Consider the following 127740-nt stretch of genomic DNA (forward strand, 5'->3'; position numbering starts at 1 on the left):
CTGCTTGACACATCTGGAAGAGCCATCAGAAAATGGGATTCCCCTAAATGTACTATGCCTGGACATACTGGTGAAATGAAAAAATGTTGATGGATGTGGATCAAACACTGAAATACACACACTGCAGCACTTCCTGTAATGTGAGCATGAGAAACGCTGCATAATCCATTTGTTGAAGAGGGAAAAAAAAAATTGTCCCACAGCAAGATCAAACACACAACCGTTGAAGTGCAAGTCCTGCGCTTTACTAACTAAACACCATGTGAATAAAGGCTAATATTACCTCTTATATTCGAATAAATTGCTCCAATGCAAAACTTATTTGCCGGAGGGGGTGCTGCGGTTTTGTAGATGTAAATGGCTCATTCTAAGGTAATAAAAACAAAACGGTTCATTATGTAAGGTCTTTATACACCACTGAAAACACAGTTATGGATCTTATATTGCATTTCTGTGGATAGATCCTCAAGTATTCTAATGAATTGGGGGCCCACACCATGCTATTTAATAAATGCCACACTGCATAAAACTGTAAAAAACTGTAAAACTGTGGAAAATAACACTGAAAATGTTGTATTATTATATTTGTAAAGCTTATGTGGTGGTCAGGAGGACTACTTAATTCTCTTAGTCAGGATGGCTGTGGGCAAATGTCTTAACTGACACTACTAGGCTATCCTTTATTTAATGCAGTTATGCTCAGAATGCATTCAATTAAATTTCACTCAAATAATTCTTCTATTGTCAAATACTCCCTAATATATATATATATATATATATTAATGAAGTGGTTTTGCATTAAAATGACAAATGTTTTTATGCGTAACTTTTAAAGCCTTTTAATTTCATGATCTTTATTTTTTAATTAAACCAATATTGCTTTCAATTTTGCATTACGCTTGGTCCATCCACATAATAGCAATGGATGCCTGTGTTACTCTACAGCGCAAACACAAAATAACTTTTCTACAGATTCAAGAGCAGCTCCTTCGGCTTTGTGTCATATTGTCTATGAATATCTGCAGAACACCTTGCAGTCCATTTTAAACGTCTCTTCATGCTGACACGAATTTCAAAAACAGCCTTCACGTCTTCCTCTGCGCTTTTCCAACCGGGTCAGCGATGACAACAATTCCCCATGCAGCCAAACCTGAAAGATAAACCCAGGTGTGCATTTATTATTTTAAAAGACGAAAACAAGTGATGTAACGCCTAAAAAGCCAGAGTATTGCATGACTTACTAGCGGCAAATGTAATCTGTGCAACAGTCCCCATAGAAGTAGGTCCACCTTGTCGCATCACTCTCCGGGCTGCACTGAACACATAAGCTCCAGACAGGATCAAACCCCCACCAGAGATGAGCCGACAGCTCCAGCAGTTCTTAAACATCTGGCTGGGTTTTGACACTGGGGCATCTGCTCCTCCTGTAGGTGCTTCTGGTGCTGTTGACATTGCAATACAGGGTACACGTGCTAATGCTAATGCTAATACACGTCCTGGTTAAAAACGTATTCAGACGTCAGACAACCAAGAGTCCCTTTTTAGAGGTTATCCTTTTATGGTTACAACTATTCGTCCGCAAGAAGTACAAAGTTATCTCTAAGTTTTATCACAGGTCTAGCTCATGCTGGACTTAAAATTAAAAAACAAAAAGGTCACATTTATAAAATGGTTCCGGGTTATGTGCCTTATGTTTCCTGTCACATATTTTCAAATTAAAAGTTTTGTTTACGTCTAGTTGCCAGGTTGCTTCTACCTCCTGTAAAATAAAAAGCCTCTTTGTGGTATCTTATACAGAGCCCTTTAAAGGGCTTACTGCATTTACTTGAGAGAAAAAAACCCTGCTTTGTTTTTCTGAAATAACGACTTCATTATCTCAGAATTAGCAGACTGGATAAGTCTAGATAACTAAGTATTTTGTTTCCCCCACCCCCCTGCCCCCAAAAAGCACCCTGGTGTACACCTTTTTATATATACAGTCTATGGTGTACAGACAGGTGTACAGTCCTGTGGGACGGACACACAACGACTCCACGCAAATGCAAACCTGCCGCACAGCAACATAGCCTAAACAGTATGAATGAATGGATGACGACATCTGATCATACAATCACTTGCATTAACAACTGATCAATAATCAATCATCATCAATGGCACAACAGCCAAATGTTATCAAGGATGCAGATTACAGGCATTTTCCAACATTTAAATATAATTCAATTTGACTGTCAATCTGACTCCTTTCAATGTTTAACGTCTCTAAATATATTTATGACCGACATCTTTTTTTTCTTTAATGACTTTTCCTAATTTAATGGGGACAATCTGGTAAACATAAAAGTAACATGATAATATGTTTTCAACGTCCTGTACACATTTTGTATGCATCTGAGTTCTTTGGGGTCAACTTGACCCGTTTACGAATATAACATTTAACACACATTTGTTTTTGTTGTTTTTGATGATATTGAGGTCACTATAACATGCAATTTTATCTTTAAAAAACTTCACTCTTTAAGGCCCTATACCTATACCTGTAAGAGTGTGAGAACCACCAAAAAAAAAAAACCCAACCCCAAATTCATCCTCAGGACTGTTACACTGAATATATTATAATATTATTTCTGTTTACCATTTTATAATTGCTTTTGTATTACTGCTACGTAGCAGAAGGGAGTTAAAAAATCAATTTCACGTTTAAAGCTGTTGTAATGTGACAAATAAACCTACCTTCTAGTTTACATTAGAAATTAGACATTTCCTGTGCCATTGGGGAGGGGAAATATGGTTTCCGAGAGGACAGTGATAGCTCACACAACACAGGGGAGGAGCAAACATTTGCAGCAGCCTTCTTAACCATTTCTTTTGGTGCTCTGTGTGCTCTCTCTCAACTAAAGATCACCTCTAAGCAAAGGTATTCTGTCAGTGAGGTTATGTCTCAGTTCTTTGAGGACCCGGATTATGAAGCATCCTCCTCTGGGAAGAATGAGACCCTTACTGCTGACCATCCTGTTGTTTCTCAACCACCAGCAGACATGTTGCCTTCCAAAAATGGAAATTTATTATGGTGGGTTGTAGGAAAATGAATATGCCGTTCATATTTTGTCAACTCATTTTGATGATTGTTCCTTTTACTATCTGACATATTTGCATACATGGCACTGACAGTGGAACAAACCCTGACACAATGCTCATAATATAACACGTGTTACTATCCTATCCTTTCCAAATGTTATTAATCTGTAGGTTATAAAAATAATGACCATTAAAACAACAAAAAGATCTTCCTCTGCCTTTTCCATACTTGTGTAATAGGTACTCTGGATGTATAGGCCTAAGGGAGGATGGGAAGGGGATTATATATATTATTTAAATCTCTATTTAGGTCATCAACAAAAAAAACAGAAAGTACAAGATTAATAAACTTTGGTAACAATTTTAATTATAATCATCTTCTGGATGTTTAAAATTGCTGGGGTTTAATTGACCCCAGGATAAAGGATATTAGTAAATTTTAAGATAACAAGAGGGATAAATCTCACATCATAACACGCGTCTGTACTTAACTATTAAATCAATTTTATGGGCCTTTTACTCAGTAAAGCCATGTTTACTGCTGCTGCTATACTGTGGCCTATGACTGACTGTACTCTATTTGAAAAGACAAATAAAGACAAGGAGCTGCTGCACTAACACCCTGTTGATCCACATGCATACACCACTGTTTCGCCAGGGTTTTGCAAGGGAGCTCAACAAAAAGAAAAGTGTCATCTCTGTTTACCTCTGCCTCAAGTGCTATCATGTGGTCCTTCTTAATTACACCATTAATGTACCCCTCGGGGAAGAAACAGTGTTTTTCTTTGTTTTACCTTAACGTCAGCCGTTTGTTTGAACAAAACAGTAGGGTTAGGGTTATATAAAAGGGATAATTTCGGTTTGATCAGTGGAATAACTAAAAAAAAGTACAATCTGGATAATATTAAATAAAAAGGTAATTCCATAAACCTGTGTTTAAGAAATTACTGCAAAGCAGTCACTGTTCCCAAGTAAAGTCAGTCATCAGGAGTGGTTGTAGTATTTCTCTGTATGCACATGTAAGGAAGTACATTTAATGTCACGTTCATGACTACAGAAGCTCGTCTCCTGTCCCATCTCTATACTCTGCCTTCACCTTCTCTCAGGGTGTCCAGATCCTGGTCTTTCCAGAAGTTGGTCTTCAAGGTTAAGACTTCAGCTGTTCATCCATCTCTGGCTACCTAGAAACCATTCCTGACGCCCAGCGGGGGAGCTGGAACCTCTGCACGGAGCCGGGCACACACAACAACACGGAGGTGCACAATCATACTTTTACATTTGATGTTGGTAAAGCCTACTGACCTGGTTGTGTTCTGCAGCGGTTGAGCTGAATGGCCTGTTGCAATAACATCTACCCAACATGGCTGACCTGCATCCCTGCCCCCTGAAGACCAACCCCTTCCCATCCTCTCCCTCTGATGGACGCTGACAATTCAACACCAATGTCCAGGTGAAGTGTAGGCCTTTAAAATAGAAGTAGTCCAGCAAGTGCACCCAAACACAATTCCCTAGTTTGTGTGAACTGTTCACTGTACTTTCTTTCATACAGGTCAGACATCCTGCTGGTGGCACGCTACCACAAACAAAACCTCTTCTTTGAGGAGTCCTTTGACAGTCCGCCCCAACCAGAGATCATAACATTTGACATGCCTTTTGCTGGGAGGTTTGGCAAAACAGTCATTTAAATTCTGTACCTGACTCTACATTAATGTGTTTGGTCGTCTCTTTTCCATGTTTAGTTCTGCTCAAGCCAAAATAGCCACGGGTTATAACTGCTATAACTTGTTAGTCACCATTATTAGCTTAAGGCCCCGACGGTTTACAGCTCAGCCTAGCTAATTAGTCCTAACAAATAAAGACATGAAGCTGCTGTGCTACGACCACTGTTTAGAAGGGAAGCTTTTTATCACCTCTAAACAAACGAAAGTCAGCTCTGTTTACCGTTGCCTCTAGTAGCATTTCTGACTTCTCAGGTGCTGTCGTGTAACTGTTCCTTATATTTCAGGTGACTGGGGTGTGACTTTTTGTAATTATCTTGCTCCTGGAGCAACAAATACTTCTCCTTGAGCCTCCCTAAGGGACTGGGGGACAATGCATGACCCACCCTATGCCTTAAATAACCATATTTTTTTATATTCACACTTACTAATGATTAAGTTTAATGACTTTATAAATATAAGGCCTATTATTTAGAATAGGCCTTATATGCTTCCCCTTTTGTATGTGCACTCTGGCCAATGAAAGACAAATGTATCCTCTGACTATGCAGATCGCTTTCACTTCATCAGTTGGAGGTGATCAATATCCTGTGCATAGTCTCTGATGTTATTTTAAGACACTACATATTTACATTTACAGCTGGAATTAAAATGCAATCTATATCCTGACATATTAAGGAAAACCGCATGTAAATGGAAGGTGTAAATCCGTCATGATTTACATGCCTGACCACATCTGAAAGTAGTCTGTAGCAGCAAGTGAGGATCATCACGTTTGTTTGATTCAAAAACTGGCAACTAATGACACACGTACACAATGCATCACAACATTGTGTGTCCATGTGAACAACAAGACAAACAAATTACATATAGTTAGATTAGCAAATTCAACAAATACATACTAAGCTAAAGCTGTATAAGTAAATAAGGTCTTTATCCCTGGATTTACATTAATTTACACTTAAATTTACAATTTTCCACTAAATCATAGTACACTGTCTTGTCTTCATGTACTGTATATTTATCTTGGTTTAGCTACTTTGCATGTTATGCATGTTTCATGACTAAATTATAATTCATTCACACAGCAGCTGGAGATGACTCTACTCCAACTCCTGGTTAAAGTACAGAGGATACCACAACAGATAATGTTGCTTGTAAGTTAATTATCTGTTGCCACTGGTAAATTAATGATCAAGCTCACGCTTGAAACCAATAGACTTCAAAATTTGCACGCAGTGTTGCCAATTACATTTATTGTGTACAGTAGTGATTCGTGTTGTATTGAGGTTGTTTTGCACTTTACATGGGTATTCATGGTTTGTCATACTTTGCCGAATTGTTATCTTGTATAGATCATAAATTTAAACTAGAATCATTTCTAGAATCTTTAATCTTTCTGCTACATTAAGAGTAGGCCTGTATGTTTTAATACAGCAGGTTTGGAGCTGCCTCTTTGTACATGGTTCATGGGGCAAACACAGTTAATGCCATTTTAAAATTCAACACTAAACATTCAGGCAAAAACAAAGTCGAAGTAAAAATGGCAAGTGCAGTCAATCAGTTTTACTTTGAGTGTTTTGCTGAGTGCATTTAATTTGACTAATTTAACTGCAGCCCAAAAATCATTCAGTTTAGAGACCCCAGATGTAGCTGATAGATAGATAGATAGATACGGTAGATAGATCTACGCATCTACTCTGTGCTATGGAGCCAAAATATACAGAACAGAACTACATGAAAAAGGAAAGCAATATTGAGCTTGAGCTGTCTTGACACCCATGCCCAAATATAAATTATGATATAAACTTTCGCAGCGCATCAACATAACGCGGTGCTCAATTAGACTGGAGCGTGTGGCTCCTATCCCTGGCCCTGTACGCCGTTCGTGATTGGACCCTCTGGCTCACGGAGAAAAGAAAGGTCAGGTCGAAACAGTGTAGAGAAACTGCTGCAGCTGTTGTGTGAAGCTGCTTCCACCAATTATAAAAACAAGTTAATTAAGATAAAATGATAATAGCGTCGGGGGCTGTTTCACAACGACACTCGTTTTGTTTTATAAATCCAGCGCACCTCTTTCCGTTAGGCTACAGCTGAGCCGCTCGTCCCTGTCTAAAAGGTGTGTTCAGTGTTGTTTTACCTGATCGGTGCTTGTAAATATCCACTGTGTCTGCGTCTTCTAACGTCATAGAGACTTATAGTTTTCTCACCACTGGTTTCTGTCACTGCATCTCCCGAAAAAACACCATGGTTTGATTTCAGCGTTCTGTAACGTGACTTCGTCAACTCGAGTAGTTCACCTGTCACCTGCTCTGCTCCCCTCCGTGTACACACACACACACACACACACACACACACACACACACACACACACACAGAGCCCCCTCAGTGACCCATCCGTCACCCAAAGCTGTCAACTTGGGTGAAACTGTGCTGCTGTCGTCCTCTTGCACACTAGATGCTGCTTAAGTTAATAATGTTGGATTATTGTTTCTTATTTCATGGGCTGCATTAGATTTTGGAGTAATGCATATAGGCTATAGGCTAATAGTTTTTAAAAAGAAAATAGGTTATTACATTTTAGAAGTTCAATAGTTTAATGTTTCCTAAGGCAATGAGTAATCCTGTTAAATAATTGTGAATTCAATATTGACCAAAATAATTAGCAGCCCTACATGAACATTTAATTTAATTCATGAAATTATAGAACATTTGTTGTGTGAAACTGCACCTCTTCTGTCTTTCTGTACAGGCTAATGCTTCATTCAATAGGCTACATTTTTATTTTATTTTATATATTATTATATATATTTATTATATTTAACTTGGAAATGGTTTTTAAATTTGGTGAAGAGCGCATTATGACTTGTTTAGGACTCGAAACTCAAAGTTTAAGACTTGGACTTTTTGGTCATTGACTTGCGACTTGAGTCGGACTTGCCAGTCACGATCGGTCTGGACTTGGGACTTGAGTGCTAAGACTTGACTCGGCAACCCACCTCTGGCAACACACCGGAACAAACAGACACAATATTGTTTACAAAGAAACCAATAACTTATTATTTTACCTTTGCAGAGTTTACAAGAGGGGACACAAACATAACTAAGGATTTAGATAACAGAAATGTAGGCCTATTATTTGGGTTAATTTTTAAAATGTTTGACAAGAACCAGATCACAACATAGAATCACAAAAACTGTCCCAATATAGCTGAAATCATCCTACCAGGTGTAAATGGGGTATTCTGAGAATTCTGTGATGGAGAGGATCGTCCAGCAGCACTGTGGGGTTAGTGGGGCGTAAGGTCCAATGAGGTTTATGTAGAGGTGGGAGATAGGAAGTTTAAAATAATTATTTTTAAAAAGGAAAAACGTAGGCTATTTATAATGTAATAAGGTCACTCCCCTATTGCATAAAACATAAGTCCCTCCCCAGAGCTTTAAAGGTTTGACGTGCCTCCCACGGTTTTCTCTCGTAAATAGCCTAACTAACACTCCCCTACAACACACTCTCAGGTAAGAAACAATGCTTTTGTTCGTTGTCGTCAGTTTTTCTATAACACTGGCCGTTGTTCACACACGGCCGGTTGTGGACTCCACGTATGTTGCTGCTGTGTACGAGCACAATCTAATCCCGGGGCCTCTTGGGCCCTTGTCCCGCCTCGCTGCCCTGCAACACATGCAGAAAAGCCTGGATATCTACGAGGAGCAGGCTGCCCGGGCCGCTCAGCAGGTATGGTCCGGCCAGGAGAGAGTTGTAAATGTTTGGTTCTGTCAGGTGCAGCGGATAATCAGGGGTGGGTAGTAACAAGTAACGCAAAAGGTTTTTTAGGAACAATAGCCTTTCACGTTCCTTTTTTAAATTGTAGCTACATTTAGGCCTACTTGAGTATTTTTGGGGCAAGTAATCTACTTTGAACTTCGCATTATTTGCCATCTATAGCCTACCTTCTTCACAACTACTCTGTTTACTGCATTTTACTACAGTAACAGAAATGGTCATCCAAGCTGTGCGCGCTCGGTTACGCAGAAGAGCGTTAACCGGCACGCTTGTGCCAGATATAAATGAGCTGGGCAGATGCAAAAACTTAGAATCTCAAGCAAACACCTTTTTAAATTTAAGGTTTTGGTTGTTCTACTAATGTAACTCAAATCCAGTACGTACATATGGAGGCCTACCAAGCATCGCAATGCCCTTTCACAAGCAGACAGAAATACTTAAGTCTCCATTAATGGCGTACTGACAGTGTTAATGCAGAACAAATGTGGGCTACACACTTTATAAACATCTAAGTCCGGTGATCAGGGGATTTATTCTGACATATTACCAGAATCATGTCGTTGGAAATCAGCTTATTCATTTAGTTTATTTTCTCTAATTGGCATTGGTTGCTGGTTGATGGTGAAATAAATGTCTCCGCTGATCTTGGTTTAATAAGCAACCAGTTGTATTTGTTATTTATTCAGGAAACAATAATTTTTGAGAAAATAGGTGAGAGTAAATGGAAAAAATAGTTTTGTTGGGTTACCATATAAGGTAGGCTATGTAGACTGGCCCCAGGGGCTGCACCCCTGTTACTGCCACAATCATTCTCTATGTTGTAAAGTAATGTTTATATGCTTTAGGAATAATGCCTATTGTAGAAGGCAATTCATATGCAGCACCCTTCATTTCAAAGCAAGTTTGGTTGGCTTCATGTCCACAACAGAGTTTGAGTCACTATACTCAGCTTTCATCTACTCTTGGTCAGGGTGCCCAGATCCTGGTGTTTCCAGAAGATGGTATTCAGGGTTTCGACTTCAGCCGTTCATCCATCTCTGGCTACCTAGAAACCATTCCTGACCCCCAGCAGGAGAGCTGGAACCCCTGCACGGAGCCGGGCAGACACAACAACACTGAGGTGCACAATCATATTTACAGATTCAATGTTGTTATTGAACGGGCATACTGACATGGTTGTGTTTCACAGGTCCTCCAGCAGTTGAGCTGTATTGCCCGGCGTAACAACCTCTACCTGGTGGCCAACATGGCTGATCTGCAGCCCTGTCCCCTGCAGACCGACCCCTCCTCCTCCTGTCCCTCTGACGGACGCTGGCAGTTCAACACCAACGTGGTTTTCAGGTGAAGTGTAGACCTTAAAATATAAGTAGTTGAGCTGAAGTCCAGCAAGTGCACCAAAACATAATTACCTACTTGTCTATGTGAACTCTACACATTACCTTCTTTCATACAGGTCAGATGGCCTGCTGGTGGTGCGCTACCACAAACAAAACCTCTTCTTTGAGGAGGCCTTTGACACTCCGCCGCAACCCGAGATCATAACGTTTGAGACACCTTTTGCTGGGAGGTTTGGCATCATGATCTGCTTTGACATCCTGTTCCACGATCCTACAATTACTCTGGTGGAGAAGGTAGGAAAACAGACATTTAAATTCTGTACCCAACTCTTTGGTTTTCTGTCTTCCAAACATCTGCCTCTCTTTGGACTACATTTAGGGTGTGCGACAGCTCGTCTATCCCACTGCCTGGTTTAACCACCTCCCCCTACTGGGCTCGATCCAATTCCAGCGGGCGTTCAGCTTGGGTGCCAATGTCACCCTGCTAGCAGCCAACATTCGTAAAGACAAACTGACACATGGCTCCACAGGAAGTGGTATCTACACTCCTTTTTCTGCCACCTACTACCACGCCCAGAGAGGAGACCCAGAGGAGGGCAGGCTGCTGGTGGCCAGGGTGCCAGTTTTAGACCCACTGTGGATGGGGCAAAGTGTGGCCACGGAGGAGGGGGTTGTTAGGGCTGAGTCAACATCATCTGCAGCTACAGGCTCTGGATTCTGTCAGCAGGAAAGCAGTTTTGATTCTCATCATCCAGAAACTGCTTCATCAGACCCTCCCTTCTCCCCCACCTTCTTCTCAACCATGGTTTACGACCATTTTACATTTGTCCTCCTAAACAAGACAGAGGGTGAGGTAAACGTGTGCAATGGCACCTTTTGCTGTCACCTGCAGTACCGGTGGTCACCACAAGGCAGTGGTAAAGAGCTCTACGCATTGGGAGCATTTGCTGGAACACACACTACGCTTGGACGCTTTGCCCTGCAGGTATAAACAAGAATTTTGGATATTCTAAACTGCTTAATGAAACTGTTGTCACATTTATCATGTCTCTGTTGCAGGTGTGTGCAATAGTCCGCTGTGCGGGGTTGGACGTCAGTTCCTGTGGACAGGAAGTGGAAGAGGCTGAGTCTAAAATGGACTTCCTGTTGGAGGGGAACTTTGGGACCAGATATGTGTACCCATCAGTTTTGGCTAGCAAGTTTGTGCTGGAGCAGCCAGAGCATCTGGAAAGAGCTGCAGATGGCAGAGTGACCATGAAACACTCTAACATGTCTGGTGGGCTGGTCACTGCCTGTCTGTACGGACGAATGTATCACCTGGATAATGAATGAATTGTTTTAGAATAGATGTGTCAGAACAATATCAGATATATTTAAAAAAACTGATGAAACAAAACAATTGTTCTGACCTAGACTGATGCTGTGTTTTCTGTCACATACACACTGCAATATATTACAAACAAATATCTTTATTCATTCATTACTAATTCTTTACAAACATTGCACCAAGTAGCATGCATCATCTGTCTGATAGTAGCTTGTTCCTTAAAAGTAAATACATAAACATTTTCCTCTCCCACTCATGCACACATTTACCCGCTTTAACAGCTCACTTGATCGCAGTGCTTGGTGTCATATTGTTACAAGGACGTCTGCACAACATCTAGCAGTCCATGTTTGAGCCATTTCAAATAGCGCCTCTTTCCTATTGTAGTAAGATACGAGCTACAAGTTATTTTTCACCAAAATGAGTCATCCTCCGAGCTGGAAAAATAAAATTGGTATCTGTGTACAGACGGCTGTATACAAGGAAAGGATAAAATGTGTGACACCGAAAAGACATACTACAGAAATAGTCAATAACTTCACTCTTATACAGTGTAGCATCACCAAAAATCACTGTTGGTTCTACTACAACACTTATTTTGGAGAAATGTGCTTCTGCATAACTTTAGGGAATTAAAATTTTCAATAACTTCACAATTATTTAGTGTAGTTCCATCATATTTAAGTTCAACCACCAAGGGTTTCCTTTTGGCTATACTACACGACATATGTTATGCCTTTGCCTCTTTTGAATGGTCTTAATGTTTTTCAAGATATACCATTTTTAGGAAAATTAGTTAGGAACCCACTGGTCAGTAGTCAAAAAGTGATGTTTATGCTGAATAGTTTATTGGTTCGTTACAGTCCCAAAAAGTAAAAATAATTTTTTAGGAAATGATTTGAACCTCCATTTGTTTCTCTGTATATATTTTTAGTTATCAGTCACTCACTTTTGACATGAATTTTCCAGTTCTCTAAGTGGTGAGAATCCACCATACACTGGTATAAAGTATATTTTGGTGAAACTGGTACATGTGTCTTGAATTAAACTGCAGTATCACATACATCAAGAGAACCACCATCAAAACTCACTCATTTAATCTTCAAGAAACCACACACAAACACACATGTTTCTACAATGCAGTTAAGTGACTAAAATCAGAGTCTTATGACATGAATTGGGACTCTGAAACAACTTTTTGATGAGTTGTGACACAGTAAATTAAACAAAACTCAAACTCAGTTGCCACCAGCTCACATCACACAACATACAATTAAAAGCCTTCTGAATCATTATTAGAGTTGACAGGTTGCCACAAATATGGGCAGTTGAAGACCTTAAAATATAGTCAGAAATGTTCATTTAAAAAATCTAATTGCTGTTGGAAAATGTCTGCTAATATAGAGGCTAAAGTTAACACATTTTAAATAATTTTCTGTCAACATGTTTGAGAATGGATCATTTATGCAAGCCTCAAGACTTATCTAAAGTCACACTAGACCTTTTTCGACTGACAAGAATATCACTTTATGCAGCTTAACTCTTGACTGTTCACCTTCTATCTTGTTTAAGGATTATGCATCAACAGTTGGATTAATTTGAGAATCACTCTCGTAAAATAACCATTTTAATAAGAAACTTGCCTTGCCTATGAGAAATTCATCTGGCCTCAAACTCTGATGTTTGCGGTGCCTGTTCAGCATGTCTTACAACAGCCACAACATCTTCAGATGGTTTGCATGTGCAAAGAGCGTCGACCTGCAAGGATGTAAACAGTAAAACTGTTTTAAAATCTTATAGCATTTGTAAACCCTCCATTTTATGTCCCTGGATACAAATTCTACTTTCTTGGTAGAGTAAGCTGCCATTGAACTAAACCATCTCATTCTGTATTTACAATTATTTCTCAGATTTTTTAATTGTTTTGGCAAGTATTATTATGTAAGATGGACCGAATTGTCCCTAGAAATACTATTGATCAAACATTTAAATGTAACTCTTGACATTCACAATGTATTTGGTACACAAATATACCAACTACAACAAGATTTTGGGCCACTATTAGGGGGAGAAAAAGAATAGAATAGGTTACTGAAAGCTACACTTTGTCAAAGGTGTTAACATTTGTGGTGAGATTTGTGCCTGATAAGAAGTGTTTTCACTTGGTTTCAGTCTCATCCAGTACAGGCCCAAACGGGTTCTTGTGTGTCACCTACAGCATTAACTATACTGAATCAACACGACAATGGAGGAGATACTGCTAGATATTCTGCGCTTCCTTAGAACTTCATTACATTCTTAAAACTTTGTTTCACCACATCAGTTATCTAACATATATCAAAACTGTGTAATGATGAGAGCTGAATGGTGTCCTGCTTTTGAGGCCAAATCCCTGCTTCACCTGCTTCCTGTTTGACTAAACATGACAAGAGGAGGAAAGACTAAGTCATGCCTACATGTGTGTTGACTTAGGGGGAAGACCTTAAATTGGAAAAGTTGATCAACAGGAGAATACATATTTGAAAGCTAAGTATTCCCAAGAGCCTTACTGCACAATATTTGACTGTATTTTCATATTTTGAATTGCCGCCTAAATGTTGTTCCCCTTTACATAAAGACATCCCCACCCTAAATGGATGCAGAAAAGGCAGAAATTGGATCAGAATAATTTACAAGAATGCAGAAGATGAAATGTTTAACCCTGAAAATGTTATGGGGATGGATCCCAGACCCAACCCGATGTGTCCCCCCTCCAATATTGAAATAAAACCTACACCCTTTATTTGTGAACTTGGCTGTCTGAGAAGAGGGAACTGAAGAGATTCTCTCCATCTTTTAGGCCTCTAGGACATGCGTTTAAATAAAACTATCATTGATTTCATGCTGCGTAGGTGGTTTATAAGTAAACCGTAGGGCGTGTCCAAGCAAGCAGTTTTGTCTTAAAGAAATATCCAGTACCCTGACAGCAGGGGGATTAATCCCCGTACATATGTAATATGTAATATGGCAAAGAGATAGTCTCTTTGAGAACTAAGGTTATAATGTAGCCAGGCATCTTATGTGATCTGTCAAGAGCAGTCCAATACAATTATTTTAATAAGACAAATCAAGACATGGAGCTGCTACATTAGGACTCTGTTGACACACCAATATTTCGCAAGGGGAGCTTCTTATCACCTCTAAACATACAAAAGTAGGACTTCTGACCTCACAGGTGCTGTTATGTAACTGGTCCGTCTGGGTTAAACTATTCATGTCTCTCCACAAAGAAACAATGTTTTCGTTCATTGTTGTCAGTTTTTCTATAATGTTGCCCGTTGTTCGAACAGGGCCCAGCGTGGACTCCACGTATGTTGCTGCTGTCTACGAGCATAACTTAATCCTGAACCCGGAGCCTCGTGTCCCCCTGTCCCGACCTGCTGCCCTGCAACATATGCAGAAAAACCTGGATATCTATGAGGAGCAGGCTGCCCGAGCTGCCCAGCAGGTATGGTCAGAACAGGGGAGAGTTTTAAATGTATGTTTGTTTAATCAAAGAAACCGTGTTGCTCATTGATCACTTCATAAATAGCAGTTCTGTTGATCTAGTGTCCATATCCTTCAAACTTATAAACTTAAAATAAGGTAGCTCATTCTGTCAAGTGAAGTGAATAACTAAAAAGCAGGATAATATTGAATAAAAACTTGTGATGGCAGGATATTTATGAATGCAGGAAGCGTTTCTGCAAAGGAGTCAGTATGCCTAAGTTATTTCAGTTAACAGGAGTGGTTGTATTTCTCTGTACTGCCACATAAGGAAGTACAAGTGCATCTCAAAATATATATTTAAGTCAAAAAGTGAAACTTTCATACATTCTAGATTCATTACATATAAAGTGAAATATTTCAAGCCTTTTGTTGTTTTAATCTTGATGATTATGGCTTACAGCTCACAGAAATCAAAAATCGATATTTCAAATTGTAAAATTGTAGAATAAAGAATGTATAATACAGAAATCTAGACCTTCTGAAAGCTAGAAGACTCTGGGACCTGGATTTCCAAATGAAATGCAGAATTTACTTTCATCTGAAAAGAGGACTTTGGACCACTGAGCAACGGTCCAGTTCTTTTTCTCCGTAGCCCAGGTGAGACACTTCTGACGTTGTCTCTGGTTCAGGAGTGGCTTGACACTAGCAATGCGACACTTGGAGCTTATTTCCTGGACCCGTCTGTGTCTGGTGGCTCTTGATGCACTGACTCTGGCCTCAGTCCACTCCTTGTGTGTTTGCTTGCAATCCTCTCAATGCTGTGGAAATGACTGTTGCTTGTGCACCTTTTCCTACCACACTTTAACCTTCCTGTCAACTTTCTATGAATATGCTTTGATCCAGCACTCTGTGAACAGCCAGCCCTTTCAACAATGACCTTCTGTGCTTACCCTGCTTGTGGAGGGTGTCAGTGAGTGTCTTTTGGACAACTGTCAAGTCAGAAATCCTCTCCATGATTGTGGTTGTGTGTACTGAACCAGACTAAGAGATTAATGGCTTTTCTCACGTGGACATTTAATTTTTGATTCTAATATTCTAATGGGAGGTATGGATTTTTGATTTCCTGGAGCTGTAAGCCATAATCATCAAGATTAAACAAATGGCCTGAAATATTTCACTTTGTATGTAATGAATCTAGAATGTATGAAAGTTTCACTTTTTGACTCAAATTACAGAAGAAACAAAAACCTTTTCACGGTATTCAGATTTTCTGAGATGCACCTGTACATTTAATGTCACAGAGTTCATGACTACAGCAGGGTAATGAAGTTTGTCTCTGGTTTTCACCTTCTCTTGGTCAGGGTGCCCAGATCCTGGTGTTTCCAGAAGTTGGTCTTCAGGGTTACAACTTCACCCGTTCATCCATCTTTGGCTACCTGGAAACCATTCCTGACCCCCAGCAGGAGAGCTGGAACCCCTGCACGGAGCCGGACAAACACAACAATACTGAGGTGCACAATCATACTTATAGTTTGGATGTAATTGAATGGGCATTCTGATGTGGTGACACTACTAGGAGGCCAAGAGTCTTCATTCATGCAACACCAGTGTGTGAAAATAAATCACATTTGCATTTGGTTGTGTTTCACAGGTTCTCCAGCAGTTGAGCTGTATGGCCCGTCGTAACAACCTCTACCTGGTGGCCAATGTTGCTGACCTGCAGCCCTGCCCCCTGCAGACCGACCCCTCCTCCTCCTGTCCCTCTGATGGACGCTGGCAGTTCAACACCAACGTGGTTTTCAGGTGAAGTGTAGGACTTTGTTAGTTAAGCTGAAGTCCAGCAAGTGCACCAAAACACAATTTCCTATTTGTCTATATGAACTGTGTTCATACAGGTCAGATGGCCTGCTGGTGGCACGCTACCACAAACAAAACCTCTTCTTTGAGGAGGCCTTTGACACTCCGCCGCAACCCGAGATCATAACGTTTGATACACCTTTTGCTGGGAGGTTTGGCCTCATGATCTGCTTTGACATCCTGTTCCACGAGCCCACAATTGCTCTGGTGGAGAGGGTATAAACAGCCATTAAAATTCTGTACCCAACTCAACATTCCTGTGTTTGGTTCCCTTTTTTCCTAAAATCTGCCTCTCTTTGGACTACTTTTAGGGTGTGCGACAGCTGATCTTTCCCACTGCCTGGATGAACTTGCTCCCTCTACTGGACTCGGTACAATTCCAGCGGGCGTTCAGCTTGGGGGCCAATGTCACCCTGCTAGCAGCCAACCTTCGTAAAGACCAACACAACATGAGAGGAAGTGGTATCTACACTCCTTTTTCTGCCACCTACTACCATGCCCAGAGAGGAGACCCAGAGGAGGGCAGGCTGCTGGTAGCCAGGGTGCCAGTTTTAGACCCACTGTGGGTTGGACAGAGTGTGGCCACAGAGGAGGGGGTTGTTAGGACTGAGTCAACATCATCTGTACCTACAGGTTCTGGATTCTCTCAGCATGAAAGCTGTTTTGCATATCCTCGTCCTGAAACTGCTTCATCAGTCCCTCCCTCTACCGCCACCTTCATCTCATCCATGATGTACGACCCTTTTACATTTGTCCTCCTAAACAAGACAGCAGATGAAGTCAATGTATGCAATGGCACCTTTTGCTGTCACCTGCAGTACCAGCGGTCACTACAAGGCAGTGGTAAAGAGCTCTACGCATTGGGAGCATTTGCTGGAACACACATTGTGGACGGACGCTATGCCCTGCAGGTATCAACAAGAATCATTTTGCATGTTCAGAACAGCTTAATGAAACTGTTGTCACATTTATCATGTCTCTGTTGCAGGTGTGTGCAATAGTCCGCTGTGCGGGGTTGGACGTCAGTTCCTGTGGACAGGAAGTGGAAGAGGCCGAGTCTAAAATGGACTTCCTGTTGGAGGGGAACTTTGAGACCAGATATGTGTACCCATCAGTTTTGGCTAGCAAGTTTGTGCTGGAGCAGCCAGAGCATCTGGAAATGGCTTTAGATGGCAGAGTGACCATGAAACACTCTAACATGTCTGGTGGGCTGGTCACTGCCTGTCTGTACGGACGAATGTATCACCTGGATAATGAATGAGCTACTTCAGAATAGGTTGTTGCATATGTGTCTTTTACAGTGTATGTTTTCTAAAATAACATCACAAATAAATGGTTTCCTGTTGATTATGCTACAACACTCAGTTTGGGGAAATGTATGTTTTTAATGTTCCTAGTGTTTTCCAAGATAAACACTATTTTTAAGACAGGAAAATTAGTTAGGATATCTTCCCAGTGGTCAGCAGTAGGGTTTATGCTGAAAAGTTTGTTGGTTCATTACAGTCCCACAAAGTATAAAGAATTATTTAGGAAATCCTTTGTGAACCTGCATTTGTTTCTATGACTAACAACTGGAAATATATACAATCACTATTGACACTTTTGACTAAGTCAGTTTACTAAGTTTACTGTTAAAAGTCATACATCACGGCAAGACTGAGCACCGCAACAAGACTCAAAGTAGTTATAGTGCATCAGCTAGGTCTCTCACAGGCAGACATTTCTGGGTTTCCAGATGTGCTGTCCAAGCTCTTTTGAAGAACCATAAAGAAACAGGCAATGACCGTAGATGAAGTGGTTGGCCAAAGAAACTTACTGTAGCAGATGAAAGACACATCATGCTTACTTTCTTTGCAATCAGAAGATTATTAAAAACTATCTTCAGTTTAAAGAAGAACAAGGAGTCCTGGAAGTGACCCGACAGAGCCATGATCTCAACATTATCGAGTCTGTCTTGAATTGCATGAACAGAGAGAAGAACTCAGGATTCGTGGGTGAGCGCAGAGGAGGTGTGTGAGCCCAAACACAAGACACCAGAGCAGAGATGCAATTCAGGGATTTTAATCCAAACAACAGCAATATACAAGGTTTATAGGTAGTAGATTAATCCATAATCCAAGACAGCAGAGAAACAGACAGGATGCTTCACACATGACACAACAGAGTGAATTCACACAACATAACCAGACACAGACTGAGGAAACAAACAAGTATATATACACACTTGGGTTAACGAGCTGGGAGGGAGCAACACAGGTGACCGGGATCAGGTTAACGAGGCAGGCAGAGAGACAGCAGGAAAACTGGCAGAGAGACAGTTAATCCAAAACACATAAGTACACAGACCAGAAGTAAACACTAAGACATGAACTGAGACACAGAACTAGGACACAGGGCTGAGATGCAGAGCTAAACCTGAGAGACAAGACAGATACTAAGTAACCTTAAAGATGCGGATGAATAACATAATAAACAAGGCTACACAGAGAACACAAGAGCAGAAACCAAACCTCAAAACAAGAAACAACTGACTTACAGAATGAAGTAGGGAACAGAGACGGAACTAACTGGGAAACAGGAAAACACTATACACAGATACAAACTAGGTTACTGGACACAGGACAGCAGACAGGACTGAACCCCAAAGCACAACAGACTAAATAACAGATACTGAACTGATCAAATATAACGAAAGCTCACAGAGGACTAAACATAAACATGGCCGACAGGCAGAATGTGTCAAACTGACGCTGCCTGTCCTTCCACAGAAGAACTGCAAGTAGTTATCCAACATGTTTGGGCCAACTCAAGTGAACCTAAAAGAATTTATGCTGTATTAAAGGGTGATCGCACCAACTGTTGATTTGATTTAGATTTTTCTTCGGTCCATTAACTTTGTAGTTTGTTAATTGATAAATATAATCTATTCTAATCTATTAACGAGCCTATATTTAAAAGTATTCTTGCTTTACAGCATTTTTTCACATTACTGTACACACACAATAAATGTTTTTACAGTGAGGTTAAGTCACCTTTAAACAGTGTCCTTAAGACATAAATTGTGATTCTGAATCTCTCCTTGTATAGCACACATCTTAATGTACATTATTAATTAATGCATCCACCATAGTAATTTTGACATTAAAAAGAAAAGTATGGACATGTTTATTTCAGTTGCACAAATTTAGCATTTAACCTTTATGTGTCTATTTTTCCCGCTGTTGTATTTTGATTTCATAAATAGGAATATAGCATTCTTCAGAACAGAATTACATTGATGGCAATGTTTCCGTGGTAGACCTTCATCAGGCATTTTGAAGTGTTTGAAACTTTGGGGGCCTGGGGAATAGATTCATTATCAAAATAAATACTTGTGTTTGCAATGGTTGCCCTTTTAGAGGTGACTTTATTTATAATGAAGCTTGCAAATTCTTCACATTTCAGAGCAGATGCCTGAATAAGGTGTTTGACACAGAAGCGTATCAGTGGTTGAGGACAGGAACCTAGGGTTTCACTGTTTTTAGCAATTTGCTTTGAGAAGTAAATCCTTCTCTTACTTTGAACAACTGTTTTATATGTAGTTATTTTATCTAGATTGTCACAATGAACCTGTAACTTAGTTTTCCTCCACATTCTCTAAGCTTTCCTACATGACCCTCTTAGGTCACGGACATTTTAGTTATCCAAGGTGACAATTTGCTATAGGACCTTTTTTTTAGACCTTAAAGGACCTACTTTGCTAAGCATGTCACCTAGTTCACTATTGAAGGCCTCAACAGTTCAGTTAATAGAATCATTGAAAATATTTAAATCAATGGAATCTGCTAGTGCTCTGTCCTAATGTCCTGGTGAGGTGATTTAAATTGCGGTTTCGAGTGAATTGTTAAGGTATTAGAATAGAAATACACAATGATGATCAGACACATTAATATAATTTACCCATAAATGATGTCTTTCACTCTGGAGATGGCTAGAGTGTTGCCAAGGTTATGGTTGGACTCCGTTACAAGCTGTTTTAACTCAAGGCTGTCCAAAAGTATTGAGGAATGCAATGGCTTTAGCTTCAATCTTCTTATTCACATGGATATTGAAATCGAAGGGGCTGAAGTTAACATTTGTGTGGTTTTGTGGTAAAATTTATGCCCGATCGGAAGTGTTCTAAGTTGGCCCGGTTTTTCACCTCCAATGAAGAGCAGCACATTTGTCTCATGCAGCACAGCCCCAAACATGTTTTTGTGTGTCAGATGGTCTGAAGGGGATACTATCATATCAGCAGAGCAATAACATAGGCTAATGCACAGCAGAGTACAGGGCAGGTATTAAACAATTTTGTTAATTGTTAAACAATTATGACTTTATTCTCATAATATTAAGTTTTTCTCAATATTATATTTGATTTATTATATTTTATTCAGGCAAGGTTAAATGCTTCCTTCTGTGTTTGTATTTACAAAATTTCCTGTCTTTGTGTCTTCCCAGGGCCTTTCTCATTTCCCAAATTTGTGCCTCCTCGCCTCCTCGATCCTCGCTCCTCAATGTTCATTTTAGGAATTCCTTCAAGATGGTGCGCTGAGATCAATTTCCGGGTCTCAGGCTCCAGGAGGCACAAATTTGGGAAGTGAGAAAGGCCCCCACTGTGCGTCTATGTTTTTCTGTGTTTCCTGTTTTACTGAGTTATTTTCTTTCCCTCTCATTTCTGTTTAGTCAACTTCATGTCTGGGTTCTTCTGCTTGTTTGATTATTTGCTCCTCCCTGATTAGCGTCACCTGTGTCTGGTTATCACCTCCCTCGTTGTATATGAGTAAGTGTCTTTCCATTAATCTTCATGAGTTTGTCAAGTGTCCCAGTGTTCCTCTGCAATTACCTGTTGCCTGACTTTCTGGATTTTTTTTAACACTGGATTTGTTTGCCTTCTGCATGGATTTTCCTCCAGTGTTTTGACTATGGCTGCCTAATTCCTGCGTAAGCCAGTTCTCCTTTCTGTTTAATCATTAATAAACACCAAAATGTATATGCATGGTGTCCTGCTTTTACTCTGCCTCTTCACTAAACCTGACAAGACACAAAAGAGCAGGGAAGACTAAAACCCCATCCACACGATTGCGCAAATGGCGAAAACGAAGACCTAAAACAGAGAAGTCTGATAACGCTGCGGAGCCCCTTTTCATTTTAAAACTCCGGGGTAGCCTTTTAGTGGGGACAGGCAAAAACGGAGTGCTTCAGAAACGATGACGTAGATGCTCAAGTTTGGCTCTCTGACTGGGTCTCATAAGTCATGCAAAGCAGAAACACAATGCTACTGACAAGAATTTGGATTTAGTATTTTTATTAAAATATCTTGTGCAAAGAACATTTACAGCCTACACTTGTAAGTTAGTGTGCAGGTCGCCATTTACTTTGCGACGACTCCCAGTCTGTTTTCTGCCGCCCGTGTTACATTCAGTAACAGTCCCAGCTTGTTCTTGGTCCATGCAAAAAAAAAAATCTGGTCTGATTCCTCCTCTGCTTCACTTTATTCTTTCGCCAAATCTTCTGTAACTACGGAATAGACCATCTGCTTCATGTTTACACCGGCACGCACATGCCCAGTGTACGTGAACGTCCACCAGATGTGCTTTTTCAGTTGTTTTAATGTAGACAGAGGTCAACTCTGAAACGCTGGTGTAGATGGAGATTGTATTCATTTTTAAACTCTGTTGTGGATGGGGCCTAAATCATGCCTACATGTGTGTTGACTCTGCTGGATGACAATAAATGGGAATGGTAGATCTAGAGTAGAATATAGATTTGAAAGCAATACAGACTGCCTGATAGACTTACTGCATTATATTCCATTGTATTTTCATATTTTGAATTGTCACCTGCCACCCTAAATAGATGCATAAAACGCAGGAATTGGTACAGAAAAATGTACAAGAATGCAGGAAATGACACTAAAAATATTAACCCCCATACCTCCAGTCTAATTTGTGTCCCCCTCCAATGTTAAAATGAAAACTACAGCGTTTCATTGTAACATTGATTTTCTGAGTAAAGAGAGACTCCAGCTTTTAAGCCTCTAGGACGTGTTCCAACCAAACTGTCTATGATTTAACGCTGCAAAGGTGTTTTATAAGTATACCATAGGGTGTGGCTGAGCAACCCATTTTGTCTTAAAGAAGAATCCATGTACCCTGACAGCAGGGGGATCATTCCCAGTACATAATGGAGTATGGACTATTGTAGAGAGAATATATTTTTGAGAATCAAGGTTGTATTGTAACAGTCCAGTACAAGTTTTTGAACAAGACAAATTAAAACATGGAGTTGCTGTACTACGACCCTGTTGATCCACAGTTCACCACAAAAAAACACCACTATTTCGCAACAGGAGCTTCTTATCACCTCTAAAAGATAGAAAGCTCTGTTTACCTTTACCTCACGTAGGACTTCTGACCTAGCAGGTGCTATCATATAACTAATCCATCTGGGTTTCACTATTCATGTCTCTCCACAAAGAAACAATGTTTTTGTTTGTTGTCTTCAGTTTTTCTATAATGTTGGCCGTTGTTCAAACAAAGCCCATTGTGGACTCCTCGTATGTTGCTGCTGTCTACGAGCACAACTTAATCCTGAACCCGGAGCCTAATGTCACCCGTTCCCGACTTGCTGCCCTGCAGCACATGCAGAAAAACCTGGATATCTATGAGGAGCAGGCTGCCCGAGCTGCCCAGCAGGTATGGTCAGAACAGGGGAGAGTTTTAAATGTATGTTTGTTTAATCAAAGAAACCGTGTTGCTCATTGATCACTTCATAAATAGCAGTTCTGTTGATCTAGTGTCCATATCCTTCAAACTTATAAACTTAAAATAAGGTAGCTCATTCTGTCAAGTGAAGTGAATAACTAAAAAGCAGGATAATATTGAATAAAATCTTGTGATGGCAGGATATTTATGAATGCAGGAAGCGTTTCTGCAAAGGAGTCAGTATGCCTAAGTTATTTAGTTTTTTTTAATCAAAGAAACCATGCTGCAGATTGCTCACTTCATAAATAACCGTTCTGTTTATATAGTGTTTCAATCCTTTCAAATTCAAAACTTAAAAACTTTAAATAAGGTAGCTCATTCTGACAGGTGCAGTTTAATAACTAAAAAGCAGTCAGGATAATTAAATAAAAAGGTCATTCCTTAAACTTGTGATGGCAGGATTGTCGTGATGGCAGGCAGATATTACTGCAAAGAAGTCAAGTAAACTCAGTCATCAGAAGTGGTTGTATTTCTCTGGATTCTCACATACGAAAGTACATTTAATGTCAGAATTTTAGTCTCTATACTCTGTCTTCATCTCCTCTTGGTCAGGGTGCCCAGATCCTGGTGTTTCCAGAAGACGGTCTTCAAGGTTACAACTTCAACCGTTCATCCATCTCTGGCTACCTAGAAACCATTCCTGACCCCCAGCAGGAGAGCTGGAACCCCTGCACGGAGCCGGACAAACACAACAACACTGAGGTGCACAATCATACTTTTAGATTCAATGTTGTTATTGAACGGGCATACTGACATCGTTGTGTTTCACAGATTCTCCGGCGCTTGAGCTGTATGGCACGTCATAACAACCTCTACCTGGTGGCCAATGTTGCTGACCTGCAGCCCTGCCCCCTCAAGACCGACTCTTCCTCCTCCTCCTGTCCATCTGATGGACGCTGGCAGTTCAACACCAACGTGGTTTTCAGGTGAAGTGTACATCATGAAACAGAAGTAGTAAAGCTGAAGTCCAGCAAGTGCATCAAAACATAAATTCCTAGTATGAAAGGCTGTTTAGGCAATATGAAATATCACTTTGTTTCCTTCTTGTACACAGAGAATCTCATTATCTGACTTGCTGACAAAATACATGTCATAACAAATGACAAAATACTAAAAATGCACTACAAAAAACGTTACACCACCTCCTAAACTCTAATGAGGGTATTATGTGTTATTCATTTCTATACAGTATTTTTACATTCACTAAAATTAAGTAGGCTACCCTACTTGCAACACATCGCCTCCACAGAAATTATGTATCATAAGAATCACAGGCCCTGAGTCTTTGTTCAGCGCAACACCATATTTCTTGAAATTATTTGAAACTCATCTAGCAAATTTATCAACATACAACTATCAATTTATTCATACTCTACATAGTTATAGTATGTGCCAAAAACGTAAAGCAAAAATATCACAGCATGATATTATATTTATAGTTATATTTATATTATTTTCTCCAAAGATGATTTTACGAGAGTTAACAAACCCTGCTTGGCAATGCACCTGCACTTTTATTCTGTGCTTACACTTTTTGAGATGCCCTGTAAAATAAAAAAAATAACTAAAAATTTAAAAAGAGACATTTTCAAAGAAAGTTTTCTTCATTCATTTTACTGTATTCTCGTGTGCAGGTCTTTCTGTGCCCATGAACTGTCGTTGACATAACTGTCGTAAGACCTAAAGTACATACCTAGACTAGCAGATTTCAGACATTCATTATGGTACAGCTTTTGCACTGCATTCTTGCGTCCTCAAAGAACCATTAAAGAATTTCACCCAAAATCAGAAATACTCAAACAAAATGTTTTATTATACTGCATCAAATGCTGAATGCTGTAAATAAAAACAGAATACAGTAAACATAAAAGCAACCAAAAGTAACTGTTTGAAATATTCCAAAAACAAAATAGAGTTGAAATAGAACCTATGCAGGGACGAATTGTATCATCATGCGGGGCTGTGCAGCAAACTGTTAATTCACAAGGCAGGAGAGGTGGAAGGCAACATTGTTCCAAATTGTCACATGCACAGTCATGCCAGGCCTCAACACCCCTCTCTCGTCGGGTGGAACCAGTCGTATGTGGCAAAGAACGCCATCATCTAACCTCTCTAAAGGACAAGCCATAATTGATGACATGGTCAATAATTGTTGCCCGAATCCTCTTGCTGCAACTCCTCCACCATGATTGCAAACTCCTCTTCCTCTAAATCCAAACAAGGGTTAATCTGATCTGCTGTCAAATCGTACCTTGAGCGACCATTAGCGCCTCTTCAAGAGTTGTTGTTCTGTAGTCGTGTGCTTTCTTCTCCCTCTCCTCTCATCAATTTCTGCATGTGTTATTGGCTGCGAGTCACCTGCTGCCCTTCAGTTCCTGAACAACATCTGCTGCCACAATTATTACTAGTTCTATTATTAAGTTCTCTTGTAATTATCAGAACCATTTTTTCATTTTCTGTACCAATGCTACTTTTGCTGTTTTATTTTCTGTGTGGATATTGTGATGCTAATATGATGATGATGTTAATATTAGCAGTGACAAATGCAGGTCACAACTAAAAGGCCAACTACAATTAATAGAAATAACTGCGTCTTCATGTTTGACAGGGCAACCCCGTGGAGCTATGCAGGTTCAGGTTGCAGCTCTGAACGACTTCCTGTTACAGTGAAACAACTTCTGGGTGCACTGAAATACTTTTACATGCACATGCTCAACTACAAACAAACATGTTGCCTGTATCCCACAGCTTTTGAAGGTGGTGGAACTTCTCAGTGTGTATGTGCACGTTTTCAGTTTAGTGAGCTTATTGTCAGTGTGCATGTATCCTATTTCAATGTGCACGTCCCCTTTCTCCTTGTGCATGTGTGCATGTATTTCAGTTTTTTCAGTGTGTGCATGCACATCGTCAGTGTGTGTGACTGCCTGTCTTTAAATGTTTACCCTAAACGGCCTCTCATACCTTTGTCCATGTGAACCTTTCATAGTACTTTCTTTCATACAGGTCAGATGGCCTCCTGGTGGCACGCTACCATAAACACAACCTCTACTTTGAGGATTCTTTTGACACTCCGTCGCAACCTGAGATCATAACGTTTGAGACTCCTTTTGCTGGGAGGTTTGGCCTCATGATCTGCTTTGACATCCTGTTTCATGAGCCCACAATAACCCTGGTGGAGAGGGTAGACAGCCAATTAAATTCTGTACCTAACTCTACATTCCTGCATTTGGTCTTCTCTCTTCCTAACATCCTTCTCTCTCTGGACTACATTTAGGGTGTGCGACAGCTCATCTTATCCACTGCCTGGATGAACAAGCTCCCCCTACTGGACTCGGTACAATTCCAGCGGGCGTTCAGCTTCGGTGCCAATGTCACCCTGTTAGCAGCCAACCTCCGTAACGACCAACACAACATGACAGGAAGTGGTATCTACACCCCTTTTTCTGCCACCTACCACCACGCCCAGAGAGGAGACCCAGAGGAGGGCAGGCTGCTGGTGGCCAGGGTGCCAGTCTTAGACCCACTGTGGGTGGGGCAGAGCGTGGCTGCAGGGGAGGGGGTAGTTAGGACTGAGTCGACACCATCTACAGCTACAGACTCTGAGCAAGAAAGCTGTTTTGATTCTCCTCATGCTGAAACTGCTTCTTCAGTCCCTCCCTCCTCTGCCACTTTTATCACAGATATGATGGGTGACCCTTTTACATTTGTCCTCTTAAAGAAGACAGAGGGTGAAGTGAACGTGTGTCACGGCACTTTTTGCTGTCACCTGCAGTACAAGCAGTTACCACAAGGCAGTCGTAAAGAGCTCTATGCATTAGGAGTATTTGCTGGAACACACTTGGTGAATGGAAGTTACGCTCTGCAGGTATGAATGAGAATCATTTTGTATATTCAAAATGGCGTAAATAAGACTGTTGTTACTTTTATCATACCTCTGTTGCAGGTGTGTGCACTAGTTCGTTGTCCAGGGTTGAACCTCAGTTCCTGTGGACAGGAAGTGGAAGCTTAATGAAACTGTTGTCACATTTATCATGTCTCTGTTGCAGGTGTGTGCAATAGTCCGCTGTGCGGGGTTGGACGTCAGTTCCTGTGGACAGGAAGTGGAAGAGGCTGAGTCTAAAATGGACTTCCTGTTGGAGGGGAACTTTGGGACCAGATACGTGTACCCATCAGTTTTAGCAAGCAAATATGTCTTGGAGCAGCCTAGACATCTGGAAAAAGCTTTAGATGGCAGAGTGACCATGAACCACTCAAACATGGCTGGTGGGCTGGTCACTGCCTGTCTGTATGGACGAATGTATCACCTGGACAATAAATGAACTGCTTTGAAATAGACGTGTGTGTCAGTAGAAAAACATCAAACATCATTTTATTTTTAATTAATGTAACAAATCGACTGTTCTGACCAAGACTGATAATGAAAATTGAGCTGTTGCACATGTGTCATTTACACAGTTCAATAAAACAAAAACAAATATCTTTATTCATTCATTTATTAATCTTTACAAACACTGTACCAAGCTTCTTCCTCTGCCCGAAAGTAGCTTGTTCCTCAAAAGGCAATACATATGAATTTTTGTCTCTCGCTCACACACACATACCCCCAAACAACTTCTCACTTGAATGCAGTGCTTAGTGTGATATTGTTGCAAGGACATCTGTACGATACTTTGTAGTCCGTGTTTGAGCCATTTTAAACGTGGGGGTCAGTGGGGTGAGGAACAACCCCATCTGAGGGTTCTCCCCCTACAAATATCATTATAATGATATATTGTAGCCTTGTAAAATTATACAAACACAGATGGGGCAAAAATATGTGCTGTATGTTTGGAAGTATTAGATGTCCACACCTGTTTTGCCTCACAGTGGTTTTCCTGCTTTACCACTTTACCTCACCTACACACAAGTCCATTGGGACAGGACAAAGTTTGAATGGCTTCAGTATCCAACGAAGGTTAAAATCAAGGGCAACTGGACTTGGTTGAAGATACTGGAAGACGTTTCGTCCCTCATCCAAAGGACTTCTTCAGTTCTGACTGACTGGCAGGGAAACTCAGCTATTTAACCTCAGTGGGGTCGTTGGCCCGGGTCATCGATACCGCTGGTTCGTTAGTGTTCCTTGTTGCTGTGACGACAGTTGTTACAGTCGTTAAGACTACCTGTGGCCAAGACTGAACGACCATCGTTGGTATCTTCACCTGAGGCCAATGGGTTACGTTTGTTGAGTTTCCTGGGAAGTGATGAAAGGACAGCATTGTAAGTGGGGGATAAGTGGTGGCGTAGACCCCCTCCCCTGTTCAATGACGGCTTCTCAACCCTGGTGTAGATGGCTTCCTTGACACCTCTTTCAAACCATCCATCTTCTCTGTCTAAAATGTGCACCTGGTGGTCCTCAAACGAGTGTCCTCTGTCCTTCAGATGTAAGTAGACAGCAGAGTCTTGACCTGAGGAGTTGGCCCTTCTGTGTTGAGCCATGCGTTTGTGTAGTGGTTGTTTAGTCTCCCCAATATACAGGTCTGTGCATTCCTCACTGCATTGGACCACATACACTAGATTGCTTTTCTTGTGTTTGGGTGTGCGGTCTTTGGGGTGTACCAGCATCTGTCTTAGTGTGTTCTTGGGTTTAAAAAACACAGGGATGTTATGTTTGTTGAAAATCCTCCTGAGTTTCTCTGATACTCCAGACATGTATGGAATCACAATGTTGTTGCGTTTGACCTTCTTTTCCTCCTCCCCTGTAGTTTTGTTCTTCTTGGATCTTGTGGCTGTCTTCACAAAGGTCCATTTAGGGTATCCACAGGCTGTAAGTGCCCCCTGGATGACCTGGATGACTGAGAATCTTCATAGACATCTTGCTAATCATTTTGGGATGAACACCCTCAGATTGGTACGGGAGTATGAAAGGACAGCCAGGAAGCTTCCAGTATCTTCAACCAAGTCCAGTTGCCCTTGATTTTAACCTTCGTTGGATAACTATGACCTGGATGACTGAGAATCTTCATAGACAATGGCTTCAGTAGTTGTGGAACTCCAGTAACGTTAAGTAGGCTGGAAGGAGAACACACAGTAGCCCAACACAGAGATATAAAATAATAGCAATAATGCTAATGATACAAATATCAGTGAAAATTATATTATACTTTTGGAGAACCCTGCATTCTAGGAGTGCAGTGTTCTAGTCGGGTAACGAGGTACTACGAGCTCTTTAAGATATGCTGGTGCCTGAACATTAAGGGATTTGTATGTGAGCAGAATGATTTAAATCTATTATTTATTTATATTAGAGAGCTAACACAGGAGAAATATGTCTTTTTCTTTGTCAGTACACATGCCGCAGCATTCTGGATCAAGTGGCGTCTTAAGGTACTTTTTTGGGCAGCCTGAATACTGTCATGGTTTTGGGTTTGTGTGTTTTTATTTCCTGTTTTATTTAGTGTTACCCTTCCCCTTGTGTTAGTTTTTACTTTACTGTGTCTTTGTGTTTTCCAACATAGTATTCTCGGCCCAATCTTGATGCGCTCATGCTGACAGACTCAGACTTAGCTGGAACGCTTCTCAAAGTCTGTGTGTCTGTGAGTGTGGACATCGAGCTTAGGCCTCTCCCACTGTCAAATCGTCAAGTGCGCGAGGGCTCTCTCACAGACATTGTCACAGCAGAAATAGGAAACACCACTATTTTGCAAGGGGAGCTTCTTAACACCTCTAAAAAACAGAAAAGAGTCAGCTCTGTTTATCTCTGTCAGGACGTCTGACCTCAGGTGCTATCATGTAACTGGTCCATCTGGGTTTCACTACTCATGTTTCTCCACGAAGAAACTATTTTTTTGTTTGTCAGTTTTTCTGTAATGATTGTCGTTGTTCAAACAGTGCACAGTGTGGACTCCTCAGATGTTGCTGCTGTGTTTGAGCACAACCTGATCCCAGACCCTCATGTCCCCCAGTTCCACCTTGAAGCTCTGGAACAGATGCAGAAAAACCTAGATATCTATGAGGAGCAGGCTGCCCAGGCCACTCATCAGGTATATAGTCATGTCAGAGTTTTAAATGTTTGGTTTATAAATCAAAGTCTGTCGCTTATTGCTCACTTCATAAATAACAGTTCTATCGTTCAACATCATATACTTAATATAAGGTAGCTAATTCGGTCAGGTGCAGTGAGTAACTAAAAAGCACAGTCAGGATAATATTAAATAAAAAGGTAATTTTTTTTACACTTTGGCAGGATAGTTATGAAGGCAGGCAGGTATAACCGCAAAGGAGTCAGTGTTCCCAAGTAAAGTCAGTCATCAGGAGTGTCGATCGGACTTGTGGCTTCGGAGGAGTAAATTAAAATAGGTTTTTAAGTTTTCGCGATTTAGCAGAAAAAAAAAAAGTTTAGGCGGGAGTTCCAAGCCCAAACGCGTTGACCTTGCTTATAGCACCCCCTAGAGGTAGAAGTGAGTGATTTTTTTCGCATGGCGTCGTCTCACGGGCCTGAACCTACCCTGTGACTTTCGCGTCCCTAGCAGTTACCGTCTAGGCTGCAGTATCGGAATTAGGCGAAAATGTACGGAAGAATAGCCCGAGTGGGCTTGGACCCCTAATAAGCAAGAGCCCGTTTCTAAACAGCGTCTTTATATGTTTAAACAATTAGTCCACATGAAGTACAAAGTTACTCCTTTTAAACAGTCTAAGCTCTTAATCTCAGGGCTTGTGCTGGTTGTACAAAGTTCAGATTTCTAGTGCTTCCGGGTTAAGTACCCTACGTTTCCTGTTTTATATTTTCAAAATAAAGGGGTTGTTTATGTCTAGTTGCCAGGTTGCCGCTATTGCTGTGAAAAGGCCGTTTTCTGTCATCTGTCTAGGGCAGTCCAGTGGATAAGTATTTGAAAATGTAAAACGGAGCTACTGTACAAACTACGACCATGTGGATCCATATTTATACCGTCAACACAACACTTTTTCGCAAGGGGAGTTTTCTTATCCTCTAACGTTACTCAAGTCAGCTCTGTTTATCTCTGCCTCCAGTAACAGTTAGGACTTCGGACCTCACAGGTTCTCTGGTCTAACTAGTCTGTCACGGTTACACCATTCATGTCTCTCAGGGAAGAAACAATGTTTTTGTTCGTTTTCGTTTTTATAATTTCTTTCTTAAGGTCGGCCGTTGTTCAAACAGAGCCCGTCGTGGACCCCACGTATGTTGCTGCTGTGTACGAGCACAACGTAATCCTGAACCCGGAGCCTCGTGTCCCCCTGTCCCGTTCCGTTGCCCTGCAGCATATGCAGAAAAACCTGGATATCTACGAGGAGCAGGCTGCACGGGCCGCTGATCAGGTATGGTCAGGACAGGGGAGGCGTTTGGTTTCTCAGTCAAAGAATCAGTGTTGCTTATTGCTTACTTCGTAATTAACAGTTGTATTGTGCTTTGTCCTGTAAGTCATGACTTTTCTTGTCATGTATTGTTGAAACAGTCAAACAATATCCCAGTATTGTTCATTTTAATCTCAGACTTGTCATTGTGTTGGTCCTTGGACCCCTTAAATAAAGTCGGTCACTGCCATTGCAAAATATTTAACAGTTACCTGATCTTGTATCATAATCAGACAACAGTAAATTTAATAATCAGTTTCTGTTTGATCAGTGGATAACTAAAAAGCAGTCAGGATAATTAAATAAAAAAGGTAATTCCTTGTGATGGCATGATTGTCATGATGGCAGGCAGATATTACTGCAAAGGAGTCAGTGTTGTTCCCAAGTAAACTCAGTCATCAGGAGAAGTTGGCTTTCTCCTTACACCCATATTAGGAAGTACATTTAATGTCACAGAGGTAACGACTACAGTAATTAAGTCTCTCTGCCTTCATGTTCTATTGGTCAGGGTGCCCAGATCCTGGTGTTTCCAGAAGATGGCCTGCAGGGTTTCAACTTCAGCCGTTCATCCATCTCTGGTTATCTAGAAACCATTCCTGACCCCCAGCAGGAGAGCTGGAACCCCTGCACGGAGCCGGGCAGACATAACAACACTGAGGTGGACAATCATATTTACAGATTCAATGTTGTTATTGAACGGGCATACTGACATGGTTGTGTTTCACAGGTCCTCCAGCGGTTGAGCTGTATTGCCCGGCGTAACAACCTCTACCTGGTGGCCAACATGGCTGATCTGCAGCCCTGCCCCCTGCAGACCGACCCCTCCTCCTCCTGTCCCTCTGACGGACGCTGGCAGTTCAACACCAACGTGGTTTTTGGGTGAAGTGTAGACCTTAAAATAGAAGTAGTTGAGATGAAGTCCAAGTGCACCAAAACATAATTCCCTACTTGTCTCTGTGAACTGTGTTCACAGTACTTTCCTTTACACAGGTCAGATGGCCTGCTGGTGGCACGCTACCATAAACACAACCTCTACTTTGAGGAGGCCTTTGACACTCCGCCGCAACCTGAGATCATAACGTTTGACACACCTTTTGCTGGGAGGTTTGGCCTCATCACCTGCTTTGACATCCTGTTCCAGGTTCCCACAGTCACCCTGGTGGAGAAGGTAGAAATACAGCCATTTAAATTCTGTACCCAACTCTACATTCTTGTTTGGTCTTCTATTTTCCAAACATCTGCCTCTCTCTGGACTACATTTAGGGTGTGCGACAGCTCATCTTTCCCACAGCCTGGATGAACCAGCTCCCCCTACTGGACACAATCCAGTTCCAGTGGGCATTCAGCTTGGGTGCCAATGTCACCCTGCTAGCAGCCAACATTCGTAAAGACCGACTGATCATGACAGGAAGTGGCATATACACCCCCTTTTCTGCCACATACCACCACGCCCAGAGAGGAGATCCAGAGGAGGGCAGGCTGCTGGTGGCCAGGGTGCCAGTCTTAGACCCACTGTGGATGGGGCAAAGTGTGGCCACGGAGGAGGGGATTGTTAGGGCTGAGTCAACATCATCTGCAGCTACAGGCTCTGGATTCTGTCACCAGGAAAGCTGTTTTGATTCTCTTCATCCTGAAAGTGCTTCTTCAGTCCCTCCCTCCACCACCACCTTCATCTCAACCATGATGTACGACGCTTTTACATTTGTCCTCTTAAAGAAGACAGAGGATGAAGTGAATGTGTGTAATGGCACCTTTTGCTGTCACCTGCAGTACCAGCGGTCACCACAAGGCAGTGGTAAAGAGCTCTACGCATTGGGAGCATTCGCTGGAACACACACTGTGAATGGACGCTACGCCCTGCAGGTGTAAACCAGCAGAATTTTAGATATTTAAAACTGCTTAATGAAACTGTTGTCACATTTATCATGTCTCTGTTGCAGGTGTGTGCAATAGTCCGCTGTGCGGGGTTGGACGTCAGTTCCTGTGGACAGGAAGTGGAAGAGGCCGAGTCTAAAATGGACTTCCTGTTGGAGGGGAACTTTGAGACCAGATATGTGTACCCATCAGTTTTGGCTAGCAGAATGGTCTTGGAGCAGCCAGAGCATCTGGAAATGGCTTTAGATGGCAGAGTGACCATGAAACACTCAAACATGTCTCGTGGGCTGGTCACTGCCTGTCTGTACGGACGAATGTATCACCTGGACAATGAATGAGCTACTTCAGAATAGACGTACGTGTGTGTGTCTCTCTCTCAGGAGAAAAAAAATCAAATACATTTAAGAACTGATGTAACAAAACAACTCTTCTGTGTAAGACTGAAAATTTAGCTGTTGCGCATGTGTCTTTTGTCATATACACACTACAGTAAATCAAAAACAAATCTCTTTATTCATTCTTTCATTACTTAATCTATACAAACATTGCACCAAGTTGCGTGCATCCTCTGCCCGAAAGTAGCTTGTTCCTAAGAAGGCAATATTATTTCTCTCTCTCCCTCTCACACACACACACACACACACACTCACACAGCCACTTTCCCCTGTCTCCATTACAGTACAGACATTGAGTAGTTACAGCATTGCAAGTTAAAAGTTCCTTGGGCCGCTCATTCTGGTCATCAATCAACTGACTCCTGATACAATCATACAGTTTCTGCGTCTTACATCCATTCACTTGCTGCCAGAATCACTTCCCAAGGATTCAGTCTCCACTTGGAATAAATTCATAGGATTCAATAATGATTTCCTCTCCTAGGAATTGAAAAGTGGTTCAAAAACAACGCAGCATTACCAATGTGCGTTAGTGACAGCCATGATAGCTTGAAGAACTCCAACTAAAAATTCATAAATACCACAAACAGTAATCAATCTCCTGGTCCCGTAAGATTGTCCCTCTGTTGTTTCTTAAGACAATCATGCTAACAAAAAAAGCAGTCCTCTGGCCTTTTGTCCAGTAGGAAAACCTGTGAAAAGGCTTAAAAACACTCCAGAAAGTATCAGAATATGGGCTAAATTTAAAAAGACACTGGCCATGTTACTGACCATACAGTGGTAGTGTCTTGAGACAAATGTAGTGTGTATTCACCTTATTCTATATTTTAGTACATTATTTTCCACCCCAAGGGAACAAACATCTAGTTTCCAACAATGGTTATTTTTGAAGAGGCTTACCTAAAAAAAACCTGAACACTGTCTGTATTTTTTCCACTCTCTTCTCTCTTTTTGTTCCTGGTCAGCGACCTTTTAAGGCTCCTGAGTGGCTGGCTAGCCTGCCAGTATTATGGGGCTCTGTCTAACTGCAGGTATGTTCTCAGTATGTCTCTGAATCTGAGTCATTCAGTTCATCGTCGCCAGTGACAGAGGACAGCAGACGCTCTGCCCTGCAGTATGAGGCATGGTCAGGCCTCAGGGCAGGTGGGGTGTCAAAGGCCACGCCTTTGGAGATGTGGTTGGAGGTGGGATGGTGGTTGATGACAGTCTGAGTAAGAGAAAGGGCAGGCAAAGCTGCTATGGTGACCATAGGGGAGGTGGGCATCATGGAGTTGAGGATGAGCGCCAGGCAGTCGGCCACGTCACGGCTGGGAGTGCAGGCCAGAGCTGGAGTGTAACCTAGGGTTAAGAGAGGTGCGAGAGAGTATAAAAATAAAAAATAAAAAAATTACATTTCACTTTAGAAATACACATGAATAGTGAGGAGCGTGCTACAGCATTAAAATGAAAGCTCACCGTTCTCGTCCACTGCTAACACACTGGCTCCTTTCCCCAGCAACTCCTGGACCACCACAGTCAATCCCCTCCTGGCTGCTATGTGCAAGGGCCTGCAGAAAGGTAGAGGGAGACACACTGTCAAAACATATGTCCAGTCTGAAATTAGTAGATTACCCTGCTGTACAGCAGAGTGTCTGCCTGCACCCTAGAAATACTACGTACGTCTGGAGAGCAGCATTGGTGCAGTTGATGATGTTCCTGTCACTGATTTTCTCCAGAATCAACAAGGCACTCGTCTCATTACCCTGAGAAGAACAGAGAGGAATGAAGAACAGAGAAAAATGACAATAAGTATTGTGATGGAGAAGGCGATGGTTGTGTGAGCCCAAGCTTAAGACCTCCTATTTGATGAAGAATCCCTAGGTGTAGTTGCTTGCCTGAATTTAGATAGTCCGGTAAGAACTGTGCTTTATTAACTACCACACACATATTACCACTATTCCACCTACATGAAGCTACTATAGAACTAAATTTAACTGAATAATATTGAAAAAACAGTAACATTAAGCAAACAGAGCACTTCTTCAAATATGAAAGCAAAGTTACTGCATTAAAGCCTTTTAGCTGTAGCAGAGTACACTGAATGAAATAAATGAGAACTGTACATAGAGCGTAACCTTAACCATAGTCATGGATTTGAACAGGCATAAAATAACAACAGTAATATACTCAAACCTCAGCTTAATGGACACACAGAATCTGTCAGTCCACAAAAGACTCTTAATACAAGAAATCCAGGATGGAATTATTGAAAGGATATAAACTATATCCTGCCAATGAGTCAACCGCTATCAGCAGCACACTGACTGGTATTAGTCCTTCCATGATTGGCCAAGTCCTTAATACTACATGATGGTGCCGAAATTAACCTACTGAAACAGACTATTTTATTTGTCAACATGGAGGTGCTCAAGGATTATTAAAGGCCCTGATGCTGAACTTTTGAACAAGTATAATCATGAATTGCACAATATGATTGTCCAGTTGTCCCATTCTAACCATTGCTAAGCCTTTCAAATTAAAACCTCTTGTGATAAGACAGAAAAGCTTCACTTTGACGTGTTTATATAATTTATTACCTCTTTTGTATATTTTTCAAATGTGAACTCAGACTACCTGCTTATTTCTTCCTACATGTAGGACAAATACACAAATTTTGGAAAGCCTTTATTAAATTCACAATAACAAAACAAACAAAAAAATCACTATTATTTGGATGTGTAATTAACCTTTTCACCAGCTGACAGATAACACTGTATCTGTAACTACTTGTCTTCTCTTTAGTCATCCTTATATGTGCCTGGTGACATGTTACTATCCATATTTCACCATGGCCAGTGAATAAAAAAAGCATTTCCTGTCTGTGAATGGTTGTTACCTTGCTGCAAGCCAGATGTAATGCTGTGTTCCTGTTTGTATCCTGTTGTGTCAAGTCTGCTTTAGCACTGTTCACCAACACCTCTGCAACACATTAACAGAGACTGTTACATGTCAAAGTTTTAGAAATCATAGTGTATCTATGTGGCAGTGGTTGTACTGACCCACAGTGTTGGTCTGTCCGTTGAGAGCTGCCATCATCAGCGGCGTCCTGCGCATGTGCGTGTCGACGACGTTTGCCTGAGCTCCGTGGCTCAGCAGAAGGGAAACACACTCTACGTGGTCGGAAAAAGCTGCAGCGTGAAGGGGGGTCCTGCGTTGACACAAACACAGTTAACGATATACCAGCAGAGCTTGTGCTCACCCAAAACAAACTTTACCAAAAACATGTGTCACCTGCCCTTGGAGTCAGTGGTGTTGACAATAGCTGTGCCCAGCGAGTCTAATAACATCTCAGCCACTCCCTCGTTATCGTTCATACTGTAACACACAACACACACCGTCACATACCCTCAGACCAGTGCCGATCTACAGAAAAACAATTATTGGAACAAACAGACACATTGTCTTACACAGCACAGTGCAGTGGACTGAACGAGTTGCCCTTAATCTTCTTGAACACCTCCTGGTCTAACAACACCTCCACACAAGCATCATATCCTAAACAGAGAGAAGACACAAGTGCAAAGGGAGGAACGGATGTAAATATGAAGTTTATACAGAACAGACATGTTTGTCATGTTGTGTCCTCGTACCGTTGTAGCATGCCCAGTGCAGTGGTGTATAGCCCTGGTTGTCAGTGAGGTGTCTGTGAGTGTGTGAGGTGTTGGTGGCCTGCAGTAGGGCACCCAGGACACCCACACGGCCACATGCAGATGCCAGGTGAAGAGGGGAGCGGCCCCGGATGTCTCTGACACACACACTGGCCCCCCGCTGGAGGAGGGCCTCCACACACTCCTCCTGGCCTGTCACTGCCTGTGTGAAAATTTACCAAGTGGAAATCATTAGTTAAATTATAAATCACAAGTTAATACATTATAATAAAATATAGTATTAAGTTATTGGGTTTGTGTGAATGTCTCACCCCTCTGTGTAGTGCCGTCCTCCCCCAGCGGTCTTGATTCTCTACACTGGCTCCTTGACTGAGCAGAGAAAACACACACTCTGTGTGTCCATTCAGCACTGCCAACATCAGCGGAGTCCTGCAAACAGAGTGGAAATATGACATAACACGTTTGATTTATTTTGCAAGTGAAATTAGTTAAAGTAATCTCCTCAAACAAAATAGTTGCATAATAATTTCAGTGAAAGCCTCCAGCCTAAACCATTTTGTATGCACGCTATACACACACACACTCACTGTCCGTTGGTGTCTTGTGCGTCCACATTAATGTGTTGGTCGTTGTTGGTCATGAGCAGGCGCAGGCACTCTGGGTGGCCATTCATAGCTAGAGAAAATAAATAAACATTATTGATGTGACGTGAAGGTGCCCCCTCCAAACAGATTTCTCTGGTTGTATGCATCTGTGTGTGTAACCGCCTGTGTGTATACCTGCAGCATGTATGGCTGTCTTTTTGTGAGTGTAGTCACGGGTCATGGGCGAGGAGCCATGGTGCAACAGCAGCGAGACACACTCCTGATGACCCCTAGAGCAGGCCAGGCTCAGAGGGGTCCGGCCCTCTGGGCTGCAAACGTCCACTTCCAGAAGGGACGACAAGAGGACCTCTAAAGCTCCACAGTGTCCGTGGTAAGCCTAAGTCAATGGAAGACACACACCAATAGATACAAGTCTTTTATGTCTAATGGTAATAGACACGGCAGTGACTGTTAAATCCTGGGTGTGAGCGAAACAAACCCAAAGCCAAATACAGACACACTGAACATCTTTGAACTCACCGCCAGATGGAGTGGACTGACGGGGGCCTGGCTCTGTGAGTCACTCAACATGTCTGTTCCTGATGTCTCCAATAACTGAAATAGAGAGATGGTTCACATTTTTCTCATTTCAGGCAATAAGCAGCTGCACGGGTGATTAAGAGTGCTTTGCAAAGCTTTGTGCCCACGAGGAGTTTTAGATTTAAGAAGCAATTTTTTTGCGAAATGCATACAACGTTGACCTGCCCATTTTTATCAAACCTATAACAAGACAGAAGAGGTTTTACAGTAGCTTCATCTGCTCACCAGATGAGCTAACCACTGTTTTCCCCCATCTGTCCACCAGAGAGAGCTACGTACAAAGAATCACTGTAAGGGGTCCTTGTGTTACAGTACGATTGAAATTTCTTTCTTACCACATCGAGCGGTGTATCACTTGCCATCTGAAAGAAACAAAGAGAAAGCCTGTTTATGATACCACGACAAGAGAACTTGTAACTGTAGATTTCTCAACAGTTCTAAAAACTTTTAGCACAAGGAAGAGATCAGCTTTCAATTTGCATGATTTTCATATTTTCTGTAGGACACACAATATATTTTACGTACGCACCAGTTCCAGGCAGAGTGTGCGTCCGTACGCGGAGGCATAGTGCACTGCACTATAACCCTGTTTGTCTCTCACTCCTGGATCAGCATCATTCCTTAACAGGTACTCCACACACCTAGCAGACAAAATACTTTTTTTGACACTGATGATTCTTTGATAGTTAGCTATAAACTAAATCAATTAAAACATTAGGACTTACTTTCCATCAGTGTCAGCTGCAGCAGCGTAGTGCAGGGGACTGCAGCCTCTCTCGTCCAGCTCATTGACACTTGCCCCAGAGCCCACCAAGGCAAACACACACTGGTAGTTACAGTTTGCAGATGCATAGTGTAGTGGAGTCCTGAATGGTGAGAGAGTGAGCACATCAGCGAGGACGTCATACCCTCTCTCTACTCTCGTGGTCAAAAGTGTACCTCTGTCTTCAGACCTTATATTATTTCTATTCCAGGCATTCCTAGAAAAAACCTGCCTGCTTGGCTCACCTTCCATGGTTGTCTTTCCTGTTAAAGTCCGCTCCTATGTTTAACAGCAGGTTCAGACACTCCAGGTTCCTGGTCGGAGAGAAAGCTTTAACAGTGAAGTTGCATACCAGTCTATTGTAAACAAGTGCGCAGATAATATTTCAGTGCACATGAGCTTTCTGTTATTTTCTTTTAAAACCACAATGGTCAACTATATCCATTCAAACAAAATTCAAAATGTATACTAAATAGATGGACAAAGGTGAATTCTGTTAAATAAGCAGGAATGATGACTCACCCTCCAGCTGCAGCAGCATGTAGACAGGTCCTTCCAATGTCGTCAGGGGTGTCTATGTCAAACCCTGCACAAATATGCAATCGGCATCATTTAGGGTGTCAACTAGGTGATTTAGTGACAAGAACGGTGTCAGCATGAATTTACCTGAGGACAGCAGCTTCCTGCAGCAATCTGAGAAGCCGCTGAGAGCTGCCAGGTGCAGAGGGAACATCCCATGAATGCCTCTCCTGAGAGGATTGAACGCAGAGAAGACAAGTCATCACAGGACATGGAGGGTAAGGTGTGACAGCATGGGTGCATTTGTAATGACAGAAACAAAACAAAAAGAGGCTGAAAGAATATTTTTTCCTGAGGTTAACCATCTCCAGTTATTGATCTGTCCCTTTTTTATTTGTGCTTCTTATTACTGAAGCATTGATTATAGTGGGAAGATAGACAGGTGGTTGAATGTAAATGTCAATTGTTACTAACTTGGCTGTGTTGGCTCCGTGTTTGATGAGTGCTGTGAGGATGAGCTCATGGCCATAGCGGGCAGCGATGTGAATGGCAGCGCTTCTGCTCTTGTCCTCACAATCAATATCAGCTCCTACACACACATACACACACACACACACGTAAACAAAGGGTATATGTATTTCTACTCAGTGAAAAAAACCCAGATAATTTTGCATATTGTGCCACATTAATTTGAATTCAGGCATGAAGCATACTGGACAGAGTCTCACCATTTTGAATGAGGGCCTGAGAACAGGAGAACCTTCCATGGGTAGCTGCCATGTGGAGGGGAGTCTTACCATCCTTACTCTGGACAGATGGAGGGAGAGACAGTGGAGAGAAGCAAAGAGGGACAAAAACGATGATTGTGATTTTCTGTCAAGTTTTAACTCTATATTTCAGTGATGCAGTGCATGCAGACATACATTAAAGTTCCAGTATGGAAACCTGACTCAACTGTGAGCATAATACTTTATTGTTAGAAAGCTTTAAATGAACAGAAGCAATCTTAGACCCCCTCGTGGACCACACGCACACCCACACACATATTCCGTGAGCAGCTTGCAGCCTCGGGGAGCCAACCACCCCCCTTTCATCAGCCCATATGGCCTTGCATCTTGAGGCTGTGGGAACCCAATATATGTTTCCATCACTGCTACCAAAGTGTTAACAACACTGTCATTTCAGTTTCCTACTAGATACTGAGCAGCATACATTGATGAGAACTGAGGACACAGGCTGTACAGTACTTCAGCAATATCGATAAAAAGCAAAAGCTGTTTCTTAGTTAAAGCAGTGTGTTTCTGTGTATCTGCATATGGACACACCCGTGTGTTGATGTGAGCTCCGTGGGCCAACAGCAGCTCCTGGCACAGCGCCCCCTGGCGTGAGGAGGAGGCAAAGTGGAGAGCAGAAAACCCCCTCTCGTTCACCTGAAGCAAGGTACCAAATAACACAATTACAACACACGCAACTGCCATGCACATACAGTCTTGTGCAGAGAGACACGCACGCACCTGGTTGACGTTGGCCCCTGCATCGATGAGCTCACTGACCACCACATCCTGTCCATTGTAACAAGCCAAATGGAGTGGAGTGTTGCCATAGGCATTCACCTCGTTGACCTGTGCAAGGAGAGAAGGCTGTGTATGACTTTTCAGGAACAGAGTACAAGTTGTAGGGCTTTTTGACTTAATGTTATCTCGAGAGAGACAGTGGAGAGAATTGTCTTGGAGGAAAAAGGACAACAACCCCACAACGCATGAAACAGACAACACATGGGTGAAAAACCTGTCAAGTAGGGAACTCACCCTATGACGTGACTTCTTTGTTCACCTGCATCCCCACCATAGAAGCAGTAGAAACCGTGAGGAAAAGGCTACTACAAGACAACACCCTGGACAACCGAACTAGCCTCAGCCCTGACCAGATCTGTAAATTACTCAACCTCTGTCTAAACACCACTTATTTCCAGTACAACGGAGGATTCTACAGACAGAAGCATGGCTGTGCCATGGGCTCACCGGTATCCCCGATTGTGGCAACCATCTACATGGAAGAAGTGGAGAGCAAAGCCCTCAACTCCTTCAGAGGAATAGCACCGAGCCACTGGTACAGATATGTGGATGACACCTGGGTCAAAATTAAAAGCCAGGAAGTGCAAGCCTTCACAGAACACATCAACTCTGTGGACAGTAACATCAAGTTCACATGAGAAGATGTTCACAACAACAGTTTGGCCTTCCTGGACTGTGCTGTACACATTGAAGAGGACAGGAGCCTGCAAATTGGTGTGTACAGAAAACCCACACACACAGACCAATACCTACTCTTTGATTAACACCACCCACTGGAGCACAAGCTAGGGGTCATGAGAACACTGCACCACAGAGCGGAAAACATACCAACAAGCGCCCAAGCCAGAGAGAAGGAACAGAACCACCTGAAGGGGGCACTTACAGCCTGTGGATACCCTAAATGGACCTTTGTGAAAACAGCCACAAGATCCAAGAAGAACAAAACTACAGGGGAGGAGGAAAAGAAGGTCAAACGCAACAACATTGTGATTCCATACGTGTCTGGATTATCAGAGAAACTCATGAGGATTTTCAACAAACACAACATCCCTGTGTTTTTTAAACCCAAGAACACACTAAGACAGATGCTGGTCCACCCCAAAGACAAGAAAAGCAATCTAGTGTATGTGGTCCAATGCAGTGAGGAATGCACAGACCTGTACATTGGGGAGACTAAACAACCACTACACAAACGCATGGCTCAACACAGAAGGGCCAGCTCCTCAGGTCAAGACTCTGCAGTCTACTTACATCTGAAGGACAGAGGACACTCGTTTGAGGACCACCAGGTGCACATTTTAGACAGAGAAGGTGGATGGTTTGAAAGAGGTGTCAATGAAGCCATCTACACCAGGGTTGAGAAGCCGTCATTGAACAGGGGAGGGGGTCTACGCCACCACTTATCCCCCACTTACAATGCTGTCCTTTCATCACTTCCCAGGAAACTCAACAAACGTAACCTATTGGCCAATGATGGTCTTGGCCTCGGGTAGTCCTAACGACCATAACGACTGTCGTTATGCCAGCTAGGAACACTAACGAACCAGCGGTATCGATGACCCTGGCAAACGACCCCACTGAGGTTAAATAGCTGAGTTTCCCTACCAGTCAGTCAGAACTGAAGAAGTCCTTTGGATGAGGGACGAAACGTCTTCCAATATCTTCAACCAAGTCCAGTTGCCCTTGACTTTAACCTTCGTTGAATGTTATTTAAAGCTTGTATAATTAAAGGTAAAGACGTAGCTAGGTCAAAAGGTCAAGGCACATTATATACATATCAAGGACATTGCTAGTGCATGCATATGTGTGTGTCTGTACTGACGTGGACCCCCAGGCTCAGCAGGTAGTGCACTGTGCTGCTCATGCCACTGGAGGCGGCTGCGTGGAGCGGGGTGTAAGCTTTTTTGTCCTTACAGTCAACCTCGGCTCCGCTGGCCACCAACAATTTCACCACCTCAAGGTGGCCTGAAACAAATGAGGGAGGGGAGGAAATGACATTAGTCCAATATAAATAAGTTTTGTTTTGCCATGTCCTGCTTATGGAATTGACAACAAGGGGAATAAGCCATTAAAGAAAGCAGTGTGTATGACCAGGAAGAGACAGACGCTTCATCTAGCTTGATAAAAAAATGTGTTTGGATTAGACATGCACAGTCTCACCCATGTAGGCTCCCCAGTGGATGGCCCTCCTGTCCTTCTTGTCAAATGCATTAATGTTGGCTCCTCTCGACAGCAGCAACTTCACCATCTATCACACGAAAGCAAATTCACTAGATGTTCGCACGGATTTAAGTGTTACTGTGGGTGTCTAAAAGAGACAAACCTCTACGTGCCCACTGAAGGCAGCGTGGTGCAGGGCAGTGCGTCCAGCACGGTCAGATACGTTGACGTTGCTAAGCAGTGGAACCAAAGCCTCGGCACAGCGCACTGCCTTGTTGCTAGCAGCGACATGGAGCGGCGTCTGCCAGTTCTTGTCCCGGGCATTAACATCTGCACTGTGCTTCAGCAAGACTGCCACTGCATCCTGGATGGAGAATGTGAATGGGTCAGAGTGTGCAGACAGAAGGTCTATTTTATAATATGCCTCAGTGATATAACAAAGTACATGCCAGCGTGTGCAGGTGGCTGTGTGTGGGTGGTTATAAAAGTCTTTGCTATTCTTAGGGGGCCAACAATAGCACTGAGAAGGAGAAACAACACATGGGGGCTGTGTTAGTGTGGGCATGTTGCCCAGGACCAAGCGGAATAGGTATAGAGATTTTGAAGGTTTATCAAAACCGACACACTGCCCCTTTAAGGCCAGATTGTACAAATCTGTAAACATTATCCCAGCAGCAATAATTCTCAATCTCATGCCAGTAAGGCAGCTCCAAGGTTTTCTATCTGGTATGTGTGTTGCCACACTAACATGTGCTTTGTCTCTTGCTGAAATGAAATTAGTAGTCTGCATTTTTGTTGCAGTGCTATTTTGCCGGTGGCAAATTTATCTTATCAAACAGTGGCTTCTCCAAGGTATGTGAGACGCAAAGAACATTAACATGTGTGTTTTGTTAATGTGTTACCTCGCTACAGGAAGCGACAGCTCGGTGAAGAGGAGTCAACCACTTGTTATCTTTGGCATTAACTCTGGCTCCTTGGATGAGAGAAGGGGAGTGAGAGAGTGTGAGAGTGAGAAAGAAAGAGAGAGATGCCAAAAATGGCAGACATCGAATAGAGAAACATGGTGGAAACGTGTACAAATGTCTGATCATTTAAAGATACATTAAAAAAAGGTCCAAGACACATAATTGAGAGAAAAAAAAAGAGTGAAAACCTTAAAGACAAACTGATAGTTTAAAAGGCTTTTTTTTTTTTTACATGACTTGTGGGAAGGGGGTGAGCCAATAGTGCCTGGAAGAGAAAACACTCCCGTGATCCTCTTTGGCACAGCTTGGGGGTTAAAATAGCCCTAAAGCTGCACCTGTTGCTTGCTCTTCACATTATTGAGAAACAGAGAATACACACACACACACACACGAGCACACCCTTCCACACTACGCTTCTGTTACTATTGGGTTAGCCCCACGTGCTCAGCTGACTTCACAGAAAGTCAAGCCGACATAGACCCTATTCAGATGGTTGATAAATCACTAGTCACCAAGAGAGGGCAAGCAGTGAGCAGTAACGCTGGCATGGAAACTACTGAGGGAGTGCGGAGCAACGTGAGGATGAGAGAGACGAGGAACAGTATGTGGCTTTGAAGAGTTTGGGAAAGCGTGGTGGGTTGGAAAAGAGGCTGCGGTAAACAGATGCGACTCAAATCATGTTTCTTCAAACAAGTCAAAAAACAGACAATACATTTGTTTCCAATTTAGTTTTACCTGGTTCAAAGATTAACATAAAGCAGACAAATACATTAGTTCAGTATTCCTTTAAACAACTGACTGCGTAATGAAATTCTCTAAGTATGTGAATTCATAAACAGTAGAGGTCGACCCATATGGTTTTTTTCACGCCGATGTCGATACCGATCTTTTGAAATCCGGGTTGGCCGATGGCCGATTAATGCTGCCGATTTATTTTGGCCAATATTTGCTTGGTTTTTAACCTCTATTTGAAAGATAAAATCTAAAAGAAATGATAATTACTTAACATAGACAAACTTTCTCAACAAAAACATTTATTGAACACTTGAACAATGAACAATCTGCATTCTGCACTTATAAATTAAAAATGTATAATGTAAAAAAACATATATAAATAAATTGTATAAATGTAAAAAAAATATATTAAATAAACAAAACGGGTAAGAAGAAAATAAACTGTCAAATATACTTTTCAATGAACGCGTTCATAATTTGGGCGAACTTGAACTGAACGTACTGTATTACTGCCTGATGAACGTTACTGTGAACGCGTTCATTCTGGTGTCTGTGAACGCGCGTACAATAGGGTGCCAGATTTCTATAGAGCCTTCCAGGCGAAAACCCGGCTAAAACTCATGTAAACAGCTCTTAATATGTAGCGAAAAAACACCCAATCTGGCAACACCAGCCAGCAGTGTTGCGCCGCGTCCGCCGTCGACAAAGCAGCGAGCGTCGAGGACGCGTACGATCATTTAAACGGATTTTATGAGGAGGTCGGTGAGGATGGGAAAAATCTTACATTTATGTGCAAACTTTGCCCGTCAATAAAATAATTGTTGTCTGTGTTTGTATATGGGCTGTGGCAATAATAATAATTTAAAAAAGCTCGCAACATATGGAAAAAAAGAACTATGAATGAACTAGTTCATTTTTTGAAGCATGAACTATGAACTGAACTAGTTCATTTTAAAATGTGTGAACTGAACTTTGAACTACTCATGTAGAAAGCGAACTTTTCCAACACTGCTAACGGTATGTAAAGCGATGTTTCTGTTATTCTAACGTCCGTTTTCTGAGCATCCAAGAGAAGCACTGGCATAACAGTAGCACCGAACTGAAGCACAGAAATCCGCGTTGATATTCGGTGCGGTGGATAACGGTCGTTAAGGTTCCAGTGCCGTATTAGCATCGGGTCTGTCTGTAGCTACCCGTTAGCAAAGCAAAGCCAGTCTGTCACTAGCCTATAGTGCGTTGGTCTCTTTTTTATTACTTATTTCTCTGCATTGAGTGACAACCCTCTCAAATATAAGACACACAAACAGAACAAATAAAAGTCTCAGATTCACTCTGTAATTGCAAAATTATTGCTTACTTATTGTGACATGATAGCAACTCTTCTGTGATAATGCAACTTCAACTACGATCCAAATTAGCCGAATGTCATGTGTCTTATTCAGGTTTTTTCTCGAAGTTGGCAGTAACATATCAAAAGTTTTTAATTAAATATAAAGGAGTAATAAGAATTGACGTTAGCTCCTTACGCACTGGATGAGGTCTGCTGCTCACTCGGCTGGAAAATGACTCTAGCGGCAGCGCGCGTCAAACACGTGTTCCACGACAACACTAGGCTGCCCACAGATGCGCCTGCCTAATAATCGGCTTGATATACTTGGATATTGGCCGATGCCGATTATGTTAAAAAATGCCAAAAATCGGCCGACCAATTAATCGGTCGACCTCTAATAAACAGACACATTTAGAGAGCTAATGTGTACGAAAAACAGGATCAGATGGACGCATACAGGGATGGCTGCTAACAGCCAGTGTGGATGGATGAGTAAGCCTTCAAGTAGAATTGATATTGTAGGTGGATTGATATAAGGTGTAAATTGAATGGATGGCTCCAAAGATTGAAAGAATGCAGCTTTCAAAGCCAGGCTGTAGTGTTTTACCTGAGAGGATGAGTAGTTCAATGATCTCAGCATCTCCCAAGTAGGCTGCAGCATGCAGAGGTGTCCGCTTCTCATTGTCCTGGCATGACACAGAAAAACACAAATTTAAGCTTGTTATGTATTATTACTCTTTTTTATATAAACATAAGCCTCAAGACACACACACACACAAACACACATCATAATGTGGCTGACATGCCCCGAACAAAATCTATAGACCTCACACCGTGGCACACCACAAGAAACATGAGACTAGAGCCATGAGGAGAAAAACGTCTTTCATGTGTTCACTTGTGTTCCTCACTTCGCTCAATCATTTCAACGCACCCTGCTGCCCCACCTCTCTCTCTTTCAGTGCAGTAGAAGAGCAATCAACAGAGTTGGGCTATAAACAAATGTCATGTGACTGCAATAGGCCTGGGCCAGTGTTGCTGACTCCAGAAGACTCAGTGTGATGACCCCAGCACTACAGACAGCTCGTAGAGGAAAAACACAAAACGTGAAAACAGGATGTGGTGTAAACTGAGGAAATATATTCAGAAAGACTAGAGACAGAGAGCTAAAGTGGTATCAGGTGAAGGTTATATCCTAAAACCACCGGAGGGGGTAGTGTTATGTACAGTTCATGTGTCCTGCCCTGGCTGACAGCTGCCAAAAGGCACTCCCAGTCAGTCAATGGATCGATAGGAACTCAGATCAATTGTAGCCTGCTGGCTGACTGCTCTCCTTGGTGTGTTTTTTTTTTATATATAGTGGTGTTCGTGAAGCTACAGTGTCAAAGACTAATACACAGGGTTCCCATTATAACACAAACACACATATACTCGGAGAAAATCTGGTGAAATTAAAAGAAGAGTGTGACTCACCTGAATGTTGACATCCTCTTTCTTGAATATGAGGGAGCGAACTTCATCGGGGTCCACGTTGAAGATGGCTCTTAACAGAGACGGCTACAGAGACAAAAAATACAAAATAAAGACGAGGAAATGCAGATGTACACGACATACCTGATTTGCAAGGCAGTCATTTTCACTGCTGACAACTGTGTTATCAGTGAGAGTTACGAGAGTTACAAATGGAAGAGTCTCACACACAGACACTATAATCCTGAGCCGGGAGAAAGCCATAGGTCACAAATGGCAGTATATCACCAATTTGTTTATGACAGCAGCAACAGCTGCAGCATACAATAAACTCATAAACACACGTGCACATACGTAAATGTTTGTTGTTTGTGAAGAATGTATATAGCAATGTAAAGATAAGGAGGGGGGGAACTTCTAGTTTATCCTTAGTTTAGTTTCATTTACGTAAGCATGTGTGTGTGCGTGCGTGATTGAACAGTTGGCATGATCATGACAGCATGGTGTCTGATACTGTCTGGGATTTGTAAACAGTGAGTCCATTCAGATTAAAGGTAAAGGGAAGTAACACTAATTCAAGCACACAATTCAATTCGGGATACTGGGTTCAAAATACAGTACCCTCGTGATGTTTTTATATTTATGGTTAATGTCAGGGCTTAAACCTTGATGTTAAAAATCAAAGTAAAACTAATTCATCTACAATAGAGTGACTTTGGCCTGCATTTTGATTTTTTCCCTACATCATCTTACAAAGCACAAGAGCTTAATTTTACATGCAAGTCTGCAAACTAAGTAAACATTTTATTACACAGCTGATATTGAAATATATTGCTAAACAATTGCACAACTGTGACAAACTAGTTACTCTGACCATGGTTATGAATCAGTATTTGTCACTAAGATCTAAGAGACAAAGTGATTATATTATCTGTACAGTAAGACTACTCTCTCTTTTCTCTTTTATCTAATAATTACAGCAGCAAACGGTTTCCTTGTCTGAATATGTTTTAATTAGCTGAAGGATTTTCACTAGGAAAATCGTTCTGATTGACAATTTACTATAAGCAGTGCTTTCCTTTGCGCTGCATTATTGAAAATGCATTGACAAACTAAAACATATGAACACTAACATGATGATGTTGATTTGTGGGAAGTCTGGAGAGGCTTCACATTCCAAGGCCCTTCTAAATTAGAGTATTGACATTCCCTCCTTTGCAATCTACCAAGTGAAGTACTGTGGGTCTCATTGATAAGATTTTGTCAAAAGCACACCTTTTCCCCAGCAAGGGCTTACTACGTAACTACGATGAGGATCTACTCCTTTACACACTCTCTCTGTTTTCCCATCCCTCTCTTATTTCGGCCCAACTAAAAATAAGTGGGGCTGTCAGGCATGCCGGCATCTGTCTCGTGCCTATTACACTGACGGCCACGGCAATGATGTCAGAGATCAGAGAAGGTAGCCACGGACTGAGAGCACAAACCCTGTCATCAGAGCTGGCACATCTCCTCTGGCTTTCCACCTTCCCCATGTACACTTCAAAGAACACCTTTCATAGGATGAAAAGACTACCCTGGTTCAATGATAGGCTTGCCCTTTATACAGCCAACACTGGAGACTACAAAGGCCGAGGCTTTGCAGATAACCTATACAATCCAGCAGTCATCTTATATGGCAAGGCTATATTAGTGATTATATTGGCACTATATTTAGCACTGGGTGACGAGTGTTGGGAGTGCATTGTATTTTTATGCAATGGGATGTGTAACAACGTACTTCAGCACAGGATTAAACTTCGGGCCAGGTGTGAAAAATGCACTGGTGTGCTCAAAACCCCGGTAAGTGCTGTCATTCTCACAAAAAACTGTACATAAAGCTTAAACGTTGCAAATCCTCAGCTGATTCAGAAAACTCTCGTTCAACCTATGAAGAACCAAAGAAAGGGACTCAATCTCACCTTGTCCTCCTGAGCGCCAGCCCTTCGAGAGGCATGATGGGATCTGCGGTCGGGGGACGATTTGGGCCGAGGAGGTGGGGGGGAAGAAGAGGGCTCATCCTCCTCCACCTCCTCCAGCACAACAATACACACACGGCTAGCTCGCTCTGACCGCATCAGGGAGGAACACTCACACACACACCAACGCGAACGCTCACACACTCACTCTCTCTCACACTCACACACATAAATACACAGTGTTCCCTCTTACATACGTGCGCAATTCAGGAGCACAAAGGTCAGCAATAAATCCCATAAACAGCGTGATTTCCTCGCATGCACACACTGCACATCTTCACGTAAAATCCAAAGTGAAATCCAGCTCTGTCCTCTATCTGTCAGTGTTGCTTTGCTGCATGTCTCCTCTCTCCTCTCCCTAACCCACACTTACACTCTCTGTGAGCAGCAGTAGCGGAGACAGCAGGGAATTCCTCTGCGTAATGGTGGCGGTAAGCGGCATGCGGCAGAATGAGATTGGGCTGCCTAGCAGCACACGGGAAGCTACATATCCTCACTGCTGAGCTGCAGCCAGGAACACACACGCACACGTCAGTTGAAAACACACACACACAAATACAGAGGGACCCTGTGATTAGCGTGGACCACGGCAGTATGTATGTGTGGGCATGCGTCGCTCGTTTCAGGCAGACTGCTGAAGCCAGCTCTTTTAAAAGGAGACAGAGAGAGGGGTAGGAGGGGGAGGGGAGAGAGAGGGAGAGAGAGACAGACAGACAGAGAGAAAGAAAGTGAAAGGAAAGGGGAGGGGAGTAGGGATAGAAGAGCAGAGAGAGAGAGAGGAATCATAGGCAGGTACATAGAGCACTACAAAACACAAAGAAACCTGAAGATGAAAGGAACAAAGAACAGCGAGGGGGCTTGGTACAGACAAGTTAAGTGAGAAACAAAATGACTCAAAATACATAATGTCAAGAAACTCAGATAAAGAGGAAGCAAATATATAGAAAAAATGTCAAATGAATGGCAACAGAAGTGAGAAATGCTGGTCTGAAGGACTGCCAGGGGCCTGTTTCAATGCCTGATTGTTATCAGATCCCTGTCAGTTTATTTAAGTGTAAACTAAAGTAATGTAAGTGAATAACGATGTTACAGCACAGTATGATGGTGCAGAACTATTTATTGGTTAATTCAAGCCCTGCTATCATCAGCAACCAATACCATGTTTGTTGAGAGCTTCAGTACTCTTTGTATGTTTTACAACCACGATGATGACTTTCTGATCCTTGACTTGTAGATTCATTATTAGTCCACTCAACAAATCTCTGATCTCTGGCATTGTAAATTAAAGCAACATTATGTAAGATTTGTTTTTTTTCTCGCCAATGCCTTGGACCCTCTTCCATGGTCAATCTCTTTTTCTCTTCTTAGCTTCCACTGTCATCGTCCTCTTCAGTCTCTTCGCCTCTGCCATTAACTAATGTTATGTCCATAGAGTCTGCTGGCAAGCTAGCCAACAAAGCTAGACAGCAACCGGGCAAAAGTACTTACAGTAAACAGTTACAGTTGTCCGACTGTGTTACAGTGCCTTATAAGTTTGCCAACATCAATTCGAGATTTATAGTTTTTGTGAAACCTCTGACTGATTCGACAACTTTGCTAAGACAGGCAAACATGCAAGCAAGTGCAACACCACAAGACATATAAAGCTAAAAAGTTATATCTTACTAGTCCAACAGCAAGAAGGCCAGCTCAGCATCTGTCCTGCAACGAGTAAAAGCCAGTCCCCTATTTAATCTTGTCCGGTCTCTTGCTTGGTCTCTCCTTTTTCGCTTCCTCCGTCTTCTTCGGTCTCTTCGCAGCCTCTGCCTTTATTTCCATACTGACAATGCCGTGCTAGCTTCTTCCAAGGAACTTACATTTTTATATACTTTTTTCTTCATAGTGCCGTAAAGTATTACGCCGTTGTCGTAATAAATGTCCTGCTCGGGATTCCAATGTTACATAGTGCAGCAGCAGGCACTGCGAGGCCGGAGTGGCACTAACAGAGACAGAGACACCATTCACCCTATACAAGTCAGTGTACCATGAAAAAGATTTTGAAGCTGTTAATTTATACTAGATAGATAAAATTACTACCTAATGTTGCTTTAAAGTAATGGTGTGAAGCATTGAAGGTCTCTTTCTATTCTATGAAACGGCCAAGGGTGAAGCAATCTAAAAAGTTGTACCCCACACAGCATGATAAAAATAAACCCATGTGGACTACACTGTTGGGTTGATTTCTAGCTTGCTAAATAAGATTTTAGTGGTCTGCAACTTCATAAAGTTGCTGCTAAAATAGAAAATGGCCTTCCCTTCTAAATATGAGGGAATAAAAGAGAATGGATACCAGATTGGTGTGTGTATGTGTGTGTGTGTGTTTCAGTATTCTCTTTGGTGCATCAGTGGCATAGCTTCAAAAGTCCCCATCTCCTCATTATAAAACTGGAACAAACTGGCTTTGCCAGAGAATGTGAGGGTAGCTAACAAGACCAGTCTGTGCGTGCATGTCTGTGTGTGTGTCTCGGTCTCCTTCATATTCAACACAGATCCTAAAAAGAGCTATCTTGCCAAGCCACACAACCCCATTAAATCAGAGGGAGGGACAGAGCGAGGGAGGGCAAATGAGAGGAGAGATTCAGTTGGATGGAGTTTTTCTACGGGCTTAAATTTTTAGTCTAATGGATTTACCACTTACACACTTAATATGAAACATAGCTTAACACAGTCTTTCTGCTCCTACAGCAACTACTGTTTGCATTACCGATTTGCCTCAAAGGCACAAATAAAGAATGATACTTGGGAAGCAAAGAATATAAACAACCAACCAATGTTTTGTTTATCACACTATTCAACAGTAGGGATGCTCTCAGGAACGTAGCCCAAAGATGTTTACAGAGCAGACCTGTTGTAGAGTCTTTCTGTGAACTGTATGTGTATTCATGTGTGTTTAAAGTTGTAATTGGGACTCAAAAGCACAGCAAGCACATGAAATTGGCAGGAAATGCATTACAGCGTGATCAACAGCAAATTAAGATGAGTATTCCTAATTACAAGCAAAATGAAAAATGTATTTTGTGATGAGCTGGATGTGTGCTTTCATGAGGCAGCAGGCAGAGCTCAAATGCCCTAAAGCAATGGGACACTAGGAGAACATGCACAAGGTGAACACCGCAACAAGAGGGTGCCGGCAGAACACCTTCACAAATAAAAATTCCAACACAACCTCCGAGCATTACTTCATGAGAGACCCAACGTGACACTGCGCATGTGTACGGGAAAGTATTCCGCATGCTTTGACCTCTGCTCTGACCCTGTGACAGGAAGCAATGTGTGTAATGTAATAGCAGTCCCGAAACACAAAGGCCAGCACGTGTGCGTGTGTGTACGTGTGCTGGGACACACTCACACAGGGAGCAGCAGTTAAGATGTTAAACATTTAGATTTCAAAGCTTTACAATATAATTTCCTGCCCTGACATTACATGTACATATCGACATGCTATCCATTAAATGATCTGACTAAAATGCAAACTGAGCATGAGTCATTAACATTGCATGGATGTGAAAAAAAGTTTTAATGCCTGACTGTGACAAACCTTCATGTTACTATTTTTCATTCATTTTTATACATATTTAAATTATAAACTATAGTCTATTTAGTTCTTACCTTTAATTTACATTTTAAATTGATTTTGGTTATGTCCACAGACCAAGTGTTGGCTTGGCAGTGTGTATCGGTGGCCTGGCACATCGACTCCGTCTCCGAGCAGGATCGCAGCCATGATGACTCATCTAATGGATAAGCCTGACAGTATGGGGAAATGGAGACCTAAAGCAATTGTTCTGTATGTATACTGTACACATTTAATTTTTTTTTATTTAAGTGCACAAACAAGCGGTTATATGGTGCTTAGAGGCTCTTTGGCTACCGGCTATTAACAGCATATTGCTGATGAATGCATCACAGACACATCTGAAAATCCCAGGGCAAGTAAACAAACAAATTAACAAAACTATGCTTTACCTTCTGTTTTTAGTGAGTCTTTTTAAATGCCTCTACCACCTCTCTTCAGGCAGGACCATAGCCTGGTTAGGACACTTGCATGCTACAAAGTGGTAGGATGCCCCCTAGAGGACAAAGAGACGCCTTTCCCAAAAGTGACACACACTCATGTCTCTAGTCCTGTCCTCAGTGCATGACTATTTTTGTCCCTTTGTCCAATTCTCTGTCAGCAAGCACTACGGAGAACAATGGAGGATAGAGAGGGGGGATCTGATCACACACACTCTTCCGTTTGTTGCGCTCCTCTTGACTGCCTGGAAGAGTGGTCCGACCAGGACAGGCCAGGCCACAGAGCTACACAATCAGTGGCTTACTTTGAAGTTCATATTTTTACCGGACTCCAAAGAATAACAAAATTATATCTTACTATAACCATTTAGGCCCAACAGATATGAGGGTTTCTATTGTCTGCCATAATTAATTGGGGCAAGTAACAATTATTTTCATTAATTTATTATTATTCATTTAAATTGCAATAAATGATGGCAAATGCCTTTCAGACACTTTCAAACACTGCCAACAAAGCCATCCGTAAACTTAAATCTCTTTTGATTGCTCCCCACCTTCTGCTGCTGAAAAGCATAATTCAACCCATCCTTCTTTACTGTACAATGTTATTTCAACATACTCACTGTTACCAATAAGAACAAATTTACACGAATCACAAATAACACCTCCAAAATAATTGGTCTCCCCACCCCCAACCTCTCTGACCTCAACATGAAAGCCATTTTATGGAAAGCACACATATCAGTATCAGTCATTTCTTTGATAGTGTAAATGATTACAAAATGTAATCGGGCCGACTTAATTGTTTGCCTAATTAATTACTTCCCTCTACTGGCCAATCACATGCATACACAATCAAAATATCCTGACAAAAGTATTTTGTGAACTTTCTTTAATATGTCATGCAACATACAACCCCATGTCAATGTGATTGGCTACACCAAAAGTCAGCCAAATGGTGGTGGGGGGAGGTTCTTGACTGAAACAAAGTCTTAATCCACTCTTTGAGCCAGCCCTTGTAGACTTATTTACTTATGTATGTGTCCCTACAATGCACTGTGTGACTGCCATCAGTTCCCAGCAGTGTTCATAACAACCGATTTAAGCTTGTGGAAAGTGTCTTAATTCATGACCACAGCTGGAGACTTTGTAACCAGCACCACCTGCTATTTTAGTCTGACAGCCTTCTAATCTCGAGCAACAGGTGACTGCCCACCAAAGCAGCTACCCCGGAGAAAATGTGCAGGGAGCTGACCTCGACAGCTGACAAAGCAATTCCCTGGGTAGAAAACAGGCCTTCAGTCAGTTAAGTCGTAAATATGCAATCAAATTCAAGATAACAGTTAATACGTTTCACCAACTTTACGTTAATAACCTTACAATAGGATGACATAGTTCTTGTTTTGCATTGAGTTTAAGTTGCTAACTAACATTAGCATCACAAGGGAGTTAGCCACCCTGTTAACCTCGTAGCTATCCAGCTGTGTTCATCAGTACATCACCACCAGAATAAAAGCAACAAACAACCGTCAAAAAAGTGAAGACAGTGGAAAAACGGTCGCGTTTCTGCTAACTTGACACGAAACATAACGTTTTAACTGAACTAAGTGAAAGTGAAGCAACGGCTGGCATGGCGTTGGCAAGGTACTGAACTTACGTTAACTCGTTTTCTGTTAACTGGTTACCGCTAGCTAACGTTAGTTAGCTAACATGTCAGTTGACCTAACGGTAAGAACGATAGCAAACCGAAGCAACATTTACTTAGCCATTAGATCTATTTTAAAAATGTCATTCCCCAGACTAGTTTAAGTCACCATAAATAAACTTAGCAATTTAAAATGAACAGTCAATGTGACACGATGTTGCCTAATGTTACACACAGAAACGCTATTAGCAAACTAGCGTTGATCAGTTTTACCAAATAGGGACACCGATGAGTTACATTGTTCGCTAACTCAGATACATAACGTTACCTGGTCTTGTATCTTCAACACAGCCATGTTCCCCGTGTAAAACCAAAAGGAGGCAGTGGCTCGCCCGGGAGTTACTGCCAATAAACCGGGAGAAACTGAATGAGGACTGACTCTCTGGAGCGGAGTCAAACGGTGCAGCTTCCCCCCTTTCCCTTCCTGCCATGGACAAACTCACCACATCATGGTACAGACATGACAAAAGGGGAAAGCTGGGATGAAAACACAGCAGCCAACAAACTGAACGCCTCACACCGACTCACATTCCGTGGAATAGCAATAACAGCAAGTCGCTATATAATTAACATTATAACATTTTACCACTAAGTCGGTAATGCCCTTATGTAACGTTAGACTTCAATGTGTCGGTCGTACTTTACTGTGACTTAATAAATTCTTTAATTGTATTGCCGATAGCCCATAACAGTGAAAATGAAATGACACTAGCCCGAAATATATTTGAACTCAGTGACTCACATATCCACAACAATTCTTGTTGTGGCATTTAGACTTTCCAGTAAATATTTATTATACAGTGGGTATGTGTAATGCAAATTCCCAGTCTGACAGAAACTTTTCTCCTTTTAGTGCCATGAATGTTCAGTGTATGTGTATATAAATAAAGTTTTATAATTTCTTATAAATTTAATGTTAAGTTCTGTGTGTAGCATAAAGGGACTACAAACTTCGCTGACAAACCACCTTGTATACTTGTCATGTAGTTTCAAATACTGAGTCGATATCTGGGTTTGACATAGCTTTTTAAATTTGAATATTTTGTTTATTCACAAACACACAATACAGTTCACTGAATATGTATTTAACTGAAAGGTTTCATTGGGTCCTGGGGCTGATGTGTGGAGTTTACATCAATTAATAGTAATCTATTGGGTGTGACTTCCAAACTGATGATCCATGAAAAAATAAATTTACACAGAGGGAAGAAATTACTTTTTTTAATTGAAAGTCTACAAAATTATACATGAATATGATAACAAATAAACATACTGACCAGCACTAGGACAGTTATCCATAAATACACCACTGGACTAGCATCTTCCACTTAGTAGATTTAGTTTACTGCTGTGGATCATAAGCCAGTAATAACAGCAGTTTGATGCATTTATGACATCGGTAAGATATCGCCCATCTGTGGTTTGTAAGCTGATGACATGATATTTAGACCCTTTGGTCTGTGAAATCTCCTATGCCGTTTCAGACGGGAACTATTAGAAAACTGTTTGCCACATACACTACATTTGTTTGTTTTTGTGTGGCTTTTAAGGTGCTGGATTAAACTCTCTGGCGACTCTAAATGTTTTCCACAAATTCCACATATATAGATTTTATCCACTGTGTGTGTTTGCGCGTGTGTCCTCAGTGTGTATATGTAATGGAAAGTCTTTCCACATGCTTTACAACAATGAGGACCTGTGAGATTCTGACTGGCAGATGACTCTGTGGATTTCTTTACATTTAAACTCAAGGGAGGTACAGATCTTTGCACATGCCTCTTCCTAGTTGAATTGAGTGGCTTTATATTTAAACAATGTCTATGGTTCTTCCAATCCTTGATTTTGCTTCTGCTTCCATTCTTAGCAAGAGCACCATCTTTAGTGATGTGCTGAGATTCCCCAGCTGGCTGCTGTATTTCACCAATCCCACCATCAGGCAGGTTTTCCAGAGGTTGAGTTGAAGAATTAGGAAGAGGATGCTCCCTGCTGCTTTCCACATTGTTGATTTCGCTGGGATGTTGAATGTAAGTGTCCACATAGATTATGTTCAATGCAGGGTCTTGAGCGTGATCTGCCTCCAGACCCATTTGTATTGGCTCACCTTTGATCTGCAGCTGCTCTGAGTTCTGCAACTCAGGATGACTCCCTGTGGATAAAAGAGAAAATTAACATTCAATTGTTTGCATCACAAGTTTTAACATGCAGTGAAAGTGAAGTTCTATTTGCCATGCTCTTCCATCAGACCTAGTCTCCACATTTCTTCTTCCTCATCTTTTATTTGAAGCAACAGTGAGGACTGAGGGTCCTCCTGGTGTAGACTGCTCAGCCCCTGCTGACACCAGGGTTCAGGACTCAGAGGAACATCCTCCTCAAAGGCAATGAGAGAGGGATGATCGATCTCTAAGGGGAAGGACAGAGCAATGTATTTTATAGCCTGCCAAATATACTATATTGCCAAAAGTTTTAGGACTCCCCTGCAAATCACTTAATTCAGGTGTTCCAATCACTTCAATGGCCACAGGTGTATAAAATCAAGTACCTAGAAATGCAGACGGCTTCTACAAACATTTGTGAAAGAATGGGTCGCTCTCAGGAGCTCAGTGAATTCAAGCACAGTACCGCGATAGGTTGCCACCTGTGCAAATTTCCTCACTATACTAAATATTCCAGGGTCCACTGTTAGTGGTATTATAACAAAGTGGAAGCGATTGGGAAGAACAGAAACTCAGCCACAAAGTGGTAGGCCACATAAAATCAGAGCGGGGTTAGCGCATGCTGAGGCACACAGTGTGCAGAAGTTGCCGACTTTTTGCTGAACCAATAGCTACACACTTCCAAATGTCGACCGGCCTTCATATTAGCTCAAGAACAGTGCGTAGAGAGCTTCATGGAATGAGTTTCCATGGCTGAGCAGCTGCATCCAAGCCTTACATCACCAAGTGCAATGCAAAGCGTGGGATGCAGTGGTGTAAATCACACCGCCACTGGACACTAGAGCAGTGGAGACGTGTTCTCTGGAGTTACGAATCACGCTTCTCTGTCTGGCAATCCAATGGACTGGGTTTGGCGGTTGCCAGGAGAACTGTACTTGCTTCACTGCATTGTGCCAAGTGTAAAATTTGGTGGTGGGGGGATTTTGGTGTGGGGTTGTTTTTCCAGGGGTTTGGCTTGGCTCTTTAGTTCCAGTGAAAGAAACTGTTAATGCTTAAGCATACCAAGACATTTTAGACAATTTCATGCTCCCAAATTTGTGGAAACGGTTTGGGGTTGGCCCCTTCCTGTTCCAATATGACTGCACACCAGTGCACAAGGCAAGGTCCATAAAGACATGGATGAACAAGTTTGGTGGCCTGCACAGAGTCCTGACCTCAACCCGATGGAACACCTTTGGGGTGAATTAGAACGGAGACAGAGCCAGGCCTTCTTGTCCAACATCTGTGCCTGCCCTCACAAATGCGCTTGGAATGGTATAATCATGGTTGTGTATGATTAACCTATGTCCAGAGCTCCTCAGAGTTAGGGCTGCTTGACTGTGGCAAAAATCAATCATAATCATGATTATTTAATACATGATTACTAATTGATTTATTGAACTTTAAACTGAATTATATATATGCATTACCCAAAAGAAGAAATAGAATGAAATAGAAATCTTAAATTATTAGCTTCACTTAAAATGCATTTTGGGTGACTGGATTTCAATTTGAAAGTACAGGTATAAATACACCCAAGATCATATCCGAAAACATTCTGGATATAAAACGCATTTTAATGCCTGGTGTAAATAGTCTAATTGTGGAGAAGATGAATACAGGTGCTGCATTTGTTTTTTTACACTTGTGCAAATTTGCAACACATTGTAAACTAACCTGGGTCTTGGCTTTGCTGCAATATTGTATAACCTGTAAAGTAAAAAGACACAGCAGCTTTTAGTTAGGGAAATTCATTACCACTATTATTAGTGGTGGCTCTATTATACAGCTGTTATCTAAAGCAGAACTGAACACATGCTTTTACAACAAAACAAAGGAATGGTAGGATACATACCATGTTGTTTAGATATGTGCACCTCAAAGTTACATTTCCGATAAATGATCTTTCTGCAAAATGGGCAGTGCCAGTGACTTCTACCTTGGATCCTGTCTTTGCATGTACATGGAACAACAAATTTTTCTGAAAAGAGAAAAATTATTTTGGCATGTTAGCACAATTCCATGCTATGAAAATCAGCTAGCATACTTTAAAATTGCTCGACTAAGGTAATCCATTATAATGAATAAAGTATCATCACATTTTGATTTCCATATTAATAAAACTTACCGGTACCACCCTCAGCAAAATGAACAGCAAATAGATAATGCTTTCTCATTAAATGTGTCTCACTGGCTTGAATGGTCTTCAAGCAGTAGGGACAGTCGCCACTGGATGCTAACTTTAAAAAGTCTGTGCGTGAGGTGAAGACACACTGCAAGCCTGGAAAATAAATAATGATCTAATTTAGTTACTTTACAAAATGGTCTGGTATATAATAGAATTACAAGAGTTATGAGACACTTCAACAAAGGCCTTGTACTGTTGACTGGAAAAGGCTAATGGTGCTTACTGGTGACAGAATCATTTTTGAAAAGCCCATTTTAGCAAATTAATAATATTTTGTTGAGCTTTACAGAGAAGCCAAATTAAGTGATTTTACTGAAGAGGGGATTTTATTGTTAGACTTCAGCCCTACCATTGGAATGGCAGGGGGACTCGTGGGCAGGACTTGAATCTGATGCACCTGGGTCAGCAGCAGCAGGGGTAACCTGTTTTTTGGTGGCATTACCTGCTGCAGAGAAAAGAAAATAACAAAACAGGGTGGAACTAAGGGCTGAATGTATAGAGACAAATACTAAAATAAATAACAACAGTTATGTTATAGTTAAAACTGTTGTCATTTCCTGGCAATGGCGTCAAGAAGATTAGTGTCGCAGAAAATGGGGACAATGACCAATTTAGAAAAACAAACACTGGTTGTGACATTGGAGAGCTATTTAACAGAGTAGCCAAGATATGTAGACATGGTTGTGGCTTGTCAATTTGTTACTGACTACTGCTGGCAGCTGCCACCTCATTTTTGTGGTATTTTAGGTAAGATGTTAGTATGCAATGCTGGTTGCAGAGTTTGAGCATTAGCTTACAAGCACTGCTTGAGGAAAAACAGGCCTTAAGCATTTAGGTTAATTAAAAGGTGTCGTAGAACACATTCTTGCCTAGATATCAGCATGTGAAAAGGCATTTTTCATAGCAAACATTTTGATAGGTGTTACTACTAACAATAGCTCTGTTCTATTCAAGTGTGCCAGTAAGCCATGAGAGCGTATGCACAATAGCAGTAAGTAAAGTTTATTAAACTTTCACAAAGGGCTTTACAAGAAAAAGAAAAAAATAAAGCAACAATAAAACAAAACAACATGATAAATTGGTAATAAATAATACAGGAGCCCAAAACCAAGTCAGCTAACTGTTACATGGAATTCAGCCATCAGTGATTCTATTGTTTGCAGCTGTGCTTTTCCTACTGTGATAGGACAAAACGTCCACTGGCAGCTGCCATGACATGCCAGTGGCAGCCACTATTTTTTGTCTTGTATGAACTTTAATAGTTTAAATTCATCTTAATCCAAACCTCAGAGTAACGTTAGTACCTGGTATCTTCAGTGTTGTGACGTAGTAACGTTTGGGAGCAACTATTTTACTTAACAGCAATCCTCACCTGCGTTTGAAAAAGCTAACGTTAACCTTTAGCTAGCTGCATTTAGATACATAAACTGAATGTAGTGACACTTTGTTTAAACACTTTTAACGGTAAACAGATACAAAATTCAACAGAGGTGACTTTATTAGCGGTGCTACTTATTGCTTGCTAGCAGAGGCTAATGTTAACAACATCCACCCAGATTGTGTGTTTCGGATGGACCAACCTTCTGTCTGTCGTGGCGTTAACTTGGCTTTCAGGATGATGTCCAACAGAGAGCGGTGCCGGTCGTTTTCTTCCTTCAAACGGGAAACCTGCTCCTCGTAATCCGTTATGGTTTTTTCAATAGCACCGACTATTTCAGAGGCAGTAGCGTTTAGCCGCTCCGAGACAAACACCTTTAGTTCTTCGATTTGACTCATCTTTCCACCATTTGTAAACTCAACTGGATAAAGCATTGGAGGCGGGGCTCCGAGCGCGTTACAGACTTCCGCCGCCAAAGGTCTACCTTCCGGCTTAGCCCTCCGCTAATTTGAATGGCGATAAAATTATTTAATCGTGAGGCTCTTTTAGACTTTCCAAATGTTATCGGACTGAATGGATCCAATTCAGATAGTGAAAGGTATCAGCCGTTTTTAAGCCGCTTCTTCCACAGTGTATTATGATTATTATAATCATAATACCTGGCCTAAAATCTGAAACTGAAGGGTTTATTATTGCTGCTCAAGACCAGTGTATTAAGACCAACTATTATCGGAATAAGATTCTGAAACCCAATGTGCAGGATATGCAACAACCAACAGGAGCCAATAGATCATCTAGTCCAGGGGTCTTCAATTAAAAAACTAAAACAAAAACTAACTAAATTTTATAATTAACACTCAACACATCTTAGCAAATGAACAGCTGTAATGCCTCCTCTTCTCTTTCATTCCCTCTTATATAGCTACCACTTCCCTACTTTCTCTTGTTTAGTGAGAAATGTGAGCTCTACCTAGGATTGAAGATATATGAGATATTCCGGTTTTGAACTGCCCGTGGGAAGAATGTACGTGTGAGAATCTGTACATTCTTGGTTAAAAGCCATGTGAAGTCTCTTTTCTCTTTCGTCTCCTCTCTTCCTCTGTGTATCTCACTCGCGGATTCGATTCGCAATGCAATGCCGTTAACGGCTCTGGCAATGCTTAACAATGCACAGATTTGATTGGCTGGGCAGCATCACATGAGACAATTAGAGCACATGCGATTGGTCTATGAGTTCCCTGTGCCGCTGAACGAGGACAGTAAATGCTAGCAAAGCTGCGCATTTAAAAAAAGAAAAGTCCCGTCAGGAGGTAGTAATTCTCGATAACAGGTCGGCTGTACGTCCGGGTCCGGACAATACGGCCGCTGGGTCCGGATCCGGACCGCGGTCCGCCTAGTGACCTCTGATCTAGTCTCTGGCTGCCCAATACTGGCCAAAACAGAATACATACAATGGCACAACAAAGCAGCAGCATACCTCCACTGGGCAATCTGGAAGCATTACAACAACAAAGTAAAGGACAAATAGCCTACTATGTGCAGGAGCCATCAACTGTAATAGACAATGATTTATCTACTACAATCTGGGACACGCCAATTCAAACTGATATAGAAACCAAGGCCAACAGACCCGACATAGTAGTGAAGGACAAGGAGAGAACTTGTCTGCTCATTGACATGTCTGTCCCATCTGAAAGAAACACCTCCCTGAAGACCACAGAAAAACTCTCCAAATATAAAGATTTGGAGATAGAAATTGAAAGAAAGTGGGAGACGAAGCCCATAACAATTCCAGTAGTAATAGGTGCTCTTGGTCTGGTAAAGAAAGGGATGGAAAAGTACACCAACTAAATCCCCAGTAACATTAAGATACAAGAAATCCAGAAGAGCATCCTCGTCAGCACTGCTCACATTTTAAGAAGGACAATATCCATTAAATAAATCTATCACACCCTCATTGCATCCTCAAGTCCATGGAATGGACTCGGCTGTATGAGTAAACAAAGCAAGACATTAAGAGAATTTTTTTTTACTTTGATTTAAATAGTGCCTTTCATGAAACTGAAGAACAGTTTACAGAATAGGCTGTACATGACATAACAACAAACAAATCTGAAACAAACTACAGAGGAAGCAGTACTAGGGGAGTTTGTAGGCTGTGGTGAACAAGTGGTGTTTGAGGAGTTCAATGTAATGTGTTATGGGGCCATTTATGCATCACCCGTACGGTTTTATTCCCCACCAGGTTCAGCCTTATTGTTCAGAGTAGTTCAGTTTCAGTTCTCTTTATTTTTTTAATATAAAAAAGATTATTTTCAGTTCTCTTTGTACATCCGTGATTTATTTAAATGAAAACGGTGGCAGCTTTTTATATACACAGTCTATGATACTCACGGGCACTGCACTTCACAGCCCATGTATAGTTCTCAGGGGCCGTGAGGTTACAAATTGCAACCACTAATTTTCTAGGCCTCTGTGATATCAACATTAATCACGGGAATAAGAACTTGTGGGATCACTCTACTCACAGCACAATATTCTATACTACATTTTACCTTGAATTTACGACTGAACTTATTGTAGTCAAACATATTCCCTAGACCATGTCCTTTGTTCTATCCATTCTTTAAAATAAAATGACTTCTTCTGTATCAGTATACATCTATTATTCCAGATTGGTGTATTATAAAGGTATAAGATCAGTTTCCAAATAGAGGACTTGCAGATAACTTGACTGGCAGGTTACAAATCTCAAAATCACACTTCTATACCTCCAAAATCCATAAAGATTTTAATCAAAAAGCTTTCATTCTGATTTATAAAACTCTGTAACCACTTCAATAAAACAAAACAAAAGGTACCATTCAATGCCAAGATAGCAAAACCTTCCCGGTGACGCCATTCAACAGTTCATGCTTGTGTGTGTTTCTTGTCACACAAGATATGCAGGAGGAAGTATTGTTCATTATTTACATAGAAACCCCTCCTCCTCTCCTCTTTCCAAAAGAGAAGGGGGAGTATTCGTGGGTTTAATTGCGAAACACAAATAGTCCAGAAGTGAAATTTGCGTGAGTAACATGCATGGAAACATGCTGATAAAGGGTGACCGTGAATTGCCATAAGTTCACATTTGTTCAAATTCAAATAAAGCCCTAAGGCTTTTGAGAAGAAAGAGATAACCTTCAAAGCTTTTGGTATTTGTGCCAAATTCTTTAAGAAAAGGGAAATACCGTCCACCAATTATAATGGACTACCCATAACATTCAACTGTTGTACATAATCACAAAACCAAAATGTTCCTGTGTATCCAAAATAAAATGATGTTCAACTCTTATCAAATGCTTTGAAGAAATCTAAATAATAATTAAACATCATCCTCAATTTTATCTCCATAATCTAATAAATGTATCGATCTGATGTTGTTATGAATAGAGCAGGCTTTGAGGAAGCCACGAGATTCAGTAACAATTTGTGTCATACCCCCTTTAATCTATTGGCAATGCTATTGGCAAATAATTAATAGTCTAGATTAAGTAATGGTATGGGTCTTATGCAGGTTCTCTGTATATCTTTTATTCTTTCCAGATTTGGGGATGAGAGTTAATAACCCATTGATTCATCGATAATAGGTAGTAGAAATGACAAATAAACTACCTTGTAATGAGTTGGGTTTTTTTGGAAGTTGTATTGCCACGGTTTGGCCACTATGTCAAATTAGCTTCAAAGCTTGGTGCATTTCCCAGGGGTTTGATGGTAACCATAAATCAAGTTTGAAATGAGACAAAATTTTAGTTTCTTCCTTTCAAAGTTACAGCCATCTGATGAACATCAGTGTTCACTTTTTTATAATAGCCTAATTATATCAAATTATGGGAAGCTCAGGAAAGTGGTCTATCTCCCAATGAAACATTAAATTCATGCGGCATGAGAAAAGAGAATAGATGAAAAAAGAATTTACTCACATTTTCATATTTTGTATTTAAAAATTTCCATACAATTTTGTTTCATTAGAAAAAAACATGACATGATTTGAGGTTGACATAACGTTCTCCAAGATTTGTCTACTTCTAAAACAAACCCTTCCAGGTTAAACATTCTCAACATAACCTATACCTCTCCAACTGATAAGAACATTTGCAGTGAATCTTGCTAAGCTGGTTACTGAAACTGAAAGTTGACAACAGAATGCAGTATGGATAAGAGAAAAAAATCATTTGAGCACATTATTTACTCTTTAAACGGTCATCTAGGCCAGATCCCAATTCTGGCCAGTATGTGTTAATTGAACTGAGGCTGTGATGCACTGATTTGAACGGAATACAAAAAAAAGGTGTCACAGTGCACAAACTTCAACATGTCCTTAGTATGTTTTGGCACGATCTTGTGTTCCTGAGGGGATCTGAGAATACCATCTTCTGCATGACATGGAGGTGGGGTCGCAGGTATATCCGTACTGACAGCAGTGCCGACCATCTGCACAACACTTGCCCTGAATCAGAACAAGTCTCAATGTTAGAAAAAAAATACAGTGGTAATTATGTTGATCATTTAATTGATCTCTGCAGTAAACCCTCTATATTCCTTTGTCCAAGCACTTTTACCAAAATGTTTTCCTTCAGATCAAAGCACCATTATTTTGTGATGGTTTTTAATATTTTATGCACAATCCATACCAGTGGGTAGGGACAGCAGTTCCACTGGCCTGTGGATCCTTTGCAGCAAGTTGTCCCTTTTGAGCAGTAAAACTTGGAATCACAGCGAATGACTCCAGCCTCCCGATCGCCGTCACTGGCTTCTGTTAGAGCTGTCATTGGTGTCTGCAAAAGGTGAACAAAAAAGACCATTATAGGCTGGCCATTATCTAAATATTGAATCATAAATATGTATTTATGTATTAGGTAGGTGGTCCTTAATGTTTTTTTTTTTAATAATAGATCTTCAAAATCCCTAAAAACCTGATTTTTAAAAAGTATTTCTCTATAACATTAAAGCTGGAGTAGGCAACGTTGCAGAATTTGCAAGAGACAGCTATCCAACCGAAAAATCCCAAGCCAGTCCTGGCAGGTAGGCAAGCAATAATAAGCCCATCTTATTACAGTCCTACGACAGCCACAGATACCAGATTTGTTGAATTTTTGTGTCGGAGCATTTGTTTTATTGATTGCTGTCAGGGCATACAGAGAATTTAAACAAATATAAAATATAACAATAACAATCGAACTAAAGCCTGCAGTAATTGATTTTTTTGGGCCACTTAATGAGAAGCAGAAACAAGCTGTAAACACGACACTGACACATTATCACCTTTTAATTGAACGTGTTGGCAAACAGTTGCTTGTTTACACATGCAGCAGATATGGAACAACATCAGCATTCATTTGGAGTCATGAGAAATATGTGGCTGGTTTTTAACGGAGTCTGTGTCGAGCTTATAGTGGGTTTATGAGAGCTCTTTTGCTGCCTAATGCTGCTGCTGGAAACAGGGTGGATGACATTAGTGAGACTGAAAAAAAACAATACAGGTGCTGTAAAACCAAAACAATGAACTGAAAGTGCTTTGTAGAGCTAAGTGGAACAGAGTAAACTGATAAGTAGTTTTCTGTAGGTTTGTCATTACAAGCCAAACCTTTCCTATACATGTAGTCATTTGATCCCTTGCTAATACAGAAATATTGATTAAAGCTTTTAAATGAAAAGGAAATCCCTTAGGTATTATTTAAGAGTTTCATTTATCAAGAGTTGAACAGTGAAAAACTCAGCTAATCTGCTTTATCAGGACTTTGTGGTTTGATCAGATTCGATTGATAGTGGCCTGCAAAGTAAATTAATAAAGTAGTTTATTTCTGTTTACCATTTTTATAATTGCTTCTATATTAATGTATATTGTCTGCTATGTAGCAGAAGGGAGTTACAAACTCACTATATAACCTATTATATTGTGACAAAATAAATCTACCTACCTACCTAAATAAACCCAGAACTGTTATCACATTTTGATTCAGAAGATGCTAAATCCTGATTGGTACACAGAAGGATGTGACATCACCTTTTCCCCAGGGAGCCACGCTCACTTCAAACCACTGAAAAAAGCAGGGCCAAAAACTGAAATGCAAGGAACTCTCATGTGAAACAACCACGTTTTGTCAGACATTGTGTATTCATGTAGGAACCCACCGCTTATAGTAAGACGCTAAGTGAGAAAATAGATTTTCAAGGCCTAATGTGAATGGGTTTTCATTCAGATAACTAATTCCAGGATTTATACACTACATATAGAAAGGCACATTTGTTGTCATATGTCTTACCTCTTGCAAGCTGCTTTTGTCCTCTGAAGTTGAAATGAGTGAGGCAGGGAATGAGGACAGAGCTTGTTTCGGGGTGAAGGGATATCTCAGGCCTTGCCTCACACAGTGCGTGTAACTGAGGTCACAGTCGAAGCCGTATGGACAACAGTGGTAGCCATCCAAACAGCACCTTCCCTACAAGGCACACATTTTAAGTAACAATCAGCACAAAATAGCGCCAATACTCCTCAAGATTAAAACACAGAATTGTGGCTACATAATAATGAAAGAGAATTCTGTTTTGAAATTGAAACACTTGGCAATTAAAGGTTAATAGTAGATAAAGTGCAATTTCATTACAGTTGTGGCAAGAGTATCTAGATCAACCCACTAGAGAGTATGGGCAACAGAACCAGACGCCTCTTGGGTGTCTGCAGCAGGTAGTGCCATCGGGACAGATGTAATAGTTGTCACAAAAGACAACTGAACTCTTTGTTTGGTCCGTCACATGGTTGATTTCGAGCTCCTGGAGAGGAGATACAGGTAGAACAGGTGTGCTTGGTTCCTCTGCAGCTTCCTTCTTCACCATTGGTATGTTCATCCACGGCTGGTTTTCCTTCTCGCACATATTGGTAACCAGGTCACAACGAAAGCCTGAAGGGCAGCAGTGGGCCAAGTCAGAGCAACACACGGCCTAAGGACATGTGAATGCAGAAACACAGAGATTAAGGAGGACATGTTGGCACCCAGTTTTCCTGACCAAAATGTTAAGTCAGTCTAACTGCAGGTCAGGTGACTTTGTGTTGACACATGTAAGTCCTTACTTTTGGATATGGGCAGCAGCTATATCCATGCTTCATCTTACAGCAGGTAGCGAAATCGGAGCACACATTCCCGTCAGGACATGTGATGGAGCAGGACACAAACTCCCACACAAACACTCCCACAAACAACCACAGAGTTATCCTCAACATCTGCACAAAAGAGTATTAAGAGAAAGATTGTTCATGTTGTGGCTTTCAGTTTCCTTTCAGCTACAAAGATCTTCCCTTCACTCAAAACAACCTCACGGAACAGTAATAATAGTAAACAGCATTTATCACTGTTTATAAAGCACTACACCGACAACCACACTAAGGAAGGATTTGATAGAGTCACAGATGTTATTCTTACTTACCTTCAGCGATTCAACAACTTCCTGTCAAAGTCTCACACTTCCTCTGCACTGAGCCACAGTTGCACACTGCTCTTTATAAGGCAGGTCAGACCCTCCCACTGAAGGAAATCTCGAAGCTCAACTGTAAATCACACCCCTGGGTCCTGTGACTGTCGGATTAGGACAGTAAGTGTTTCTAGAACTAGTTCAAATCGACTACACTTGGGATTGTAAAAGGAGGGTTTGAGTAATCATTGCATGAGGCTGCAAACGCACACTCCCCTCAAAGATAAAACATGAAAGACTTCACAAGCTGTCAATGTACTTTGATTCCAGTCCATTGTTTCAATCACAAGACCTGGCTGTAAAGTATCAATCAAAAATAAAGATGCTACATGAAATGGATTTTGCTTTTGTAATAAGTAGGCTGAATGTTTCAAACTTTATTTTAACATGGCTTTTAATGCCACAGTGGGTGATAGAGCAAGACACGCAAGATTTTAAGAAATGTACTGATTCTACATGGTGTAATAGATAAAGAGGTGGAATGTATCTTTACTTAAGTACAGTTTAGAGGTAGGTTTCCATTTTCTGCTACTTTCTACTTCACTGCATTTTACAGGAAAACACTCAATTTTTACTCCACTATATTTACTTACTTTGCAGAAAAGATTTTAAAAGCAATCACCTCATAAGATAGTATACATTGATTTTACTTTGACAGTTCAAAGTCAGTAGTTTGTTTTGAATGCCAGAATTACATTTATTTTTGTATTGCACTACTTATGATCCAAGTACTTTTCCTTCCAATTAATTGATTTTTGTGTGTGTATGTGTTTCATCCTTTTAACTAGTACAACTCAAGTATTTGAGATGTACTAGTCAAGAGGGGAAAAAAATTATGGGATGTGTTATCATACAAGTTGGTTGGTTGTCTACTGGTTTACAGTCATTAAAATAGGCAAACTTTTTTTAACATTTTATTACCGTTTGATCCTGTAGCCTAACTTTGCTGCGTTTTAATGGCAGAATGTGTGGTGTGAACCTACGAAAACAAGTTGCAATACCTGAGGTGGTTCTGTGCTTTACATCATTCCTACAGTTACTCTTACAGTACTGCTGTCCTCAGTTTTAAGGAAACAAGATATTGCAGAACAAGATTTTTAACAGTTTGTAATGAAAGGTGTAATAAAACCACACATCTCGCAATAAAAAGTTGGAACAGCAATAAAGGATAAAACAATACTTTATTTAATGAATTCCCATTGTTTATACATGTACACTGAGGTGTGACAATTTGTGAAACAGAACAATTATCTCTTGTATAAATGTTGACTGTGAAGAACACATTTCTTATCGAAAGTTCAACTTCAGTATGAGGCTGGCGAGACATCAGGTCTACATGAATGACGCAGGAACCAGCATAACAGCCTCATCGAGCAACTAGAAATGCAAGATTCTTGGTTTGAAGCGGAGAGAGCAACTCCAAGAGGACCAGTATACTGAAGGTGAAAGTTAGTGCCGGTTACACTGAAATCTCCAAGATGCGGTGGGGGAGATGTGGAATTCCTGTTGTTGAGTGTAACTCAAAAGAAAAATAATCTACAAAAGGCATGGTGATAAAAAAAACAAACAACCAAAGATATGTACCAGTATTTGCCACGTAGAGGGATGGGTTCCTCTCTCAACTTCACTTCACTCACAGAACCCCAGCATTACATGTCTGTAGGTCTCTTGTTGAAGCGTGATGACCGAAGCTGGATGGGTAAAGTTTTTCGAAGTCAAAGGCAAACATAACACTAGTGAGCTGTCAGGAGGATGAGGGAACTGTAAAGCTACGGTTGTTAATTGAGCTCCAAGTCTGACTGAGATGCAGTCTTCTTTTTCTTTTTTCTGCCGTGTTTCTTGTGCTTCTTTTTCCTCTTCTTCTTGGATTTGTCCTGTAAATGTAAAACATTTGACGTTTGACACTTTTATTTAAGTCACTGCTCATAAGTTTAGCATTAATTCCACAGCTGGATTAACAATGTGTATTTTTTGGGAGGGGGGGGTGAGGCTCCGCACATAAGGTTTAGTGGTGAATTTCTGACACTTGCCAATGTCCCAACATATCTGTATAGGGGTATTGGGACTTGTATTATGAAGATGCACTCCATGTACGAAAGATCATTAAACTTTTAAAAATCTTACCTACTTACTAAATTCTTACATTCCTGATATTAGTCTTTGATGTAGTCATCAGATAAAAATCTGCCTGCTTAGCTGCACTAGATCAAACCAGAACCTTTTGTGTGAACTGTTAACTGAAAAGTAAGTAAGTCAACTGCTCACTGGGATTTTCTCCTTTTCCTCGCTACTTCTCTTTTTCTTCTTGGCTTCAGCCTAGGGAGAGAAAAACTGAAATGAGACCACGGAAAAGGGGAAGTCTTCAGCTACACTCAATTCCAAAAAGCCCATTACATGCAAAAAACTTGTTTCACAACTATGGAGTCAAGTCAAGTCAAGTCATAAGGTCATCTGTTTATGGACCAAACTGTTGTCTTCTACACTTTTGAGCAAAAATGGTTAACATGCCCAAATTATGAAAAGCTCCCGTGGCAACCTTTCTCCTTTCACTTGAAGTTTTACCATTTTTTTTTTAACTCAGTGAGGTAGTTATTACACTAAACTTATGATTTTGTCATGTTTCCTGGCAAACATAATAACACTAAATCTATTTTTGCATAAGTTCAGACAAAACTGAACAAAATCTGATTAAATTTCTTATCTATGAAAAATAAACAGGCCCAAGTGATGACCGCTGACTGATAAACAAAACAATTTTACAATCATCCTCATCCATGCATCACCACTGGATACTCTAGAGTTATACAACAGGGTGCAGAATGGCAGGTAAAATGCATGACAACAGGGCTTGATAGGAAAAACAGGATGACACTTGAACCCATTTCACTTAGCCATTAAGGTAAATCTAACATTTCCCCTGATTAATAGTTCAACCGTCTTGGTCAGACTCATTGCGCTTACTCTCCCTCAGGTTCTGAGTGTCTGTCTGAATCACGCAAAATTTAGAGCGACACTAGTTGAACTTGCAGTAGCCGTCAATATGAATGGGCCAACATGGGGTCACAACCTCCTCCTGATATAGGTTGAATGGAAGTCAAACACTGCCAGTCTTTGATATAATGGAGTTTTTAATTAGAGACGGAACCTCATTTACCAGACTACCCAAGAAGAGTGACAGACAGAAAGCTTGCACATCTGGATGAGTGAAAGAGAATGAGCGTACAGGAAGAAGTGAGACTGAAACATGAATTTAAATATTTGGCAAATTTGTAATGTAACTGTGTATAAGTCTATGGCTTAGCAGTTAAGGGAATTGAATTACACTGCAGACGGGAGTATCCTGTAACTGTGACAACCACAGATTAATCAGTGACTGCAGTCTCAGATGAATGGGTCCAACTCGGGTTGAATATGCCTCAGTACACCCATATCATCTGGGTCTTGTGAAAGAGCTATCACTGTGCTTAACCTGCTATTATTCTGGGCAGAAAGGGGGAATTTACCATTGATGCAAGGTTTTATTCTGGTTTGATTACGGATCACACGGACACACCAACTTAATATTTTGTCCTGTGATCCACAGGTTTCCCGCAGGATGGGAATCAATTTCACTATTCATCACAAAAGTCAACAGGAGTATGTGGGGCGGGAATCATAGGTCTGTTTTTTCTATAAATATGCAGTTTCTAACATAACTAAACTATTTTCAAATTTTTTTAGTGATGATTGGGATTGGACGGGGGTCATTGTTCCAGGATTGGGATGGGAGAGTTTTTGTAGCAGTGGGGTGGGAGAGGAGTGAAAATCAAAAATATGTTGACTCATTCTCCTGCAACTGAGCACGTGACAAAGACTAAAGGCAATGGACAGCTGACTGCTGACATGCATGTGCGTTCTCATCTTGTGTGTAGTCACAAGTCTGTATACTTGGGACAACAGCACAGAATTAAAACTAAACCAACGAGCCAGTCATTTATACATTACTCTGATTCTGACTAAACCGTCTTCACAGATGCCTTCCATGAAACATGCCCCATCGGCCAAATGCCAAAAACTGTATACTGTTACAGAGGTTAGCAGCAGGCATACTTGGCGATACTTAAAATAATTTTCATCTCCTCAGATTTGAATTAAAAAGAGGAACAAAGAAGTAAAAGAGGAACAAAGAGGAGATAACATGGATTAATTATTGAAGGGAGGGATTTTCTATTGACTGGTTTATATTACAAGTTAGACTAGTGGCAAACTTGTAGTAGTTTCAGAGTAGTGATTATCCTAAAAACAATTCTTGAGAATGATACTTACTACCTCCTCCCCCTCAGAGTCCACAGATGACTCTGAAGATGTGTCTTTGTAACTTCGCTCGGCCTTCCTTTTTCTTTCCTTCTTTCTTCTGTCATCCTGACAGACACAAGATTTACATCCCAATTATGAATGCTTTGTAACAACTGAACTCAAAAGGTGTTGACTCAACATGATTGGCAAGAACAAGGGACATGTGTGTGTGTGTGTGTGTATATATAGGCTAAGTTTTTTCAAATGATCACACATCTGTTGAAATACACAGAAGTTCAGCAAAATTAACAGCATCAAAAATGAGAGTTAGTGAATAAGAGTAAATTACCTTCTCTTTGTCCCCTTCTTCCTTGATTCTTTTCTTTTTCTTCTTGGGAAGAAAACATTTAGATTAAACACTGGCATTTTAAACAACATGATGTCTTTGCAGGACAGTTGTTGGACAGCACATTTTCAACACCAGACACTAATTCTATACTAAATTAAGGCAAGCAAATTGTGCCTTAAAAAAGAAAAGAAGAAAAGAAAAACCTTGCTTTCAGCATCAGATTCTTCCTCTGAGCTGTCCGATGCTCTCCTGGACGATGACTTCTTTCTCTTCCGCTTTTTCTTCACACTCTTCTTTTCATCCTGGACACACAAATAGAAATAAAATCAGAATCAGTTTTATTGCCAGGTATGTGTACACAAACGAGGAATTTGACTCAGGATTGTACATTGCTCATGATGTGCATACTTATACAATAACAAAATAAAATCAGACAATATAGACAGTAGTCAGAGTGCAAAGGATGCAAGAGTAAACTATTCTCATTATGTACATGTTGAAGGTGGATATGATATACAGGTACACATACATGTACACAGTGTGATGGAGCATAGTGCAAAGGATGCTGGAAAAAATAAATAAGACCTATGACCTTACAGTGCAGTGCTGCATTACGTGTAAAACATCTTTATGGATTTGCAGGATGGCTAGGGAAACGCATCACAGCCTTTAAAAATTGATCAGTTTGAGCTGGATATATTAAGCTAGTCAAATTTATTACTGATCAGTTATCACACACTAATCCACTATCAGAAACATTTAATGTGTCAACAAGCGGAGCAGAGTTTGTGTCTATTTCCGGAACACTACACTTCTGAACTGATGCAGATGGATTAAGAGTCACAAAATGTTATTTTTGGTTGGCAGTATGTCAATTCGCATGCTGAAGTCTGCAATGACTTACCTCGTCTTCAGATTCTGAGGAGGAGCTGCTAGAAGAATCAGAACTCGATGAGGAGGAGGAAGATGAAGAATGCTTGACCAAAACACAATGAAAGCAGGATTCATTAGACTTGAGGTTATTCACTTGTTTGGAACAGTAAAAGGATTCAGTTAGAGACCATCTCAGAGGACACAGAGTGTGTGTGTCTGCGTGTGTGTTTGATTCAGAAAAAAACCCAACAGGAAACCTTATAGGCTACCGATTCTGCTGGTTTTGGGGTCTGGTCAAACTGGCCAGATCTAAACTGGAGTGTCACATGAGTGGATGCGGTCTGACTCTGGGACTCAAGGGTCACAGAGGACATTATAACTGACCCTCTCACCTACATCAAGAAAACCACATATGGTGATCACAGCCACATGCAGGTGCCCAGCGAACTCTTATGGACTTACAGGAACATCAACACAGTACTGGAAGAAAACTTCAGGGAAAACTTTTGTGCCCTCCTCTTCTGATCCCTTATTCCTCAAGAACACTGCGCCCACATGAGGAAATAAATAAACATTCACAATAAAAGCCAGACTACCAGTTCTTCCTACCAGACTCAACCTTTCTACTTGGTTTCCCACAACTCGGATCCCACATTGTTTGCATCACACCACAGATGACTGAAACAATGTCACGCATCTTGAATGGCTGTTACTTACTTACAAATGAATGTACATAGCACATCATGACAGAATAGTAGACCTCTTAGTGAAAGACATATCAAACCATTTCCATGCTCATAAACATCACTGTGTAAAGCCATCCACAGTTTATAATTCATATAAGTAATTCTGCTACTTTCTTACACCTGCTTGCTAAAATATCAGATGTTGTTGGAAGTGTCTAGTGAGGTGTTTATTTTGAAGGTAGGCTGCACCTTCGATTCTGCATGAAGGAAGATTTTACGACCAAGGTCATTAAATACCATCTACTCCTAAATGCCTTCTCAGAGCTAGGTCAGATGTGCACTAGATCAGTGCACACTACTTGTTTTCATACTTGGCAGCCTAGGACACAGACACACACGTTGGTCGCAAGATGGCTTCAACAGCTTGGGATGCCCAAAAACGGGGTTACCTGGCTCGCAAAGTACTGTGCTCTGTCTGCTATTATTTGCAGCTGCCACATATAGCAGAGATGCTGTTACCTGACAAGTGAGTTATATGCTTGTGAAGACCTGCTGTATGACAATGGTTCTTGATTTTGTGTATGTATTCTATATCATCTTTATTATTTGTGTCCCTTCACCACTTTTTTTCATGTGTACATAAAGAGTGTGTGTGTGTGTGTGCGCAGCAGTGTTGTGGCACAGCTAGCCATCAAAATACTGGAGGTCTCTCCTCACCCTGCTGGGCTTCTTCTTCTCTTTCTTCTTTTTCTAGACACAAATGAAAAGCCAAAGTGAGTAAAGATGAATTTTAAGAGTGAGATAATTCAAATGTCCGATAAAAGAGACAACATACCTCTTTTTTCTCTTTCTTCTCCTCTTTTTCCTTTTCTGTTGTTTTTTTGTCTTTTTCTTTGTCACCTCCCCCTAACAACTTCTCTCGGTTTTTTGCCAGTTCTTTCCTCCATTTCTGAAAAACATTAAAATACATAAAGCTGTGTCGGACATTTGTGTAAAATAATAGTAAAAAAAATAGTTGTGTAAGTGTAAGTATACATAATACAAACATACATCGTTCATTTTGTCCTCAAAGTCAGCCAGGGCTCGGGAGCCCTTCTTCTTCTTCTCCAGCTGCTCCTTTAATTCTTCCCTGATGAAAAGACAATGAATCAGTTGTGAAACATACTTAAGGCTTGTCAGCAAACATTTGGGAGGTAGTGTCTGTCACCTGCAATTTTTCCATGTCGCCAACAAGTGTACAGTAAACAGACAATGCATGACTCAATGGCCCTATTCATTTCTAGCATTTCTTTATTGAATCAAGAGTCTTGTGTTTTCCAAACAGCTGTAATTATAATCAACTATAATTCTTTGAAGCCTTATAACTAGTACTATGGTACCAGACAATGGCATTTTATGTCCCCTTTACTTTTTTATTTTTTATTGAAAAAAAATTGTAAATTCATTCATATATTTTCAAACTGATCTGTTCCTGAGCCAAATATCAATTTTATTTTTTACAAGACAAGAGCTTTTTCTTGCTCGCAGATAAGATTTGAATGTTTCAAGGGAGGACCAAAGATATGTAAAAACACAGGTAAAAAGGTTAGATGATGAGCTTGACAGTCAGCAGCGCTGTTGTGAGAGCACCCTGTCCTGGAGTAATGCTGATGTTGCAACGATACTGACTCAAATCCACTGGGTATAACACTACTAAAAATGGTAAAAGCCGTTAAATTACTTCTTGTTGTGACAGTAAATTTGAACAAGTCTGTATTGCTTAAATTCTCTATTTAGGAAAATAGCCTTAGGATGCATTAAGGACAAATAAGTATTTTACCCGGAGCTATTAGTTAATGAAGAACAAGTCCTGTTACATCAAACTCAGAAAACCATAATTTAAGCCAAACAATCTAAAATATAATTTCTGTCCATGTTGCACAAAGCAGACATTGATGCAGGTCAGAATGCTGAAAGCCATTTTGTCCGTACTAAAAAGCATCCTCTGCTCTGAGAGTAACCCCAGTTTACCGAAACAGTATTGAATGAATAATACAGTACAGACCATTTGTGAGACTACAAATGACACATTTATTTTGCAGAAGGTTTCCTCAAAGCAGTCTTAATCCTAGACTTGTGAACATAACTATTTACTTTTTTAGCTGAATAAAAACACATAAGCAGCACTGCAAAGCAACCAATGAGCTGTGGCGTGTTTAACATTAACTGTAACAGTTTCTTTAAACAGCTGTAAAACCAAACATATGTTTAGACTGCTTTGCTTCCCTCAATCTTTACCAACTAACTTCAATAATTTCTTCATCTAAACCATCAACCTGCCTCTTAGACCCCCATCCCGACTCGGCTGCTTAAAGAAGTTTTACCCTTAGTCAGCACTTCTATGCTAGATATGATCAATCTGTCTTTATCAACAGGCTATATACCACAGTACTTTAAAGTAGCTGTAATTAAACCTCTTCTGAAAAAGCCCAAACTTGATCCAGATGTTTTAGCCAACTATAGACCTATATCTAACCTTCCATTTCTCTCTAAGATCCTGGAGAAAGCAGTTGCTAAACAGCTGTGTGACTTTCTACAGAGCAATAATTTATTTGAGGATTTTCAGTCAGGATTTAGACTCCATCATAGCACAGAGACAGCACTGTGAAAATTACTAATAACCTCCTTATTGCATCAGACAAAGGACTTGTCTCTGTACTGTTTTTACTAGATCTTAGTGCTGCATTTGTTACCATTGACCATCAGATCCTATTGCAGAGACTGGAACATTTCATTGGCATTAAAGGAACCGCTCTAAGCTGGTTTAGGTCCTATTTATCAGATCGATTTCAGTTTGTACATGTTAACGATGAGTCCTGAGTGCACGCCAAAGTTAGTCATGGAGTTCCTCAAGGATATGTCCTCGGACCAATCCTGTTCACTTTATGCTTCCTTTAGGCAATATTATCAGGAAATATTCCATAAACTTTCATTGTTATGCAGATGATACTCAGTTATATCTATCGATCAAACCAGATGAAACTCATCAGTTAGCTAAACTTCAAATGTGCCTTCAGGATGTTAAAACCTGGATGACCTGTAATTTTCTAATGTTAAACTCAGATAAAACTGAAGTTATTGTTCTGAGGCCCAAGCACCTCCGTGACGCATTATCTAAAGATATAGTTTCCCTTGATGGCATCGACCTGGTCTCCAGCACCACTGTGAGGAATCTTGGAGTTATCTTTGATCAGGAACCAGGAAAAGAGATCATATTTCTCCTGTCTTAGCTTCTCTGCATTGGCTTCCAGTAAAATCCAGAATAGAATTTAAAATCATTTTTCTTACCTACAAAGCTCTTAATGGTCAGGCACCATCTTATCTTAAAGAGCTCATAGTACCTTACTACCCCACCAGAGCACTGCGCTCCCAGAATGCAGGGTTACTTGTGGTTCCTAGAGTCTCCAGAAGTAGACTAGGAGCCAGAGCGTTCAGCTATCGAGCTCCTCTCCTGTGGAACCAGGTTCCAGTTTGGGTTCAGGAGGCAGACACCATCTCCACATTTAAGAGTAGGCTTAAGACTTTCCTCTTTGATAAAGCTTATAGTTGGGGCTGGCTCAGGTGAGTCCTGAACCATCCCTTAGTTATGCTGCTATAGGCCTAGACTGCCGGGGGATTTCCCATGATGCACTGAGCTCTTCTCTCCTCTACTTTCTCTCCCTCTGTATGCAACCTCATCCCATTATTGCATGTTACTAACACAACTTCTCCCCTTTCCGGTAGTCTTGTGCTTTCTCGTCCCTCTCCTCTCTCCTCCTATCACTTCCTGCAGGTGTTTCTGGCTCTGGAGCTGTGGAGTCTGGATCTGTGGTTGCGAGTCACCTGCTGCCCCCGTGTTCCTGCTCGACACCCTCTGCTGCAACGACTATTGTTACTAGTCCTATTGTTATTATAATCATTAACATTACGATTATTATCATTAACACTACTATAAATATCTGTACCCTTTTTCATATTGTCTTTAGCAACATCAACTTTACTATCTGTATCTCAGTGTGTGTATATTGTGTAGGCTGCCTCCCTCCCCTCTCTCTCCTTCCATCCCTCTCTCTCTTTCTCTCTGTCCCTCTCTTGCCCGCCCTCTCTCTCTCTCTCCCCCCTTCACCCCCAACCGGTCGAGGCAGATGACCGCCCACCCTGAGCCATGGTTCTGCTCGAGGATTCTGCCTCTTAAAAGGAAGTTTTTCCTTGCCTCTGTCGCCTAGTGCTTGCTCTTGGTGGGAATTGTTGGGCTTCTGTAACTAACATCACAGAGTACGGTCTAGACCTGCTCTTTTATGGAAAGCACTGTGAGATAACTGTTGTTGTGATTTGGCGCTATATATGAATTTATCTGTCTTAGCAAAAAAGATAAGAGCTGGTTCTGTCTGCCTGTAAGGAGAACCATGGACTAGAGCAGTGGTTCCCAACCTTTTTTCCTTGGCGCCCCCCCTTTTATCCAAGAAAAGCTGAGCCCCCCCAACAGCTGACAAAACACGCACACAGAAAAATATTATGTAATTACTTACTAATAGCAAACAAATTGAGTCAAATGACACTTCCATGGCTGTGTGTAAATCAATGCCGGCTCTTGGTTGGCCTTCACCAACAGTCTCCTGGTGTTTTGTTTCTTGGTATTGTTGAATACCAAGAGAAGGGGGTTATAAGATAGATTACAGAATATAGGCCTACAGCTTGCACTAACTTAAGTGCATTCAACATATACTCTACTTGGGCGGGCCGGACAGGTATAACTGCACCTGCCAAAGTATATTTAGTAAACCACTTAAGCATTTTGCAGAGAAACGGTGAGGGAGAGGTCATCTGGTATTAAGTTAATGGACAAGCAGGAAATGTTACATTACGGAGCGACAGTGAACGCACCACTGCACTCACTAACGTTAAGTTTCAGTTTCGATCCACATGCGGTGCACTTGAAAACTGAATCACAGGTGTATTTATTAAACAGGGCGACTTAATGAAATGTACTGCTGATGGAGAAAATCAGTTGAGGCACATACAGGGAGAGAGAGACAGAAAGAGGTAGATCAAGCTTGCGTGTTTGCTGTGAGAGACCAGAGGTGCAGGCTAGGTGTGTGAGAGTGTGGGGAGAAGAGCAGAGGAGCTGATTCAAGTAAATAAACACTAAACTATAAAGGTGGAAAATGACAAATACAAAAATACAATAACCTACTGTTAATACAAACAGCCTACAATATGCACCGCTACCGAGCCCACCGTCCACCAGCCGCCGCCGCCACAGTTGCTCCGTCTTAATTAGAGCTCAACAGTTCAATGTGCGGGTGTTTCGATACGAGATCATGGACTTTTGTGTCGCGATTTTGGTCTTTGTTTCAAAACTATTACAGCCCTACTACTAAGTAGTCTGCCTACTATTTTAAGTGAGGAAAAGAACGTATACAGACCTTTGTACAAATTATCTAGTGTGTTATCGCGATTTAAAAAAAAAAAAATAGAAGGTGCAAATCAAAGTTTTTTTGAAAACAGATAAAGGTTTGGGCACCCCCTGTCATCTCTGGCACCCCCCTCGGGGGGGCGCGGACCCCAGGTTGGGAACCACTGGACTACAGGACTGCACGTCCATATTGAACAGCATGGACGCAACATAATACAATAACAGGGGAGTGCAGCTGTGAGAAAGAAGCATGTCTCTTTTTGTTAACAAGGAGCAAATTTGTATGTCAGGATAGGCCAGTGAGGTTTCTCACCATGTTGGTCGAGGTCTGCTTAAGTAATCCTGTATGGTTGGTCCGGAGTTCTGTGCCGGTCCCCTGGCTCGTGCAGCAGCAATGGGGTTAATGTAAGCCTGCAACACAGAACATTGGAAAGCATTTTACAAATTTCTAATGGAGGTTAGTAAAAAATACACCCAGATCCCAGATTATTAGGCACTGAGATTAAACAGTTATTACTGAAATACAGCTCTACAACCCCACATGCTTCCCCAAGATAATCATAAATAGAACCAACACCTCTATAATCACTTTTAAACGAAAACCAATTTTCAACTCACTGAAGATATGATTTACTGCAAGGCCGTTGTATCTGACCACAAGCGTTATAGTTAGGTGTAAATTACCTACTAATTTGTCACAGACATGGTTATACCTTCCATCATCATAATCGCCGTGTTAAAAAGATAAATATAAGATATGCCGAGGATGAACGCAACGTTAGCAAGAGAAAATATGTGCAACTGATAAAATGGTTAACTTGGCATTAGCAAACATTAACCCAAAACACTGGACTAATAACGTTAAGCCTCACTTGCTATTCGTTTAATATGTCCTTGCTAGTGTTTTAATGCTGTAACATTACTCAAGAAGTAACGAAAAGCACTACGCAACACCCCCTCATCAAAACACTGTCCAAAATGTTATGAGCTAACGTTAGCATTTATAGCTCTCCGGAGCTCCACTAGTGCAGCTCGAGCACTGGGACTCACCTTTTGGCGTTGGCTACACCACAATGCACCAATTAAAACCATGTTGTTGTATTTTAAAAGGAGATAGTTAGATAGTTCACGCTGACACACGTACACTGTCTAACGTTGGGCCTACATTATCTAGCCAACACTCAGCTCTGCTTGTGCTGAGCCTAGTTTACGAGATATAACCGCGTGTCGACAGCTTCTCAGGTTTGCATACATTGCATATAACTCACCACTCGATTGTCTCTCTTGCCCATGTCGAGTTAGTGATGGGGAAACATATCCAACAGAGAGAACAAACATTAGTGTTACCTTGCTAACATTGACCTAGCCACATCAGACTTGTTAATGGAAGCTTCTTCTTCTTGATGTTTTTCTTTTTGAGGTTGGCAAACAACAAAATGGTGCATTACCGCCACCAACTGGTATGAAGTGTGGATCGGGATTCGACTTTAAATGTAATAGACTACACTAGTAATTTATACAATTAAAACAAAATTAAATTAAAATAGCCACGAACAATAAGATTCTCTCAAACGGATTAGTTCTCCTCAGATAATGAAACAAAATAGATAACATTCATCCCATGAACGTCTTTGCAAAAAATCATGCAAATCAAAGTTTACTTTGATCTATCTGAGACTATGAATCAGGTATCTTCTCTCAGCCACCTTCCCTTCTATCTGTGATTAATTACACTCTTAGTTTCGTTTTTACTGTTAAATGTTATGCCAGTTATCCTATCCACTAGCCTACTTTGTGTGTCTTCTTTTGCAAATTAATCTGCAAATGAATTTACTTTGATTCCAATATGTGCTGGTACCCATATAAACATCACACTCACTCCCATCTTTTCAATTCTGTGTAACTTCTGCTGTAATTCTAATAAACTATTTGGTCTGCTTGTTGAATGGTTATATCTCTTATCTCAAAGTTTTCATATTTTGTGCACACCCTTAATTCTATGGCTCCATAATCTCCTACAGTATACTGTATGTTCTTCTTTGAAAATGTGCACTTTTTTATTACGAAACAGATGGATAACACAATTCAATGACATAAAAAATATTCATTTATTTATAAAGAATGTGTTCTCTTGCTGGTATGAAACAGAAGCACATTGTTGAGGAAAGACGGTGTGGCAGAATGCAAGTAAAACAAATAACTGTATTGTGTTTCATCTAATGTTTGCTCATTCCAAAATAACACCTAAAAATTCACTAGAAAGATTCATTAATTTTTTAAGGACACTGACAAATGAGTCCAAAACATCATTCAAAAAAAGCTGTTTTTTATTCAACTGGTGCAACACAATAATAAGACACCAATGCCAGCATTCATACACAAATATAATGCCATGATTGTGGTTTTCCTAGTCTACACATATGTTCCTGTGTCATTTGTTTTTAACATATGGAAATGGAGACTAGGAGTTCCATGATGGATGACAGATCAAGCTAAATTGGTGCCGAAAGAGTGAAACTTCTAAAAGCTCAACAGTGGAGTTTCATGTTGTGAGATTGAAATGTTTTACAAACTGGTTAACTCAACATAAAAGCGTACAGTGATTGTGTCTGTAATGAGCCTAAAGCAGTCATTGTTGTAATTGTAAACTATGTCTAAAGTATTTGGAGCTTTCATTGCATTGTATGCACCACTGACACCAGATAGGAGTCGTTATCAGATAGTGAATTCACACAGTGCTTAGTCAAGCAGACAATACACAATCTACTTGTCATCGCCATCTTAAATTGCTGGCAAAACAGATACAGGCAGTTATCTTAAGACAGTAATGACTACAGTAACATATATTTGATAAATAGGATTGACAGTAGACTGTGATCAATGACATGATCGTGGGACAGCTTGAAAGAAAACCTGAAGGAGATGTGATATGGTCAGTTAGTAGCCCAGGGATGTGCAAACTGTGCCCGATAGGTTCGGACATCCAAAACAAGAACCTGAGAAAGTCAGAGAGTGTGTCTGTGTGTGTGCTAGCAGCACTACCTGTTAAGAAAACGTAAACCAGTGTTAAAATATGTTACTGTTCTGCAAGAACTACTACATACAAAAATACAACTCTGCATAACTTGCTTTTTCCTTGCTGGTAAAAACTGGATTTGAACACAACGGGACATGACAGTAAAATAAAGCAAAAACTGTATACAAAATATTTGTGCATTATTTCATTATCAAAACCACTGTCAAATTCAAATTAAACTCAAGCACCCAGAGAGCCAAACCAACATTTTCAATAGACAAAATACTCTTGCCATTCAATATTCCACTGCTCGCTACTCTACATCTATCCATTTTTACGACATATCTATGGGCTGACGCTGCGCCTATCAAAGGTTTTCTATCATTACAGCTTGTACTTAGCACTCTATACTGTACAGTACCCAATGCCTATCCTTTATACATTCCTCCACATTGTCAAACTATTCTTACACACATTCTATAATCATCTAAAGAGTTGGTGTAATTGGTGTAAGAATATAGTATGCCCTAGCATCTTAAAAAAGTAACAACTTGATGAAAACAAGCATATAAGACTTGTCAATAAAATTAAAAATTAAATACAGAATGTTGGCGACACTATTCGGTGCCAAATGTATTCATGTTGAATAGTGCTGGTGGGATTTCCCCACCTATTGCAAGCCTGTGCATTACTGTATCATTCAGATAGTAACTTATAACTGTATTTTATAATGATAAAAACCCATGATGGCAGACTAGAAGCAAGTCATAAACACCAAGTGAGTGGCAGGAACATTTTCAATAAGGTTCTTTTTTCATCGTCTCAGTATTGAGATCAGCCCATTATGAAGAGCTCCTTGAAGAGTGCAGATACCATTAGAATCCCGCTACTGGTCTGCAGTTACTCAGGACATCCTCAAGGTGGCAGTGATATAATACATGTAGAACTGAAATGATAAGTCAAGACATGGCAGTAAGTGGCTGGTCTGTGATGCCTAATGTTTCCATAAGTAGGAGTGTGACATGAGCGTGCTGATGTCAGTTGTAGCACACACTAAAGGTTGCTTATGTATCTGTGAGCGTGTTTGTACTGTGCATCTGCTTACTGTGCACACTCTCACACACACACACACACACAGTGTGAGCGTGAAGGAAGATGAGGTCCCTGCTGTCCACCCAGGCTCCTGGATGGTCGGGTTCCCACAGTCAAGAGGTCTCTTCCAAGGTGAAACACTGGTCATAAAAAGACGTCTGCTTCATGGCCTCTTCAGTCTTATCTGCCCACACCCACAAGTCAATCTGAGATGCAAGTCTCTTTGCATTAACGGGCATTCATCAACAACCTAAAAGCAGCAATTACAATCCATCAGTTCACGGAAGGAGGATAGCTTTTGTGCATTGTTCATGGGAGGAGAGTGTTGGTGTCATCTTTCCTGACACCATCTTTACCCTCTCTTCAGGAGTACTTCCCGAGAACTTTGTACATTGACTACAAAAAGTATTTCCCCCCTTGGTCCATTTCATGTTTTGATTTTATGTAAAACACAGAATCACGATTGATTATGCTTTTTTGACACCGATTATCAGCAAAATGTCTCTTTAAAAGTCAAAGAGAAAACAAATCAATACAAATGGATCTAAATGACAGTAAGTATTACCCCTCTTAACAATGACACACTTAGTTTATCATTGGTGCAGCAAAGTGTTTTTTTTTTTGTTTTTTTTAAGAAGTTGAATAATAGGTTGAGCGGCCATCACCTGACCAGACCACAATCAAAGAATTTGTGGCAGAACTTGAAACCCTGCTGTTCGGTCATGCTCACCATGCAACTTGACAGAGCTTTAGGACTTTTGCAAAGAACAATGAGAGAAAACTGCGGTATCCAAACATACAACGCAAAGGCTGTAAATGACACCAAATGTGCCTCTACCGCTTACTGACTTGAGGTGGTGAATATGTCCGTATCAATCACTCTGTGCTCTATATTTGGGCAGTGGTGGCCCAAAGGTTAGAGAAGCAAGCTTGTGACTGTCGGTTCAATCCCCGGACCGGCAGTATAAAATCTGGGTGTGGAAAGTAAACCAAGCAGTGCTTGCCCTCCCTCATTTACTACCACTGAGGTGCCCTTGAGCAAGACCTATAACCCCAACAGCTCCAGTGGAGCTGCTTAGTGGCCAGCAGACCAGGCTGCGGTTGTACTGGGCAGCTTCCAGGTGTGAATAAGTGCGTTTGACTTCATATGGCGCAGCACTGACTTAACATGATGCATGCTGGACTTTAAAAAAGCGCTGCAAAACATCAGCATGTCACCTGACATAAAAACTTCGTGGGAGCAAGGCGGCTGCAGGTGCTGAGTCCGGCAGCCGAAGTTGCTTTTTCCCGGCTGCACCAAGTTGGAACCACACTTTTGCCTGGTCTCGCGGCATTTTTCTTTGCAAATGCCGCGAGACCAGGCAAAAGTGTGGTTCCAACTTGAGTCAGTCAGTCATTGATCTCAGCTCACAGTAAGCTCACGCAGGTAGAATGTGTCCGACATAACGGTGCCATTTTTATTCCCCGCCCCTGTAGTCACCTGCAGCTCACATTAGACTATCAAGTCGGCGAAAATCAGCCGCCGTCATCTCGAACGCACCTATTGTGTAACAGTGTGAATGTGATCAGGGCGTTCCTGCAAAAGAGAGGCTTCCTTTCAGTGAAGCTCCCCTGAATAAATAAAGGTAATAATAAATAAATAAATTTGTACTTCAATTACATCAGTTTATACAGATGTATTTTCACTTTAACATTAAAGATTTATCTGTTGATCAGTGTCAAAAAAACTTTGATTTGATGAACACACTTTGATTTAACGCTGTAAAAATAATTATACATGAATAACACCAAGGTGGGGTTTACAGAATACTTTTTATAAACACTGTATGGATGATTAAGGGTGGAGGAGGACAGTCAGGCAGTCCTCTCCTCCATAGTGGGCTTGTTGCTGGGGATGGGCTGGGCTGCGTACACACTTCTACTGTGGCTGTCCACGCTTTGAAAGTAGGGGTGGCTCAGCGCAGCAAAGGCAGATAACCTCCTGGAGGGGTTGAAGGCGAGGAATTGCTGCAAAGAAGAGAGAGGAGGATAAAGAAGAGGATGAGATGGACTCGTAAATAAGTTACAAGTAAGTAAGATTATTTCGTAGGAAGATTGGCCAATCATTGTATGACTGCAAGATTGTGACATAAAGAATGTATTGACTGCATGATCAATTTAAAGTGGTTTGGACAGAGGCTCGTACTACCCACCATTAAGAGGGCCCGTCCTTGCTCGTCCATGTCTGGAACCAAGTCCTCTATTGGCTTAGGGGGCCGGGGGGTGAAGGCACTCTGTGGTAGGGCCACTTCCTGAGGCCAGTCTTCTGCTGAAGGTACTCCTACAACACTATGTAATGATAATGGTCGTCTGTGACTTCACCAGCAACAGCATTTTCTCGGAGTGACTAATTACTCTTCATTTTGCCGGGTTGCACATTCATTCTCAAGAAAATATGGGACCTTAGAAGCTGCAACAGGAAACACAGCCAATAATACTTACTCAAAAATCTTTCCTAGCTGATCAACATCTGAGTTTCCTCGAAATAGCGGTCTGGGAAAGAGAAAATAAACACAGTTTAGTTAGACTGCATTTACATGAGTCGATGTTTTCATACCTTGTGCTGCACAAAAAACATGTAGATACAGAAAAGGGTTCAAATGCATTTTGGTTAAAAGTGTAAAGTATTAATTATATATAATATTCTTATTGACCTGCTTTGGAGCCCTCATGCTCACATTGCCACGGTATACTGCAGACGAACAGCTCTAAGACATAAGCTACTGGCTCAAGGCAAAGAGGAATGTGTGACTCTAATGTGAGCTTTTGAAGTAGCCACACATTCGCAGCCTCATCTCATGTAGTCAGGATTGTGAGGCAGTGATGGTAGTACCACTGAGGAGGGGAGGGAGGGAGGGATGAAAGGAGGGAGGAGAGCGGCAGCAGGGCTGCTGGTGGTTCCTGTGGCTTTGGGCCGTCTTTGGATGCCCGTGGGCGGCCATGCCTGCCCTGGCACCCGCACAAATTCCAGTAGTCATCATCAGCACAAGCCTGCCGACCGCCGCGCAAAACAGAAAAAGCCTATTTATCCCTTATGTGAGTGTGTGTATCTGCTTTTGCGCTCTGTGTGTGAATGTGCGTAGGAAAGTGGGAGGAAGAGGTGTGTGAAAGAAAAGTTGGATTATTCTAACAGAGAAAGCGGTATGGGAACTAGACCTTCCTGCTGAAGTTTCTCTGAAAGGAAACGAGGAGGTGTTGCTGTCAAGGGACTTTCTCCTAACACTAATGATGGCCTGCCTTTTTGAATAAATACGATACTTTTAAAAACGTATTACTCCAAAAATTACAGTATAAAATTTGTTATTTATATATTCCACTTGTCCAAGATGATCAGTCACCAGCAGATGTCAATGTAATGCAGGATATTGTCACAAAGATGTGCTTGCATGCACCTGTGTATATTTTCTGTATCCAGGCCTCAATATAGTTCAAGCGCACCCCACTTTACTGCAGTCAATAGACTGACTAGCCACCATGTGCTCCCTGTGTTTTCCCACTTGCAGGAAGCTTTGCATAGCTCAACACCCACACTTTCCTACAGACTCAGACACTGGGAAATTAGTCACAGGGGTATTTTGCACATTCTTTTTTACTGTGACAGCAAACTCTGTCGCAGGTTTTAGTTTGGATAGAATTGAGATAGTTTGTTTCAACTATTCACAACTGGCATCCTTAACTAACGGATGTCTCTGTGTCTCTTTACTCTTGAACTTCTCTGCTTTAAAACATCAGAAACAGGATCACACCATGTGCAGGTCTTTTGGGGTAAAGCACTGTGCCAGGTTTGAAAGCCATTTAAGATCAGACCAAACCAGTTCTGATTGTTGCAGACGAAGAAAGAAATCACCTACAGCAAAGTCATCGTGCCAAAACAAGTAGGGCTGATAATTCCAAGAGGTCCATTTTTAAACCTGGAGTGGTTTGCTGGTTTGTTGGAGGGGGATAACTGGATTCACATAGAGCTGGCCACTGGCATGCACATCCAGTCAACAGTCGAGTGCAAATGCATATTTGCACACACTCAAGCAAGTATACACACACATCGGTTGAAAAGGGATTGTTTCCCACTCCGAGATTAGCATGTGCACATACGTGCGCATACATATGCACAAACACACACAAACGGGTGGCAGTGAAAGAAGGACTCAGACTGGGTTGGGACAGGCAGCTGAGTCACGCTTCCTTTAGTGCACACAACTCTGTCCCTCATCCCACTGAGACAACCTCTGGAATGTGTGTGTGCATGTTTGCATGTGAGAGCGTCAATCTGTCTGGGTGAGAAATGGGTAGAGAGAAATGCGGCTTCTTGTGTTCTAGCCTGTGTCAGTGTGAACTGCATGGAATGGACTGGTCTGGATGTACTGTACATCAGAGTGTGTTTGTGTAAAGAACAAACATGTACATGCAATGTTACGTCTTTGACGATTTATCAATTGAGTTTATCAATTGTGAGAAAGTCAACACAGATGTGGGGCCTGTCACGGACCATTAACACAACACGTTCAACCCTTTCGATTGCAGGAATGTCAACAAGCAGGCGCACTCTCCCCCATTCACCCGAACCATGACTCACCCCAACACTATCCCAGCCATGCAGATGCAGACTTGTATTATATTTGCTCAAATTCCTTTGACAGCAACTTTGCAACTATTCTTGCTACAGTTGATCAAGTCAGTAAAAGAGGGTTTTTTCAATGGCATGTTTGATGGTGAAAGTGGAGAGAGGAGAGAAGGTGCTTGGAAGGTAAGCCACCTCCACATGCAACGCACCTGCTGCTGTAAAAACGGAATTGCAGGTTGAAAAATCCAAAAGACGACTTTATACAACATACTGCTGATGGAGGATGTCAACAGAGCAGACACATACAGGGAGAGAGAGACAGGAGGAGACGGGGCAAGCAGGTGTGTTTGCAGCAGAGGTGTAAGTATGTGCGTGTGTGAGTAAACACTAAGATAAGGTGGAGAATGAAGTCAAATTAAAATGGTGAAATAAGAAATAAGCTAAAAGAAACAGAAAATAGCACTGGGCAGACCAGATTACGAAGACGATAAGTATGTATTCATTCCCAAAATGGGCATTCAATCTAGATACCAACTATTCTTAAAAGGCAATTAAAACAGCAGTGGGGATGTCTGGTTCGATTGTAATCTCCAATCCAACAAAACTGCAAACCAATAAACAGTGTTTTCTCATCTCCTCTTGTTTGCGCTTTCTCTTGCCTTCTTTCACCGCTTCTCCCAGGTGCCCTTTAATCTCTAACAGGTGGCCTTTTAAAAAGCCATCTTAATCACCTGCAGAGAGCGAGAGAGACACACAGAGAGACAGAGAGAAAAAGAGAGAGAGAGAGTGTGTATGTTCTGTTCATGGCCATCAAAGGACTCTGCCTTACCTTCTGCCTTAAGGCAACACTGGACAGGTGCCAGACTGTGAAAACACACACATATACACACACACCAAAGCTTTTTACAGCTTATTGTGTCAGGGTGAGAGAAGATGTACCATAACCTAGACAACCCCCCCCCCCTCACAATTCCCTAAAGGCAAGTTGATGCCACCAAACTGCTTGTTTTGTTCAACCAACAACCCAAAACCCAAAGATTTTCACTTTGCTACACAAGACTAAGAAAAGCAGCAAATCCTCACAACAGAGAGGCTGGGAATATAAACTGAAAGAATTAAATGAGAAGAATTTCTGTTTTGACAGCAGCTTAAACTGCTAAAATACTAACAGAATAGTTCCCAATAACTTTTTTGTCGTTGATTAATCGACTGACGTTTTCAGCTCAATAATAGTAAAAAAAAAGAGCCAAAGAGACATAATGGACAAAAAAGGCTGCTCACTGAGCAATAGGTATATGTTATATCATATGTATCAGTATTAGTTTTGTGCATATTAAGTATGATGTGTATATTTTCTTTACATTACTGAGTCACATATGACCGTAAAGGATTATCAATGGATCATCTTGTAAAATCTGGAAAACCAGGAATACCGATGCCACCCCTTGTCTGTCACCCTCCTGTATGTTAGCCCGTCCTTATGTACAGTTTGTGAAAAAGTACAGATCTTGTATCACCATTTTGTCAGCAGGCCACCAAATGAAGCTTGAACACAAGGACCTGGTGCCCACATGCACAAGATGCACTAACGCTGTTTAAAAGCCCAGGGTAGGGACAGACGCAACAATATTTGGTTGATAGTTTACAGTGTATGTTTTGTTTCACAGTACCACAAGCTGCTAGATTAGATTAAATGCAGCATATCATCATTTTTCTAAAAGATATTTCCCTATTTTGTGTTTTGTTGATTGTTGCTTGGCTGTATCGAACAGCTTGGTCCACAGAAATCCCCCATAGGTGTTTTGTTAGATTGACATCTGGTCTCTGCCACGGCCATACCATAGGATACACTGAGTTGTTATACTCAAAGATTCTTCCCTCGTGATGTTCCTCCACTCATTTGTCATCTGTCTATATACCACATAACTACACAGTCTTTTCACCCCATGTCACCCCAAGCCTGTATATTCCACGTGCAGAGCGTGGGTCGTCGTGTGGCTGTGCATGTTGGGGTGTGAGGACGGTTGGGGAAGGAAGCATAAATTAAAGGCAGGACTGCTCCTCCTGGCACTGTGCCCTACCTCAGAAAGACAGTTCTTATCTGCTCCAAAGCACACCACTACAGGCTGGCTAGACCCCAATTTTACTGTTAATTACAAGACACAGCTCTATTACCTACTATGCCACATAAATATTAATATTAGATTGATGCTGTGGTGATAAAATATGTCCTCATGCCCTGGAAAGGGCAGGAAGTTGGACCAGTTTTTTCTTTCTTTTTTGTAAGAAAAATCGTCTGTTATTAGCTTGGCTCTCCAGTGTGTGAAGTTCGTTAGACCACAAACTGACAAATACCTATACCAAGAAGCAGAATCTTGACTTGCATGCTGCAACCACAGCAGGCAGCCTGTCACTACTGTAATTTTTGGATAAGCCAACTGAAATGTGATTGCTCACTGCTCACAACGCATCTGACAGGTGTCATTTGAGGCGACAAGTTTAAGAAACACCCCAATAACTGATTCTGTAATGACGGCTGCAGATTTTGCGGTGTATGAAAGAAAAAAGGCAATGCAGAGAAGTAGAAAATTCTCTAGTTTGTGCTCTTTCAGTTATCAACCAAAACAACCAACATTCAGGTGATCATCAGCCATAGATCTAGAGCATCTCTTCACACTTACTTAATACTTAGCATTAGGATTCATGCAAACAGTAAAACCACTTCAATGGAAAGAAGAGATGGCAGATGGCTTTTAGTGATACTAGCTCCATATGGAGACTTGGTCACAAGGATATGAGCATGTGAGTATACAGTATGTGAACATCCATGTAGGTAACTGATCATAATCTGTTTTAACAGTAAATTTGGGAAACCAATCAGTAAAGGGGGCAGCTCTCAACTGCATGACCTCCAATGGCTCCTATAACCCATATAATACACTGGCCAGTGACACTAGTGAGTAACAAATGGTTAAACCCAACCATTAGATGATTTAACTATGATTTAATACCACTACGCTGACGTGCACCACAAATTCTCTTTAAAAAGATTTTAAAACTTAGTAAAATTAGTTAAAAAGGCTTTAGTTTACTTAGTTTTTCCTACTTAGTGACCACTTTAACGTGACAAATGGTTAAGATACACACAATGCAAATGCACAAAAGCCCAGTACGATCAATATGGTGAACAAGCGGCCAGAATAAGGGGGCAGCTTGAATATAGCAAAGTGCTGATGCAGGTCAGTGAGTGTGTGACTGTTTGTGTGCTAACATGGTAGGCTACACCTTACAAGTCAGTGGTCACTTGCTGAGGTGCCAATGTTTAGTTTGTTCATTTTAAATGTGACAGTAGCAAACTGGAGAAGGGGGATACAACAGTGCGTGAAGGAGGCAATACTGTGAATTATGAAATAATGAGGTGTGAAAAGTAGGAGCCATCCAGATCTAATTGCTGCCAACTTTCTATTGTTTTCAGTGATTCACAAGCAGTCTGGTGCTCATTATTTACCTAGTTGGAGCCAATCACAGGTTTGTAGGTAGGATTAAGAATCAGTATCATTTTACTGTACCAGACAGTACCAGTTATAAATGGTTGTTGCAAGCTGTCGTACAGAAATAACTTAAAATGGCATGTTTCTTCAATTGACACAAAAAGTTACCTGCTTTTAGCAAATGCTTTTGAAGCTTCCCTGTTGACTGACACTAATATATCACTAACTAGTAGTTGGTTAGGGCAACATAACAACTCCTCCCAAACAGAAAACCGTTAACATGAGCACAGCTTCAGAAAAAATGATTAAGTGAAACAACATCAGCAAAATGGTGTTTTTGGATAAACGCTGCATATTGTTTTGTCTGTGGCTGGACACTTCAAATATACATGCTGATGTGAGATCTTTGTGCCAGTGAGCATGGGGTTACTGGTTTAAATCCCTACATTTTCTCAATGAGGGTGTAGTTATCGCACTACAAACTTTGGGGGTTACAACAAAATTTCAGGCAAGTTTAGGCGGTCCTGTGTTCTCGGCAGTGCTCACCTTCTTCTGAACATCTCGGCGAAAATGCAGCCGACACTCCACAGGTCCACTGGTGTGGCGTAACTGGATTGAAGCAGCACCTCTGGGGCTCTGTACCACAGTGTCACCACCTACAACACACACACAGGGCAGGAATCCATTAAGAAAATAACAGTTAAACATACAAAGACACATGGACAAAAATCATTACCAACTTCTTATGTGTAGTTATACCTGCCAGCCTCACTGAGTAAATGTCACCATCTTGGGGGCTTGCGCTCACATGCACGCTCACACAGGGTTAATACTTTTCTGCCCCCATCTTAGGCTTACGTAAGACATGAAATCATATCTGGCAGGACACATCTCCCTGCTCTCGTCTTGGTGTACCCACATCACACAGTCTTTCCACAGCAATTCACTACTGTATATACGTGTGTGTGTGTGTGTGTGTGTGTGTGTGTGTGTGTGTGTGTGTGTATACACGTGCATTAGTAGCCAATACAAAAACAAATACATACAGTGTTTCACTGGATTAAACGTGGAAGATGTCTTGTGTATGTGAAGTGATAACGGCCTGACTAGCATACTACCACACCCACCCCCCACCCTCGAACCCGAAATAGGAAAAAAAAAAAAACTTGCACCCACCTGAGGTATAACGGCAACCATTTTGTGCCACTTCACACTAAGCATGGTTTCCAAATTTGTCCCTGTAACTCTATTGGGAGCTCTACGTGTGTGTGTGTGTGTAGCCATAGCCTGCAGGAAAGCGGCAGCATTGTTAACAGCTACAGTAGGGAAAGCCTCCAGACAAAACTCAGTGACCCCTAGTAAGAGAATGGACTGATTCCAGGTGCTTTCCTAAACTCCAGATTTTTCCAACAGCTTTTGGCTGCAGCTCCCCCCCTCAGGCACTGCAGAGTGCTTATCGGGATCTTAAGAGCCTGAGGCGAATGTTTGTAAGCAAAAAAAGAGTGTGGTGTCACCTAGATATCTTTATTGGCTGGCCTGGACTCTCCGCGGGAGTACTTGGAAACAATAACCTGAGCTTTTAAATGTTGCCCACATGTATTTATGTGTAATATGAGAGCACTGATCTTCAAAGGATGTAGATAGCCAAATATAAACTGTTAAAAAGTGAATCAGGTCCTTGCTTATATGCTCAAGTGTAGCCTGAGTAAACCCATCATTTACAGACTTTGACACGATTTCCATCACTGGGGGAGGTTATACTGATTTCAGTTTAATGAGTCAGTATCACCGCGTGTGTGATGCTTCTCAGTGTACTTGTTAAGTACGCGCACTTCGTTCGTCCTTGCCTAATTTAATTCCCATCCGGAAATACAAGTTGAGTTTTGAGACATGCTAGCGGCTCTGTGGATGTCAATGTCAAAACTGTTGGTTGGATTGCTATAAATTTGGTACAGGCATTCATGGTTCCCTGGAAGGAATTCTACAGACTATGATTATCGTTCAACTTTTCCTTTTGTACCACCATGAGGTTCACGTGTCTGGTTCATAAATACTGAATGAAATCCTGTGAATTTTGAGGTGTCCAGGAGACAAATACAGTTGACCTTGGTGATCCCTTAACTTTTCCTTTAGTGCCATCATCAGGTCAAAACCCTTAGGTTTATGACTAAATACCTGCAGAACTAATGACATTCCTATTAGCAAACTTTTTAGTCTTGTTAAGTGTATAAAAAAACTGTTACAGAGCATCAGTCTATTGTAGTATAGTTTCCAACTTCCTAAACTAATTACAGTAGCCTACTTAGTAAGAGTAATATTAAAATAAAAATAATATCCATTTTAAGAATTTGATAATGATTGTACAATCCCCAACTCCTGCGAGCTGTAGTACCATTCAGAATAGTGAGTCTAGTTACAAAGTTGCAGGGCAATATTTCATTACCTATCTGCCCCTGCCCATAAAAATAATTCCATTAGAAAGGGACATTATTAATAATAGTAGCATGAGAGGAAGTCTTGGATATCTGAGGCAAAGCAAGGCAGTCAACAGAGACAGACAAGAGGAATAAAAAGTTTGGTCACATTTTTTCTTCTAAACTGAATGACACTATTAATAGAGACGGGGGCTGTATTTTGCAGATGTGTGATACTTTCTGATCTCCTACTTCCTGCTTCAGTGGAAGGGAGGAAGTTGAGGCTAGTTGGCTGAGAAGTGTCGGCTAAGCCATGTGACCAAAAATGAGACATACACTGAGAATGAACAGACTGGCTGTTAGGGTCATTGAAGATTTTTAGAACAGTGAAACCTCAAAGAAAAACATGAATGGAAGCTGCACAGCTGCCCATATAGTCAGGCAACACAATGTCACTGATGTGTTTTTTCAGCATGAGAAAAAATTTGTGGCTGCATTGCTTTCGTTTTTGTAGGATTTTCTTTTTCAGATTTTAAATTGAAGCTCTCTGCAAGTGTTCAGCTTGATATAGATGGAGCACATCACATCTCCATGTTCCCCTATTAACCAAGACATGGCATTGCTAAAGCCATCATACACAGGTTGTTGTTTTATAATTGGGATGGATGCATGGGTGACAAATGGCCCAATGAACATCTTGCTTTAACTCTTGCAGTTGCAGGCTCAAATGCATGTGACTCCAGTCTACTACATGGGAGTTTGTAGCCCTGCAGAGTCAACACATACACACACATAAAGCCTTCTAGGAAGAACCACAGACCTAAAACTCAGGGTATATCCGCCTCAGTGCAGTACAGAGTTATTCGAAAACCTGGCCACAACTGCAGATTAAGGCATATATATCACACATGCATGCACTCAGACACACCGGAAGGTGTTTTAAGGCTTATTGCAATCTGAAATCACACCCTGACTACTTGCACTGTAGGAAACCATTTTTGTAGCTGTGTATTCATATATGTTACAACAATGCATTAGTCTGTCTCTCAATACTTTCCCCACTTCCCTACTCTGAATCTAATCTTGGTTCTGATCTTTTCAAGCGATTTTTAGACAAAATTCTGAATATCACCACACTACAAAATGTATACTGCTATTCTTTATTTTGCCTGATGCCCGCTATTCTCAAATTATTGACTCTCTGCCCCCCTCAAATGGCTCATCTCAAACCTTAAATTCAGAGTTTCAGGGTGCTTATTTTCATTCCCAAACAAACAGTCCTCTGTCAGCACTGCTTTCCACTCAGCAATCCTCCTCACCCTTTCTCCCTACCCCCTTCCTCTCCTGCAATCTCTTGTTCCTCCTCTATAAAATGCCTCTCGTTCTCTGTCTGTTTCTGTAAGCCCTTGATTCCGTAAAAACACACTTCTGACGTGCAGCAAAGGATACATACAACAGTTGGAGAGCCTGTAATATCCATGAATGCAGTCTGATCACACAGTTTCATGCTCTCCACAAAACAGTAGTAGTAAGTCTCAAGTCTGTTATACTAAATATCTCAAAACTATTGCTGACAAAGGAACATGCTCTGTGTCACACAGTAAAAATAAAAAAGGACATTCCCCAATTGCAATGTTGTTCTGAACTTTTTTTTTTTGTCCTTCCCCTTCCCCCGATCACGTTTGCATTCCTTTTTCCTTAGTTTTTATTTCTCACCCTTCTGCTTCACATATCCCTTCATTACCTGCTCTGACTCCCCTGTACAGGCTGCATGAAAACAAAGATACAGACACATACAGTATGTATGTAACTGTGCAATGCAATGTCTGGCCCTTAGGTCAGCTGCTTTGCATTTTCAATCTGTTTCTCTGCCTATCTGACACCCCGCTTCCCTTCTGCATGGTAACAGAAAAGCCAGAGGAGGTCAGATAGAGCAGAGGGGGAGAAAAAAAGAGAGAGTTAGACTGAGAGACCGAGAGTGTGTGAGCCTGACTCCAGATTAAAGGACAACATTCTGGGAATTCCTCTCTGCTGAGAGCATCCTCCCCCTCACCACCACCGCCGCCGCCATCCTCCTCGGCCCTCACTGCTGTTCTCCACTCCCCACTCCGCTTCAGGGAGGAAATGGCTTCTCCTGCCCCAGAGGACCTCCAGACCTCCTGGGGCGGACCTCCAAGCCTGTCTGACTTGCAACATCTGGACCTGTGTCACCAGTGCACTGTACATACATTGTGCATACACAGCAGAGGAATATGACAATGTGGTGCGTGCATGTGGGCGCGGGGGCGTTTAGTTTGTGTTATGTGTGAGTACTTGCACGTGACTGCGTGAGCACCTGCCTTCGCCTGGATTCACGTGCTTCAGTCCCAAGTGCTTTTGTGTGTGTGTGTCTGCAAATGTATCCAAGTTATCTGCAGCATGTGTTTGATGTTCAAAGAATCACTTAGGTTGATTACAAGCTGGATCTCATTTTCATACAGTGTTGGCCACCATTCCTCTGGGTAATAAAACACTGTGCTTACCAATTTTAGGGTACCATGTGGAGTTTATGACCGCTAGTAGTGCTGTCGAGCAATGTTTTTACGAGTAGGTCCCCATTTTGTTTTCATCGTGCATGTGCACACGCGCAAGCAAGAAAGCATGCGGTTACAAGACACTATGTTACCGGAGCTTTCACCTAATTCCACTGATCCACCGTTGCAATATGAAAAGAAATAGTTAGTTGGACTTAAACTTTAGACGGAGCCAGGCTAGTTGTTTCCTGCTGCTTACAGTCTTTTTGCTAAGCTAATCACCCACGTGCAGTAGCTTCGTATTTAATGGATAGACATGACAGCGGTATCAGTCTTGTTATCTAAGTGTGAATATGTGTATTTCTCGAAATATCAAACAATTCCTTTAAAACTGTTAGTCTGCCCTGTCAGAGTTGGTCGTAGTAATGCCGCTGCTGTAGTTCCTAGATCTTAGTAATGACTCTGATAAGCACAAATGTATAATGGCCCAACACCCAAGTTGTAATAAACTGGAATTATCCTTAAAATGATGAGCAAATTCTGTTGGGTTGTAAATATTCTTCATCCCTCACCCTGTTCTTCCTCCTCTGCTACCATGACACAAAATGTTTTCCTGTCACTCTCCATGTGGACTTCTGAAGGGGGATCTTCGCAGTGACCTGATGCCATGAGGATGACTGATGCCGGGGATTAAGGCTGCAGCGGCCAAGGAACTGGGGGCTGATGGAGCTTGGCCTGGGGCCTGTGTTTACATTCCCTCTCCCTAAGGAAGCCCAGGATGAAAGAGCACCACTGCACACACAGATACATGCCATTTACACACACATGCACACTCACAGACAAGTACCTTGGATTCACAGGGGCCAAATAACTGTTGTAAGTGAGTCCCCAAGAGCATGACAGGAGGTTTTAACTTTCAGGAATTACTGATTAAAGTGAAATAAACGGTCAGTCTCTCAGGTAAATTGCTCAACTGTTTCATGCTTTATGTCTTAAGTTGGAATTTGATTACATTCCTGAAAGCAATCCACCACAAATTAAAGTCTTCCTCCGTGTATCTAAGAAAGGAAAATGGGTAAAGGCTCTCAGAGTGTACAGGCAGGCCACATATGGGAGAGGGACAGCGGATGTTGTAATAACAATAATATGAGGAAAACTATGCACTCAGAGTACAGTGGAGCTGAGGCTATAATGTTGTGTCTCCAGAGAGGCCCTATTCAAAGCTCTAGCAGTCAGCCATCTTGTAAACACCATTATTTCACTCCTCCCTCACTTTCCCTCTTTCTTTTTCTTGGTCTGCAAAAAGGACAATTTACAGTCCTAACAATACAACTGCACCAGGCCAAGAAAGGATATAAGGAAGAAGAGAGAGGAGATGAGGGGAAAACGTAGAGGCTGAGGGAGGGAGAAACAGAGCTACAGGGCTAGAGAGAAAAGTGCAAGAGCAGCACACAAACTGTATACAGTAAAACAGAAAAAAAAATGGGCACTACTGTTGCCAAAGTATGCACAGTGTACAGGAATGCAGCATGGGGCCCTCGGTGAGCGAAACAAAGACAGCACAGTCAGTGGCTCTCTCTCCCCAGTGCTACCACATCCGTACATCATTAGCTGGAAAATTCCTGATATATGCTGTAATTTTTTCTCTTTTTTCCCCTTCTCTTCCTCTTGCCATTGCTGGTACAGACAAGGCTTTAATATCCAAATGCCGGTGTGTACACATACACCATACATACACTGATCAGTAGCCCCTTTTCCCTACCTGGAGCCTTGCCAAGGGACCATCAACAATTAATACACTGAAGTGCAGAGGAGTGTGTGTGTGTTTAGGAGGGTGCTACTGCTATGCTGTCACTTAATAGGGGGTACACACAGGAAAAGACTTCAACTGTGCACTGCGCATGTGAGGGCATGCATCTATGTGTGTGCAAATATTAATTACAATGTGACTGTCTGCATTGAATGTGTGCATGTACAGTACATCGCCGTTCATATATGTGTATGAACTGTGTGTTTGCTTATGTCAACTTGGGCCAGCCCGTATGCTCCAGCCGGCTGCAGTCAAAGCATAGAGGATGATTTTTCCTTTTTTTCCCCATGCGGAGCCGTTTGAGGAGATAACTAAACATTCCCAGAGTGCGCTGCACGTGATCTCCTGCGTGCAGTGCAAGGGCCCCCCCCCCCCCCCGCCTCCCTCTCCCCGCCGCTGCCTGCCTTAATTTCTGTCTTATCCAGAGTAGAAACACATTGTCTGACAAAAGATGAGATATACAGACAAAACTGTCCAGTTCGTCCTTGGTCACCACTGAGAAATTTCAGTTTCGTCAGTTTCTGTTCCTGAAATGTTTGGTATTGTTAAAAGATTATGGGAGTACTGAGACTGTGTTGCAAAGAGTTTTTCCAAAAATTAGTCTTAAAACTGTCATAGTTTTTAAATAAAAAGGTCCAAGAGAGAAGGAAAATCCATTATCACAATGCATGTGTTTGCTAACTTGAAAACATCTCATGTGCATTAGCATCACTATCTTGTAAGATTATGATAACGTGCCACAAGAGAGAACACACCAATCTAAACTTTCCCATACTAACCCATACCCACAGACTTGAACTCGCATTCACTCGCATACAGTCAAACAAGGGCCCAAAAATGGGAAACACTTTCATAGTGAAAATACAAATCCAGACTGAATAGAGTCTGACTGCTCTTGAAAGCTTTGTATTGTAAAAGCCGGCAGGAAATCTGGTTTCAATTTGTTTAATGTCGTCTGAGATATGGGTGTCTTATTCTGGTAAGTGTAGTGGGAGGGCTATAAGCAGAGGGAACTAAGGGGAAGAATTGGGAAAATACCTTCGATCAGGTAAGACTTTCACTCTTCTGCATGTCACCAACAACAGAGTTTACAGGAAACTATGACAGTGACTGTACAGACTGTGCTAGAAGATATTTTTAAAAAGCCAAAAATAATAATAATTTCTTTATTTAATCATATAAAAATGACATTTAGAAGCCATTTATTCACTGAAAAAGACTTGAAAGCACCAGGCTGGGAGAATCACTTAAGATAAGCTCAGCTCAAAAATTTTTTTCGACAATAATAAGCTTATCTTGTCATCTCCTGTAAATTATGGCAACCCCCCAGGTTTATTTTGGTTTCTAAGTAAGAAAAACACAAGAGTTTGACAACACATGCTAACAAAGGTCTGGTGGCATTCCCCTTGAGTTTCCAAATCCAATTTGACAGGCAACGACATGCGCATGACAAGCATGAGAGTGGAAGCTAATGGGTTTCATGGGACCATCCTGTCAGCATTGCACTACAATGGTTGCCAATGTGTGGCAGGTTTAGCTGGAAAGGACACCATGGTCAGGTTACTCGAGGTTATCTTTTGAAAACAACACCTGACCTAACCTCCTTTGTCAAGAGAAGAGATGGAGCCATATCTCACCACTACGAGTCGCAGATGGAACCAATGGTTCCTAGCTAAGTTAGGTCCTTCTTAAGACTTATTTGCTGCTGAGAGCAACTTTTACTACAGAACTGAGAAAACTCCTGAGTGAATCACTTACACTGTCTATAGTGACTGAATGACATCAATTAATGTGAAATAAAACATTTGCCCATACAGGGGAGCAGAGGATTTAATTAGATGTAGGTGTGAAGAGTGCACTTTGGTTTGATGAATAACAAGATATTTCTAGTCTCATCAGCACTTACATCCAGTAGTGTAGAGTTGTGTAAACCGTCTCCAGTATTATTGGACTGTTTGAATCTATTGGTGAGCTGATTGGATCCTTATTAACTCATCTGCCATCAAAATGTGATTTTAAAATGTCATTGTCATTCATTGTGAGCAGATCTTGTCTTACTTATGAGTCCTCTGGAGTACCTTAACTTTCCTCAGACTTAGTAATTACTCTTTTAGAGCAAAAAAGTTAGGATTGGGACAGGAGCTACTTTTAGCCTTAGGATGTTATATTTATGTGTCTCCTAACTTTGATTGGATGGGTCCAAGTCACATGTTTCAAAATTTGCCTTCTAACTTGTTAGAAATACAAAATTGTACCAGTATTTGGTACAATGCAGATTCTTAGGTTGTGTTTTGCTGTAGCATTTGTTCCAAATTCAAGTAACATTAAACGAAATTGTTTCCCCTAAAGCACTTTGGCAGAAATAGGATTCCAATGAAATGGACAGAAAAAAAGACCCTTCTCCACTCCTTTCTGGTATGTCAGATTAACCCATCAGCTATTCCCATCTGCCCGTCACTCAAGGCAGTACAATGAGCCTGTAGCCAGACTGGGGTCATTAAAAGACCATCAACAAAGCGACAGACCTCCAGGGACTGCAGCCTAATCTGGACCCCAGTACCGACCCAATGGGTGGTCTGCCTCCCTCCCTCCTTCCCTCTCTCTCTTTCTGGGGGGGGGGGGCATATATGTGTAACATGGTAGGTGGGTGATGCCGATGGGGCCCATCAGTCACACGCAACCATGCATGTCCACACACAGAGAGCAGGTTTTTGATCAATGACATATTAACAACCCAGTGTGTTGCCTGGTGAGAAAGCAAAATGTTTGCAAAAAGAGAAGTTCGAGCAATGCTGGTAAATCATCCGCAGAAAGTACAAGAGTGCTACTTTCAGTTAGCAACACTGGGGGGAAAAAAAAGGAGGAGGAGTGAGGGACTCTTTTTGACAACTTTATGCAAATGCTTACTACAGCCATCTTGTCATTCTAGAAGTGCTAAATGAATCACTTTGAAAGTGAGAGAGAAGTGCCTTGCTCGCTTAAGCAACAGCAGTTCTCCAAAGCCCATCTGTCTGCCAGTAACGGTGGTATTAGGTGACTAAACAAGCAACTGCTGGTCTGTTGGGCAAAGGGGAAGATCCTCTTAAATGCTGTGTGTATTTGTGTACATACAGTGTAGATTATCTGCTTTTATTAGCAAGAGGAAACACTGAATGGATGAATGGAGATTGTGTGTGTGTGTTGGACTGATAGGGGGATTCCAGACTAAGGCACATTCATCTACAACTGAAAATCCCGTGCTCACGTTGCAGCACTCATGCACACATGCATGCACCTACACACGCACATTCTCACATGCACCCCCCTCTAATTTCTGAGGCCCAATCTGTACCCAAGAAAGGAAATAAGTGTGTGTGTGTGCGCGCGCAAACAGATTCACATTCAGTCACATTATGTGTCTCTGTGTATGCGTGAGTAGTTTTGGGGACATGATATCTGATCTCATATGTAAAGGTTCATTTCCAGGTATGTATTCTACCCTCGCCAAAAATTGTCCCCGTCTAGTCATAAATGTAGTATGTTGTCTCCTCCAAGGCAAAACCTCCAGTGAAACCACACACACACACTGAATATTGTGTAACTCTATGTAAATTATTTGGTTAGGTCCCTCGCACTTTGAGTTAGCCCTGTATTATCATCAATCAGAATGATAAATTACATAAATTAACTGAGGAAATACTGACTTGTTTTATCTGAATCATAAAAAACCCTTGATAATAATACTGGGAAATTATAGTTTAGGGCCTGGACTACAATCACACATTACTCAAAGAGAAAAAAAAGCTTGACATTTCAAATAAATGAAAGCGCCTGTTAACTTGTTGTGATTATCACTTTATACGTAATGCCATGGTAAGATTTCAGTTATCTGTGATAAAAAAGAAACTTAATTCTGAATACAATTTAAATTCATCACTCATTATTCTACTTTAGAGTCTAAATAAACTTTACATTTCCCGTGATGTGTCGTTTGGCTTGGCTTTCTGAGATCTACAAGACTGATTTGTGGTTCATATAATGAGTTTGAAATAATAAGCAGAATATTATAATATATAGGCATAATCAAATCACATGTACGTTTCGAAAGGCCAGGAAAAACAAATCAACTAAAAGGCTGAGCGAGCTTCCTACTAAAGTAAAATTCTGATCTAATGCAATTACAGGTTTAAAACTTAAATGACGCTCTGCCTTACACAAGAGAACCTAGAAAAGCTATGCTGAGGCTATAGAGCAAAAGGAGAAGTTTACTTGTATTAAATGAGTTCAATACAGATATTCTCTAAATAACCTGGCTTCGCCTTGCATGTGCTGCACTGTCTCATAGCAGTAGGTTTCGAAACTTGACTTACAATGAACCAGATTTGTCATGTCTTAAATTGCTTTCCTATAGTTTTAGATAATATTGAACATTTCCTTAAAAAATTGGTCTCAGTCAGAGCATAACAAGTCCTTCTTACATGAGGCATGCAGTATCTACGTCAGCTGTAGTTGACATGAAGTTGACACGTGTGTGTATCCACTAGCCCGGCTGCTTGCCTCTCATTGTGACAATAGCACAGAGGCTTGTGCTGTTGAGAGCAGAATATGAGTTTGCATTCTTTCCCAAAGGATGTTTATATTTACTTTAGCCGGGCAGAAGCTGCACTACTGGATGTGCTGGATGAGCTCGACTTAAGTTCCCAGGAGCTTTGCTAACTTGGCATAACTGAAGTCCAATCCTGCGCCCAATCATTCTGAGGAATCCGCGACAGATTGGGTGAGTCACATTCACATTTTGTCCTCTGCCTGTTGTAACGCCAAGTCATTTGTGTGTCTGTGAGTGGATGTCACTATTTCCACTTTTGTTTGTTCTTCATTTGCTTACATCTCTTTCTCTCCTATCACCACCTTCTGACACATCCAAAGTGAAAACCTGAAATTCATATTTGACAAGACTAGACATAGGTCCATATCTGCGTGATTGTGACGCAAACTTCTCATGGTAAATAAAAGGCTCACAACAAGGTACTGAGCAACTGTTGCTTGCTACCTTAATCTTAAAAGTCTCTTCTCTCACTATTTCAAGCTCTTCCAAAGACTCCTTTCAGTTTCTCTCTCTATTTTATCTGGTCATCAGAGCCCAGAGCTCAACAGTTGGGCATCAAAGTACCGACAGCGGGAAGGGAGGGGTGTCTGTCTCTCCTCGTCTGTCCCATCCCTTTCTGCAACAGCCACTGAGGGATTCCTGAGACAGACCACGGGGGCCCTTGGCTCTCACTTTACACAGAGAAACCCTATCATTTGGACTGGTGCTACAGAGCTACCCGCTGTTGCCCTGTAAGTGCCCGCTATATCATATTAGAGGCAGCTTTTCATCTAACTCTCTGGAGATGGCATGGTAGTTCAAGGCGGCGTGTCTGTGTCTCTATCAAAAAGCCTTGATGAGAATGACTGCTTGAGGTTCAGGAGTGCAAAAATATACATTGGCAATGATAAAAGCATAGTGCACAGAGACAAGAAGCAATCCATTGATAATGGAGTCTAAAATCGAAGTGTGGAGTTTCAAGAGAAAAGGAGGACACAAAGGTGATATGGGTATTAAGAGTGTCTGTGTATTTACTTACTACATCAATGAGGGGTGGCTACGTTCTTGTTATTCTCTCACTTGTTTTTTATTGATGTTTTCCTTGTGGGGTTTTTCTTTTTGGTTATGTGTATATACACTTACACAAGGAAAAAGGGGGGAATGCTATTCAAAGGTAAGATATAAACCAAATCTAAAGTTGTTCTATTGTCGCAATAAAAATGTCACTTAATATACCTGCTGGATCACATTTTAATAATGCCTACTTTTAAAAACTGGGTTCACAGTGTTTGTTTTGAGTCACTCAGTTGTAAGAAACTATCTAATGAGTCCTACTGAGATCAGAAATATGAACAACATAACTCACCACAGAGGTGAGCGCCATCTGGAAGCTGTAGATGCGGGCTAGACCAAAGTCTGCCAGTTTGATCTGTCCACCGCTGGTGACCAGGATGTTCTGGGGCTTCAGGTCACGGTGAACCACGCGATGAGAGTGCAGGAAGTCCAGTCCCTGGAGCAACTGGTACATCATATCCTGTAAGACAACAAAACAGAAAGGACAAAGAGAGAAGGGAGTGGATTTTTGTAAACATGACAAGGACACAGAATGAATACATTGAAGTTGAAATGAGCTGCTGAAGCTTTTTACACCGATAAGTGCAAGACTGAGCCGATGGGTTAATCTGACATACCGGAATTGTTCATACAAAATGCAAAGGTGGATGGCTTTATGACCCCACACCTCTACATCAACATTTGAATTAGTTCCTCTGTCAAACCAGGTGACAAAAGGCCTTGAATGTCAAGACCCTGCATTGAGAAGTTGAAGTATAAAGGCTGAGACATTATGGCATGGGGGGAGTTAACTAGTGGAGACCCGTTTCTTTTTTTGTCGACTGTAGCAGATATTTGATAACTGAGACACACACACGACAGAGGCATAGAGAGGTCCCGCTCTGTACAAGCATTGATCTCTGTTTCTCAGCAGCTGTCCTGCTTCAGTTAATTAGCACTCGTTCTCTTTTTATACCCAAAAGCTGACCTCAGAAATTGTCGTAACTGTCTGTGACTCGCAAAAGTAAACTGGTTTGAACAGCAATGAACTATGTCAAAACCAGCTTTGACTTGTTCTTTTCAAACTGAAAGTCTATCAAAACAGGTCCCGCACCTGTAAACAAATAAGACATTTACAAGAGATGGTGGCATGGTGGTTTTGGCAGAGCTGTAGTTTGGATTTTTTGATAAAAATTAATAATGGAGTTTATGAAGTCTCCACTATGAATTAGTCTGTTACAAAACCAAAAGCAGCAAAGGAGACAACATGTAGATTGGAAGAGAGAAGAGACATTTTTGAAGTGAAATGCTGTGATGCTAGTGGTGGTTTGTTGTACCCCCCCACCCCAAACACACACACACACACACACTCCTATATACACACACACACACACACACACACTCCCTCCTATATACACACACACACACACACACACACGCAACCCCCCCCGAATCCTCCGCCAAGACCTCACAAGTGACATGGACCTGAGCCCGCAGCTCTATTCACCGGCAGACCAGCTGGTGAGTGAGTCAAAGGGGTCTGCACACTCAAGCAGAAAACATTAGCAAACGGCGTGGGGCTGGCTGCTGTGTTGGCTATAGCGGAGGGGACAGGGTCTCCCACAGTATTGTGTGGAGATGGGGAGTGGTGTGTGTGTGTGTGTGTGTGTGTGTGTGTGTGTGTGTGTGTGTGTGTGTGTGTGTGTGTTTGTATACACACAAACTGAGTATCCCTCAGGGTCTGTAGTAATATATGTGTGTCTACATTTCCATTTGTGTGTAGGGTGCATTAGTGAGTGAGTGAGTGAGTGAGTGAGTGAGTGTGTGTGTGTGCGCGCAAGAATGCACGTGTGTGCCCTCTGACCAAGGGCAGGCAGGCTGCATAAACAGACCTTCCTTTCTACATCTCCATCCAGCCATGACCCAGCAAGGAGGGCAGCAGACAGACAGAGCCATAGGAGAGAGGCAGGCAGTTGGTTATTTTGTGTGTGTATGTGGGGAAGGGGGTTGACACAATAGCTCCCCCCCCACCCCTGCCCAGCACCACCAGTTCCTCTCCGCTTTAAATAGCCATTTCACCGTGCTTCCTTTCAGCAGCATTTCCTAGTAAACACTAATTATCTCAGAAGTGTGACTCTTGGACCAACACACAAACAATCTTGGCCCCCTTGCCCTGAGCGCTATCTTCCCTGCTGTATCAATTACCCTCACAACTGAGTGATGAAAAATATTCCAACTATGTTCAACAGCATAACTGCTGCAAATTGCTGCACTGCCAATAGTAAAACGGTACATTTAGAAATGAAAATAGCGAAATTAATACTGCCACCAAGTTCAAGACCACATGTGGCACAGAGAGCAACACTGAGCCACCCCTTGGCCTCACACAAAGTTGATTTCAGCAGAGTTGCTCAACACACAACTGTCTTCAACTGGCAGCACTTCAGCCAATACTCCACAAACAACTTGGCCAGGAGGAAACAAAATCACATAAAAAGGCAACAGATCTGACCCTGAAAAAAAAGTTGGACCAGGAAAAAAGTAGTCAGCCCACTGGAAGATTCAGTCAAAACATGGCTTTCTGAGTGTACCTCCTTTTCTAATGCAAATGTGCCAGAGGCAGCCATATTGTTTATTGTAGCTAGGCACAATATGGGACATCTGCCGGTTAGCGTTAGTGTAATTCCCTCCCCATGCTTCATTAACCTTCCCTTTATGGGTCCAGAGAATGGAAGCTTGGACGGTGGTGGCGGAGGAGGGTGGGTGAGACCCAAGCGCTGGCCCGGGTGAGGAGCACTGAGGCTGGGGCAGCCCAACTGCTTGATGTCCTTCCAGCTCATTTGATTCCTGGAAGAGGACCTCTTTCATCAATGACCATGTGGTGGGTCTTGAGTCTGAGTGGGTGGTGGAGAGTGGGGGGCTGATGTGGATAGGGTGGGCATGGTGGGGTGTCTGGTGCTGGGGGTAGCTTGGTTTTAAGGAAAAGTATTCCTGTTCTTTTTGGTTTAGGGTCTTTGGCTAAGGTTGAATATTTTCCTTGGTTTAGAGTGTTCAAGTGTGACACTTTTGAATAGGTATGCATTTAATCAGTTGGGCACAGGTGTGCTAAACTTGGGACTGCTGGACTGGGAGCCATTATCTGGTGTCATCTGGTTGTTGGGAAAGGGGGGCCGATTTAGAGGTTACTGTGCAGCGTCCACTGTTCTAGAAATAACAACGGATGGAGCCAGTATCATCTTGTCACTTTTGTCCCCTCAAGGCTCCAGCTGTCTGGATGTTAAGAGAAAGCTAAAGAAGGAGGGGTAGCTCAAGGGCTCAGTATGCTTCAAACTATGTGCTTGTTGGATTGTTGAATAGCACTGGAAAACTCCTCTTCCAAATGTTTCCAATGTCAGAAATGGAGGGTGGCCGCTTCCCAACAATTTTTGTTACTTTCCGAAACTGACAATCTGACAAACAAGGCCACTTCACATGGCGGCAGGCCGGTTGTGGGGAGTTGAAGAAAGTATGCAGGATTTGAGCTTCTACCCCAAGCTGTGATTTTTCCTTCTTCACACAACTGAACATGTTGAACATGTGCAGCTATCCCCATTTGAACAATTATTATTCAGTCAGGAGAACTTTCATCTAAGAAATGATATTTGCACCATCATAGTTATGTCTGGCAGTATGACTCTGTTCTGGGAAGCACACCTCTCCACGTAGGCATGTCAAAAAGTGGAGAACACCTCCGCGCCCTTCCACGTGCCTACGTGGAGAAGTCATAAGGCAGGAGAGCATCTCCCTGCCCATCCATGTGCATTCATGGAAAGCCCAACTTATTACATGGTTAATTAGATACTAGATGGGCACCGAAACGCAGTGTTAAATAGGCACGGGGCTGAAGACCGTTTACTATAAGGCTGCAGCCTCTGATGCTCTTTCTCGCCTCTGCACATGAACACAAACGAGAAATTGAAAGCTGTCCGTAGTGTAACTGTTCAGCTTAGTTTGCCATGTAGCTTCAAATTTGGCACATTGTTACCTGCAGAGAATCACAGCAGAGAGAAAGGGAAGGAGGACAGGAGGAAGGACGCATGTCATATGCAATAGTGCTGTTTTCTTCTGAAACAGTTATAACTACTTTTTTATCAGTTAAACCGTCAGTTATTTTCATTCTGTCAATTAATCATTTAGTCTATAAAATGCTCAATTAAACCATCAATTATTATTAATCTGTCAATCATTTAGTCTATAAAATGCAAATAGCCCATAAAAGATATTTAATTATAGGTATGTATGTAAAACATTTGCATAGAAACTATAGTACCACACACTGTATCAACTTTGGCAAAAAAAAAAAACCCTGGGAAAGCCTCAGGTGAGAGCTACCTGACTCGTCTACGCTTGCACAGCATCGCACCTACATTACAGCTCGACAAATTTTCACACATGAACCCAGCCCTGGGGTGAAAAATCAACGGTTACTCTAGCTTCCAGAACCTCTCCCTTTTAAACTCTGAGGCCCCTCGGCCCAAAAATAGAGATGTACCTCTATACTGTACACAATACATGTAAAGACTCTGGGGTGAAATACGATGAAGAGTTTATATATAAAAAAAAAGGTATGAGTGTGGGAAAGATCAAAATAAAAAGAGAAATTGGTGACACATCCATTTCTGACCTCTTGGCAAAGTGTAAATGGACACTTTGTGGATTTATTTAATGAATTGGAGAAATTGATAGTCATGGTGAGTTTGAATCTGGGAATGTTGGTACGAGATTGAATTACTGTGAAGTACAATTGTTAGCACCAAACTAGAGTATTTGTTCTTAAACACAAAGGGTAGATTTTTAAGTCAAGTTTCTTGCACACACTTTTTCTCTGTCGCCATACAGTGTAAACTTAGAGAGAGAGGGCAGAGTGAAAATAGAGAGGGCGGGGAGCCTCTAATTTGGAGCCCATCTGCCACATGTGCCGCCCTTCAAAACGCTCCGGTACCTCTGATGTTGGAGGGATCTGCACTCTGTCCTCCGTGTCTCTGGCCAAGAAGACTCACTCAGTAACATACAGACACGGCTGTGGTCATCCAATATTCAAAGCCACAGAGGATTTCGCAAATAGTTTCCATTTATATAGCAAATACAAACTGAAGGTAATATTTCAAATTAATTTCTCAAGTATTTTGAAATTTGAATAGGAATTTGTCTATTTATAGATTCCTCAGATGACTGAATAGTGAAGCAAACAAATGTCACTCACACTGACCACTGAAGGTGGTCACACTGACCACTCCAGGTCTTCCCTGAGTGCTTCTAGACAACAATGGCAGTGGTTACCTTGATAGTCTCAGGTGGCACTCCGGGGTCAGGAGCCTTCTCCAGATACGTGGTCAGGTCCTGATCCACGTGCTCAAACACCAGCGTGAGTTTGGTTTCCCGGTCAGTACGAGAGACTGTACACACATCAAACAACCTAGAAAAAGAGGAACAGGTGGAGGAGATCAATATAATTGATTTAATAGGGTCCACTATGCTCAGTAAACTGCAATTAGGCTTATGACTACAACTAACTGAATCTCTTCCTAATGGTAAAATGGCTGCATTCATATCGGAGATCATCTCTGATAATGTCTGCATTGATTGCATGTTCTTTTCTAAACAAGTGATATTATCATTATGCTACTTAATACTCTGTAAATGGCCGATGTCTGAATTCATTCCCTTGTTCAACCATTTACCATTTCCTTCATAATTAACACTCAATTGTTTACTCTCATGTGAAATAAAATTGAGTTTCCAGACTATAACTGAGGTGCGGTGGTGAATGACAGTAAACACATCTAGTAAAAGGCAAAACATTGCATTAGCTTTTTAGTTAAATTAGTATGCTTTTTGGACAACAGTTTTGGTTTCACTGTGCAAAGATTTTGAATGCACAGCTCTATACTGCATCCACTTTACATTTGGACTCTCACATATAATGAGGGAAAGTAAATATAACGCACTTCCAAGGAAATAGGGAGTGATTCAGATATAAAGCAATAGGCATGTCAAACACAGGTGTAACTAATGACATTAATAATGACTGCTATCACTTACTGGAACACCTTAAAGTAACGGAAACCCGCGTTAATGTTATCAGTTACATTGTTCCCTGCTATGACAAGTCAAAATGTCTGCGTGAGAAAGGGTTTTATTGATGCAGCAAAAATAACACGAGACAAGGAACACGCTTACTTAGATTTCTCATTTTTATGTTTATAAAAATCTAAGATTCAGTACTGGGAAAAAAAAATAAAAATAAAAATCAACACCTGAGAGCTGAACACATGTGCTTTGTGGATGGTCTGGAAAGCTTCATCCATTCTAGGACACAAAATCATAAATCTTAGGCCAACACCCTGAGTCTGAATATTTTTATCTAACAGAAACGTGCAAAAGAAACATGCGAGGAGACAATGTCCCCCTGAAAAACTACTTCTATGTACAGCTTTTGAAGATTCAACACCATCAGGCCCCAAACGCCAGCATTTATGCTTGTTTCACTAGGCAACACACTAAGACCAAGAATCCAGATTATGTCAGCAGACGTGCCAAGGCAGGCTTTGGTGAAATGCTGAAAAAAGCAATCCAGTATGTCCTCTTTAAAGAGCTGGAGACCACAAGCAGCATTCCTCAACCTGCACTATGACAACTCCTGATGCTCTATGGGAAGTTGAGTGGGCCTGGCCTGTAGCTGCTGCTGAAGAGGCAGCATCTTTCATCACAGCACACAGGAGACAAAGGGGCGATGAAGGATCTCCATCAGACATGTCGTGTTGGCGGTACAAATTCAGTAGTGATGTTACTGTAATCACGTTTACTTTAATGGCTAGGTAAATATGACTTTTAAATCAGTTTAAAGATTCAGTGTGTAAGTTTTAGTGGCATCTAGTGGTGTGGGTTGCGAATTGCAACCAGCGGCTCACGGTGCATTCACATCTTCCACAGATGGTCGCATTTCCCAAGTTGTGAAATCATTCTTTCGACTTCAGTGTGTGTTCATGTGCTCTTAAAAGCCCATGCAGACTACACGACGTTCAGCGTCGGCCGATGGCCTTGCCTTTGACACTACACAACTTGCCATCTTGAGTCCGTTTTGAAGCATCGGTGAGTAGTTCATACATAATGACTGCTGTCCGCCGAGTGGCAAATCGGGCTCAAAATCGTGTAGTGTGAACTAGACTTAAGTTGGAATGTGGAAACATGGACGCTGCTACAAAGATGTGTTGGATTAGCATTATCAGAGCATATAAACAACACGCAGACATCTAGTTCACTCTACATGGACAGCAAACTAACCGTTATAACCATATTACAAATTACATGTTTGCAAAATATGTATATGCAATACATGATTTTGCACGAATCAAAGTTCAGTATGTTTCTTTATGTGCTATGTACACTTTATTTCTCTTTTTACAATAAAGACTTCTATTCTGACCTCTAATAAACCAGACGACTACTACTACTAGTAGTCATCTTCTTCTCCTTCTTCTTGTATGAATTAAATGTATTGATAAAATGCGCTCTGAAGAGCAGTTTGTCCATTAGGGCTACTGTAGAAACATGGCAGTGCAACATGGTGACTTCCATGTAAGAGGACCTGCGGTGTATGTAGACAGAAATGGCTCATTCTAAGGTAATAAAAACATAACTGCTCATTATATAAGGTCTTTATACACCACTGAAATCATAGTTATGGATATTATATTGCATTTATGTCAATAGATCATCCTAAATTTTACACACTGAACCTTTAAATAAATTAAAAACAAAGGAGAGGATTTTGTCTCCCATTCCTTAGATTTAGGCTTAACCTACATCTACAATATATTTATAAACCCAATACAGGTTTCCTACAAAGCTTCCCAGTCATGTCATGAGCCATTACATGAGTGGAGGTTTCAATGTCACATCAGTGTTTTAAACAGCTTTCAACGCATGTGCTGCTACAATTCAAACTAGGTAATCTACATAAGCCGTTTAAAATCGAAGCATGGAAAGAAATGACTAAATCTCTCCGGAAACTCTTTCATTCCTATCCAACGAGGCATCGTGCGTCCGTGCCAACACCCTTGTAATCAGTGGAAGTGCTGGATTTGGTGCAGTGAGTAAAAGGCGATTCATTCAAGGTATTAGTACTGTGCATGATGTCACAGAATAGATGGTGCCCTCCTCTTGAAGCGCTGGGGTTAAACGCCCCTCACAGCTCGATTGTTGGGCTACAATGGGGGCTCTCAGCAGACACTGAACATATGGAATGAATAATGGGCCTCATTACAAACATCCAGGGGTTGCCGGGAGTCACACAGAAGGCCCACAATGCACCCTTCCTGGCCCAAGCTACTTAGCTAGGCTGGTTGGCTAAATTGGAGGAAAGTGAAGTTCCTCTGACAGTTCAAAGAGATGATAATTTGCACTCTTGAACCGATTTATTGCAACAAATGTTTCTGCATATTATCTAAACTTACACTTTCATGGTGGCGCGCAGAGTGCATTCGACCACTAAATAAAAGTGACCTAACAAACATTCATACCCACTGACGTATTTGTCTTCCACTGAGAACAAAACCCATTGTGATCCCATTAAGAGAAAACCATTATCCTTTATTATTTATTAATACGCTGGGGGGATTATTGTTAGAGGCACAAGGGCACTGGGGATGCTTCTAAAATGTTAATTTAGAGCTTCCCTTTCAATCCCAAAGTACTCAATATTCCTTATTAAAGCAAGTACCAAGGTCGGACCTTGTCTGGTGCCAGCATATGACGCAGTATCTGACTATTGACCTCTGAGTGAACAATTCATTACAAAACTGAAAGAAAAAGAGGAGTGGAAAGGTGGACAGCTAAAACTATATACATAATGCAAGTCTTTAGAAAGGCTAAATTCAGTCAGAGTATCAGTGCCTTGTTCAAGGGCACTTAGGCAGCACAGATGAGTGGTGATGGGCACACAATCGCATGGACTCAGCATCAGACCTGTGCCATGCTTTTTAATTGGTGGTAGTCATTTTAGAATCACGTTACATACCGTATAGCCCACAGTGACTTAAATTAAAAATAAAAAAAAAAATATATATATATATATATATATATATATATATATATATATATATATAGACAACTATGTATAAAAAGGTGGTTATCTTTGGTGAGCACAGCTACCTTGAATATTTGAGCACAGATGTTCATTATTGATCTCGGGAGCTCATTAGTGATAAAATATTAAATATTATATAAATACTATAAAACTCACTCCAGAGCTGCAATTTGTTTAGTCAATCAACAGTATATTGACGACAATGGAATGTACTGATTAATCATTAATTCACTGGTTGGAGCTTTTAAAATGTGAATATTCTTTTCTGAATATCTGAATAAATATCTTTAGGGGGTTTCAGACAGGTCAGACAATACAATCTGATGATGTTAACTTGGGCTTTAGGAAATTGTGAGAGCGGCTTTTTGCCATTTGCAGATGTATGTCAATGCATATAACAAAGACCTTGCAGAAAGGGGAAAGCCTAAACATTAGAAAGGCCAACTTTAAATGGCAACATCACAGGTTTGATGTATTCCAAGCTGACACTTATTCTCGTAAAAGACAGACTCCCTAAAACACTATTCTTCTTTTTTGTTAATCCATTTATTTCCATGTGTCATTGATATCACACAAACCTTTCAGTTGGGCAAAGGGTGGGGCGGTGGAGGCCACCAGTTTGCAAGGATGATGTGTGCTTGTGTCTTTTAGGCAGACCGGACTTATTTTTTAAAAGTTGCACTTTTCAGAGGAATTTGCATGTGTGGTGGACCAGTGAGGATGAATAAGGGCGGGATTTCAAAACTAAACAGGAAACGGACATTGAAAATTGGAGAAAGTTGTGATCTGACAGGTGTGCCTGCAGATAGTGGCAGCAACCAGCTAGTTGTTATGCAACCCACAGTTAAAGAAGAGGACTGGTACATAAAAAGTGGACGCGTATGAATGCAGGCCTGCCCTAAAGGTCATATGAGGCAGTATGGTTGCCACCACAGACCATCAAAAAAGGACGTCCTGTGTGTCTGCCTTATGCACAAAATGTTTTAAATGTCTGCCACTCTCTGCCCCTCTACCCTCCCCTCCTCTCGCCACTCAAACACACTTACAAGCAAGGCTACCCACCTCCCCCCTCACTTACCTGACAACATTGGGGTGCTCAAAGGCTTCAAGCTGCCTCAGTACCGCCACCTCCCGGATGGTGGAGAGAGGCATCCCCTCTTCCTCCGTCTGGACACGAACTCTTTTCAGGGCTACAAAGCGTCCCCCGTTCTTCAAATCTCTCGCCTTGTACACTTTCCCATAGGCGCCTTCTCCAATCTCAGCCACAGGCTCGTATTGAGTGCCAGTACTTTCTTTGTCCATGTTTGCTGCTTTTTTTCCTCTCTGTGTCTCTCTCTCTTCTTCTCGTCTCTTGTTGAAAATATTGCGGGGAATCCCGGCGAGGGTGACGAGCCAGAGAGTTTCTCACAAAGGCATATTCACAGAAAAAAGCTGGCACATGCAATGCCTAGACGACAGGGAGACACAGATGGAGGAAGACACCATCTTTGTCAGATTTGGTCAAACTGTGCTCCTGGTAGGCAATAATAGGACTGTCATCATGTTTTATTCCGACTATCAACACAAGAGCCCCGTTGCGTCCCAACTTCCACTCCTCCTCCTATTACGCACAGCAACATGTCCTCCTACCACTAACACAAAGTAGCCTAATGTAAAATAATTCAAATTAACAACTTTTAAAGCTAGGTTTGCATTCAGTAACTCATCTTGCGCGTTAAAATACCCATCCCACAAGCAATGTTGTTGGAAGTTATGCTCATGTGGGCTGCCTTTGCTCTATTAAAAGGACACTAAACAGCAACATTTAAAGAGAATACGCAAACTGAGAGGACAAACCTTACACACCAAGCTGTTTAAAGTCAGCAAAATAACCTGCTGTCTGCTTCCCCTATCCTGTCTTTGACAAAAGTGTGTTTTTGAAATACATAGGCTACTTGGCGAGCACGTGGCTGTCTACTGATTGCATTGTCTGAACTTCCTACTGCAAAGGTCCATTTAAAACACTGTAAAACTCTCCCTTCAACTCCCAAATCGGTGTAAATGTGTAAAACAATGCAGTGGCGGAGCTTTAAAGATGTTTTCATGTGCTTAGACAAATTTAATTGCGCACGGCTCAACTAGGCTAATTAAATTAATTCTAGTAAGTCAGGGGATTGCTCATTTCATTTTATATATATATATATATATATATATATATATATATATATACCATCATATAGAAAGCAACATTGACAGCCTCATAAAGACATTTTGCAAAAAACAAAGCTGCATAAATATCCACACTTTGTTTACCTTGGTTTCTGTTGTCAAAAATCTCGTAACGTCGGCATGTCCGATAAAATGCTGAGGAGGCAGTGTCTCCGATAAAAATTTCCTGCATCAAACGCAGTTCCAGTCCACTGTGCTCCATGCGGGGGCCACACAGGTAGTTGGATAGTGCAGAATCTAACCCCCCATCCCTCAGACTGCAGCCCAGAGACACTCAAACAAGGGAGGAGGCGGAGGAGGAGGAGGTGGTGGTGGTGGTGGTGGTGGTGGGGGGGGGGTGTACGAAATCTCATACACATACTCTCACTGCAACTTTGTGGGTGGGGGGTGTGGAGGGGAAGGGGGGGGGGGTCATAGGACAAAGGCAAACGCGTGATACAGCCCTTCAAAACCACGCTCTACTTTGGATTTTCTCCTTTCTTTCTTCTTTTTTCCTTCCATAGGCTATATCCCCGGATAGGCCTATGCAACTGCAGCCCCGCTCGCCTGTGTGAGCTCCGTCTCTGCCTGGCTTTCCCACGCCGGCTGAATGTGGCCTGACCCCCTTCAGAGAGGTTTGACACGGAGCGGGGACATTTCCGCATTCCTCCCCGACTACAAAGGCACACCGCCTCCTTTTTGCTCTCCCTCGGCCTCCTCGGTGCTTTACCATTCATAGTACTCTCCGCGGGTTTTGTCTCCCGTGTCAAAACCGGGAGCACCGCGGGGATCGGAGAGGGTAGAGAGGAGGTTTATTGGATGGACGGCCACACTATCTATCCCCCTCAAACTATTGAGGAACGCCTGCGGCAACAATGCACCAGCGGGGATGCAATGTGACAAGCTCGCCCTGGATGGTCCTGAGAGGGGTCAGGTTCAAGGCCTGGTGGATTGATCCGGTGGCTCCTTTGCTCGGGTGGTCGTTTGCGAGGCTCCATGTCCCACGGCACGATGGCCATGTGGGCTACTAGCTGGCAATTGTTTTTTATTTATTGGAAATTTGCGAAATTCTGGCATGGCAATGATTAATTTAACAACAAAATAATGACAATCCTGAAATTCTGCAAGTCAGTTTACACCATCTAATAATCTTAATAATTATAATTATTAAAATATAAATATATTAAATATAATTATTATTATATTATATTTTAATACTTTTAAGTATTAAAAGTGAATAACTCAAACAGAAATGTAAATTGTTCAATTGAAATGTATATAAACAAAAGTTATTATGTTATGGAATTTATTATCAGTAACTGCAATATCTGATAAATCTCTGTCATTCTTAAAACAATTTTAATATTTTTATATGTTTTATTTTGTTGTATTGCTGTCCATTTGCTTAGTTTTATTTTAGTCCACACATTCATGCTTAACTATTACATATTAAATCAGGTGTGGTCATTTTAAAACAATGTGTTCTGTCTGAAAAGTTCTTGAAACTTTGTTTCACTTTTCTGTTTAATGCTGGACATGGTGTAGACATGACAAGACTTGATGTCAGATTATTCCAATGAATAGCCAGTTACAGGCGTGTAACCCAGCCCCATTATCATAACTTAATTAGAAGGCGTGTATTAGCACAGGAGATCAGGGGAAGGGCATTCCCCCGGTGCTATGATTTACATGCAAACTTATCTCACATGCTGCTTGTAGAATCTACTGATTTGCATTGAAAAGGTAAAACTGGGTGAGATAATGACATGGTAGTATGTATGACAACCACCCCTGCCCAACTGTATAGGCAACCCCACATTTAAATAATTTGCATCACAAAACACACAATGCAGACAATGTATCCCAGACCAATTACTGTAAATGTTGGCATTTACATTTTTTCATCATCATTGTTCATGTGAAATCAGCTCTGAGAGCCATTGCCCCCAATTGAATACATTAGCATGCATACTTCTTATTTGGTTGGAGAACTTACCAATTAGATCCATTGTGTGCGGTATAAAAATGAGACAGACACACACCTCAGACTCTCACACACGCACTCATTTTGCAACATTCAATAATTAGTCAATACCGGACAAAAACTTTGATAGTCTGTCTTTGTTTACCTTGACGGGGCTCATGCTGGGGAATCAGCATGAGTCATGAGTGTTCTGGGAACAGCACGGTCAGAATATCATTTAATGTTTAATCTTGTACTTGAGTTCTTGAAGCTGAAAAATGATAACTGACAATTCAAATGTTGACAAGATGCAAAAATGAAAGATTAAACAATTCTGATAAACTTGTTTTAGCCTATGGTATAACTACAATTACATGGCAAATTATCTAACTAGTTGCTCTTTTCAACACTGCATTTATAATTATTATAGACAAATTTTAACAAAAGTGACACCTTACTTTGTAACTTTTACAGGAAACAGTCAGTAAACAGGACTAGTAATCAGGGTTCTTATAATTTTGCTGCTGAATTTTCACATTTCTGCTATTTAATGTTGTTTTTTGATACAGGTATGCATGGTGTTTTAATCAGTGGTGAGACAAGTCCTTTACTTCGGCAAAAATAGTGGTACGAAGTATCATCAACAAAATGCACTTAAAGAATCGACAGTTAAAATGCCCATTTTGCATTCAAAACAAAAATATCCCTGTGAGTGATGTATTATGTAAGACATTATTAGGTTGTTAATACTGGTGAGTCGAGGTGGTGCAATTTAATCAAGTGGGGTCAGCCCCCCTCTGCTGGGTCACAAGATAAATCTAGAGATTAATGTGAGAACGGAAAAACAAACAAACAAAGTTCTGCTGAATAAATTTGCATACTTTTCTTTTGACTTTTATCTAGTTATTGCTATTTTGTGAAATATTGGATTATTTTATCTTTTATCTAAATGGAACCCATCTGGGAAGTTTTGGGGGAAATCACCCTTTGGTGGAACAGCTACTCATACACACAGAGACCTTTGTAAGGGGGTCACAAGCAAAAAGGGCTGGGAGCCACTGGTTTAATCTGTAATAATCAACTGTGTTTTATAAAGGTTTCAAATATTTTTAATGTAAAATCTTGATCTGAAAGAAACTAGTAACCAAAGCTGTGACCCTGAATGTAGCTCAGAGCCAGTAAAATTAAATCTCTTGTGGTCACTCTTTATTTCATATTCATTCATAGGACAGTTGAGAAACACAAAAGAAATTGCTGCAAAAACCCTGGCATTTCTGCTTGACAGAGCCACTCCTTTACATTCTTCTATGAAATACTAAAAAGGTGTTCTTGACTGTTTTTGTTCACTTCATTGACACTGTGGTCAAGTGTCACACAGGTTGTTTAGACAGTTCCTCAGGTATGGACAGTTCAGGTAATAAGCTCTTTCTGCACAGTTGAATGTTGCTGCTGTAATAAGACAAGGTGTTTGGGACGGAATTGCTTGTTCTTCAGGTTCAAGTAAAACCAGATAAGCGATCAAATAGCAGGGGAGAAATGAAACATTCTAACCAGTATTCACTCTTTTAAGCTCTGTTATGGTTTCCACAATCTCCTGAGGGAAATATCTGGCCCTTTAGAAGTTAAATGCTCCGATATGTTCAACAGCTAGTTGCTAACATTTGCTGCTAGGTGTTGGGCAGGTAGCATACGGTAGGTATATCACAGCATTGACTCTGGAAACAGTGACCTGCTGCGGCTGGACACATGATTGATGAGACCAATGACAGTTAACTAAAATGGCAAAGTTGCGGGACAGAAAACCAGAACAATGCTGCTGAAATATTCTAAAGCGCTGGGAGAAAGGTGATGATTCTCTGTCTGTTCGTCACTATGAGCAACACCGTGAGTGTTACTCATTTGACCCGTAGCTGATACAAATATATTGATTAGTGCAGCTTTAATTTTTTCAACTTACTTACTTACCAAAATGGATCCAGCTCACAAAGCTCATCAATTTGGTGTCAGTACAGTAATAATATGGTGTGTGGCGTTAACCGAGGCACTTCATTTGAATCAAAATGGGCTGCTGCTTTTGAGCAAGCAATAAAAGGCCAGCCCAATCTTTCACTCTTACTCTGAGATGTAAAAGAAAATGTGCTTTGTTTGTGTGACTGAATGTGTTTGCCTTTATCCCTCTGTGTGTGTGTGTGTGTGTGTGTGTGTGTGTGTGTGTGTGTGTGGCAGCTGCTGATCAGTCCAGCCAACAGAGAATTACGGCCCTCCCAAGGGGGACTAGAGAGGCCAACAAGGGACAGGTGACTCCCAGTCTCTCCCAGATCTCCTTACACCCACCCACACATACACAAACACAGAGTGAGGGAGAGATTGATTGTGGGCCTGTCACCCATGTCCCAACTAAATAGAGGGGGATGTCCATGCCACAAGGCATAAGGAACGGTGATAATAACCTGAAGTCTTTAGTTAGACAGCTGTCACACCTAGGGAGGAATCTGATAGGGTGTGTGATATATTGGATTCCTTTTTAAGTTCCCAAACCCATTGTCGAGTTTTACAAGCATCACTTAGTCCGCCATGTTTCACGTGAGTCAGGTCTTATTCACGCATCAGCAGCTTAATATTTAAGCGACATGCTGAGTGTAAAGACAGAGCCCGGCGTCGGGGTGAGCGGACAATCCGAGCCTGTTTCGTGTCTCTGACTTGATTTCCTCCCTTCCTCTTTCTTGTCAGGCCAGACCGAAGTCCAGAGTGCGTGGTGCAAGTAAAGCCCCTTCTCTCCTCTTCCCTTGTCCTCCTCTTCTCCCCGGCACCGGCCCCCAGACACAAGCCTCTTTCTGTTGGGGCATCGCCATGGCAACCAAGCCACCAACTTGAAGAGGCGACATAAAAACCTGCTCTTTTAGGGGACACAGGAACACCTGCCACCTCCGCCGATGGGGAGGGCTGGACTGGGCTGGACGCCTAGCCACGTGCAGAAACACACATACATACTAATTCATGTGGTCACAAATGCACTTGGAGACACACACACACACACACACACACACACACACACACACACACACACACATCCACATAAACAGAGGATCAGTGTAACATTCAAATCAGACCTCTAGCTAACATCTGCTCCCCTTTAGAAGCTCATTTATCTTCCAATAACATCTCTGGTTGTCTGGTGGCTTTCTTAACTCATGTCCTGGCAAAAACCAAGCAAGGAGTTTTATGGAAACAAGGAATCCATTATTGATAAGGTTTATGGTTTCAGGCTAAGACAGACATTTGTCAACACAACACACATCTCAATTGTGTCTTCTTTCCACCAGTGGCTACTTTGATAAGTAATGAAATTACTTGTAATCCTGGGGCACCACCAGACACATCCTCATATGATTTACCAGCTTATGACTGTACCTGTTACTAGAGTCACTCTCTGATTACAAAGTATCTTTAAAGAGAGTTACAAAAGCTAAATAATGAACACACTGTATCTTTTGTGTAGTGTACACTGACTCAGCCACCTGCACCCCAGCAAATAACATATTTCTCAAAATGTTGAACTATGGAGCTGGAGCCAGCAGGCAATTAGCTTAGCTTAGCTTGCATAAAGACTGGAAACAGGGGAAAACAGCTAGCCTAGCACTGCCCCCAAAGCACATCAAAAGCTCAGTAATTAACATGTTGTATCTTATTGTTGTGGTTTTACTAGGAGTTACATGCTGTAGCTTTATACTTACTGGCAAATATGAGAGTAGTATGAGTATATTATCTAACAATATGAGAGTCATATCAATATCTCATCTAACAATCTCATCTAGTTCTTGGCAAGAAAGTAAATAAGAGTATTTCCCCAAAATGCCAAACAATTACTATAAGCTTTACCTGTCTAGAAACTGCCAGCAATGACTTTTCACAGACCAAGACATAAGGTACCAATCAACAAAAAAGTAAAACCTGTGTTAGCATGAATGCTTTTCTTATTTGTGATCAAGTGATTGTATTTGAAGGTGGTGCTTTAAATCTCACTGTTACATTTCCCCTATCTACTTTTATTCCATAGTGAACAGGCCTTTTCAACATGACTTTATTAACCTTTTAGCGCATGTCAGTTTGTTGACAAACACAATGCAGTTTGACAAAAAGACACAAACTAGCTCAGATCTCTTGTTTCCACAACAATATAAATCAAGCTAATGTCAATCAGCTGTCATTTTCCTCAAGGCCAAGGGGTGAAACTCCATCCAACATACAGCAGTTTAAAGCTCCCGTAGCCCCTTTAAAGGCCCCAATCAACAAGTGTCAGTTTGGGGTCAGCTGGCAAGCCGAGGATGCCTGCATCCTCCTGTTGCAGGCGGAATATTCTGGAGTGAGTGAACCTCTGGTGCCTGGCTGCTGTTCATTAAGAGTATTAATGATTAACTGAGAGTGCTATTGTCCCCTCAGGCCCAGCTGTCCCTCCTCCTCCGTTGATCCACTCCGATGCCTCTGGGCCACTAAACTGACTCCATTCATGTGCTAAAGTGACAGCTGCTCCTCACATTCCGCAGAAAATTAACCGCAGATGTAGGAGATGCAAGCTGGAAGCAAATAAATAACATTTCACAGATTTCTTTTGTTTTTCAGTTTTTTTTTTTAAAGAGATGGATTGGTGAACTAAGAGTGGATCGGAAGGATTTTGTCAAGCCTGTGCGGAATATGGGGGTACAGATAATCTTTGCTGTGTTGGTGCTTAGTCATTCAGAGGACATGAACTCTTTAGCTTTATAGTTAAGATGAAAGCCATCAAACAAATTGTCAATATGCAATATGTGATTGATTAAGGGTCGAAGCTGTAAAAATGCAGAATCAGTGTTAAATCATAATCTCTTGTGGAATAATCATATCAACAATTCACCTTTGTTATCATTACTAAATTACTGTTTTATTGTATCTGACTGACTGATCTTGAAAGGTACCGCTGGTGCCCAAAAATGCAATTGCACAAAATTATTATTTGTATTGAGAATGATGAGCTTTTGTCAAACAGTTAGTGTACTGGACATGATTGCAATCTGGGCTTTACTCCTTTAGCACACACAAGAAGCATTTTGTTATTTGTACCAGGGAACAGTGAAGTGAACAATATCACAAATCAGAACCTGCATTGTCCTCAAAGCGAGCGGAATTGTTTTATAACATCTGTAGTAAAGAAATCAAAGTTGGTTTATCTTTCCGCAGAGAAGGCTTTAATTGGACCTTGAATGGAACCGCTGGCGTTTCACCGGCATCTGCGGCTCTTACATGGTGCAGAATTGTTACTGTTTCACCTGGGAACAATTATGCCATCTTGTCTGTAATCAGTTGAGTGGTCACAGATACTGTATGTGCCGGCAGTGGGAGTACAGGGCTGTGTTACTGAATGGCATGTGGTCTTACTGTCCTGTTTCCTTGTATTTGCACCAACACTCCTTAGAGACAGGTGGGATCTAATTACTGGTAACATGATGGTTGTTTTCCACATCAGTTTCAATTAGAGGGTCTCTTTCTGCCTGGATTTATGGCTTTGTAGCACAAGCAAACACATACTTTACATTCCTGTTTTTGTGTTCTTGAATGTTCACAGGGGCTGGACAAAATAGCAGAAACACCATACAACACCAAACAATAACACTGGAAGTAAATGGCAATGGGGTAATTATTATTAGCTTATAATCATCAGGTTTTGTTCAGCTTGTTGCAGGCGTTGATGCAACTCACTGGTTGTTTTTGATGCTATAGTCAGCAGCGTGGCTAAGCATTTCTTCTCTCATGCAGTCACTGTGGGGTCTACTTCTAAGCACTGTTCCTCTTTGCTAATGCAGTTTTTCTGTATTTGCAGTATGTCAACATGAATTCTGAGACTTTTCTTCTTGCCCCATTACACAGTTACAAAGTGTTTGTGACCGATGCACCACCTTCAACTTCAGGCAGCAACTCGTGTCTTCGTTAAAACTCACTAGTCAGTCCTCTCTTGAAGCTTACGCATACTCATCATTGGCTCAGCACAACTTGATGAGTCATTTGTGTATGTGCCTTTTCAAGTGTGATTTTCAGTAGAGACCGCCTGAATTGTTGGTGCATCCGTTTCAAAAAAATTATGTAATGTGACGAAACCTGGTGTAACGAAGAGAAACAGTTCTCTCAACTAGATCTTCACCAACACTGACTGAAAGACACTTAATATATTATTCTTAATATATTTGCTTAAAACCACTGCAGAATAAAAACAAAGCTGGCCATTTTGATCTACATGAAATTGGCATTTTATGTGTTACTAAGCACAAATAAAAGTATAAAAACTTTTGTCTGTGTTTGTGTGTGTGTGTGCAGCTATGGTGGTGTGTGTGAAACCAGTGACGTATTTTGGGGGGAGAACTGGTGTTTCTGAATCTGTGTGCACTGTATTTGTGAGTTGGTGTGAGTTTGTAAACACACATGCAGTGAAAGCTCTATTACAAAACATTCTCTTAATGAATTTGAAACCGGTTACCATAAGGTAAGAAAGAAAACCAACAGCCACTCGCAAAACACAGGTGCCCATGGCTTGTTTTACTTGACACCATGCTGATTACATCACCACTGTGGGTGGTTAAGGGTATCACATCTAAATGCCTTCAAACAAAGGAATGCCTCTATTTATGATACTATGAGTGCTGTTCAACTACACCTATCCATATACATCTCTCTTTTTTTGACAGGATCTATGTAATCTCATACCTCTGCTATGCTCTGATGGGAAATGTTTTACCGTGACACCTCCAGGGATTGAGGGAGAGACAACCAGATGTTGGGCATCACAGCGGGATGCGGGGCAGAGAGCATTACGTTGAGTATTTTGATGAATGTACACTGGCGCACATAAGCAGCCACCAGCTAGTTTGTGTTGAGTGACGATAAACATTAGCAACTTCCATGGCAGGAAAGGGGGGAATGAGGTGATCTGTGTGTGTGTGTGTGTGTGTGTGTGTGTGTGGGTTTTGACTCCTTCTTCCCATGGCAATTCCCAAATACAAAACTGTGCTTTCAGGAGATGCAAAATATACTTGGTCCTTGTGTAAGACATTATGTCGCAGAATGTCACCTTTCCTTCTCGGGTTACTTGAGGATATTTCTAAGCCAGTGAAGCTGGTCAAATAAGGTTAATATATACCCTTTTACCTCGTATTGGTGCACGTGAAGTGTTGTTTTCCCTAATCCTGCCCTTTACGGCCGTGTGAGGCAAAGAGGACAAGCACAGACCTGAGCAAAGGGAGTACTGCCTTTCAGCCTGGGATCGTGGTCTATCCTAACAGCCAACAGTTTACTGCTGCAGAGAACATAGAGGTGGCTGTGTCCATTCAACTCTGCATGCATGCACGTGCACCCAGCCACAAAAACACACACACGCACACCCACCAGTTTGGTTTGTGGCATGTGCGATTTAAACACCTATTTTTCATAGATGTGCTATGCTGCTGGGGAAATAATTAAAGAGTCATTGCTGCAATGGAATAACTGTGAACTTTCATTTTTCTGGTTTAGTAAATACACACTGCACTGCAGACATTTTACTTAGACATGTCTGGAGCAGACACTTGTCAGAGTCTATTTTTCTTGTCCCGCCAGCCCAAAAGATTACCAGATCTGAGTAGGAATCTTTGATTTTTGTTCTCGCTAAGGACCTGTACACTGGTGAACAGGAAATAAGATAAGATAATATGTCTCTGTGCATATGGGTGTCAACTATGTAAACACAAGGAAATTTTATTATCAGTGCTCCACCTGCCATTGACAGACATCATGTCAAGCTATCTTCCTATAGATTTGCATCGAGCTCTGTGTTGTAGGTGGGTTAAGTTTTGAGCAGGCAAAGCTGATCCTTTGACTGGAAGCAGAAGAGGATCTCGTTTGCAGGCAGCAGGATTTGACATGGGCTTATTTCCTGTCATTGACTGCGGGTCACATGGCGAGTGCGTGGGCGCGAGATAGTGGAATGCGTTAAAAGGGTGAGGCTCTTGCCACCAGACACACACACACACACACACACACACACACACACACACACATACAGCAGTACTTGTACAACTGGATACATGCTGCACTAAAAGAAGACATAAAAACACGTAGGTTGTTCATGCATATTTACATGTTTGCTTTGGAACATTCCAGATAGAGGTCAGCCTTGCAGGATACACATTCACATACTGACACACAATGTTTTGACTGATGTTGAAAGTTCAGGGGTGGAGAATGCTGATGCACTCTTTGAAAGACTCACAGTGACTCGACCCACGCACTCGGGGTCAACCGCTCCGCTCATGAAGCCAACGTGCTATTTAGGCAACAACAGTCAGATCCAGAAAGAGATAGAAAGGTTCAACGGTGCAGCAGTAAAAAAAAAGTGTAGTTCACAGACAAGCATAAGGCATAAACATGCGCCTGCATACGCATGCACACATGCACGCACGCACATGGAGCAGCATGTGTGTCTAGCATTCTATGTTTCCCACTGTTATAAATCTTTGTGTGTGAATGAAAATTTTGTCATCCAATCAAATCGCTCACAGGCCTTGCAGACGTCCCCGCCCCTTTTCTTTTGCTCCCTCACTGCTTCATTTAACCCTGCTCTCTCTCTCTGTCACTTGTTCTCTTTCAGCCATAGGCTAACATTTCTACATACGAAGCTAAAAAGCATTTCAAGTTGTCATCCAAGGCGTGACATCCTCTTATCAGCAAGCTCAGAGGCACAAATGTACTCGCCTGCTTCTCGTTTTGGTCTGACAGTAATTTTGTTGTTTGTGTGTGTGAGAATGTGAGAGCTTACTTTTTCCTCTTAACAATTCTTTAAGATAACTTGAACTGGTGTTACATATGAGCCTGGGTGACTGTCTGTGATGTCAGTGATATGTTCATCCTGCACTTCAACATGCTCACTGACGAATTCG

At 41.4% G+C, this 127740-nt stretch overlaps 8 protein-coding genes and 1 long non-coding RNA gene across 20 annotated transcripts; 4 read left to right on the plus strand and 5 right to left on the minus strand.

Moving 5' to 3' along the window:
- Positions 1–4145: 4145 nt before the first annotated feature.
- LOC119908095 lies at positions 4146–4778 on the plus strand. Its single transcript, XR_005445188.1, has 2 exons — positions 4146–4525; positions 4625–4778. It is a non-coding gene; the product is annotated as an uncharacterized LOC119908095 (long non-coding RNA).
- Positions 4779–8178: 3400 nt separating this feature from the next.
- Positions 8179–12244, plus strand: LOC119906734 (biotinidase-like). The gene is made up of 6 exons (XM_038724072.1): positions 8179–8526; positions 9545–9694; positions 9764–9915; positions 10028–10205; positions 10291–10896; positions 10971–12244. The coding sequence occupies exons 1-6, from the start codon at positions 8320–8322 to the stop codon at positions 11241–11243; spliced, it is 1566 nt and encodes a 521-aa protein (XP_038580000.1). The 5' UTR covers positions 8179–8319; the 3' UTR covers positions 11244–12244.
- Positions 12245–14450: 2206 nt separating this feature from the next.
- Positions 14451–27808, plus strand: LOC119907789. Its single transcript, XM_038725471.1, has 12 exons — positions 14451–14725; positions 16068–16217; positions 16358–16509; positions 16602–16779; positions 16875–17474; positions 17552–17818; positions 23025–23279; positions 23901–24050; positions 24120–24274; positions 26352–26529; positions 26623–27213; positions 27395–27808. The coding sequence occupies exons 1-12, from the start codon at positions 14492–14494 to the stop codon at positions 27665–27667; spliced, it is 3183 nt and encodes a 1060-aa protein (XP_038581399.1). The 5' UTR covers positions 14451–14491; the 3' UTR covers positions 27668–27808.
- A 3326-nt stretch (positions 27809–31134) lies between these two features.
- LOC119906832 (biotinidase-like) lies at positions 31135–34029 on the plus strand. Of its 2 annotated transcripts, XM_038724236.1 has the most exons (7): positions 31135–31661; positions 32206–32355; positions 32425–32576; positions 32688–32865; positions 32961–33382; positions 33468–33560; positions 33638–33777. In XM_038724236.1, the coding sequence occupies exons 1-6, from the start codon at positions 31422–31424 to the stop codon at positions 33538–33540; spliced, it is 1215 nt and encodes a 404-aa protein (XP_038580164.1). In that variant the 5' UTR covers positions 31135–31421; the 3' UTR covers positions 33541–33560; positions 33638–33777. The 2 variants fall into 2 exon arrangements, with proteins under 2 accessions (XP_038580164.1, XP_038580163.1); XM_038724235.1 differs by having other exon boundaries at positions 32961–33560; positions 33638–34029.
- A 36-nt stretch (positions 34030–34065) lies between these two features.
- Positions 34066–56875, minus strand: LOC119906830 (serine/threonine-protein phosphatase 6 regulatory ankyrin repeat subunit A). 3 transcript variants are annotated; one of them, XM_038724232.1, is made up of 30 exons: positions 56359–56875; positions 53981–54118; positions 48318–48401; positions 47452–47530; positions 44717–44787; positions 43978–44178; positions 43815–43902; positions 43477–43619; positions 41595–41702; positions 41406–41510; positions 40809–40887; positions 40555–40669; positions 40228–40310; positions 40084–40147; positions 39807–39875; positions 39524–39664; positions 39328–39439; positions 39134–39160; positions 38739–38813; positions 38394–38595; positions 38202–38289; positions 37926–38043; positions 37597–37816; positions 37414–37501; positions 37238–37321; positions 37006–37154; positions 36843–36925; positions 35627–35709; positions 35423–35514; positions 34066–35305 (listed from the first exon to the last, which is right to left on the minus strand). In XM_038724232.1, exons 1-30 carry the CDS (start codon positions 56383–56385, stop codon positions 35007–35009), a joined length of 3315 nt encoding a protein of 1104 aa, XP_038580160.1. In that variant the 5' UTR covers positions 56386–56875; the 3' UTR covers positions 34066–35006. The 3 variants fall into 3 exon arrangements, with proteins under 3 accessions (XP_038580160.1, XP_038580162.1, XP_038580161.1); XM_038724234.1 differs by lacking the exon at positions 53981–54118 and having other exon boundaries at positions 56359–56863; XM_038724233.1 differs by lacking the exons at positions 53981–54118; positions 56359–56875 and adding an exon at positions 50276–50431 and having other exon boundaries at positions 35007–35305.
- A 416-nt stretch (positions 56876–57291) lies between these two features.
- LOC119906833 (zinc finger and BTB domain-containing protein 49-like) lies at positions 57292–62279 on the minus strand. 3 transcript variants are annotated; one of them, XM_038724238.1, is made up of 7 exons: positions 62051–62279; positions 60820–60912; positions 60411–60563; positions 60138–60263; positions 59960–59992; positions 58335–58490; positions 57292–58236 (listed from the first exon to the last, which is right to left on the minus strand). In XM_038724238.1, the coding sequence occupies exons 1-7, from the start codon at positions 62244–62246 to the stop codon at positions 57479–57481; spliced, it is 1515 nt and encodes a 504-aa protein (XP_038580166.1). In that variant the 5' UTR covers positions 62247–62279; the 3' UTR covers positions 57292–57478. The 3 variants fall into 3 exon arrangements, with proteins under 3 accessions (XP_038580166.1, XP_038580165.1, XP_038580169.1); XM_038724237.1 differs by having other exon boundaries at positions 60820–60915; positions 62051–62278; XM_038724241.1 differs by lacking the exon at positions 58335–58490 and having other exon boundaries at positions 60820–60915.
- A 3507-nt stretch (positions 62280–65786) lies between these two features.
- LOC119906834 (progranulin-like) lies at positions 65787–69464 on the minus strand. The gene is made up of 6 exons (XM_038724242.1): positions 69310–69464; positions 68957–69106; positions 68524–68826; positions 68154–68327; positions 66522–66665; positions 65787–66337 (listed from the first exon to the last, which is right to left on the minus strand). Exons 2-6 carry the CDS (start codon positions 69104–69106, stop codon positions 66209–66211), a joined length of 900 nt encoding a protein of 299 aa, XP_038580170.1. The 5' UTR covers positions 69310–69464; the 3' UTR covers positions 65787–66208.
- A 1052-nt stretch (positions 69465–70516) lies between these two features.
- fam133b (family with sequence similarity 133 member B) lies at positions 70517–82396 on the minus strand. 7 transcript variants are annotated; one of them, XM_038724247.1, is made up of 11 exons: positions 82240–82396; positions 81285–81382; positions 76588–76666; positions 76373–76486; positions 76255–76287; positions 74883–74954; positions 74182–74280; positions 73979–74017; positions 73663–73755; positions 71620–71670; positions 70517–71228 (listed from the first exon to the last, which is right to left on the minus strand). In XM_038724247.1, the coding sequence occupies exons 1-11, from the start codon at positions 82261–82263 to the stop codon at positions 71133–71135; spliced, it is 798 nt and encodes a 265-aa protein (XP_038580175.1). In that variant the 5' UTR covers positions 82264–82396; the 3' UTR covers positions 70517–71132. The 7 variants fall into 7 exon arrangements, with proteins under 7 accessions (XP_038580175.1, XP_038580174.1, XP_038580173.1 ...); XM_038724246.1 differs by having other exon boundaries at positions 73660–73755; positions 73979–74020; XM_038724245.1 differs by lacking the exon at positions 82240–82396 and adding an exon at positions 82022–82156 and having other exon boundaries at positions 73979–74020.
- An 883-nt stretch (positions 82397–83279) lies between these two features.
- Positions 83280–117123, minus strand: cdk6 (cyclin-dependent kinase 6). The gene is made up of 8 exons (XM_038724902.1): positions 116944–117123; positions 115730–116098; positions 110844–110979; positions 105838–106005; positions 93717–93826; positions 87561–87611; positions 87272–87407; positions 83280–87086 (listed from the first exon to the last, which is right to left on the minus strand). Exons 2-8 carry the CDS (start codon positions 115951–115953, stop codon positions 86934–86936), a joined length of 978 nt encoding a protein of 325 aa, XP_038580830.1. The 5' UTR covers positions 115954–116098; positions 116944–117123; the 3' UTR covers positions 83280–86933.
- Between the last annotated feature and the right edge of the window lie 10617 nt (positions 117124–127740).

Source organism: Micropterus salmoides, unplaced genomic scaffold (genome assembly GCF_014851395.1).
Source record: "Micropterus salmoides isolate LMB-PRFRI ecotype aquatic unplaced genomic scaffold, ASM1485139v1 Ms_hic_scaffold_17, whole genome shotgun sequence".
NCBI lineage: Eukaryota > Metazoa > Chordata > Actinopteri > Centrarchiformes > Centrarchidae > Micropterus > Micropterus salmoides.

Excerpts from the sequence above, each read along its gene's own strand:
- LOC119907789 (XM_038725471.1), top strand. The coding sequence starts at position 14,492 with ATGTCTCTCCACAAAGAAACAATGTTTTCGTTCATTGTTGTCAGTTTT. Across the intron at positions 14,726-16,067 it reads CTGCCCGAGCTGCCCAGCAG|GGTGCCCAGATCCTGGTGTT; the intron begins GTATGGTCAGAA and ends TCTCTTGGTCAG. Across the intron at positions 24,051-24,119 it reads ACAAACACAACAACACTGAG|ATTCTCCGGCGCTTGAGCTG; the intron begins GTGCACAATCAT and ends TGTGTTTCACAG.
- LOC119906832 (XM_038724235.1), top strand. The coding sequence starts at position 31,422 with ATGTCTCTCAGGGAAGAAACAATGTTTTTGTTCGTTTTCGTTTTTATA. Across the intron at positions 32,577-32,687 it reads AACACCAACGTGGTTTTTGG|GTCAGATGGCCTGCTGGTGG; the intron begins GTGAAGTGTAGA and ends TCCTTTACACAG. Across the intron at positions 32,866-32,960 it reads CAGTCACCCTGGTGGAGAAG|GGTGTGCGACAGCTCATCTT; the intron begins GTAGAAATACAG and ends GACTACATTTAG.
- cdk6 (XM_038724902.1), bottom strand. The coding sequence starts at position 115,953 with ATGGACAAAGAAAGTACTGGCACTCAATACGAGCCTGTGGCTGAGATT. Across the intron at positions 110,980-115,729 it reads GAGCACCCCAATGTTGTCAG|GTTGTTTGATGTGTGTACAG; the intron begins GTAAGTGAGGGG and ends CTCTTTTTCTAG. Across the intron at positions 87,087-87,271 it reads AAGGACGGGCCCTCTTAATG|CAATTCCTCGCCTTCAACCC; the intron begins GTGGGTAGTACG and ends TCTTCTTTGCAG.
- LOC119906833 (XM_038724237.1), bottom strand. The coding sequence starts at position 62,246 with ATGAGTCAAATCGAAGAACTAAAGGTGTTTGTCTCGGAGCGGCTAAAC. Across the intron at positions 60,564-60,819 it reads GTCCCCCTGCCATTCCAATG|GCTTGCAGTGTGTCTTCACC; the intron begins GTAGGGCTGAAG and ends TTTATTTTCCAG. Across the intron at positions 58,237-58,334 it reads AGAAGAAATGTGGAGACTAG|GGAGTCATCCTGAGTTGCAG; the intron begins GTCTGATGGAAG and ends TTTTATCCACAG.
- LOC119906834 (XM_038724242.1), bottom strand. The coding sequence starts at position 69,106 with ATGTTGAGGATAACTCTGTGGTTGTTTGTGGGAGTGTTTGTGTGGGAG. Across the intron at positions 68,827-68,956 it reads GCTGCTGCCCATATCCAAAA|GCCGTGTGTTGCTCTGACTT; the intron begins GTAAGGACTTAC and ends ACATGTCCTTAG. Across the intron at positions 66,666-68,153 it reads ACAAAAGCAGCTTGCAAGAG|ACACCAATGACAGCTCTAAC; the intron begins GTAAGACATATG and ends CACCTTTTGCAG.
- fam133b (XM_038724243.1), bottom strand. The coding sequence starts at position 82,063 with ATGGTTTTAATTGGTGCATTGTGGTGTAGCCAACGCCAAAAG. Across the intron at positions 76,667-81,284 it reads AGCAGACCTCGACCAACATG|GGAAGAATTAAAGGAGCAGC; the intron begins GTGAGAAACCTC and ends TCTTTTCATCAG. Across the intron at positions 71,671-73,659 it reads ACTCTGAGGGGGAGGAGGTA|GCTGAAGCCAAGAAGAAAAA; the intron begins GTAAGTATCATT and ends TTCTCTCCCTAG.
- LOC119906830 (XM_038724232.1), bottom strand. The coding sequence starts at position 56,385 with ATGGCTGTGTTGAAGATACAAGACCAG. Across the intron at positions 40,311-40,554 it reads CACGGAGCCAACACAGCCAA|GAGAGGCATTCATGGGATGT; the intron begins GTTAGTAACAAT and ends CAATCCTCTCAG. Across the intron at positions 35,710-36,842 it reads TACATCTGGCTTGCAGCAAG|GGTAATGAGACGAGTGCCTT; the intron begins GTAACAACCATT and ends TGTTCTTCTCAG.
- LOC119906734 (XM_038724072.1), top strand. The coding sequence starts at position 8,320 with ATGCTTTTGTTCGTTGTCGTCAGTTTTTCTATAACACTGGCCGTTGTT. Across the intron at positions 8,527-9,544 it reads CTGCCCGGGCCGCTCAGCAG|GGTGCCCAGATCCTGGTGTT; the intron begins GTATGGTCCGGC and ends ACTCTTGGTCAG. Across the intron at positions 9,695-9,763 it reads GCAGACACAACAACACTGAG|GTCCTCCAGCAGTTGAGCTG; the intron begins GTGCACAATCAT and ends TGTGTTTCACAG.